Source organism: Gorilla gorilla, chromosome 16 (genome assembly GCF_029281585.2).
Source record: "Gorilla gorilla gorilla isolate KB3781 chromosome 16, NHGRI_mGorGor1-v2.1_pri, whole genome shotgun sequence".
NCBI classification, from domain to species: Eukaryota; Metazoa; Chordata; class Mammalia; order Primates; family Hominidae; genus Gorilla; species Gorilla gorilla.
Window position 1 is genome coordinate 71,498,025 of NC_073240.2, and position 144,179 is coordinate 71,642,203.

The 144,179-nt window shown below is 39.0% G+C and overlaps 2 protein-coding genes and 1 pseudogene across 4 annotated transcripts; 1 reads left to right on the top strand and 2 right to left on the bottom strand.

The window, feature by feature from the left end:
• Positions 1 to 4,483: 4,483 nt before the first annotated feature.
• UACA (uveal autoantigen with coiled-coil domains and ankyrin repeats) lies at positions 4,484 to 107,218 on the bottom strand. 3 transcript variants are annotated; one of them, XM_031002355.3, is made up of 19 exons: positions 106,906 to 107,218; positions 47,266 to 47,399; positions 42,752 to 42,840; positions 39,029 to 39,093; positions 38,185 to 38,242; positions 35,419 to 35,489; positions 35,209 to 35,315; positions 31,927 to 32,108; positions 30,418 to 30,455; positions 27,263 to 27,331; positions 25,753 to 25,860; positions 24,758 to 24,790; positions 24,143 to 24,241; positions 19,605 to 19,641; positions 18,674 to 18,726; positions 14,356 to 17,094; positions 12,202 to 12,354; positions 7,700 to 7,765; positions 4,484 to 4,678 (listed from the first exon to the last, which is right to left on the bottom strand). In XM_031002355.3, the coding sequence occupies exons 1-19, from the start codon at positions 106,981 to 106,983 to the stop codon at positions 4,607 to 4,609; spliced, it is 4,251 nt and encodes a 1,416-aa protein (XP_030858215.1). In that variant the 5' UTR covers positions 106,984 to 107,218; the 3' UTR covers positions 4,484 to 4,606. The 3 variants fall into 3 exon arrangements, with proteins under 3 accessions (XP_030858215.1, XP_004056466.1, XP_055218471.1); XM_004056418.4 differs by lacking the exon at positions 106,906 to 107,218 and adding an exon at positions 49,607 to 50,135; XM_055362496.1 differs by lacking the exons at positions 31,927 to 32,108; positions 38,185 to 38,242; positions 39,029 to 39,093; ... (1 more) ...; positions 47,266 to 47,399; positions 106,906 to 107,218.
• A 27,402-nt stretch (positions 107,219 to 134,620) lies between these two features.
• On the top strand, positions 134,621 to 135,098 carry LOC101126262 (large ribosomal subunit protein eL29-like; annotated as a pseudogene).
• Positions 135,099 to 138,350: 3,252 nt separating this feature from the next.
• Positions 138,351 to 140,669, bottom strand: LOC101125185 (large ribosomal subunit protein eL29-like). The gene is made up of 2 exons (XM_019010393.4): positions 140,173 to 140,669; positions 138,351 to 138,370 (listed from the first exon to the last, which is right to left on the bottom strand). The coding sequence occupies exons 1-2, from the start codon at positions 140,657 to 140,659 to the stop codon at positions 138,351 to 138,353; spliced, it is 507 nt and encodes a 168-aa protein (XP_018865938.3). The 5' UTR covers positions 140,660 to 140,669.
• Between the last annotated feature and the right edge of the window lie 3,510 nt (positions 140,670 to 144,179).

The following is a 144,179-nucleotide window of genomic DNA, read 5'->3' on the forward strand; positions in this document are numbered from 1 at the left end:
AATCACACTTTTTCATGGCCTATTTTCTTTTAAAATGTGTGCCCCTTTCCCATCCTTAACGGGTTCTGTGTATGTAAAATAAATACTCTTCGCAGCAGGACCCTGGCTTCGAGGCCTTAAAACCCAATAAAAGAGTCCTGTAGTTTAATGGTCCTTAAATGCTCAACATCTTTTTCACTTAATGCAAAATCCATCTGATCTAATAGCTGTGACTGAATTATAGATATATAATTTTTTTCTATTAAATGTTAATCTTCTGACTTGGCAGAGCAATAGACGCTCTAAATTATTAAGAAGGCAATAACCTCTCTAAACTCTTTCCAGAATTCAGAATATTCCCAGGACTGCTATCTCGAAAAACTGCAAACTTGCTTAAAATATAAGTCAGGCCGGGCGTGGTGACTCATGCCTGTAATCTCAGCACTTTGGGAGGCTGAGGTGGGTGGATCACCTGAGGTCAGGAGTACAAAACCAGCCTGACCAAGATAGTGAAACCCCCATCTCTACTGAAAATACAAAATTAGCCAGGCATGGTGGTGCACGCCTGTAATCCCAGCTACTCGGGAGGCTGAGGCAGGAGAATCACTTGAACCCCGGAGGCGGAGGTTGCAGTGAGACAAGTCCGAACTGCGCCAGCCTATGCAACAAGAGTGAAACTCCTCAAAAAAAAAAAAAAAAAGGCCTATTAAGTACAATTTGATGCCAAATATCAATTATAAGGGGCATTGTTTTTATTGATGTCTCTTCCATTATTTTACTGAATGGAATATATATACATATAAATTAGACTGAAATATATATATATATATATATATATATATATATATATATATATATATATATGAACTGGAGAAGCAACCCTCACCAGTCTTGCTCTTTTTCATTTACATATGACATTTTTGTAACCTTCTCTTTTTGGTTGAATTAATTCATCATCAATGTTTGTTCATGCAGGCATAAATAATGAAAATGCCTCTAATATATAAGTGATGTCACATGCCCAATTACACTGAACACAAGCGCCCTCACTGCCCAGGGAGTCTTGTTGGAATGCCATCGCTGATACAGCTTGATCTTTTTAAAAAAAAAAAAAAAAAAAAAAAAAAAAAAAAAAAAAAAATTTGTACATTCATTACTCACTTGAGCCCAAAGGTCAATATATTCAGTAATAATCAGAAACCATGCTAAGAAGCAGGTTAATATTTACCTGGAGAGGCTGGTCTAAATAGTCCTGTTTCAAATAGCTAAGATCAAAACACGGGAAAGAACTGAATTCCCAGCAACAGTCTCAGGTTCAGTTTCCAGTTTAGCGGGGAACAACGCTGAATGAAATGACAGTTGAAATGTCTATACTAATTTTCATTTCGTATTTTGTGCACAATCTATTTTATGGTGCAAATTCTGCCTTTACTCATCCAGTGCTTTTTATCCTCCCTCTGAACTTATTCATAAAACTTAGGGGCCAAGGGTAAGATCTAGGTCAGCCACATCTTTCATGTTCATCACAGGCATTCCCTTTCAACCCGTATTTTGGTGCCAGAGGAGCTACCATTACTTTGGTGCACAGAACCAACAAGAAAAAAGATCGCAAGGTTGCAGAATCCAGTGATGAAAACAGAGGCAATAAGAAGTAACTGTCTTCTACCATGGTGAAGCAGATGTCAAAAGAAGCTTGTAACCACTGCTAGGGTCTGGCACTCCTGCAAGCAGGCACTGATGTATCTAGTCACCATGAACACCAAAAATTAACTAGAAACTCTTCCCTTTTTTACTTTGAAACGAGTCGGTCAAAGACATGAACATTCAGGTAGGGTAACAAGCACATGTGTGAGAACAGTTTTTAGGTCCTTGTCAGAGGAAAGCTGGTAACACTGGAGAAAAAAAAATGCTCATGTTCTAAAGCTACAGGATTTTTAAAGCAGCAATGAGCCAATGCATTTATAAGAAGAGCAGAAAATTGTAAACTATAAAATTTGGTTAGGGTCAAGAGAAAAGGTTCAACTAAAAAGCCATAAAAAAGACAAAGCTAAATTCATCTGGAATTCTAGAACAATGCTGATACAGTTAAGTGATTATAGTCACCATAATATTAAAATTTAAGATGTTCAATGCATGAATATTTGATTTTATTTCAAAAGACAATTATTTATAACACTGACCCTCTATCAAAAAGAATGTGTTTTTCTGATGGGGAAGTGACAAAAAAAAAAAAAAAACTACACAGAACAAGAGTAATAAAGTTCTCAAGTAAGGATTGCACTCCAATAGGAATTGAGTGATTCTCTCAGAGAGCACTCCTTACATCTTAGACAACGTCACTCTTCTTTCCTCTTGGCCATATGTTCAGGTCTCATAGTCTTTCTGAACACAGAATGGCAGTGGCCAGCATTGTCCATTATCTATGTTCCACTTGTTTACTAATTAAAAAGCTTTGGTCTTCAGTGTTGTAAATGCAATTTCTGCCTTCGATATCAAAAGGTGAGTGAATGAGACAAGATTAGTTGAAGGAAGTACTTGATATTTTACTCCAGATAGCTGAATGAAAATGGGTATTCTCACTTGTACTTTGGAGTCCATCGTTTCCTACTCCCAATGCTCTCACAGACAGTAAATAAAATAGTTTAACTCGCAAATCTTTTACAAGGATGTTCAAAACAATATTCTAGAGAAAACTTTATTGATGGTTGAAAACAAAATAAAATACACATAAGGTTCCCTTCCCATCTCTAATGCGGAAAATAAAACACTTAATATGAATACTCAGTTTTAAACTTTGCTCTAAGTTTTATTTTATTTTATTTTGAGATGGAGTCTTGCTATTGCCCAAGCTGGAGTGCAGTGGTGAGATCTTGGCTCACTGCAACCTCCGCCTCCCAGGTTCAAGCGATTCTCCTGTCTCAGCCTCCCAAGTACCTGGGACTACAAGCACCTGCCACCATGCAGGGCTAATTTTTGTATTTTTAGTAGAGATGGGGCTTCACCATATTGGTAAGGCTGGTCTCGAACTCCTGACCTCACGTGATCTACCTCCCTCAGCCTCCCAAAGTGCTGGGATTACAGGCATGAGCCACCACCCCCGGCAACTTTTTTAATTTATATTTTATTTTTTATTGAAATAGGTGGCCCAAAACTTGTGGAACAGAACTCATGCTGAAGGACAACATTAAACATAATAATTAAAGAAACAGATATTGCTTATGTAAACCGTATAAAGAATTAAAAATAAATCCAATTCTGACTTTCAATGTTGTTTCAACACTGAAAAAATATGATGGCTTATTCTTTGGTATGATAAGTCATTTTGATGATATTTTTACCCTGTTAAACAAAAATGGGATTTAAAAATCTGGTTCGGGATGTTCAAAGATAATTGCTAAGGCAAATTTTGCAATTTGAGAAAACCTAACTGCAATGATCCATTTATTCAGTTATTTGTTAATACTCAAATTAGTAATTTTCACTCTGAATGGTAAATAAAATGTTAATAAAAAATAACAAGACATATAAACTTTCCCTAATGAGATTCAGTTAATAAAAACGGTTGTTTACTTCAGAGTATTTACTATAAACATGTCCACTTATTTTATTGCTATCTATATACTCTTTCAGTTTACTGTATTACTGTACTTTTCTCTAAAACTTTAAAAATCTGTTATCTAAAATCAATTCTCTAATGCTAATTTTGCAGGAAAACTGTATTTCACATTATTAATCTCATTAATATAACTTTCCTATAAATAAGCATGAAACATTTGGAGGATGCATATATAATGAGTGCTTGGTTACTATAGTAGCAAATGTCAAACTAATTGCTAAAAAAAGTCTAAAGGTTTTCACACTTTGAAAAATCTAGTATATCATTTATCATTATTCTCCAATACTGTGGCAAGAATAGTCACCGCAAGTAAAAATTAAGATACTGTTGTAGAGATTAAGGCAATTTTATTATAAATTCCTGATATATTCCACCCCTGCCTGTTCTTAATCTAAATGTAATTTAGCACTGCAAACCATTTATGAAAATAAATTTATTTTAAAAGGCATAAAAGTTATTAGTGTAAAAAGAAAAAATATCTATACCTACAAAAAAGGCCAAAGACACTAATGAAGTTACCTCAATAAAGATACTGTAACATGTAACTTGGCCAGCCAAGTTACAACACATTCCTCACAACTGTATTATGTCTCAAGGTTCTGAGGATCTGAAAGGTCTTTTGATCCACCTAAAAGTGGCCACCAACCAAATTAATTTCTCTGAAAGACATCTTTAAGCAATTATTTCAGCCTAACCTCGCTTCATATGGACTCACTCAGATGGCTCATGTTTTATTAGGGACTCGAAGGTTTAAAAATATGTAGTCAATCCAGGGCAAAGTTATGTTGTTTGCCTATTTGTAAAATTAACACATACAGAAAATAAGATTCAAACTGATATTGAAAAAGACTAACATATTCATCTAATTTAAAAAAAAAAACCTACCAATAGAACAAAATATATTTTATTTTAATTATACCAGCACAGTAAGGCCCAGAAAGACCATGGAGTTGCACAAAGAATGTTCAGCACCAGCAAGATAAAACAGATACTGGCAGTCAGTGCTAACTGCTAGCACACAAGCCCCTGCCGCATTTGTATGATCTGGAGCAGAGCCTCCTGAACATCTTCATCCATGTGACCCTTCGGAGAAAGAAGAAAGAGGAGCATTATTTTATGTCATCTTTGTTTACATAAGAATTCTAAAGATAAAGCTTTTACAGAGCATAACTAGTCATTGATTCATCAAATGCTAAATCCTCATCATTGTGATTTCTAAAGGAATTACTGGAAAAGGGAGTACAGCCCTATCATGAAAATAAGATCAATTAATAAGGAGTGCACGGCCGGGCGTGGTGGCTCATGCCTGCAATCCCAGCACTTTGGGAGGCCGAGGTGGGTGGATCATTTGAGGTCAGGAGTTCGAGACCAGCCTGGCCAACATGGCGAAACCCCATCTCTGGTAAAAATATAAAAATTAGCCGGGTGTAATCCCAGCTACTCGGGAGGCTGAGACAGGAGAATCGCTGGAACCTGGGAGGCAGAGGTTGCAGCGAACCAAGATTGTGGCACTGCACTCCAGCCTGGGTGACACGGCGAGACCCCATCTGAAAAAACAAAAAGACTAGTGCACAACAGCTGCTCTAACTTCCATTACCAGAAAACAAATGGATAAACCTCCCTCTTTCTCTTTTTTAATAACAGCCTTGGATGATAGGAGCAGCATAAGTTATAAATGAACAAAGTAAACTACAAGGAAATCTGTTGTTGTTGCTGCTTAGGTTTTTTGTTTGTTTGTTTAGAAAACTAACTGATGGCTGAACATGGTGGCTCACACCTGCAATCCCAGCATTTTGGGAGGCCAAGGTGGGAGGATCACTTGAGGCCAGGAGTTTAAGACCAGCCTAGACAATACAGTGGAGACTGTCGCAAAAACTTAAAAAAAAAAAAAAAAAAAAAATTAGCTGTGTGTGGTGGCATGTGCCTGTAGTCCCAGCTACTTGGGAGGTTGAGGGAGGATGATCACTTGAGCCCAGGAGTTGAGGCTGTATGAGCTATGATTGTGCCCCTGCACTCCAGCCTGGATGACAGAGCAAGAATCTGTCTCCTAAAAAAATTTAAAATTTAAGTAATTGATTTTAAAAACCCATATTTATGTTTTTACGTAAATAAGATTATATAATACATACTATTTTGTAACTTGTTTTTTTATGTAGTGTCACAGAAATCTTTCCCTTGAGCTACCCAACTATTTTAAATTATTGTATAATATCCACTGCATGGACATATTACATTTCTTTACCCATTCCCCTAACGATGGACATTTAAGGTATTTCCAATCTTAATGGAAAGATTACTAGAGAAGAAATTGCTGGGTCAAAAAGCAGTCTCAATTTTTAATTCTGTTAAGTACTACAAAATTTCCCTCTACAGAGATTATAACAATCTGTACTACCATCAATGGAGTAAAAATGCCTATTTCCCATACACTCTGGCTAACACGATAGACTATAATCTTGTGTAATATTGCCAGTCCCACAGGTGAAAAATGGTATGTTCTTATTCATTTGCATCTCCCCCATTACTGATGAAACCAAGTATCTTTTTTACATGCATGTTAGCCATTTATATTTTTAAAAAATACTTTAAACTTAAAATGGTGGCACGAGTTGATTAAATGCAACTCAATATGGTGGGCTTATTAAAATACCGCACCCCCTCCCAACACACACACATTTTTTTTTCCTGGAGTACTTAAATAGGTTTCAGCACAACACTTCCTATTAATATGAAAAGTTTTGCTTCCAAAATCTGTTTCTATAACAGCAGGATGTTTACATTTCAAACATTAGCCATAGTTGACTGAACTGAATTTCTTAGTTAACTTTATGATGCCAGAAGGCAAGACCATTTCTGATGTCAATTGCTTTTGTTATGTTTCATTAGGACACAGTAGAAAATAATTTCAAATTCCGGAAGTGCATATTATACAAAGTGGAAAGGCTTGTTAGTTTGCTGTATTTTTCATTAAGAGCAAGCTCTTCCTCTCATGGCCAATACTAGTGAGTTTCTCAGCCTCTCTAATATAGCTTTTCTGCTATTTCCCCACTTGAACTTCCTATTCACTGTCCCTCAATAATCTTCTCTAATAATTGCAATAAACTTTAAGATTCTAGTTTATCTCTGATTTGCTCAAAAGAGAGTAGCTAAGATCCCTTGTTCTATCATATCATTCATTCTTTTTCATTAGTTTCCCCTCCATTTCCTATAGAAAAGGCAGGTCTATTGATTTTAAGAATTTGATATCATAAAGTATCTTTCTTTTTATTATTTTATCTAGTTCTCTTTTTAAAATTCATCTTTTTTTGAAGCTTTCTCTCAACATCCATCTTTCCCTTCTTCATTTTTTGTTTTTTGTTTTTTTTTTTTTTGCTTGTTTTTACAGTGTGGCCTAACATACTTCAAATCCAAATAATTCCCAGGATCTCTGTCATTCTAAAATTTGTTTCTTTTAGTACATTTTCTTCCTGAAAAAAAATCTATTCTGAGAATTTTGGAGATGCTGCTCACGGAGTTTCTACAGGAAATTAAGCATAGTATCCTTTATATGTTAATAATTTCTTAGTATGATTTTAACAATAACTTTCTCAGTACACCCCTAAAAAAGGGAATTCATAATGTTATTCCTTAATCAATCCTTGGCTTTACCAAGCCAAGTTAAGGCTTGGTAAAACAGATCATTTTGTCTTTAATTACTACAATCCTATACACATAACACCTTGCTTGTCACTTTTGTACTTTTCTAGTATTCAAAGCCATTCCCACTCTCCTCTTAGATGACAGCCACATGTGGATGTCAAGGCATTATCTCCAGCTAGCAACATCATTAACGTGTGCTGCCATCACATGTTACCAAACTGTCTATAAACTGAGTGACAAGCAGATGGAGACGACACTAAATTTAAGATGTTGTGTTGCCATATAGCTTTGTAAATTTTTCTGGGAGATCCACAAACAATGATTAAAGGAAACATAATTATTTTTAAATAAGCATATGGGGTGCAGCTACTTTAAACATCAATTACTTTCACATAAGTTTATTTGAAAATAAAAAATTATTATCTCTAAACCAATATTCTTTCCAAAGGAGAAGTAGTTCTTTACCTGTGCAGCACTAAGAAGGTGTGTCCGATAAATTGCAATTACTTCTTGGTGCTGTCTGTCGGCATCCTAGAAATGTGGAAAGATGGACAGATGTGACTATCAGCGTTCACATTTCCAAACTTTGGACAATGCTCAGGCTTCATGCTACAAAACTATTATTATTATTAAGGCGATCCTGCTACTTCTAACAACAAACTACCTTGGACCTACCAGATGCAGAATTCCAAAACGTAACAATATAAACTTCTGTAATGAATGTGTGGCTAATGACAGTAACGCTACTTTCCCTAAGCAACATCAAATTATTGCTTTAGTTCATATCTAGTGCCATGAACTTCTGAAGACACTTATCACACGTCTGGATTATTGCAAACGCTTCACATCCTGTCTTACTATCTCCACACTATATTCCTTACCATGCCTCTGAGACTAAGGTACCTATTTCCTCACATCACTTTTGGCTCAAAAACCTTGAGTGACACTTCTTTACATACATGAGAGAATCCAAATTCATCAGTTTGGTTCTCAATGACTTCCACAGTTTAGCTTCAAACATTAACTTTCAAATACAGCAGTCCCCTCTTATTGGCAGTTTTGCGAACAGCAGTTTCACTTTCTCTATTTCAGTTGCCCATGGTATAATACAATAAGATATTTTGAGATATAGAGAGAGACCACATTCACATAACTTTTATTACAACATATTGTTATAATTGTTCTATTTTATTATGTTGTTATTAATCTCTTACTGTGCCCAATTTATAAATTACTCTTTATCACAGGTATGTATATATGGGGGGAAAACATAGCTTATATAGGGTTCATTCAGCAGGTCCTATCCATGGTTTCAGGCATCCACTGGGGATCTTGGAACACACCGTCAGTGGATAAGAGAGGGACTACTCTACAGGCAGGCCTTTTACTGCCCTCTGGCCATGCCACTTGTATTCCATCTCCATGCTTCTTTTACACTATTTTCTTTAGATGGAAGAGCCTCTACTTTCCTTTCACCTACCAAAATAGCATCTACGTTACAAGTTCAAGCCAGGTACTCCCTTCTTTAAAAACTAGCTTCTACCACACCACTAATCTTTCCTTCCTGGAAACCCCTATCACTTAGAATCTGCATTCTCAATTCTACATCTGACATCTCTCATCTTGTGATTTTTACTTTTTATGAATCTGTATTTTGCCTCTCTAACTACCCAGAACTCCTTGGGGACAGGAATGGCATACTTTCTTTATCCCTGCTTAGCACAGGGTCATGAACATAATAAACAATAAACAAATATTTCCAATTATTAAAGGGACACTATACTCTTTGGATAAGATCCAAATCCACAATTTGCCATCCTTAATCTGTAGGCCTACAGTGTTAAAAAATAAACACTAAAAAAAAACAAAACAAAAAACCTTTCTTCTATTAAAAAATAACTCAAACAATTCTATGAAATAGGGAAACATCAGCAACAATTTACATGTGACTGAGCCGTTTTACTTAGCATTTCAATGTGTATTAGTGCATAATTAAAAGCATAGTCCCAGATACTCAGGAAGCTGAGGTAGCAGGATCACTTGAGCCCAGGAGATCAGCCTATAGCAAGACCCCATTGGAGACAAGCCTAAGCCACATAGGAAGACCCCATCTTTTGACAAAATTCAACAACCTTTCAAGCTAAAAACTCTCAATAAATTAGGTACTGATGGGACGTATCTCAAAATAATAAGAGCTATCTATGACAAACCCATAGCCAATATCATACTGAATGGGCAAAAACTGGAAGCATTCCCTTTGAAAACTGGCACAAGACAGGGATGCCCTCTCTCGCCACTCCTATTCAACATAGTATTGGAAGTCCTGGCCAGGGCAATCAGGCAGGAGAAGGAAATAAAAGGTATTCAATTAGGAAAAGAGGAAGTCAAATTGTCCCTGTTTGCAGATGACATCATTGTATATCTAGAAAACCCCACTGTCTCAGCCCAAAATCTCCTTAAGCTGATAAGCAACTTGAGCAAAGTCTCAGGGTACAAAATCAATGTGCAAAAATCACAAGCATTCTTATACACCAATAACAGACAAACAGAGAGCCAAATCATGAGTGAACTCCCATTCACGATTGCTTCAAAGAGAATAAAATACCTAGGAATCCAACTTACAAGGGATGTGAAGGACCTCTTCAAGGAGAACTACAAACCACTGCTCAACGAAATAAAAGAGGATACAAACAAATGGGAGAACATTCCATGCTCATGGGTAGGAAGAATCAATATCATGAAAATGGCTATACTGCCCAAGGTAATTTATAGATTCAATGCCATCCCCATCAAGCTACCAATGACTTTCTTCACAGAATTGGAAAAAACTACTTTAAAGTTCATATGGAACCAAAAAAGAGCCCGCATTGCCAAGTCAATCCTAAGCCAAAAGAACAAAGCTGGAGGCATCATGCTACCTAACTTCAAACTATACTACAAGGCTACAGTAACCAAAACAGCATGCTACTGGTACCAAAGAAATATAGACCAATGGAACAGAACAGAGCCCTCAGAAATAATGCCACATATCTACAACTATCTGATCTTTGACAAACCTGACAAAAACAAGAAATGGGGAAACCATTCCCTATTTAATAAATGGTGCTGGGAAAACTGGCTAGCCATACGCAGAAAGCTGAAACTGGATCCCTTCCTTACACCTTATACAAAAATTAATTCAAGATGGATCAAAGACTTAAATGTTAGACCTAAAACCATAAAAACCCTAGAAGAAAACCTAGGCAATTACATTCAGGACATAGGCATGGGCAGGGACTTCATGTCTAAAACACCAAAAGCAATGGCAACAAAAGCCAAAATTGACAAATGGGATCTAATTAAACTCAAGAGCTTCTGCACAGCAAAAGAAACTACCATCAGAGTGAACAGGCAACCTACAGAATGGGAGAACATTTTTGCAATCTACTCATCTGACAAAGGGCTAATATCCAGAATCTACAATGAACTCAAACACATTTACAAGAAAAAAACAACCCCATCAACAAGTGGGCGAAGGATATGAACAGACACTTCTCAAAAGAAGACATTTATGCAGCCAAAAGACACATGAAAAAATGCTCATCATCACTGGCCATCAGAGAAATGCAAATCAAAACCACAGTGAGATGCCATCTCACACCAGTTAGAATGGCAATCATTAAAAAGTCAGGAAACAACAGGTGCTGGAGAGGATGTGGAGAAATAGGAACACTTTTACACTGTTGGTGGGACGGTAAACTAGTTCAACTATTGTGGAAGTCAGTGTGGCGATTCCTCAGGGATCTGGAAGTAGAAATACCATTTGACCCAGCCATCCCATTACTGGGTATATACCCAAAGGATTATAGATCATGCTGCTATAAAGACACATGCACACGTATGTTTATTGCGGCACTGTTCACAATAGCAAGGACTTGGAACCAACCCAAATGTCCAACAATGATAGACTGGATTAAGAACATGTGGCACATATACACCATGGAATACTATGCAGCCATAAAAAAGGATGAGTTCATGTCCTTTGTAGGGACATGGATGAAGCTGGAAACCATCATTCTCAGCAAACTATCACAAGGACAAAAAACCAAACACTGCATGTTCTCACTCATAGGGGGGAATTGAACAGTGAGAACACATGGACACAGGAAGGGGAACGTCACACACCGGGGCCTGTTGTGGGGTGGGGGGAGGGGGGAGGGATAGCATTAGGAGATATATCTAATGTTAAATAATGAGTTAATGGGTGCAGCACACCAACATGGTACATGTACACATATGTAACAAACCTGCACGTTGTGCACATGTACCCTAGAACTTAAAGTATAATAAAAAAAAATAAATGTAAACAAGTAATCAGTTATTATTCTATTTTCTTGATGAGAAAACCAAGAGTTAAAGGGAATGTTCCTTGCCACTTCCTTGTAAGTGGCAGGACTTAGACCAGACCTTCCAACATTAGCTTCTAAATCCAGGCACTTATCCTTCTATATAAGGTATAAAACCATAGGAATGCCTCTTTATTCACAAAGATAAAAGATTATTTTAAAACCTCCTTTAGTTTAGTGGACCAATATTTTAGAGAGCACACTGCAATGAGAAAGATGCTGGATTTGGAGTCAGCCAGTTCCAGGTTTATACCCCAGCTGAATGACCCCAGGCATCAAATATTTTATTCTTTGTTTCCTTAAGAATTAAATGGAGGGAATAAACCTGCTTTGTGAGATCATGATGAAGATAAAGTTTATAGATAAAGTACGTAAAATGTTTAATATGGTGCCTGGTGTATAGTAGGCATCAAATAAGTATTATTACACCACCAGTATAGGTAACTTTTCGTATATAAAAACAATTATATTCTTGGATCCGAACATAGCTACAGATCACTTTAATTTCTAAATGAGCCTTACAAACTAACTACAGGGAGCCAGCACATATTCCTGCAAAGCCCCGTGTGCCTGGTTACTCACAGCCAGCTGTTGCTCCAGAGATTTCACTTGGTGCTGCAGAGTGTCAATCAGCTGGCTCTGCCTCTTGGTGGGGTTCCCACTTGTGTAGGTGAGTTGGGAAAGGCCATTGAGTGCCTGTTTTAATCTTTCCACATCATTAAGCAGTTCAGTTATCTTTAAAAAAAAGTTGTAGGAGAAATATATTATTCACTTATCATGTAGAATGAACATCTTTGTACAGAAATCATTCCTTTTTGGAGACAGAGGCTTTATCTTTATACACCAGAAAATTGAGGTATGAATATTGCCAAGACTGTTACCAAGGATGTATACAATATGTAATTTATAATTAAATCCCTCTCCAGAAATTATTTACAAAAGCAATACCAAATTAAGAATAAATATTACATATATCCTAAGATGTGAGTATAAACATAGTCTTACTTTTAGCTAATATATAAGCATCTACGAAGGCACATGAACTATCTTCCAGGTAACATATGGAACACAAGAAGGGAAGGGGGATTCCCAGCAACAAAGTGTGAAAAGTAAAAGGGTGTGGCCCGTGTAAGTCTAGGATCAACATATCTTCCTTTTTCCTTTCAAGAGTTGTATTATTTAAGACCACTTTGTTGTAGAGAGAAAAAAAACAAGGAGGCTTGCTTATAGGAATAGGAAGTGCCTAGAAACATAGCATTTTTCCACCCTGCTTTAAAGTCAGACAGAGTCAACTTGTATGAGCTTGGCTAATTTACTTTTCTGAGCCTTAGATTCCACATTGGTGAAAGGTGGACAATCTTTCAGAGTTAAGAAAATCAGGTTGGGCACAGTGGCTCACACCTATAATCCCAACACTTTGGGAGGCTAAGGCAGGAAGATTGTTTAAATTCAGGAATTCAAGACCAGCCTGGGCAATATAGCAAGACATCATCTCCTCCCCCACAAAATTTTTTATTGAAAAAAAATAATAGAAAAAAAACAAAGAAAATGAAATGCAATTACATGCACCCGCTCAATAAACGGCAACAAGTAGATATTAATAATTAACTCTTATATATTACTATATATATTCATAGGTACCTTCTGAACAAGCTTAGAGCATTTAAATTCTCAATCACAGAGATGGTGTGCCAGAGGACAGCATGTACAAGTACTTTCCACTGGGGAGGGCAGTCTGTGTCTGTGTTTACTCCACTGTTTCCCCAGCACATGACATGCAGAAGGCATTTAATCATTACATGTTGAATGGATAAAACTGCAGCCAATCTTTATATGTCATATCCATAGTAAAAACTTTATGGAACATCAGTGTCAAAAATATTGTTGAGTACCTATTCTGTAAATTGCACCATGAGAATTAAAGATAAGATGGAAAGTTAAGTTATAAACCCTGCTCATAAAAACTGATTGGGAAGATCAACTACATAAGTCTAACAAGGTAATATAAATGTTTTAAATGGATGGCAAAGCCACAGTAAAACATCCACCTTAGAGGAGGAACTGTTTACTATAGACTAGATTGGACAGTGAGGGCTTTAAGAAAGAGGATAACATGTTAATGAATGTATAGGATTCAACTCAGTAGAAAGGAGGGAAAGGACATTCTGGGTGAGGGGATGTAGACTTTCTAGTCTGTAGAAAGACATGAGCAACAGAACATAAAATGAATTGGAGGGCTCAGTCTACTACTATGGGGATGTAGACTTTCTAGTCTGTAGAAAGACATGAGCAACAGAACATAAAATGAATTGGAGGGCTCAGTTTACTACTATGGGTGAGTACTGAGATCAACTCTAGATGCTCCCCAGTGTTCTTGGTTTCTTGCAGCCCAGAAAGAGAGCTTCCCCACCACCCTCTTCCCCATCTTTCACATGCCACAAACCCACTGGCTTTTGACTCTTCATGTATGAGACAAGTGAGCCTTAAGTCTCCCCATCGTTCCTGAATTCTTGGCTAGAACAGCTAAAGAAACAGAAGGAAAAATGCTTTTGACTTTTGTGTTACTTCACTTTTTTTTTCAATTAGGAATTTTTGCACACAAGTTGCTAAACTGGAAAGGGTGTGTCTAATGGTCACTTTGTTAATACCTGTGTCTACTTTCCTGTGAGATTCTGTGGTAAAGAGCACTGCTCTGGGGTTTCCAACACATAGCCATGCAGACTACTTTGTACCTACCTTATTATCTTTTGCTTCTATTTGTTTAGCAGATTCTTGTATTCTTCTTTGTAACTCTGTGATTGTTGTTAAGGACTTATCACATCTTTCCTTCTGATCCTTAATTTCTTGCTCAATGCTGAAATGGAGTAATTCCTTCTCATCTTTTGCAGATATTTCCTTCTTTTTGGCATGCAAAACTTCCTCACATACTTCCTCATACTTTCTATTCAGATTGGCCAATTTTTCATTTAAGCTAGAAATCTGTGTCTCCAAATCACTTTTTGTTGCTTTATATTTAGACAAGTCAACTACCTCTCTAGTCTCTAATTTTTTTAATGCTTGTTTAGTATTCTGAACCTCAGACTGAAGTTTGGAGACTTCTTCCATTTTGTTTTGGCTTTCTTCTTCCTTTTCTCTCAAGCTGGCTTTTATGATTCCAACCTCTTTCTCAAATGCTTCTTTAATCTGCAAATGCTCTGCCAGGGGTACAGAAGAGTTCTTTTGATTCTCCAACAATTGATGCAGTTTGGTCACTGTCTGCTGCTCTTTCTCGTAACACCTTTGCATACTCTTCAGTTCTTCCTTTAGATTTTCAATTGTGCCATTAAGAGATTTTTTCAGAGCCTCAACCTGTTCCAATGGAACATGTTGTTTTTGCAAAAGATTTTGCACTGCAAGTATCTCAGAAGTCTGTTTGGCATTTTCTTCTACTAGCTTCTCTTTCACATTCCTTACTTCGGTGTATTTCTGTGACAAGTCTTTTAACTGTTTGTTTAGCTCGTCTGTTTTTCTGCTTAATGCTCTTTCCATTTCATGAGACTTCTCAATGAGAACTGTCTTATCCCTCAAATCTTTCTGAAGGGTAAAAATCTCCTTCTTTAACTTGTCATTCTCTTGCTTGTTTTTCTTGACTTCTTCTTCACTGACACTACACTTTTGTGTCTGCTCTGATAACTGGTCTTTTAGTTCTTTCTCTGCTGCTTTAAATTTTCTCTCGCACTCCTCAAAGCTGACAATTGGGGCGTATTTTACCTTAATGCATTCTTGTATTGTGTCGAGCTCCTTCTTCTGGGCTTTAATTTCGGCATGCAGTGTCACAATCTCTTCTTGGCCTTTTCTGTAGTTGGCCAAGATTTCAGCATTACTATCCTGCACCTTTCTCATGCTCTGACTTAGCGAGCTCATCTTTGCCTCGTGCTCTGCCAGGCTGATGTACTCAGCTTTTATTTGGTTCTGAGTGTTTTCCAGGTTTCTTTTTAATATTTCATTCTTATCTTTTATTTTTACAAATTCCTGATTTATATCTTCACATTTTTTCTTCACATCTAATAATTCTCTGTTAGTTTTAGCTAACGTGTTATTCAGTGTCATTTTAACCTCTTCATGGGTTTTAACTGGCACATACTGGTTACTCATCATCTTCTTCAAGTTAGTGTTTTCAGATGTGAGAGCGTGTATTTTCTCCTGGTCTTCACCACATTTTTTCTTAAGTTCAGACAGCTGTTTCTTAAGTTCAACAATATTGGATTTCAGAGCTGTTATCTCTTTTTCATGTTTCTCAGGAGGTACAAACACAGTTTCTAGGCGGCTTACATCCTTACTTAAGCTGTCATTTTCCAGCAGCAATTTCTCCATTTCCAACTTCTTTTCTGTATATTTTTGTGTTACATCTAAAAGCTTTCTATTAAGATCATCAATAATTGCATCATGTGACTTTTTCATGTCTTCACTTACTTTTAAAGGAACATAATGATTTTTCATTTCAATTGTTAAGTTATGTGCTTGCTCCTTGAGGAGCTTATTATCCAAATAAACTTTTTCAATTTCCTTTTGTAGTGTCTGATTTTTCAATGTTAACTCAGTGATCTTCTTCCCAAGTTCTCCTGATTTCTGTTCTAATCTGCTCTTAACCTGTTCATGTTCCTCTAGTTTGACTTGCTGAGCAAGCTTGGCCTTAACATTCTCAAGTTCTCTCTTTAACTGTCTAATTTCACTAAGTGATTTTTCATGTTCTCTTTCCATTTCTACTAATTTTTTTGCTTTCTCATTCACTTCATTTGATAATGAGCTCTTCATGTTTTCAAATTTTTCAGCTGGAATGGAAAGGGCCAGCTTCGTTAACAATTCTTTTGCCTGGCCTTCCATCTCTGTGACCTTTCTTCCTTTCTTCTCTCGCTCCATTTCACACATACTAAGTTCCTTCTGTAATCGCTTATTTTCTTCTATCAGCTTGCCTTCATCCCTCTTAAACTCTTCTACTATCATCTCATTTTGTTTGATTTGGTTTCTTAATTTCCCCACTTCTGCTGAAGCACCTTCATATTTTACTTTCAAGTCTTTCAACTGATCCTTCAGTTCCTCGGTTAGTCTGTGATTCCCTGAGGCTGCTTCACTTGTTAAGTGTTCTTTAAGGGCAAGAAAATGGGTCTGCATTTGTTTAACTTTACCTTCTGACTCATACATCCTCTTCTGCACATCTTTTAATGCATCTTCTAATTGTTTTATCTGTTCATCTGAATCCTCCTTGACCCTTTCACATTCTAATGCTAAAGCTTTGCATTCTGCCACTTTGTGTGCCAGTTCATTTTGGAGCTTCAGTCGGTCTTGTTTTGCTGACTCACAGAAAGTTCGCATTGCTTCTAACTCTTTCTTTAAAATTTCATTTTCAGAGTATGACGTTTGACTGGGTAAAGATAGTTCCAGAGGTCTTAACATAGATCTGCTTTGCATATGGGCTGGTATACCTGGGGAAGTACACTGAAAAGAAAAAAAAAAAAGACATCAATCACAAAAGCCTAAATGAGACATTTACTATACTTATTTGCCAAACTTAGAGAAAGTTAGCACATCATCAGGAATCAAAGGGCTTTCAGATTAGGCAGTAAGATGGAAAAAAAATCACAATGCTGATTTTTGTGGTAAGGAAACAGTTCTGGATATGATTTCCTTAATACATTCACAACATTTTGAGAGTTCTGTTCACGTAAGTCTATTGCTGGCAGAACAAGGGAAAATGGCCATGGCTACTGGGTGCTATTTTGTCTTTCTTCCCCCATTCATTAACACCTACCCACACATGAATATCATCAACTTTATCAAAACATATTTATTATTTCTATGTTTTATGGCACATAATGTGCTTAGAACTTTAAATTCTGAAGAAAACCATCGTATCCTTGAATAAAAACAAGTACTGCGATTTTAAATTTGCAGATAATTTCATAGAATTATAGATTTAACTAACAAGATTTTTGACTTCTGCGTACCTTCACTGTTAATCCAACAGAATATTCTCTGAATTATAAAAATACCACGAAAATAAACCCAGATAGTTATCAGAGTTGTCAAGAGAATGATTGGTCACAGCCAGCACCAGGGAAAGAGAGTCTCCCAATAGACAGAAAACACCTGGAGCTGGTGACAGCAGCTTCCCGATAAGATCTCCGGAGCTGGGTGAGCAGGCTCAAGCATGCGCACTAAGAGGCAAAATGGTGGATGTATGACCTTCTTCAGGGGGTATTTGACTGGTAAAGGAAAATAGCCCCTAGAGAGCAGGTGCACAACCTTAGTAAAGGCACTACACATGTGGCCCCTCCTAAGTGCTGACAGGCCACTATGCATGCAGATAGCCTGCCCCCAAGAGAAGAATCAAGGGAGGAGAAATGCAAACCCCAAAACCAAGCCAGTGCATAAAAACCCCAAGCCAAGGGCTGAACAGGGTACTGGGATCTCTCAAGCCGCCCACTTGGCCTTCTTCCAAGTGTACTTTGCTTCCTTTCGTTCCTCCTGTAACACTTTTTAATAAACTCACTCCTGCCCTAAAACTTCCCTTGGTTTCTCCCTCTGCCTTAAACCTACTTCTGCCCCTCAGCCGAATCCTTTCCTCTGAAGAGGCAAGGATAGAGCTTGCTGCAGATCCCTACAGATTTACTGTTAGTTAAATCTGAACTGCCTTTCCCCTGGATCAAGAGGAAAAAAAAAAAAAAACCCAAAAAATTATATTTTGAATTATTCATATCTGTCTTCCCCTTTATATGGGCAAATATGAAGAGTTAACTAATCACTGTTAATGAACAGAAACTTAGCATCAAATGCAATGAAACTATAATTCAAATCTCTTACTATAACCACTATCATCAAAAACACTCTAGAGGGCACCAGAAACAGCAATATCTGTTTTTATTAAACTCAAGAAAGCAGGACCAACTTGTCTTTGATAATGAAAACCTCACTCTATGTATATATACTTAATGTACAATGCTGCTTTCTCCTCTCTTTATAAAGGCACAAAAATTTTCTTTAAATGTTTTTTAAAATTTTAAAAAAAAACAATTACCTGTGAGTCTGCCATATACATCTGACCTTGTTTAAGAAGCATATCTTCTTTTCCTAAATAAATGCAAATAAATGACATTTTAACTTCAATATCCATACTAAAGTAGGCTAAACATTAATTTGATGTTATTTCCTTTATTATTCAAATAAAAGAGAAGCAAGAGGTACAACACAAAAGTATCCTCATTCTAAAATACCCATTTTCCCCTTATTATTTCTATAAACAGAAGTACCTACAATCTACTGAACAATAGATACTAGGTTGGTTTTATTTTTTTCTTATTTTTTTCTATGCTCTCTCTCAGCAGAATCACTAAAACTTCAGAAACATTGAGGACTCTTAAACTAGGCTACATGATAATAAAACACATATCTTATAATCAATCAAAACAAAAATGATGATTTAAATTTATAGCATAAATATTACTGTTGTAGGAGAGGATAGTTTAATAGTCACTAGGAAACAAACAAAAACAGATTTTCTAGAGAAACTGTTTAACACTGCAGAATAAAAAAGATTATGTAGAGTCTAAAAATAATTCATAAATGTAATTTTAAAATGCCTACTTGCATTAAGACCGATTTCTCCAAATTAGAAAACTATGTTTATGTTCTTTCCATAAAAAAATGAACCCTAAATATCACAAGACAAATGTCTATGTCTACTAATTAACAAGGCAAATTTGGTAATTCATACAATATACAATTTTAAAATACAGGTAGCTAAGGAGAATCAGAGCTTCAGTAATTATCAGAATATGTTAGAAGTTACAATAGTCATCTTAACGTCTTCCTAGTTCCATGTGTTGATGAAGTTTAGCAGCAGGAATATCTTGTACAGTTATTCCTGTATAGTTAAACAAGTAAGAATAAACATTCTTCTTTGCTTGAACTAGGTGAACTGTAATGATAATCTATACTTTTATACTTACGGTTACTGAAATGACTTCCTGATCCTAAATGATCACTCTGAAATCAGAAGCATAAAATATTTTAGGGTGAATGCTGCCTCATTTTGTTAAATTCTGTATCTGTTTTAGCTCTAAATCATGCAGTCATTAAAACTACATTTTTGACATTCTTGTTTCTCCAGAGCATTATTCTACTCAAACCCACAAAAAGAAACAACACTAGCTTAGAGAGATCAGCTGGGAATAAAGTACTTCACTAAGCATTTTAATAAAAGCAGCCAAGTGTTTTAAGAAAAAACTTTATTGCTCAAAAGAAAAAAAAAAAGTGAGCCCTAAATGAACTGAAACAACTTTCAAAGACTACTGTTTGCTACTGCTTTATAAACCTCAAAAGGAAGGAAGCGGCCACATTCATGTCAATAACTCATTTTACTTTACCACTGTAGGAAGCAGAAACCCTACCTCATTGACTATGAAATATCAACATAACCCCTTCTTCCAGAGTTTATAAAATACCAAGTACTTTGAAAGTAAAAGGAGAGACAGAGCAGGAAATGAAACTGAGGCAGAGACCTACACATAGAAATAAATCCATCAATCCATTAGTTAGGAAATAATAGAGAACTCTAGCTACAGTGAATCAAAATATACTGGGTTGCTCCTTTTCCCAAGTAAGCCAAATACAAAGAATCTAATATATAAATTAAAATACTACACTTCAAGGGTAAGAATAGGCCAGGCGCAGTGGCTCACACCTGTAATCCCAGCACTTTGGAAGGCTGAGACAGGCAGATCACTTGAGCCCAGGAGTTCAAGACCAGCCTAGGCAACGTGGTGAGACCTCGCCCTTACAAAAAAATACAAGAACGAGCTGGGCGCGGTGGCTCATGCCTGTAATCCCAGCACTTCAGGAGGCTGAGGCAGGTGGATTGCCTGAGGTCAGGAGTTCAAGACCAGCTTGGCCAACATAGTGAAACCCTGTCTCTACTAAAAATACAAAAAATTAGCTGGGTGTGGTGGCAGGCACCTGTAATCCCAGCTAATAGGGAGGCTGATGAGCCAGGAGAACTGCTTGAACCTGGGAGGCGGAGGTTGCAGTGAGCCGAGATCGTGCCATTGCACTCCAGCCTGGGCAACAAGAGTGAAACTTCGTCTCAAAAATAAATAAATAAATAACAACAAACACACACAAAAACATTAGCTGGGCAGGGTAACCCAAGGTACTCAGGAGGCTGAGGTGGGAGGATCACCTGAGCCCGGGGAGGTCAAGGCTACAGTGAGTGGTGATCGCACCACTGCACTCCAGCCTGGGTGACAGAGTGAGATCCTGTCTCAAAAACAAAACAAAACAAAACAAAAAACCCCAGAGTGAAATGAAGAGTAAGGACAGGCAGATGTAGTTCATATTTGTATATTTAGGTGTATCAGTCCTAAAAGCTACATACCAAACTCTGAAGTAGTTGACTATGATAAAACAGTCCACAATTCCATGACTAAATTAATGCCACCTCCATTAATCATTAGTGCCCCCACAGTATGAAAAAATACCTATAAGCTTAGTTAAGCTCTTTGTTCTATGGAATATTTAATACTAAAGTTTACAATAATTACTAAATGGCCTCATACATGTATTAGGGGGTGCTATGCACATAAGGAGTTCAAAAAACTTAATTTGGTCTTATTATCTTTATTACTCAAATGAAAACAAATATAAAAGTTGTAACATAAAATCAGCCTCATTCTAAAATATCCATTTTCCCCATATTTTTATACATACAAGGGAAATAGCTACATGTTAAGTTATTATACATAACTCATAACAGTAATTCTTTTGACAGTTAAGCTTTTTTAAGCATGTGAGATAATACAGCAGTAGATATTCAAATGTTTGTAAATGATGAATTCTTAGTAGTTTGTTGGTTGGTTGGTTGGTTGGTTGGTTTTGAGACAGGGTCTCACTCTGTCGCTCAAGCTGGAGTGCAGAGGCATGATCTCGGCTCATTACAGCCTCCACCTCCTGGGTTCAAGTGATTCTCCTTCCTCAGCCACCCAAGTAGCTGGGATTATAGGCATGCACCACCTCACCCAGCTAATTTTTGTGTTTTTGGTAGAGACGGGATTTCACCATGTTGCCCAGGCTGGTCTCGAACACCTGAGCTCAAGTGATCCACTTGCCTCGGCCTTCCAAAGTGTTGGGATTACAGGCTGAGACACCACACCCAGGCAAATTCTTAGTAGTTTTTAATGGTTGCTGTTATAAATACTGGGTCACATATAAAGTGGGACCTGTAATTTTCTGTTTGAAAGTAAAAAATCATATCTAGCATAAAATCTCGTCACAATGAATACGTAGTGACTGAGGAAAATGTTCCCATCATATTGAATGGGAACAGTTACAAAACAGGATGTACTATATGATCCCACCTGTTGAATGAGTATATAACACACAAATTATGTACAAATGTCTGAAAGGATTTCAGTCAGGTGCTAGCAGAGTTAAGATTATAGGTGTCTTTTGCATCTGCTTTCAGTTTAAATATACTTCCTTATTTTTCTAAAGTAAATAAGTATTTTTATAAGAAAAATAAGTTACTTTTATGACTATTGTAAGTTATAGACTTGACATTTTAGACAAATTGTTTGTCTAAAGCTACAGAAAAACATCTTTTTTTTTTCTTCCCCTTGAGACAGAGTCTCACTCTGTCACCCAGGCTGGAGTGCAGTGGCATGATCTCACTCATTGCAACCTCCACCTCCCAGATTCAAGCAATTCTCCTGCTTCAGCCTCCTGAGTAGCTGGTATTACAGGCATGTGCCACCACACCCTGCTAATTTTTGTATTTTTAGTAAAGACGGAGTTTTGCCATGTTGGCCAGGCTGGTTTCAAACTCCTGACCTTAAGTGATCCACCCACCCTGGCCTCCCAAAAGTGCTGGGATTACAGGCGTGAGACACTGCGCCTGGCCTACACCTTACACTTAAGACATGCGAAAGTCTAGCTCCTAGAAGAAATACATACATAAATAGTACCCAAATTATATTATACTTTGATTAATACTTAAAAGGCCCTGTATATACTCCTAAATTTTCTCATTCAAGTAATTCTAAGTGTAAAACTAGCATTGTAGTTAAAAGCACAACAGATGCTTGGGTTCAAGTCCTGACTCTGTCACTTATTATTTGTGAAACCCCTCATGGGTAAACCTCTCTGTGCCTCAACCTCCTTACCTGTGAAGTCAGGTAACAATAAAACTTATCCCATAGAGTTGATTTCTTTTTTGATGTACGACAAGAATGCAAAGTACATGGTCAGTGCTATTAAAATATTAGCAATCACCAGTTTCACAATTAACCTAAAAAAGAGTCTTCAAATGTGAAGAAGACAGAAGCCACTACAGCTAGATCATTCTTTGGGTTATAAAATGGTGTTTCTGAATAATCTTGAAAATTCAGTCACATAAATATGTACACATATTAAGTGCGTATAATACAATGAATTTTTGCATATGCATACCTTTTGTAATTATACACAACCCAGATTAAGATACAAAACACTTCCAGGACACCAAAAGTTTCTTCACACACCTTACTCAGTAACCCCTCACCAAACGGTGGTCTCTATTCTAATCTCTAACATCGTAGATTAGTTTTATCTGCTTTTGAACTTCATAAAAATAGAATCTTGCAGTATGTACCCTTTGTGTCTGACTTATCTCTTGCAACACTGTCTGTGAGATTCATACATGTTTTATATTATTTTTCATAATGCACACATAGTTTTTTATTTACAAAGAAAAATATTATTTTTGCTAAGGTCTGAATGTCTGCCAAAATGTGTTGAAACTTAATTCCCACTGTGGTGGTATTAAGAGGTGGGGCCTTTTGGAAACTGATTAAGTCACGAGGGCTTCACTTAGCCTCCTTTTTGCCCTTTCGCCTTCTGCCAGGTGAGGATGCAGCAAAAGGCCCTCACCGGACATGAACGCCAGAGCCTTGATCTTGGACTTTCCAGCCTCCAGAAATGGGAGAAATAAATTTGTTCTTTATAAATTTTCTTTATTTTGTTACAGCAGCACGAACGGACTAAGGCACTTTTTTAGTGTACTTTGGGGCTGCATTCACCAACAAAGACAAAAGATTCATGCTGAATCAGCTACCTTCAGTGATGCCCAGTGATGAATCCTTTCTGAGATAATCCTGGACATATCATCATTCATTTATATGAATGCTTTTTATTATCATTATACTCACTGCAAATTTACAGGTAGAAATATGATGTTTTAAAAAGGTAAGGATGGACAATGAAGAGAAACTAGAATGACACTAAATGTCAATTACATACTAGTCAATTTAAATGATCTCACTTAACCTTTATAACTATGTGGAGAAAGAGACAATCACCCCAGTTTTGCCAAAGAGGCAACAAGTTTGAAGACTTTAAATAAGCAGCCCAAGGTCACACTATAAATAAGAGATTTATAATTCAAATTCAAGTCTGATGCCAAGAGCCTTACCATTACCCATTATGAATTACAGGAAATAATTTAACCTTTCTATACCTCAAAATATTTAAATCTATTTTTCAGAGCCTCAATGGTCCTTAAGCTTTCTTCATGTTGCTTTTCTTTAGCTGCCAAAAGGGACTTCAGCTTTTCTCTCTGAAATGAAACAGAATAAATAGAGTAAAATCACCCTGTGCTTGGAATTGGATTAAAAATGTGTTTTAGAAAACGTGAATTGGAATTACATTGAGGACTGGAGTTAAGGAATTCTCCAAGATGGTGAACTTTAACTACTAATAGAGTTGATAATTTCTACAAATATACTAATGAAACATACAATATCTATAAACAAAATCATAAAAAATTCAAATCTCTGTTTTCAATCTTAATGTTTTCAGACATTTGCTTTATGTTTAGAATTTTATATTATTTTCAGGACAAGTTTCACAGAAAGTAAGACTTTCAGAGGCAATAACAACAAAATGCCTACAATAATCTATGCCACTACATTCAAAACATCCTTTTTTAGTCATGTATAGATTTTGAATTTCCCTTTAATAACCAGAAATAGAATCCTGGTCTCTATCTCAATTCAGGACTTAAACCTTTACTACTATATCATCTTCAATTCCTAAAACAATTTTAATGGTTTAAAATAAAATGTCATCCTACCTCGCTTTCCAGATCATCAGCAACCATAACTTCCTAAATTTAAAAAGAACACAAAATATTTTAATTCTTAAAAGCCTATTTTAAAAGGCATGAACTTGGCAAAGATATTTTAAAAAGATTGGCAAATGTCTTTAAGACTAGGGCCAAGGATATGAGAAGAAATTTATGTACAATTCTGTTGTATGAGTTGTCATTCATTCTTCTCACTATCCAAATTCAGAAGCACTTTTGATTCTCTTGAGAACCTATCAACCACCAAGTCCTACTTTTTCTTCGTCCTCATATCTTCTGTCTACTTTTTCCTCTCCAATCCCATGGCCCTAACTATAGTTCAGCCTTTTGCTTTTGCATATGTTCAATTTTAGGAAAATCTAACATAGATAGCAAGATATTAAAGTGATACGGAAAATTAGAATCACAAGGACACAGCTGTACCAATCACGCAGTTACTTCTTACTTTTGAAATGCAAATATCACATAAGATTTCACCTGTGGTAAGTCCTATACATAATAAAATGTATATTTAAAGAGCAAACTGATGATACTAGATTTCATATATATTCTACTTTCCCTCTAAAAAATGATTTATGGATATTTCTTGTATTTCCAATTTTTTTATACAACAAGGAATATATTACAGGTCACTGTTTCTGTGATTTTGCTCATCACAGTGTTCTCGGGAATGCCCTCTGATTCCCTCTTACTTCCTTCAAAATTCAACAGAAGTACCATCTCCCACAGGAAGTGCCCCCCTCAGCAGCGGCAGCCCACAGTGATCTCTCCTCACTTCCCTGAACATTCTTTACACTGTCCTTACTTGTTAGCTTATGCTACTTTAAATGTAAAATTTCACGTAAAAATCCTGGTCCCCAGTAAGATTTAACTCCTCTGAAGCGCAATGAGCTAATTTTACCTTCTTTAGCACAATCATTAACAATTTGCTATTGATGTAGTCAGACAGTTTTTTTATTTTTCTATTATGCAGATTTATTTACCTCATTCAGCTGTAACTGTAAACCATTGACTTTATCCAAAAGTATTCTTTGTTCTTGCTGAATTTTTCTCAACCTCTCTTTCAAATCTTCATTTTCAATCTCCAAATCCTTAAATAATAAAGACAAGGTGCCAGGCCAATCTTAAAAGAGCAAATTCTTAAAGGAGAAATTTTTAAAAGCAGTTCACTACCATACAGATACATACATATGTAAAACACTAAGTACAAAAGATACAATAATTTCAATGATATGCCAATGATTTAAAATCTACAGATCAAAAATAAAATAGAAAATTACTGTCCTATAATAGCTAATAAATACAAGTATATACTACAAGAGGGCAAATCATTGTAATTCCAGTAAAGAAAAAATAAAAAGCATCTAGACACAGAAAAGAGCAAAAGAATATGCCATTTTAACTTTTGCTTAAGACCTCCCAAATTTATGAGACTCTTCTAATCCTTTTGTTGAAATAATCATCATTTTCAGTGCTCTGGTAAAAGATAAAGGCTTGAATTTAAGGACATAGTTCATTTTCTTACACTACATAGTAAACTAAGAAAACTCAAATAAAATGCTTTTATTATACTGAAAACAGCTATTCAATTTATCATTTAACGGTGTTTCAGTCATAAAATTAATTATGGGTCCTTCCTCTAAAATAATCCTCATAATATTCTTTAGAAACTTTGACCAATATAAAAGCTAAAAAGTACTGTGTGGTTAGTTTAACAAAATTATTTTTCTCAATCAAAATAGAAAATACTTTAAGAAAAAAATCAGATTTAATTTACATTAATGATCTTTTTAATACTATAATTTTCTAAAATAAACACAAATGTATGGTTTACATCACAAAACAGACACATTTAAATCAAACAGTTATATAAAGTTGCTTTTTCTAATATATACTAAAACAATACTTTCTACACCATACTTCTAGCGTTATATAATTAAATTTTATAATACTGGACTCAAACATTGATAACAAAAGTCAATTCTTAAAGAAGAGATTAGGCAGCCAGGTGTGGTGGCTCACGCTTGTAATCCCAACACTTTGGGAGGCTGAGGCGGGTGGATCACCTGAGGTCAGGAGTTCAAGACCAGCCTGGCCAACATGGTGAAACCCCGTCTCAACTAAAAATACAAAAATTAGCCAGGCATGGTGGCACATGCCTGTAATCCCAGCTACTAGAAGGGCTGAGGCAGGAGGATCACTTGAACCTGGGAGGCAGAGGTTGCAGTGAGCCGAGATCATGCCACTGCACTCCAGCCTGGGCAACAAAGCCAGACCCCATCCCTAAATAAATAAATAAATAAATAAATAAATAAATAAATAAATAGAAGAGATTAGGCAAAAAAAAAGAGAATCACAAACAGTTTTAACGAGCTTCCCTTTCTTTGCCCCACTCATTTCACCCATTCTCTTGCTTCCTCTCTTCTCTCTCAATCCCACTACAAATACTGGACTTGTTTTTAAAGGAAGATACCATTATTTTTTTCTTTTTACCTGAATATTTTGATGCTCCCTCTGATGTGACTTCACATTTACTTCATCTTGCATGTGTGTCAAATTTCGCTTTGGTAAAACATAAGAAAACACGGGTCAGCAAGTGTAAGAATACACAAAAGTATATTTTCCTCAATTGGCAATACACCCAGTTAGTGATTTTCAGTTTATCCAACATTAGCTGCACATAACACAAGGTGGCAGTGTTTCTATTTAAAACTTCAAAATGGAAAGGACCTTTAAGACTATGTTTTAAATAAATCAAGTATAACTTATTTAAAAATACTAAATTATAACAAATTTTAAAATATTATTAAGGATTTATTTTAACTAAAGTCACAAAATTTTAAAAAGGAGAATTTGTAATAAATGCATAAAAAAAGTTGGGCTATAAAGCACTGCATTGCCAACTACTCCTAAAAGAACTCAATTTAAAAAAAAAAAAAAAGGAAGAGGAAGGGGAAGTCACATTAATCTGTAAAGACAATACGGAAATTATTTACTTCTCTGAGCACCACCAAAATAAAATATCAAGAGGTATGGTAAGGAAGAGATAGACAGTCCCTCTGACCTGAGCAATATAAAAAGGTCTTTAAATAACTTGGTTGGGTGTATGTTCTGTTTTTGTAACTTACTGCTTTGAAACTTTATTCCAGCTTAGAGATTTGCTTTAACAAAAACACAACATAAGTATTAAACAAGAGAATAACCCCCCTTTTAAAAAAACCAAAATGATCTTTAAATCTCCACAATAACTAATGTAGAAAGCTATTTATTTCTTCCTAATTAGGTTAAAAAAAAAACTACTGCTTTAATTCTTCGAGATGATTTTCTCATGTTTTGTATTATTTGTTTACCTTTGCTTGATCAAGTTTTTAAACTATCATTCAAATGAGTTTGGATCTAGAACTAGAGGAACAACTCCCATTTAAAAAATATTCTATATCAACAATTTGGCCCTAACTATGTTTCCAGCCTCATTCCTTCTACCAAAGGACTGTTCTTCAAGTGGAATCTGACATCTTCTCACAGCTCACCTGATCATACCACTTTCATTCCCAGCCTTCACTTCAGCATCCTCACCCACTGCCTCCACTATATCCTAACTCAGACATACTAAATCAACTCCATCCTTTAATTAAGATCCATCTTCCTGACAAGCCTTGTTATTAGCACACTAAAAGAACCTCTCTTGCACCTCTGGCTCCACTTAGCAGTGATCTGATCACGTGCACCACTGATTGGGGTGCACACGTCCTGCCTTCTGCCATCTGGTAGTCACTGGTGGGTACATACCCATAGTCCTTATCACACAAGGTCCTTCTTAATCTAGCCCTTTGTTACTTTAGCAGCCTCTTCTGCTCCCTCCACGATGGGCACATCGCTCCTGTCACACTTGTCTGCTGCTGCCCCATGAACATGTCTAACCTGCTCCCTCATCAGGGGCTGGGCACCTGCCCTTCCCTCAGCCTGTGAGGCTTCTCCCACAGACCTCCACCCACTCCCTCTTCATCCCTTAATTGTTTTGTTTTTCTTCATAGCATCTGCTATGAGACTAAATATTCCTTTGCTTATTGTTCATCTCTCACTAAGCTAGGAGTTCCATCAGGGCAGAGACTTCGTACACTACAATATTCCCAGCACTTAGAACAGTAGTTGGCATGTTGTAGATGTTCAGCAGATATCTGTGAACAAACAACTGAGTGAGTCTTACATTTGCAACTATACTGTAGGCGTCTTGAAAACAGAGATTACATGTACCTTCGTATTTAAAAAAAAGTCCTATTTACAGCATATATTTAGTAAGTGTATTCAATAAATGATGGAAACACAGTAATTAGGAGCAGTGTGTCTTTCTGTTCCTAGTAGAATATTAACTCCTTGTATTCACCTCAGTATTTCCTAGAGCACTGAGCAGAGAACAATTCCCATATTAATATTCAATAATTCTTTTTATTTTAAATATCTATATATTTCAGAAATCATTTTTCTCTGATTCTGTGTGAGATGGCTAGTACAGTCATAGCAGTGTACATTTTTTTTCACTCTACTCACACTTAGGTTATATGAGGCACAGGGAAGAAGGCTGGAACAGTTGCTCCAGATGGAAAAGTGTCAACAGACATGACCCATATATGAACATATTAATTCAGATGGATTGAAAAGGAAAACAAGCTTTAATGTAACTTTCATGATAAGTGCAGCAAACCACCATGGCACATGTATACCTATGTAACAAACTGGCACATTCAGCACATGTATCTCAGAACTTAAAGCAAAATTTTTAAAAAATGTAGCTTTCAGATTCAGGTGAGAGGTACAAAAATGACACAGGATGATGATCAGAATTGCTCAAGGTACCTGATTACTTTCTCTTCAGGGTTTGCAAATGCTTAGGTTCCTCTCACTAGAGAAAAGCTGAAAGCCTGGAAGGGAACAGTCAGCAGGAGAGGAAAGCTGCCTACACTAGCTTTTGAGCCATGGTACTGTAAACCAACCCTGCTTACTTTAACACAAATAGATTAGCAGAAAACATAAGACATTTCACAAACCGGGATATCAAAACAGGGTTAAATAGTAATTTAATAATAAATGTAGTGCAAAGCATGAATTATTTCAAGTGTTGTTATTCCGTAAAGTCCTCAATTAAATACACACAGAAAAAAAGACTGAAGAAGAAATGAAAACACTAACAGCGGCATTGAAATCACAATATATAATCAGTTTAGAACTCTGTTTTCTTCATTTCTTAATTACACTGGAAGAATTTTCCCATAACAGTCAATATTTTGTCCTGTTAGTAAGGGAGACTGGGGGAAACTGTCTACGATCTGCCAAGCTAAAGTTCATCATTTAGCAAGTTACAATGTCTCCTACTTGAAAAAACTGAATGCTCACGGCCCCAATCAGGAGGCTATCTCTTTCCCACTGGATACCTTCATTGAAACTGAGATCTAATGTGTCTCAAGCTAAGTGATAGTATCTTGATAGGACCTCATGATCTAAGTACCCAGAATCTACATGGGCTTGATCAACTGAGAAGAGAGATGAACACATTTAAACTCAGAATAGTTACGCTAACTATTAACTAGTTTTACTAAGCACTTTAAACTATACAATACATATAATTATTTAAAATTAAAATTAATATCTACCTGTTGCAAAGATGGCCCTTTCTTCCAAAGTTCTCTCCCTAAGATTTAGAGAAAAAGAGAAACAACAAAATGGCAGGTTAACTTGGGGTAGGTACGCATTCCCTAACTATACAATTGAGTCAATATTAAATAAATAAACTTTAGAGTTTCCTCTAAAGCTTACAACTTTTTAGTTTTATTTCTAAAACATATGCTTAAAACAATAATGACATCTCACTTTTGCCTATCAAATTAGCAAATTTTTTATAACAATATTCAAGTAGGTAACATTAAAGACTAAGGATGGGAGGCAGGTAAAAAATGGGAAATTTATTTAGGCTGGGTATGGTGGCTCGCACCTGTAATCCCAGCACTTTGGGAGGCTGGGGCAGGAGGACCACTTGAGGCTAGGAGTTCAAGACCAGCCTGGGCAACATAGCAAGACCCCATCTCTACAAAAAAAATATTAAAAATTAGCTGGCCATGGTGGTACATGCCTGTAGTCCCAGCTACTCATGAGGCTGAGGCGGGAAGATAGCTTGAGCCCAGGAGTTTGAGATTGCAGTGAGCTATGATGGCACCACTATACTCTAGCCTGGGCAACAAAGGGAGACCCCATATCTAAAAAAAATGAGGGGAAGAAAATTTAAAAAGCTCCTAAATTGGAAGGCAATTTGCCAACATAGACCAAAGGCTTAAAGAAATGTGCATGCCCTGAAACTCAGTGATTCAATTTCTAGGAACCGACCCTAAAGGGTAATAAAAATATACTAAAATATTTATGCATAAGGACAGTCACAACCTTTGTGTATTAATGAATAATTATAAATAGCTTAAACACTACATGTAGAAAACTGCTTTATTAAATGAAACTTAAATAAATGGAATCTCATACACCAATAAAAATCATACTATAGAAAAACTATTTTTGAGGGAAAGGCCTTCAAAATAGGTTACATAAAAAAGTAAGCTACAATTCAGATTTACAGGTGAATTCAATTTAATGGAAAAAGACTAGAAGGATATTTCTCAAAATGTTAACAGAGGCTTCTCAGTGGTAATGAGTGACTAACTTTATTCATTGTGCTTTTCTGTATGTTCCTGTTTTTTTAAAAAAAAACATAAAAAATCATGGCATAGGCATTTGGTAAATATCAGCTGACTATTTTACATACATGTTTAAACTGATTCTTTAAAACTTCTTAAGTATAAAAAGTTGGGAGGTTCACCCCTCTTCATCAAAAAAAAAAAAATTAGTAAAACACTTGACTCTTCCTTCTCAGTTCTGAAGTTATTCCAGTGTCTTAGTGTTCACTGGATAAACTAGATTATATATGCAACACACACTGCCTCAAAGCAAGTGACTATAATGTAAGTAAGCAAATCCATGTTGTAGAGGGAGATGAACCAATACTGTTTATCAGTAAGGAATGTTTTGCTTCTTATAAACTGTAGTTCTACTACCTAAGTCTTTTAAAAAGTGGCTCTTTGTTAATGTGGACTTTTCTAGTTACAGAAAACTGCTGATACCTTTGTTGGTATTTTCCGATGCAGTCTTCAACAAGGTTAGAATGTCCAGATTGTCACCAATTCTTGCATAGTAAGAACTATCATGGCCAAGCGCATCCAGCAAGCTTATATCAGCACCATTTTTAATTAAGACTTCTACTGCATCTCTGCAACCATATTCGCAACCTAGCATGAGGGCAGTTCTAAATGGAAAAATGGAAGAGCAAAAGACTGAGAAAACTCCAAGGAAATATTGCAGAAATATTCTGCCCTATTGTTGAACACTGTCTTAGTGTTCACTGGATAAACTAGATTATATATGCAACACACATTGCCTCAAAGCAAGTGACTATAATGTAAGTAAGCAAATCCATGTTGTAGAGGGAGATGAACCAATACTGTTTATCAGTAAGGAATGTTTTGCTTCTTATAAACTGTAGTTCTACTTGAACACTAAGTTCAAGTAAGTGTTCAACACTACTTGAACACTTACTTGAACACTAAGACATGCTCCCTTCTTGAAGAATAGACACTACTTTAAGAAGTCATGCCTGTTACAGATATAGATTTTACTTTATATTCATTGCATTTATAAAAACATTTGCTTTGTCTTCTATATCCTTATATCCTTTAATTACTTCTACTACCAAACCAACCTCATTTATTCCACTTCTTCAATGTCCTACACGTAAATAATCACCACAAAAATTTTCCACAACTGATACTGTCACCCCATGTGCTCAAAACCCAACTTTTTCAGTCCCTTCATGAACTGAACCACATCATGCAAACCTCCCCTAAGAATCCCTTCTCCTCCAAGAGAAGTATCAGATTCCATTCCTGATCTTCCTGCTTAGAAGAACCTTGATTCTTCTACCTGGAGAACTTCACATCTTCAGACTACAACTAACGCCATGCAACATGGATCATTGCTTTATTCTATTGCAATAGAACCACTGGCACTCAAACATCTCACAGCACATCAGCAAATACTAATCATGCAACAAAATAATTGTCATGAAAATCTAGAAGGACCCTAGAAATTATTTTGTCTAATCCTCTATTTTTTAGGGTGGGGCTAACCAACACGTAATGAAATGAAACAACATATCCTATATCTAACTCTGTCTTCAATTGTGAATATTGGATCTCTTAAGGAAATTGACTCTTGCCTTTTCTCTGCTATGTATGCTGTGTTTCTCATATTCAAGCCTTGTCCCCCAACTCCCCTGTAGTTGCTGATAAGAAATTCTGTACAAAACAGGCATTAACAAAGTTTTTGTTATTTAAAAAATGCTACATATAAAACAGGAAAAAAAGAAATGAATATAGAGTATTAGTAACTAAGGTTATAAATTATGTTGAAAACCATCTGCTATTTAGTCTATATAATATACACTGCCCTGTTTCATTGGCTTTTTGTGAATGCCCAATGAAAAAACATAGATAAAGTGCTTTGAAAAATGTGAGAGCTATAAAAATAAAGCACTGTATGTAGATCAACCAGATTATCCCTCTGTGATCCTAAAATTTAATTTAATTTAACTTTTTTTTTTTTTTTTTGAGACAAGAGTCTCACTCTGTTGCCAGCGCAGTGGCATGATCTCAGCTCACTGCAACCTCCGCCTCCTGGGTTCAAGCAATTCTCCTGCCTCAGCCTCCCGAGTAGCTGGGATTACAGGCATGCACCACCACACCTGGCTAATTTTTGTATTTTTGGTAGAGATGTGGTTTCACCATGTTGGCCAGGCTGGTCTTGAACTCCTGACCTCAAGTGGTCCGCGCCCGGCCGTAAAATTTAATTTTAAAATCCAATTTTCTTCATCATGCTTGGAATCAGATGATAGTATCCACAAAAACAAAGTAATATTAAAAAGCCACTTCTTAATCACATCTTTTTTTTTTTTTTTAATATTTAAAGAGGTTTATTCTAAGCCAAATGTTAGCAACCATGGCCCATGACACAGCCTCAGGAGGTCCTGAGAACGGGTGCCGGAGGTGGTTGAGTTACAACTTGGTTTTATACATTTTAGGGAGACAAAAGTTACAGGCAAAGGTATAAATCAATACATATAAGGTATACATTGGTTTAGCTCAGAATGTCAGGACATTTCGAAGTAGGGGCTTCCAAGTCAAAGACTTCCTGATTGGGAATTGATTGAAAGCATTAAGCTTTGTCTGGAGAATTGAAGTCAATATAAAGAAATGCTTGAGTTAAGATAAGGGGAGTTGTAGAAGCCAGGGTTCTTTTTTTTTTTTTTTTTTTTTTATTATACTTTAAGTTTTAGGGTACATGTGCACAATGTGCAGGTTAGTTACATATGTATACATGTGTCATGCTGGTGTGCTGCACCTATTAACTCGTCATTTAGCATTAGGTATAGAATTTCCTCCTTTGAGATGCATAAAGAAAACAATTACAGCTATAAAATCTGACAACTAAAGACTATTTTTTATACTTTTATACTTCTAATAAACTACAAACAATAGAATACATGTTTGGAAGAATAAAATTAAGTCAAAAGAAACCAAAATTTTTACCAGTAACTACAAAAATCCCAGAAATTTTAGTTTAATTTATTGTAATACTTGAATTAAATGGAAGGGGTGTGTTTCAGATACTTTGTGACCATAAACTTCAGAATTGTAATACAACAAGCACCATGATACATTAGACCTACAGACAGAGATAGGGAGAATTCTGGATAGAAATTATTAGAGCACACCAACTAAAATAGTATCAAATACAGAAGCAAAAATAAAGCAAGGGACCTCTGCAGTACAGAAATGGACAGGTTCAGAGTAGGAGATGGCACTGTACCCTGGCAGAGTAAGGAGAGAAAACACCTTGAGAAAATCTATACTGACACATGTCAAGTTCCAGAACACTCAAGAACCACTTTACTCAAAAGATTCACTAATGAAGAAGTAACTACAGATGTACTTTTTAAATTCTTCTCCTATGTATCTTACTTGCACCCATTTCATTAAAGAGTTTTTTAAGCTTAAAACACCTGGGATGTAATTCCTCTCTCCTTCAGTTCTTTGATCCAAACATAAGGCCTAATCACTGCTTTTATTCACATTTACCCTGTCATCTTCCTCTATTTCCCTCTCCTTCTTTCTTCAGCAGACTCTGAAGAAAACTGACAAGTAGATGTTAATTCCAAGAAAAAGCAAGCCAGGGAAGGGGAGAACCCAGGGGAAAGAAAGGCCAAGTCAGAGAACAGAGCTGCTGCTTTGACTTGGCCTTTCCATCCCTGTGTATCCAGCTGGTATCTGGGAGCCATGATAAAGAATTACCTGTTTTGTTTGTCTCTGGAATTAACATCCGCTCCTCTATCTATCAGCAGTTGACATATTGTTGGCCTACTCATCTGAGTAGCCAGAACAAGTGGTGTCCGCCCGTCCTAAGCAACAGGAAAAATAAAACAGCATTAAGACAACAGATCTCCCAAAATGTAGAAGTTAGAATGCATGAGTCGAAATGAGAATAAACATAAACTAACTTACTACATCTTTGGCATTCACAGAGGCCCCATGGTCACAAAGCAGCTGTATGCTAGAAGGACAATCTGCCATTGCTTTAAGGAACAAAAGAAAATGATAAATGGTGAACATCTGTTGGTAAGACACATGGTGTTTTTCTAGGTCCATATAAGGAATAAGTTCTTCAGTTTCTAAATTACCAAGCTTCACATCCTTCACTCTTAGTTTAGCATTATAAGCATCAATTTTTCATCTGAAAATGGATTAGACAAGATCATATTATAAATTGTCTACAATTTATTAGGACCAAGGAATAACGTCAACCTTGTAGAAGACAAGAACACACTACTATTCTAAGGACAAGCACAGACAATAAAAATCAAAGTTAAATTTTGTACTTACAGTATATTTTTAAACATGGCTATAACTGACTTGATCCTTGAAGTGTTGGCTCAGTTTTTTTAAAGAATCATATCCATTTTTTATAGAATAGTCACAGTAAGTAAAGTATGAATCATACAATTCATATTTCTCATAAAAGCAGAGATTGCAATGTCTACCTTTATGCAAAGTAAGGTCATTTTGCTAATAATTATAAAATCACATTATGCTTCCTTGACTAACACTATAGTTCATATTTATATTAGGAAAAATTATTGTTAAATTCATAAAGTAGGATTATGTTTACAATCCCCATGAATTTTTTAAGCCTTATGATTTGATATAAATTATAAGCACAAAAAGTACTGACAAAGTGAGCATTCTTTTTTTATTGGTGAAATAATAGAATTAAACCAAACATAAGAAAATCAAGTAAATTTTCACTTTTCGTCTCTAATCCAGCAAATCTTTTATATAAAATGTATCATCAGCTTTAAGAAAAAGATAAACTGAACCTGAATACATTAATTCAGGAACTGTAAAATTAGCGACCCTTTAGGTCCAATTATAAATGAGAATTTAAAAATGTAAAGCATAATAAATTCCAGAGTTTACAGATTACTAGATCATGAAGAACCGCTTAAAGCCAAAAAGAGAAAACTGCATACCACCCAGAAATCCTAGACTTTGAGCTAGATGAAGTAAATGAGTTTGTTTATATATCCTCTCCTTTGGGAGTATGCAGGAAGTAGGGGCTTTGGAGATATTTGGAAGGCCAGGGAGTTGAACTGTAGCAGAAAATACAGTATTTTACCAAAATTTGTTCTCCTCTTCTTCCACTATAGAGTAGGTTTTGGAATATGACTAGTCACCTAAAGAGTTTATTTCTGAGCCTCCCTTGCAGATAAATATAGCCAATTGATTTTGCTCCTATCAGTAGAATATGAATGGAGAATAATCTACTACTTCCAAGTCTGAGCTCTAGACTTTGGGCATGTATTCCACTAGGCTCTCTCCTCCTTCCTGCTAGCTAGAATACGGCTATGACCACAACTCTGCTTCAACCTTGCAGTTAAGGAAGATACTCAGAGGTAAGTGGAGAAACAAGATAGAAAGAATTCAGTTTTAAAATGACCATGAGTGACCTGTCAATATATATCACTCAACAATTTTTTTAATAAGCAGCTGATATTGGAGTTCTTTTGTTATAGCAACTTAGTTTCCATCCTAGCTAATGCATCTAACCAATAAGTATAAAGATTTCAATTGGTCAAGTTGTACCAGTTTTTAAAGCAGGGATAATAAAATATATGGTTAACTCACAGGGGTCATTGTGAGGCTCAAATGATAATGGAAAAATGCTCTGCAAATATAGTAATACCCTTCTGTATTAAAAAAAAGAAATGCATTGTGTGAGAAATTATCATACCAATAAAATACAAAAAGCAAAAATTTTAAAAATTAAGGTATAAAATTTTGAAGGAAATTTGAAGTATAATATGTCTTCAGTGCAGACCACCTTAATCTACTGCATATATTCCATATACATGAAAAGAGAAAGTAGACTGTTTTTTTTTCCTTTGGCCTTATAGTTAAATGTAGGAATATTTAAATGTAGGAATATCAGACTTAGCAAGAGGTCAGGCTATCTTACATTCCAAAAATACCTAAATATATAACTTTTTTCAAAGTACTTTCTTTAAGACACCTAAAGAATAATGCAAATAAATTTAGACACACAAGTATAATAAAATCTCTAAAAATCAGTATAAATCTCTTTTAAAATATAGCACATTACAGTGATATGAAATTCAGCACTGACATCTCTAAAGGAAAACAACTACCACCATTAATTAAGAAATTATTATGTGCCAGGCACTACTTATGATTTGATTATACTTATTAATACTACTTATTGCAGTAGTATTATTAACTTCATTTTGCAAATGAGAAAAAAGAGATTCAGACATGTTAATTAGGTAAACATAGTTTAAGGGAAGTCTTCTTCCCATTTCTCCAATTCCCAAAGATATGAAACACACACACGCACACACATTCTCTCTCTGTTTCTCTCTCTCTCTCTCTCTCTCACACACACACACACACACACACACACACACACACACACACACACACACACACACAGCTTGGAGCTCCTTGTGAGCAGGATTATAGTTTATCTACCTTTGTACCTTTAGTATCTAGCAAGCTGACTGGCCTGTAAATACTGACTGAATGAATCTTTTTAAGCGGTATAATCTAATAAATCTCTAATTTGTGCAAACAGGTTTTTAATATTCTTTGTTTCTCCATGAATTATATAAATATCTATGTGTTAAAACCCTGAAATTAATTCAAATGACTAGACATTTTAACAAATATTTGTATCCAAGGGAAACCTCTGCTCACCTGCATCGTGAAGTGCAGTTCTTCCCTGCAGGTCTGCATGCTCAGTGGGACAATTGTACTGTTAAAGTAAAGAAAACTTAGTAAAGTAGGAGAGTTTTATTTTAAAATTAGATATCCAGACTCAGATGAACAGCTGTTATTTAATCTTAAAATATTCCACTTATCAAAGAAGCTAAAGACTATCAGACAATCCATGAAATATTCTGACATGGAACAAATACAGTAACATTATATAACTAAATTAACAATATTTCACCAAACAGGAAACATATGGTACATTATAATGAATGGCATGAAATACAGGAAAATATGTATTGTTTGGGGTTTTTTTTTCACCAAGAATTAAAACTTGAGATACTGAATCAGAAAAGCAAGTGAGTTCTGCTATGAAACTTAGTGAATATGTTTATAAAAATGTATGACTGAAATATTTGATGGGAACTTTAGCCAACTACTTAGAATTTTGTGGTTATCTGATTAAAAATGTAATAATATTATGTAGTATAAGTTATCTGTGTTTGAATAGAAATATACAGGTCCTATGTTGTATTACTTTATCTTCCACGATAGTCTAGACAACAGAAAATTCCAACCTTCAGCTATGTCAACAGGAAGGTCAAGCCTTTGTTATTTATTTTTAATACACTGAGTTATGCAATTCACTTCCCTCAGTTTTTGCTCTTTATTGTTCACATTCCTTCACAAATGATGGAAAAAATATGTAAGCTCACAGTCAAAGTTAGTTTACTATTCTCTTTGATCTAAAATTCCAAAAACATATTAAAAATACATCTATGATTTGTTGTCAAAATAATAAAGCTAAAGTATTAACCACTTCCACTACCTGTAGAAGTTTTTGTAGGCACAATGCATGTCCATACTTAGCAGCCAGGTGAAGAGCATTTCTCCCTATAAATAATTTAAGATACATGTGAAGGATTATTTTCTTCATATGTAAATTGAGGATTTTTATAGAAATGATTCTTTTTTCCCAAAACTAGTTGACAACATACTTAACCTGTAAGTATACTTTCAGTTTCCAAAGATGTTTCATCTAGCTTGATATTTTAGTAAGAGATGATATACGTACCAAAACAATGAAGGTAGAAAGAAAAACTAATTATACAAATCTATAACAAGCAGGAACTTTGTTGTATTCACTACTATATCCCCAGCATGTAGAACAGTACCTAAAACACAGCAGAAAATTAAATACTGGCACAGAGAAAAGGGAAAGGAGAGAAAGACAATGAGGAAAGAAGAGAGAGAAAGAAATACCAAGATCTCACATTACATATCCAAATAGGCAGTGTAGTGTGGACACTGAAAATTGAGAAAGTTAAGAAGCGTAAGGCATAGAAAGGGTATTCCTTAACTGATTTTTCATGCTTTGGCTAAAATTCAAAGTTTATTATGTAATTCTATCTCTGAAAATCAGACAACTCATGCAAATATAATTTGTATAAAATGTGCATTTTAAAGGAAATGCCAAAGGGGGTAGGGAGCAGAGGTTACCAGGTAATCTGAAAGGTTAATTCTGAATACCAGAAAAGAAACTTGTAGGAACTATCTACGTCCAAACCCTATTTTTCCTAATTATATTTCTTTATACAAACACCTCTTGGATGGTGAAAGATATAAGGATTTAACCAGGCTATTCCAACTTCTAACATTTAATGCTCTTAATTTCCCTCTAATCTCACAAACTTCTTTTCTTTTCAATTTATTCTTTTAGAGACAAGGTTTCACTCTGTCACGCAGGCTAGTGTGCAGCCTCATAGCTCAGTACAGCCTCGAATGCCTGGGCTCAAGCGATCCTCACAGCTCAGCTTCCAGAGTAAAAGGGACTATAGGCTCGTGCCACCATGTGCAGCTAATTTGTTTAATTTCGTGTAGAGACAGGGTCTCACTGTATTGCCCAAACTGGTCTTGAATGCCTGGCCTCAAGCAATCCTGCTGCTTTGGTCTCCCAAAGTAATAGGATTACAAGCATGAGACATCACACCTGGCCACAAACTTCTTAAAATATAATTTGGGGGCTGGACACTGTGGCTCACATCTGTAATCCCAGCACTTTGAGAGGCCTAGGCAGGTGTATTGCTTGAGCCTGGGAGTTTGAGACCAGCCTGGGCAACATAGTGAAATCCCATCTCTACAAAACATATAAAAATTAGTCAGGTGTGGTGGTGTATGCCTGTAGTCCCAGCTACTCAGAAGGCTGAGGGTAGAGGATCACTTAAGCACAGGAGGTCAAGGCTGCAGTAGCCATGATTATGCCACCACACTCTAGCCTAAGTGACAGAGCGAAATCCTGTCAGAAAAAAACAAAAACAAAAACACCATAATTTGATTTCACAAGTAGACCTTTTTGCTAGAAGAGTAATTTATGTTTTATTCATCTTGGAGGGATAAATAAATTGGCTTTCAACTCTCTGGTGACTTCCATGTAGCTGACTAACCAGGTTGCAGAACAAAACATAGTGAGTCCAGGTCTTTCAGGTTTTTCAATAAGTACAGATACAATACATTCAACCACACCCAAACATCCTCTAACTACAAGTCAATCAGATGTGATCATTTCAAATTTCAATTTGCTCCTGTTCATGGACAAGTGTCCTAGAAACATTTCACATTGTGAAAAGTGACTAAAATAACTGTCATTTACATGTAAAGTAAGAGATAGCATAGAGTGGAGATGGTACGGTTAGGCACAGTGGCAACAGTACCTGGTGTTCAACAAAATGCTACAGAAACTTGGTCACATAAAAATGTCAGATCAGGGATAAGGAAATATCAAATCTAGCCACTTGAGATACGGCAGCAAAAAATCAAGGAAACACCAGATCTAAAGCATACCAACATAAATTACAACACAGGCGCATACCTGGTAAGACCTAAGTAACAAATATCTCAAAACTGCACTAATTTGAACTCTGGTCATTTTAAATACATTTTAATATTAAACAGCACTTAAGATAATACACATAAAGATGTGTGTTCACATTGTTCAAATATCTACATCTGGATTATAACAGACATTATAGCAATTGAGAAAAGACCCTTGTATTCAATAAAGGACAACTCTAGGGACAAACATTATAAAACATATCAAATGAAAATATAAATAGCAGCAAAAACAAAAGACAGAAGAGTTAAACACAGTATGTTGGGGCGCAATATATGAAATAATGTCTGCTGAGCTTGGGGAAGCATTTGAGCTTGATCTGCAATGAAAGAAGGCAAGCAGAAGTCACTAGATTAGCCACTAGGCAAAACGTCCAGAGCAGAAAGAATACAGACAAAAACAAGAAAGATACCTGTTTGAATTGGAACCCACACAATAAATAAAGTCTTAAGAGCTCTGAAGAGGTAAGGTTAGTCCAAAATTTCTAAAAATAAATATTCTTCTACATCAATGGAAAGCATATATAAGCAATAAACACATTTCTTTGTTGACTCAAAGGTAGCAGATAAATTGAATTTGGTCTTCTTAGAATCTGATGTATTCTTAAGTAAAGATTTACCTCACTAATTCAATTGTGATCTGTCTCCCTCTCCCTCCCTTCCATTTCTAAACACAATGCTGGGTAACAGTAATGTATTTATTTGCCCCTACATGGAATCACAGGATAAAAAATTGTAAAAACTAACAAACAAAAGCCTTTTAGTTCTGGGTCAACTCCTGTATTTAATAGAAAAACAAAGTATAACTGCAAAGAACTAAGCTGTCAACAGTCCCAGAGAAGTGAGAATGTTTATCCTGATAGATAGAAAACTAGCACTCTCATGGAACAAAAGAGATAGTTATATTCAAATACTTAAAGGTCTACATTTGATGTACAAACTTCTTTGATGTACAAACCTTTGTTGTAAGATTTTAAAGGACAGACAAAGGTACAAATAAGTGTAAGCAGAAAACTGAGTGAGAAATATATTTCGATTCTCTATAAAAAATGATTTTTTTATAAATATAGCTAGGCACAGAATGGGTTCCTTATGAGGCATAATGGTTAAGAATACAGATTCTGACTGCGACTTAGCTACTGAAGGGCCTTGGGCCAAATTACTTAACAGCTCAGGGCCTCAGAACTTCTCTGGGTTCTGAGAGAATAAAATGAATGAGAATAAAATGAATGGGTAAAGTGCTTAGAAGAATAGCTATTAAATGTTATATACATGTCAGCTATTCTTGTTATTATTGTTGTCCTTGATGATAATGTTGTTAGGTGGCAGTTAGTTCTCCATCACAAGAAACATCCAACCAAATGCCAAATGGTCCCTAATGGTTCTTCAAAATCTGAGATTCTAGGATTCTGTAACACTACTAGGACCTGCACTAGAATTCAGGTCTCCAACTGCTCGTCAGTAAAGCAATCCTTTCTCCTAAATTCCCTATACTTGACCTCTCCCACAATACCTCAGAAGTAAACTCTTTCTCAACTATTTAAAAACAGAAAATTGAGGACATCTCTCTTTATATCACATTTAGGTCTGAATAAAAATGTTAGCAGTGGACAATGTTTGTTTTCGCTTTATGTTTTATAATTAACTATGGAGGCAAACATACCTGCAGTGTCGCTGGTTGTAATATCAACTCCATGTATAAGGATGGCATTCAAACACTCAAGATTCCCCTTTGAGGCCACAACATGGAAGCTAAACAAACAAAAAAAAAAATTTGTTGTGCTAAGGAAACAACCAAAGGTCACCTTAAATGTTACATTAATGTCACCCTTTTTCAACACACACACACGCACACAAACACACACACACATTTTAAAGGCTACATTAGAACACCTATATATTTAATTAAAATTAAAAAAAGAAACCTATCTCATTTACATAAGGGGCCAATACTTTCTAAAAATACCTGCTTAGAACCAATGAAATATACTAATGTGCAAAAGCCTTAATAAGAGAAAGTTTATACTATAATATCATTAACTCTAAAGTTTATAGCAAAAGCATTGCTGCTTGGATCTTAATAAATGCACTGACAATTTTCTATCAGATTATTTTATTTAGTTTCAAATAGTTTCATTATTTTATTTAGTTTAGCAGAATGCTGAGGCCAAAGACAGATCCAAACACTTACCTCTTCTCTTTAGAATTATCAAACTAAACCTGCTTAGAAAAGCCTTCAAAACAACAAGCTAAACTACCCTTAAAATCACAAAGAATCAGCACCTTCTTCCCAAACATTACCAACTAATTACCAACTACCAACTAATTCTTCCTTTTGTTCAAAGGCCTGGGCTTGTATGATTGGCTGAAGTTTCACATGAACAGGAATAACTGAATAAATTTCCTAATAAGGCAAGTTAAAATTAAAAAACTAACTTTAAGCCATCAAGTATTCAAAATGCTAGTTAACAATATTTCATTATTTATTTGGTCATCTAATATTTTATTAATCAACAAACATTATAGAAATATTTTGTGTGCAATGAGAACTGACATTCTGTAAATCTATGAATTATGCTGAGTTTAACAAAAAGAACTGCCACTGACATTGAATATTACTCTACAAATCCAAACAGGTAAATACAATAGTTGTTGGCAAAGGATGCTGAACTCAAGTAGAAATAGAACTGAGGCCTTAAGTAAGTGCAATAACCATTCTAGAGATGCCAGGAAACAAAAAATGTGAAAGTGCTCAGCAGGTGCCAGGATACAGATACACTCTTGTAGCCCACTCTCAGCAGAGGTCTTCCCTGACCACACCATTAAAATTTTTTACATTTTCCCATTCACCAAAACCTTAGTATTCCTAGTTCCCCCAATCCCTGCCTTTATTATTCTATATAGGATTTAATATTTTGTAATAGAATAAATTCATTACTTTCTTTATAGTCTATCAATCTCTTCCCACTCAACTATAAACTCAATGAAAGCAGGGATTTTTGTCTAGTTTTGCTTCCTATTACATCCCCTGAACCAATAACAGTGCCAGTCAAATGACAAACCCTCAAATATTTGAATAACTGCATGCTTGGAGACAAAATCCGAAGATAGCTTACAAATTCGTTTCCAGATATTACAAGACTCAGTCTTGCGGCGCTATTAGTATTACGATGGATATAAATGCAAACTATAGACAAAGCACTACCAAGTAAAGCAGGTTTGTGTACAATCCGAATTAGAAAGCTGTTTCTGGTAAAAGGAATATAGTATTCTTAAGAGTCAGGTAAGTTCTCCTTCTACTAAATTAAATCGCTATAAGGCTGAGTATCTCTGCCTTATCATCTCTCTGCCACAATGAAACTGGGAATTATACTATGCAATGCACCATTAGAACCTTTTGAAGAATGCTAATTTCCTTTAGCAAAGGTAGTCTCCCAACAATCTTAGAGATATCATTGTTTTGTTGTTTGCCTGTTTTCATTTCTTAGCTCACAAAATGTGGAAGACCTCTTTCTTCAAAAGAGGTCAACATTATAATGATGATATACAAAAGGGCAGAAATCACAACAAATCTACAATGCATTAGTAATGCTGATGTGCTAGAAATAGATGTGCTTTGGAAAGAAGATACATCAATCATTAAAACATGCAAAGAATTGTATAGGAAATATGAAAAATTGCTTTATAAAAAATACTATTTTGCAATTTAAAAATCAACTCTATGTTTTCTTCTTTTAAAAACAAGACATGGACTTCTATAACAGGAGATATATGTAACCTGGACAAATGTTACTACTGAGGACAACTAGAAAAGCTGCAAAAAATATGAGACATATGCTTAAAGGTGTCAGTGAGCTAACAAAATAGTAAAAAGTTACTAGGCCAAGATGCAAGGTAGGAAGAAGGCCCAGAGAAGTGAGCTTAGTATTTCAGGCCACTTTTTCCCTGGGAACATTTGCTGATTCCAGAGAAACAGGAGACTGAACAGCACTTTGACAGACTTGAGGAAATGGGGAGACACAAACTGGAGTCCACTGTTCTCCAAGTAGCAATGGAATCCTTGGTGAACCTTCCCCATCTTGGATTGGGCCCTAGAAGGGCTGTACCTTAGGAGAGAGGCGAACAGAAAGAAAACAGATCCTTGTGGTAACTATGGCTAGGCTTCAAATATTTCATTTTTGAAACCAAATTGAGCTCAAGAAGCACATGTTCTTTTGTCTTAAATTTAGAAATAAATTTCAAAATTAAAAACAATCATTTGAAACAAATTGTTTTTGTAATTGTAAATACAGAAAATATATTTGTAACATGTCCCACACTTGACTAAATACAACATGCTTTAATTAAGAATACAGTTTGTGTGTGAGTAAAAAAAGGGAAATACTTTATTCTATGAATCCTAGAAAGAATTCTACTCTTGGCGGGGCGCAGTGGCTCACGCCTGTAATCCCAGTACTTTGGGAGGCTGAGATGGGCAGATCACCAGAGGTCAGGAGTCCAAGACCAGCCTGACCAACATGAAGAAACCCCGTTTCTGCTAGAAATACAAAATTAGCCAGGGGTGGTGGTGCATTCCTGCAATCCCAGCTACTCAGGAGGCTGAGGCAGGAGAATCGCTTGAACCCGGGAGACAGAGGTTGCAGTGAGCCGAGATTGTGCCATTGCACATCAGCCTGGGCAACAAGAGCGAAACTCTGTCTCAACAAAATAAAAAAATTAAAAAAATTCTACTCTCTATGATGAAAACTTCAAGACTAACACTCCTCAAATAGTTCAAAAACTAAAGTTCACAGTTCATCAAATTACACCATTATAACTGACTATTTAATGTCACTCAAAATTGAACCTTATATCAAGAACTCCAAGCAAAAACTCAAGCCACCATTCACTCAAAACATTCAAAGTATGAATGGGCAGAACTGATTTCAGTGATATAGGTTTCACTGAAAAGTTTCATCCCAATAAAGATTCACTTCATCTTTTAACATCTTAGGCATTTGAGAAAAAAGAAACATGAAGAGCAATACCACTTTTGGATATTAAATTTTCACAATTTATGCTGTGAGCCCTATAAATAGCTTAAAATTCAGTAATGGGGCAAGATTCAAAATAACCAGTGTTTCCAAAGCTATCAAACTGCTACTTGATAAAAGTGAAACATTATGAACTTGAAACTTTTCCAACTTTATTGCTCTTAAAAACTACTTAATTTACAGTCCTGCTGTTATCTTTACTATATTTAATATCTAAGCATTCCAAGGCAGTGACCCACATCACACATTAACTATTCACTTCCTAATATTCATTTCTATATTTAGTATCTGGTTTCCAGTTGTAATATTCTGAATAAATTCATGCAAGTAAAGACTGAGAAGAATTTTAGGAAATAAGACTTTTCACCTCTAACTTTGAAAGGGTTCCCAGATAAGGTTTTAAATGCTATAAGTATAGAGGGTCGTAACAGGGACTAGATCTACCCTTTAACCCAACTGCTCCCCACCTACAACAAGAAGGAAAATAATAAAGATTTGAGACGGGGAAGGGGAGAAGACAGACACATTGTTCATAAGCATATATACAAGCCAACAGTTCTCCTCAGTAACAAAAAAACAAAAGGGTGGGATTATTACCTGTATCTCCCTAAGCCACAGTAGTTATTCTGCCTCCTTTCTGCTCTAAGCATTCTCATTTAAGTGAATTACCCAAATATAAAAATGGATTGGGGGTTGGGAGAAAAGACAGGGTAATTTACAGAACTCTTCGAAGACACAAAGCTTGGGTTCACATTCCAGCTCTGTGACTTTACCTGAAATGAGACCAAAGTATTTAACCTCCGTAAACTTTTTCCCACTTCTTTTATCAGGCTGCTTCAAAGAGCAAATATGATAAGGAATATAAAAAGGCTTATAATGAAAATGCACCAAATAACCACAGGCTGTGGTTTGCCACTGGGCCTAAACAATTCTAGACCACTGGATAGTATTCTAGTGTTCTCTCTCTAGACTGGAAATCTTTTAAATTGAGAACAATTATTAGTTTGTTTGAAAGATTTTATAGTGCAGGTTTTGGCAGAATTTCTTAATAAGTAAGTTGATAACTACAATTCACAAGTTTCATTTGTATCCCAAGACTATCCAAATTCCCTTCAGACATGCTTTTATCATCAATAATACTTACACAGATCTGCCTTCCACATCTAGTTTGCCTGGATTGACCCCCTTTTTAGCAAGGATTGAGGACACTTTTTCTACATCCCCCCTTTCTGCTGCTTTCATCAATCGGTCATCATATTTATTCCAATCTGCTGCATGCTACAAAAAGGAAAAAAAAAAGTAAATATGGCATACTACATTAGTTAAGATTTTCTAAAGAAAGAAAAAAGAGAGAAAGGAAAGCAGTACTGCATAATACATCACTTATTTTCCAGTTGCATTCCAAATTTCCTTCTCCCTTCTGTGCTAACTTCATTAGGAGAGCAGAGTTATAAAATCTTCCCAAAACACATGATATACAAGAAACATTTAAAATTATACTTTTGAGGGAAAGCATGTTTCTTTTGTTCTCTGCCCAGTTCTCTTTGCCTTTGAGGCAAAAAAGGAAATCAATAACTACTGAACACCTACCCTGTACCAGGCACTAAAGTCCCAATCAACCCTAGTAAACTAAAATTATCATCTCCATTTAGCAGATAAGAAAAGCCAAGGCCCCAGAGACAGTAAATGTCTTAAGTGTTCAAAAGCCCAACCATGACTTCTATAGTTCCAAAATCAGTGTGCTTTTCCCATACCCTTTCAGATTTCAAATCACACTTTTAGATTTGGCTCTGGTTACATAGCTCCTAGGACTCTTAGATGCAGTGGAAGTCTACATACATTTTAAGAAACTACCCACCCCCACCAACACAGACATTTATTTAAAAAGTACTGTTGGAAATATATTTATGGAGGCAAATTATATATATATATATATATACACACACACATTCTATAGAGAAAGCAATTCATTATGTTTATATATTAGAATAAAATAAAACTTTTACATAGAAAAAACTAAAAATGACAGACTCTAAAGTATTAACTGCTTAACATCTAAAATATTAAGATTACAGGTTACTTTCATTTTCTCCCTTTTTACATTCCACATGTATTGTTTTTATAAAAAATAGGTTTTTAATTTTAATAAAAATTCTGTGTATGTGTATTTAGATTAAAGGTGGGGGTTTTACGAAGGATGTCTCATATAACATACATTTTAATCGTATCAAGGTTACCTCTAACTTTAGAGAAAATACATTCAAGGTATTCTGAAGCCAATAACCTAGATCTTTTCTCAATAAGCATAAATGTCAGAAGATAGAACTAAAATACACGTTACCTAAACAGGTGAGATTTTAGCCTTTTAAAATATTATACCAATTTACTAGTAAATTCTGTGCTAAATCCAGTATTATTTCTAGAACAAAAAAAGATCTGGATATTTTTCACTTAACTTACAAAATGAATCCTATGGCCACAAATACCCTAACAAATCTGAGAAAAAAACTGAATCACCTGTATATCCTCTAAATGTTTGATCAATATAATTTTATATCTACTATTCTCTATAAACCAAAAAAGAAAAGTTAAAAAAAATCACCATCACTAATTTTCTTGTTAAACAAGTAATGTAAAATTAAATACTTGATGTAGAAAATGAATATGAAAACTGAATATGAAAAAAAGACAAATACATTAAAATTTTAACTCACTTCTGAAATTTAATATTTTAATGGAACCTGGTTCAAGTACCTACACAGATTTTAGAATTGTCTCTAAATTACTTAAATTTGGTGATGAACCTACTTCCTCCTAACTTCAAAAGTTTAAACTGCCAACTATGAGTACAGAATAACCCTACCTATGGGCTCCAAGTCGAAGCTACATTTTACGCATCACCTTTCTTAAGCTTTAAAACAAAAACAAAACAGTTTACTGACTCTAATTTGGGGAGTGGTCGTGAACATAAGCTTACAAGACATTGTGTTTTCAAATGCCTAAAGGATTAAATCATGTTTAACACACAAATGCTTGTTCTAGATTTGATTAGTCTATCCTTACAATTAAAACAATCTCCAGTTTATTTCCAAGTAAACTTGCTGGTGGAAAAAAGAGCCATTTAAATCACCACAAAGTTGTAAAAATCCAAAAATAAGGCTTTCTTTAAAGATAATTAAATGTGATTAAAGTCTCACATTATCATATGATTTTCAGTTCTACACCAAGTACCATTTTCAGCTCTGATTCACTGTCAGTTAACAGTAACACTGTACAATTATTAAGATTTTATCATGTGCTTTTTAAACCCAGAGAAAGAAAGAACTTTTGTTTACTATTACTAACCCCAATCTGCTAATCAACTTAATCAAGAAGAAAATAATAAAGCAAACCAAATTAATAAAACAGTAGTGCATTTTAAAAGAACACAGTTCAGAAAGTCTAACCAAGAATCTTTTGTTACACTAGACTACTGGGATACCTACTCTGTTCTTAGGAGTACAAGAAAACCAACAGTTCATCATAGACAGGATTTAGTTTCTTGTTGCTAATGGCAAACTACTTTGCATTAAGTTACAAATCTCTGTAAGCTCACAAAGCAAACTCTCAGACAAACTCCTGACAAGTGACTCAGTCCCTCACATGCTGTGCTACACTTAGCTTGGATCTCTAACGATATTTTCTTCGTCTTCAGGATCCTTCTCCGCCTTCATAACGCTCGAATATTATCTTCCTTGCAATGCAGAACTTGATTAAGAGCAGCCCCAAGTCAGGTACAGTAACTCTATCTATTTCTTATTCTTTAGAAGCTAGCTATCTTTCAAAGTTGTCCCTTTGAGGGACCCCACTGGAAAACTTGAACAGCACTCTACATCCTGCTGCCTCAACACTGCAACACAGACGCTGCAGTGCATGATAAAACTGTCCACATCCAAATTGTCCGGTAAACAGCGTGGAGACTGTCTCCCATTGGTTGAGTTCTATTTTAGATTCCATAGGACTTGACAGCTGAATGACAGAAAGGAGCAGCTAAGAATATATTGTAAATGCATGCTTTTCCTCTGAGTAATAAATTTCAGGTCTACTGGGGAAAATGACTCAAACATATTGTAAAACATGCCTATTATATAAAAACAAATTGTGTGACATAATGACAACATTTTAAGAGACAAATTTGGTTATTCCACAGAACAATATTTAAAACCAGTTTCAGTCTTAGGATCATCTAACATGAAGTTATAATAGCCCTGACAAACAGAATATAAAATTCTATTTTAAGCAAATGTGTCACATTTTAATTTAAGGAAACGCACACAGAGTTAACACTTTCAAATTTTCTCCATTTTATTTTGTACCCCTATCAGTCTCTCTGCATACAACCAGGTTTCAGCTTACAACTGCTGCCAGTCTGTCTCCTAGCATGTTAAATGAGAAGAGCCAGAGGCACTGCCAAAACATTAAATAGAATACATCGTGATGAATACTTTTCAACAAATTTTAAATTTAACTCAGTACTTTTAGTTTCCAAGTTTAGCACCCTGCCTAATATAACAAGTAAATATTTTATCAGTGAAAAGTCAAATTACCTGGATTCACTGGATTAAAAAAAAACTGGTTAAACACTAAAGGAGGCAAATACACATTAGACAACGAGCTAGACTATTAAAAAAATCTCCATTTGGGGACAAAGCAGATAAATAACTTCTCTGCATTCTCTACGATAGCATACTTGTATCAACATTTCTTACATTACCAAGGCCGGTGCAAATTCAGGGTGGTTTTTTTGTGGTGGTGGTTGTTGTTGTTTTTTAACCATGTTCTCATTACCACAATAGCATGAGAATAATTTACACTTCCTCTAAAAAGACACATTTGTGAAAATTGTTTCATGGGAATGCAAAACATTCCAACACAAGTGTTTACAGGAAGGAAGTAGCTGCTATATTATAGATCATGCTGCCAGTTAAAAATTCTGCTATGTACTTCCACAAGAAATCTGTTTCCTACTAAATTTACAACATTAGGCCCATATTCTAATTATAAAATATATAAGGGTCATATACCATATCTTATTTTTGAAACAATGATTGTTTTTTCCCCCAAACCATGAGATATCACAATGGATTCATTTGGCTAAACCCAGAGACTCCGCCCAGTCTATGTCACCATTCTTTGAGGAAATCTGTGTTAGAACTCAGACCTTGTCCTTTGGGTAACAAAGCAAGCACATTCTTTCTAGAAATAGGACAGCAAAGGCAAAGGAAGAGGGAAAACAGTAACAAATAACTAAAGCCATATAAGGAGCGGCCCATGCTCAGGAGATAGGATTGTGTGTCCTAGTATTATGGATGTCCTGAGCTGCCTGCCACCTCCCCAGCCTCTGTGGCTTAATCTTCTGTGCCTGCTTTCACACCTTCCTTCATAGCTATTTCCCAAGAGCCCTATGCAAATTCCCACCTTTGCTGTCCCCTGTACCTATAAGGTTCTTCCCTCCCCTACTTTCAGGTTCTTCTCCAATGTCACTTCCTCAGAGAGGGCTTCTCAGACCTCTGCATCTAAACGGCCCCGTGTCCCACTCTACCCCACCACTCTTTATCCTTGCGCCGTTTTACTTTTCTGCAAGGAGCTCATCAGTATCTGCCATTACATCAGATGTTTATCTGTTTATTAGCTTACTGCCTGTCTCCTCAGCTCCCCTCTAATTTGACTATATCTAAGGTTTCTTCTGTGTCTGGTTTGAAACTATAAAACTAATTTTTCAATAAGTAACTTGGTAGTCAGTCACTAGATTCTCACCCATCTTAAGAACCAGAATCCACATCTGCTTCATGAATCCTCTTTCCTCTTGGACTAAATTGTTAAATAGGCTAGATCTGTAACACACATTTACCAGCAACATTGTTCCCCAGTAAACTATCCACATTCAGATAACAAGTATCTACTGACCTGAGATGAGGGCAGTTAGCCCATGAGTGGTTCAGTTGATTGCAACTGAGCAAACAGATCCTACTGCTCATGGTGGATAAAAGATCCTTCTTCACACATACTCCTGCATATCCCACACCGCAAGTCTTTCTTTATCAGCCTACAAATCCACTGGACTCCTCAAAAAGCACTTTAGTTAAAACACATGTTCTTCAGAATTTTGCCTGACTCAAAAGTCTACCTGCTGTATACTAGTTGGATAATTTATTTATACTTTCTAGGCACCAGTGCTCTCAACTACAAAGCAAGGATAACAATAGAGAACCTATATGTGTAAAATCAAATAGCTAATAGATATGAATGATCTCAGCACCATGCATGGTAGATGTTTATGCCCAAAAATGGTAGGCACTGGCGAGAGTCACAGGTGCTCCTGCTCCTGGGTCAGAGTTACTCTTAAAAGAAAAACTTCAGCTGAATTAAATTTAAAGTTGTTTAATTGAGCAATGAACCATTCAGAAATCAGGCAGCCCACAAAATCACAGCAGATTCAGAAAGACCCCAGGGATGCCTTGTGGTCAGAACAAATTTATAGATTAAAAAGGGAAGTGATGTGTAGAAATCAGAAGGGAGGTACAGAAATAGCTGGATTGGGTACAGGATGGCGTTTGTCATATTTGAATACAGTTTGAACACTCAGCAGTGTATGAGTGGTTGAAGTATGTGACTGCTGGGATTGGCCAAGACTCAGCTATTGTTACGGGCGCATACTCCTAAATTAGGTTTTCAATCTTGCCTACCTATTAAGTTAGGTTATGGTTCATCCACAAGGACTCAAATACAGAAGTACAGAGTCCTTCTCAAGGCATATTTAGTTTGCTTTAATATCACTAATCAGAAAAACACTCTTTAAAAAATTAACAAAGAAGTGGCCGGGTGCGGTGGCTCACGTCTGTAATCCCAGAACTTTGAGAGGCCGAGGCAGGCGGATCACCTGAGGTCAGGAGCTCGAGACCAGCCTGACCAATGGGGTTTAGTAGAGAAACCCTGTCTCTATTAAAAATACAAAATTAGCCAGGCATGGTGATGCATGCCTGTAATCCCAGCTACTCCAGAGGCTGAGGAAGGAAAATCGCTTGAACCCGGGAGGCGGAGGTTGCAGTGAGCCGAGAGCGTGGCATTGCACCCCAACTTGGGCAACAAGAGCGAAACTCCATCTCAAAAAAATAAAATAAAATAAAAAAATAAAAATCCAACCAAACCTCGAGAAGTAACAATTTACAAGAAATACAGGGGACAGAAAAATATAATAAACTATATCACAAAGATTGCATCACATGATGCAAACAGAAAGATCTACCATCGAGTAAACCATGGTTTCATAAACAAAATACGGCAAGATTAAAAAGACAGAATTTAACCTATAAATTAAAAGTGACTTCAGAAACCTATCAAGCAATCATAAGTCACAGAACTTAAGTACCCTGATTAAACAAACTATATTTATAAAAATAAAACAATTGACAAAATATGACTACTGACTGGATATTGGATGGCATTAAAGAATTATAGTAAACTGAGATTTCTGATGTGATAATCTTATAATTATTTCTGAAAATCCCCATGTTTTAAAAATACATACTGAAATATTTTTAGATCAAATGAATCAAGTGATAAGATGCCTGGTATTTGCTTCAAAAATAATCAAAACAATCAGAGGGCAAACCTAATCTAATAGCACATTTAAAAGATTATACACCATGATCAACTGTATAATCTTTATTCCTGGAATGCAAGGACGTTTCAATATATGAAATTCATTGTAATATACCACCTTAATAGACTAAAGGACAAAAATCACAATGATCATATAAGTTGATATAGAAAAAGCATCTGACAAGACTCAACATCCTTTCATGGTAAAAATACCCAAAAAACTGGGACTAGAAGGAAACTGCCTCAACACAATAAAGACCATATATGAAAAGCCCACTGCTAACATTATACTCAACTATGGAAAACTGAAAGCTTTTCCTCCAAGATCAGGCAGAAGACAAAGATGCTGCTCTGGCCATTTCTATTTAGCATAGAACTGGAAGGCCTACTCAGAGAAATTAGGCAGGAAAAAGAAATAAAAGACATCCAAACCAGAAAGGAAGAAGTTGAAATCATCTCTGTTCTCAAATGCAATGATCTTATTTGTTAAAAAAAAAAAAAACTCTAAAGATTACAGATACAAACATATCACACAAACAAAACAAAAACCTGTTAGAATACATTCAGCAAAGGTGTGGGAGAGAGTACACAAAAATCAGTTGCATTTCTATATAATAACAATGAACAATCCAAGACAAAATTAAACAATTCCATTTACAATACCTTCAAAAATAATAAAATACTTAGGAATAAGCCTAGTCAATTAGGTGAAAAATTTGTACACTAAAAATGACAAAACATTTTTGAAATTAAAGAAGTGACAAATCTAAAGACATCCCAGGTTCACAAATTTGGAAAACTGAATACCGTTAAGATGTCAATACCACCCAAGGCAATCCAGAGATCAGTGCAATCCCTATCAAAATCCCAATGGCATTTTTGCAGAAATAGAAAAGTAAATCCTAACATTCATATGGAATCTCAAGGGACTTCAAATAGGCAGTCTTGAAAAGGAAGAAGAAAGTTGAAGACCTCACACTTCCTGATTTCAAAGCATATTATGAAGCTATAGTAATCAAAACAGTGTCATAATGGCATAAAGACAGACATATAGACCAGTGGAATAAAGTAAACAGCCCACAGATAAACCCTCACGTAATAGTCAAATGATCTTCAACAAGGTGCCAAGAGCACTCAATAGAGAAAGAACAATCTCCTCAACAGTGTTGGGAAAACTGGATAGCCACATGCAAAAGAATAAAGTTGGACCTTTATCTTACATCAGATGCAAAAAATGACTCAAAATTGATTGAAGACCTAAACATAAGACCCCAAACTATAAAACTCCTAGAAGAAAACACAGGAGAAAACTTCGTAAATTGGATTTGGCAATGATTTCCTGGATGTGACACCAAAAGCTCAGCTACAAAAGCAAAAATAGATCAATGAAACTATATCAAACTTCTGTGCAGCAAAAGAAACAATCAACAGAATAAAAAAAAGGCAACCTACAGAATGCGCAGAAATATTTGCAAATCATATATCTAATAAGGGGCTAATACATAAATTACATTTTTAAATTACTATGACTCAACAACAACAACAAAGATTTTTAAATGGGCAAAGGACTTGAATAGAAATTTCTACAAAGATAATATACAAATAGACAATAGGCATAAAAAAATGTTCAATGTCACTAATCATTAAAAAAAAGCAAATCAAAACCACAGTGAGATATAACCTCACACTCATTAGGAATGCTAACATCCCAAAATAAGGAATAAGAAAAGAACAAGTGTTAGCAAGAATGTGTAGAAATTAGAACCCTTGTGCACTGTGGGGATTGTAAAATAGTGCAACTACGATGGAACACATATGGTGATTCCTCAAAAAATTATAAATAGAACTACCATATGATCCAGCCATCCTACTTCTGGGTATATATCCAAATGAGTTGAAAGAAGGGTCTCCTAGAGATATCTGCATATCCATATTCATAGTAGCATTATTTATAATAGCCAAGAAGTGGAAATAATCCAAATGTCCATTGATGGCTGAATGGATAAACAAAATGTGGCATATGCATACAATGGAATACTATTTAGCCTTAAAAAGGAAGAAAATCCTGTCACATGCTACAACATAGATGAACCTTGAAGACATTATGCTAAATGAAATTAGCCAGTCAAAAAAAGACAAATACTGTATGATTTACTTACATGAGGTACCTAAAGTAGTCAAATTTACAGAAACAGAAAACAATGGTGGATATCAGGGCTGTGGCAGGAGCAGAGATGGGGAGCTATTGTTTAATGGGTATAGAGTTTCAATTTTGCAAGATAAAGTTTTAAAGATCAGTTGCATAACAATGTGAACATACTTAACACATGAATTTAAAAAGGTTGACAGTAAATTTTTATGTTTTCAGTATAATTAAAAATAATAATAAAAACATAAGTGCAATCTCTCACAATACCATCTTTTTTTTTTTTTTTTTTGAGATGGAGTTTGTTCTGTCACCCAGGCTGGACTGCAATGGCACAATATCGGCTCACTGCAGCCTGCAACCTCCAACCTCCACCACCCAGGTTTCAAGCTATTCTCCTGGTTCAGCCTCCCGAGTAGCTGGGATTACAGGTGCACACCACCCACACCCGGCTAATTTTTTTGTATTTTTAGTAGAGACAGGATTTTGCGATGTTGGCCAGGCTAGTCTTGAACTGCTGACCTCAAGTGATCTGCCCACCTCGGCCTCCCAAAGTGCTAGGATTACAGGTGTGAGCCACTGTGCCCGGCCAGCCTATTGCATGATTAATACTAACAAATATTAATTTTTAAAAATCAATCAGGGGTTTGTGAGTATAGATAAAACAAGATTGGCCACAGGTTAATAACTGTTAAAGCTGAGTTACAGGTTCATGAGAGTTCATTATAGTAAACTATTCTCTCAACTTCTGTAATTTCATTCACCGTTAATAAACTGGCTGATGTATACATATTTAAACTGCAAAACATCGTTATCACCAATGCCTTTCACTGAGTCATCAATGTGGCAGGAAAAGCAGCACGCCCTTTCCACTCTAATCCTTTAACAAAAGATACCTCTCTGCTTCAAAAGAAAGTATTAACATATCAACATATCTCGGTGAGTCCACAGTCATATACTTACAAGGCAAGCCCCATAATATCAAATGAAAGCCTTCTAAAAAGAAGCAGTAAATTTTTTGAGGGGTATTAATGTTTACCATATATTATAACAAGTAAATTTCTACAGTCAGTTATTATGTTGGTTTGAAAAAGAGACATTCATCCCATTCAGAAAGCAGCAAGCCAAAGTATCTATGGTAAAAGACAAAATATAGTTGTTTCTAGAGAACAAACATTTTAACACAAATCAGTTATTTCACTTGGTAGATCTAACTGGATAACTTTAAACTCTAAATCAACATAAAAGAAATCACAAGTTTTGACACTGACTCTCATATTAATATCAATTAGAAATTTGTAACTATTCCAGATATATAAAATTTGAATTTGAAAAGTAATGTATGTTTAGTGTAGAAAGCCTAGAATACATTTAAGTGTGTAAATGAAAACAGAGATACCCCATAATTCCACCATGCAGAAATAACCATTATTAAAAACTTTACATCTAGACTCTTTTCTGTTAAAAAGTCTAAACAAGATTTATTTAAGCCTATGAGTCCAATACTGAATATTAATTTATTCAATATTTAAGACAGAAAGTCTCCTAAGAAATTTGTAGATGCAAATAAGTAAGTAGACTTTAACATATATGCAAATCCATATGAAATACCTTATACTGTTTAATGGCTAGTCAACAAATCATAGCTAAAATGATTAGGTAAGTAGTTTTAGCCTAAAGGTAATTTATATAGGATGATAGCAAAACTTTGATAAAAAACTGCTTAAAGCCAAGAGGAGTCATCCCGAACAAAAGTATCTAATTCACAGATCTTAATAATTTTGGTGTCATGGATCCCTTTAAAAATCTGAGGCAGGGTGTGGTGGCTCTCGCCTATAACCCCAGCACTTTGGGATCACTGGAGCCCAGGAGTTGAGACCAGCCTGGGCAACATGACGAAACCCTCTCTCTACAAAAAATACAAAAAAATTAGGCATGGTGGCACACATCTGCAGTCCCAACTATTTGGGAGGCTGAGGTGGAAGAATCACCTAGTCCTGGGAAGTCGCGGCTGCAGTGAGCCACGTTCATGCCACTATATTCCAGCCTCTCTGTTACAGCAAGACCCTGTCTCCAAAAAATAAATAAAAATAAATAAAAAATAAATCTCAGGAAAGCAATGGACCCTCTTTTTATTTATAATTGCATATAAGCACTCTGTGAGATAGGAAAAACCAAACTTTTCCCAACTCTCACACTCACCACAAAATACTTCCGTGACCAAATGCAGAGAGGTTTTCCCCACTTACAGAGCAATTCTCCAGCACACAACATCTGGGTCTCCTACAATTTAACTCATTTTTGACACTAGCTACCTGGAGATAGTGTCAGATCGCACAGACCTACAGACTCAGTCCCATAAGACTGTCACTTCCCACCCTTCAGATGCCAATTGCAAGCCCCAGCTTGTGACCTGTGCTTCTGAACAACTGCCTGTAAATCAGGGTTCCCATGACCCATGATTAATTTGCTAGAGCAGCTCACACGACTCAGGGAAACACTTTACCTATGCTTACTCATTTATTGTAAAGGATGTTACCAAGCTTGCAGATCGAAGCGATGCAAAAGGCAAAGAATGTGGGAAGGAGTGAAGGGCTTTCTTGCCCTCTCCTGGTTCACCATCCTCCAGGTGCCTCCACATGTTCAGCAACCAGGAAGCTCTCTGAACCCTGTCCTTTTGGGGCTTTCATGGAGGATACATTGCACAGGCATGACTTTTTACATCACTGGCCATTGGTGATCAACTCAACCATCAGCCCCTTTCCCCGCCCCTGAGGCTGGAGTGGGCTGAAAGTTCCAACCCTCTAATCATGGCTTGGTCTTTCTGGAAGACCAGTCCCCATCCTGAAACTATCTAGGGGCTCCCAGTCATCTCATTAGCATACAAAAGGCACTCTTATCTCTCTGGAGATTGCAAGGGTTTTAGCAGTTGTTTGCCAGAAACCAGAAACAGGGATCAAATATATCTTTCTTGTTATATCATAATATCAAAAGCACATATTCAGAAAAATTTATATTTATTTTCAAAGGGTTCATTGACCTCCTTTGCACAATATAGAATCCATAAACCCCCAAAATAAAGTTTTAAACCCTAATATAAGGAGAGGCAGCAAAAAAATGTGTATTTTACATAATGTTTATAAAATAAGTACCAAAGAACTGCCAGAAGCCTGGATAATTCATTTGTTCAATAAAAATTAGGCCGGGCACAGTGGCTCACACCTGTAATCCTACCACTTTGGGAGGCCAAGGTGGGCAGATCACTTGAGGTCAGGAGGACAAGACCAGCCTGACCAACATGGTAAAACCGTCTCTACTAAAAAAAAAAAAAAAAATTACAACAACAAAATAATTACTAAACACCTATGCGCAAAGGGATATAAATATTTCACTCAACATTCAAATATGTATGATCAGTTGATAGTGCCAAGCCCCATTTACAGTGCTAGATATACCAGGGGAAAGAAAATAGACATGATACCTGGCCTCAAGCAGGTGACAGGAATTAAACCCAGTTACTTTCTTCAACTGATCTCAAAGTGTAATAAGGCAGACAGATACATATATAAATATGCACAAAACAATTACAGTATACTATAACACCACCACAATAATTATGTGTGAAATACTGAAATAGTTCAAAAGAGGGAAAGTCAGAAAAGTTATATAGAGATGACTAACCTATCTATTAAAAGGTAAGCAGAAAATCACCAGGTTTGAAATATCATCACAAATTTAGGAAATGACAAACACAACGTATGGTCTTTTATGGTCTACAAAGCACTTTATATTCATGATATATGTATCAATTAAAAGCTACATGCAAATGACTCAGAAACACATCTGCAACCCAGGCTCCTCTAAGCTCCAGGCATATATATATATATATCTCCATATACCTTCTTCATGATTCTTCTTGAGTGTTTCAAAAGCACCTACATGTCCCAAACCAAAAACATGCTCTTCCTCCTGAATTCTGATCCTATTCCAAGTTTCATTAACACAGCAAAGACAACAGAATCCATCTGGTTGTGTGTAGACAGAAATCTAGATATTAATCTTGACACCTTCCTTTCCTTGGTCCCCATCACCAAATCCTGCTGATTTTACCTCCCCATCTTACTGAAATCCATCTGCTCATCTCCATGTCCATCAAAATTACCCTATTCCAAGTTAGTACCATCCCTCACCAGGATGGCTGCATTTATCTCCTAAATGGTTTGTTCTCGTTCATTCTAGCCCCTTTCCTTGTGTTCCCACACTGCGGTCAGCAATTTTTCTAAAAAGGAAACCTAATCATACCACCACCACCACTTCCCTATATCCTGTCCCACCTCAGTTAAAATCCTTTCAGTAGCTTTCTATTGCTTGTAGGATAAATACAAAGCTCTTTAATGGAGTCCAAAAATCCCTGCACAGTGCTGCCCTCACTTGCCTCCTTATATCATACGGAAAGTTAACCCTGTTTCTCATTTTATACATGCAGAAATGGAGTCACTAGGAGATTAGGGGATTTGGTCTGCTAAAAGGCAACTGTAATTAGTTGCAGAATGATTAAAGAATCCTGTTGTTTTGACTTCTTGTCCAGTGCTCTTTGTACTAGTTAAGCTATTTCCATTTCTCTAATCATCTGGAAAAAAATCTTCAATGTAGAAGTATCTTTTTAAAATTTCCACATAATAAACTTAGATATCCTTTATAGCAAAAAGGATGAAAACTTCCATATTTGCATATGCAAACTTTTATGAAGCATCTACTACTGTCAGGCATGGAAGACAGCCCAAGTCTCTCTTCCCATGGAACTTGATGTTCTAATGAAGAAAGATAAGTAAGCAACCAAGGAAAACAAACTATCACATAAGAATAGGGAAGGAGAGCCGGGCGCAGTGGCTCATGCCTGTAATCCCAGCACTTTGGGAGGCCGAGGCGGGCGGATCATGAGGTCAGGAGATCGAGACCATCCTGGCTAACACAGTGAAACCCGGTCTCTACTAAAAATACAAAAAATTAGCCGCGCGCGGTGGCAGGCGCCTGTAGTCCCAGCTACTCGGGAGGCTGAGGCAGAATGGCGTGAACCCGGGAGGCAGAGCTTGCAGTGAGCCGGGATCGCGCCACTGCACTCCAGCCTGGGCAACAGAGCGAGAAAGAATAGGGAAGGAGATGTGATGAAAATGCTGAGAGTTGACTGTTAGGTTGGGTAACTGAAAAAGGCTGTTGTAAGAATGTGATCTTGATGGTGATAGCCGAATGACAAGGAATTTACATCCCAGACAGTGGGAACAACTAGTGAAAGGAGCTTGGATGTCTGAAAGAAGGCCAATGTAGCTGATGCATAATGAGTAAGACAATCCCAGGATGAGATAAGAAGGCAGACACCACCAGATCTATAATATGGGATTCCTCAGTTTTATCATAAACATTTTTCAAAAGGGACTTCTTGAAGGATTAAGGCAACTGTAGTTTCATGAAGTTCTTTTGGTCACTTTGGAATCAAGTCTACAAAAATAACTCATCCTGACATACTATTTTTTTTCACTTCCAAGAATTTATATTGAGCAATATTACCAGCTGAATCTTAACTTGCTTTGAAATGTTTATAAGATGAATCAATTACCTTAATATAATAGATATCTTATATACCTCACCCACTTCAAACCTAGAAATCTAAATAAACTTTACAATGAACCATGCTAAAAAAAACTACCATAAAAATAGCACTCCCCAAAACAGAGTTTCATAAAGTCACCATCCTCCAGATAAGGCTCCAAGAAAAGAATGTCTTCTCCAATGGGAAAAATATATATCCTAAATAAAACTAAACATCATTGATGTTTAGGCAAATTCCCCCAAAACACCTAATTAAAAAAGTACACAGGCTTCTATAGTACCCTATAATTACCAACATTCTCTGTTACACAAGCTCTATCACAATTCAAAACAGCAGACAGCAAAGCTTACGAAGCATAAACATTCCTTGAAGATTAGGCTGCACAATTAAGAACTGTTCTACAGTTCACTGGATTGATGATGGCTAGAAATATTTCCCCCATTCCATTTAGTCCAAAGGTTATTTACTACTCCCACTTACATAACAGCAAATTAGAGCTTATGTAATAGAAAAGGAAAAGAATGTTAAAATATACCGGGGAAACAAAAGCTGTACAGCCAGCTTCTTTCTCCCTAACCCCTGACTCTCTTCTCTTTATTATTTCCCTTATCCTTAGTTAATTATGCCTCATTCACTTCTGTTATCCTTCTACTGTATGATTTGAAAGTATGTAGTTTGGACTCAATGGAACAAACAGAAGAAAGGGAAAATTATATCCTATCAATCAAATTCCTGACCAAGGCAAGAACAGGCTTAATCTCACTTTACCGGATTCTTCTACATAAAAATATAAAGGACAAAAAGATGATGATGTTTTAAATAATAAATCTAACCTCTTCAGCATCTAAGGTGGCCATGAAATCTGAAAAAAAAAAATTGAAGAACTGGAGTCAGAAAGACTCAGAAACCACTGCTTTGCCAAGATTTCCTAACCACCCGGTTTGATTCTATTCTAGTCTGTTGTACAAATACCAGACTGTCTACCCCTCCCTAATGCAGGTATTTGTTACTTTATTAGAACTGTCTGGGCACTTAAAACAGTTTATGTAAAATATAGACAAGATGTGGCTTCTCCACGTTTAACAGTTATCATGTGTACTGTAATATTACTTATTTTACCCTTCCTCAAGAGGAGATGCATTAAATTACTAAGTAAATATATATATAGATCTTAAACAGAACAAATTATAATGTGTATCATACAAGAATGAAGCTTTCAGGCTGGATAAGATTTTGTTTAATATTCCCTTAAAAATACTACACAATTGGTTATTTGGAAAAAAATAAATTTTGTTCCTTGGTATTTTTTGAAAAGTGTATTCAACAAGAGTTCTTAAAAAGCCTAAATGTCATAAGTAAAATTTTTTAAATACAAAGCTAAAAACCAAGGAGGGTCACTGTGCCTTCTATCCCTATATATACCAATGAACACAGTAATAGTTACGGTGAATTTTAACAAATATTTTTGCCAATGTTTGATATGTATCTCAAAACAGGAGAGTTGTAGAAAGCTATGTTTATTCTCAACAAAGTAAAGGGCAAAATAGATACACTTATTAAAGAGCCTCTGATGGGGTTTGATCACAATAAAAACAAACAAAAGATATTTTTGTACCTTTGGCTTTTTCTTGGCTTTGTAAAGAAATATTAATTAAACAAAAATAGGTTCGCTACAACTCAAAAGACTCTTCAAGTACTAAACTGAAAACAAACATTACACTATTAGCCAATATTTTTATAATGTAAAATGAGAATTATAAGGTTATATATATAAAAGCAGAGGGTTACAGGAAAGCATATGTTTTTGTAAACATATTAAAAGTTAGCTGCTCTTCCTTTTATTTATTAAATGAATAATACTTCTGCACAAATGCATAACTTTCCCCCAAACACAGCTATTTCACACAGGATTTCCTTCCAGTGAGTCTTAATACATGTCTCCCATATTAAAAATACATGGCCAAATTAATAATAAGAATGTTTGTTCTCATATTTAGATCTATAATAAAAACACAGCATTATAAATAAGGATATTTCAAAATTGTTTAGAAAAAACCTCTTAAGTGTTGTATGTACACAATTATTAAACTTGAAGAAGAACCCTTCAAGTTAAGTCAAACTGTTATTTCTACTTTCCAAATGGGGTATAAAGGAACTAATTTAAGGCGGTGGATGATGCAGCCACTGTCCATTTCTTTCACCGCTATAAGCCCAGCCCTTTGCAATGTGATTGTGCCACTCCTGTCATCAAGAAATGACATTTATTTCCTCATCCGTTGAATCCTTGAATCCAGCCTGGACTTGTAACTTAATTTGACAAATACAATGTGGCAGAAGTGACCTTTGTAGGAGATCCTGCTGCTTCCGCTCTACTCTGGGAATGCTGCTAGCACACTGTGAACAAGCTAGCCCCCTTGAGGGTAGGAAAGCATGACAGAAAAAGAGCCCAGCCACCCAGCCACGCCAGCAAGCATCATGTGCCAGACATTATCAGTGCTGCCATTTTAGACCATCCAGTCCTCGTGCAGCCACCAGACGACTGCAGCCACATGAGTGACCACAGACAGATCAGACCAGCAGAACAACCATGTAGCAGAGTCCAGCCCAAATTGCTGACCTACGAAGTCATCAGCAAATAAAATAGTTGTTATAAGCCACTAAATTTAAACCTAGGACTGCCTGAATCTAGAGCCTAGATTCTCTCCACTAACTACAGCTGCAAGTATTCTTTGGTTTAGAAATACAAACATCTTACCTCTTGTAGTCTAATTCAATTTTATAGATATAAGAGCAGCCAAATTGAGAAATAATAGTTTATAATTTTTTTATCCATTATCTAAAAATAGGGGATGAGCTGGGAACAGAAATATGTCTTTTTACCCTCCTAAAAGAAGGAAAATAGATATAATATTAATAATATTATGCTGATAAAATTTTATTAGAAAAAGTACTTTTTCCTCTTTCCCAAAGATATGCAAGTATTCATTTAAAACCTAACAGTATTCATCTATGTTTTATCAATAAAAGCTGAACTCAGCATCTGATCTAAAAGACAATCTGAATGGCCATGCAATAAAAACTAAGAAGTTAATAATTTTTATTAATAAATTTGTGGCTTCAAACAATGAAACATGGCTGGGCACAGTGGCTTATGCTTGTAATCCTAGCATTCTGGGAGGCCAAGGCGGGCGGATCACCTGAGGTCAGGAGTTTGAGACCAGTCTAACCAATATGGAGAAATCCCGTCTCTACTAAAAATACAAAATTAGCCAGACGTGGTGGCGCATGCCTGTAATCCCAGCTACTCGGGAGGCTGAGGCAGGAGAATTGCTTGAACCCGGGAGGCGGAGGTTGCAGTGAGCCGAGATTACACTATTGCACTCCAACCTGAGCAACAAGAGCAAAACTCTGTCTAAAAAACAAACAATGAAACACTGCTACTACTGTAATGTCTAATCAGTATACATTCACACTTGAATGGAAACACTAAACTAGGCATGGACCATAACAGAGCAAGAACCATAAGAGCCTTCTCTATGTGTAACCTTTAGAGTTTGGCAAACTTTTTCAGTAAAAGATTACATAGTAAGTATTTTAGACTTTGCAGGCCATGTGGTTTCTGTTTTAACTATTCAACTCTGCCACTGTAAACTAAAACAGCCATAGGCAATATGTAATGAATAAGCATGGCTGTTTTCCACTAAAGCTTTATTTATAAAAATGGGCAGTAGGCCACAGTTTGCCAACCCTTGTTTCAGGTACTCACTGAACTTTGGCCAGAAGACACCTAGTTTATTGGCTCTGATCAAGCTAATCTGCATGCTGCCTTCTCATAAGACCTACCAGAAAGTACTCTCCATACTCATATTTTACTATCTGCAAAATTGCACAATGTATATGTGATGGTTAAATTTTGTGTCAGTTTGGTTCTGCTATGGTGCCCAGCTGTTTGGACAGATACAAGCACAGATGTAACTGTGAAGGTATTTTGTAGATGTGATTAACATCTATAATCAGTTGACCTGAAGTAAAGGAGATTACCCTCTATAATGTAGATAGGCCTCAATCCCTTAAAGAGCTTAAGGGCAAAAACAGGATTCCCAGAGAAGAAGCAATTCTACCTGAAGACTGTAACATGAAAATCCTGCCTGACTTCCCTGCCTGCTCTACAAATTTCAGATTTGCCAGTACCATAATCACATCAGCCAATTCCTTAAAATAAATTTCTTTATACACACACACACACACACACACACACACACACACACACACACACATATATATCCTATTAGTTTTATTTCTCTGGATAACCCTGATTTACATACTAGGTTAGTATATCCTTACATTTAAAAAGGGATATACTCTGATTTTTTGGTACATCAACGGAAAGTTATGATACATTGTATTACTATTTGAAATTATTTATTCTCCTGCTTCCTTACAAGGTGAGAGAGAGAGACAGAGGAAGGGAGGGGAGGGAGGGGGAGGAGGGGGAGAGAGAGGGAGAGAGGGAGAGAGAGAGAGGGAGAGAATGTGTGTGTGTGTGTGTGTGTGTGTGTGTGTGTGTGTGTGTGTGTGTGTGTGTGTGTGTTAGGAGTTGACATCCCTAGGTTATTGCTTTGGGGATCAGCCATGTGATATGTTTGGCCAATAGAATGTGAATAGAAGTGAGGTACAATGCATGTTACCAAAAGCTTTAAGCAGCAATCTGAGTTACAGCCAGCCTTCTTGCTGTAGTACTTTGTGAAGAGACTGGCACATATCTTACGCGGGCTGTTCCTTCAGCCTTGGTTCCCAAATGAGAAAAAGTCTGGAGCAGAGCCACAGGTCAGGGCAGAACTGAAGTTGAATCACGGTCTATAATATAAAGTTAGTGGGAAATATAAGTTTGTTATCTTGAGAAGCCACTTAAATTTGGAGGTAATTACTATAACATGGCTGAACACTGCAAAATTTGGTACCAAAAGTGGGGTGCTACCTTAACAACAGCTACCACCAAAAATAATTTTAAAATATGTGATATAGGCTTTGAAACCAGGTGGCAGAAAGCAAGAAAACTGTTACTGGAGAATGGAAAAAGAGCAACCCACATAAGGTGGTGGTAAATAAAACTGTCACATAAAAAATTGAACAACTTGGCAAAAAGATTATAAAAGCTGAACTTCAGTTGTCATTAAGTAGATTTAATAAAGTACCATTAGATTAGCTCATTAAAGGAAAAAGAAATCCCCCAGTCATAGGAAGGAGGAAGGAAGGGAGGAAGGAAGGGTAGAAAGAAGGGAGGAAGGAAAGAGGGAGGAAGGAAGAAAGAGAAAAAGAAGATGAAGAGAAGGAGAAGGAGAAGAGAAGAGAAGAGAACAGAAGAGAAGAGGCTCAGAAAAGGGGCCTACGTGCAAGTAAGGATAAAAAAAGAGAGAACCTGAAATTCCTGGACTTGCAAGGTAGAAACTCCCAACTATTTCCCATTTCCAACAAGTAAAAAGTGTTTACAAAGGCCAATTATGACATAAACCCAGGGCAAAGACCAAATCATAAGTGTAGCCATCATACTGTCTAAGAGCTTTGAATTAATGCTGCCCCCAGTAAATCCAGTCAATGGAACAAAATGGCTTGGTGGGGGATTCCCCTGACAGGCAGCCTAAGAATGTGGACCCACGGAAGCTCAATAAGCTCAAGATACCTGTACTGAAGACCAAAGTAAAATGCACATCTCAACGAGTTGAGGATGTAGCTACTGGCACATGGCTCTGACTGAAATCAAATAGATAAAAAGAAAAAATACAACCACCAAAACATCATTCTGTTTGAATTAATGAAACATTATTCTTCTAGATTACCTTTGGGCCCTCGATTTCCTTTTTTTTTTTTTTTTTTTTTGAGACGGAGTCTGGCTCTGTCGCCCAGGCTGGAGTGCAGTGGCGCAATCTCAGCTCACTGCAAGCTCCACCTCCCAGGTTCACGCCTTTCTCCTGCCTCAGCCTCCCGAGTAGCTGGGACTACAGGCGCCCGCCACCACGCCCGGCTAATTTTTTGTATTTTTAGTAGAGACGGGGTTTCACCATGTTAGCCAGGATGGTCTCGATCTCCTGACCTCGTGATCCGCCCGCCTCGGCCTCCCAAAGTGCTGGGATTACAGGCGTGAGCCACCGCGCCCGGCCAAAGGGCCCTCGATTTCCTATAGGCAAGAAGTGGGTTGAGAAAGGTGTTCAACCCTTATAACATTCCCTGACCAAGAAGAGCATATCCTCCAATACTCCGTTCAAAAGTAGACAAGAATGATATATTAAAGGAAACACCTTACAGAGTACCCACCCAAGAATCATGGAAAACAACAAACTGAGTGAATAATCGAGGAAAATCCCCTAGGGCCAAGAAAAGTTACCCTTGCTACATTTATCCAGTAAGATTTTCATTGCTAAGGACCCACAATTGTTATGTGCTTCCTTTCTTCCCCCTTATTTATTTATAAATTGTTTGAGATACAGGGTGATATGGTTTCGATCAGTGTCCCCACCCAAATCTCATGTTGAATTGTAATCCCCAATGTTGGAGGTGGGCCTGGTGAGAGGTGACTGGATCATGGAGGCAGATTTCTCCCTTTGGTGCTGTTCTCATGAGATCCGGTTGTTTAAAGCATGCAGCACCTCCCCTCTTTCTCTTCCTCCTGCTCCAGGCATGTAAGATATGCCTGCTTCCCCTTCGCCTTCTGCCCTGATTGTAGTTTACTGAGGCCTCTCCAGAAGCAGATGACACTATGTTTCCTGTCCAGCCTGCAGAACAGTGAGCCAATTAAACCTCTTTTCTTTATAAATTACCCATTCTCTGGTATTTCTTTATAGCAATGTGTGAATGGACTAATACACAGTGTCTTGCTTTGTTGCCCAAGCTGGAGTGCAGTTGTATGATCATGACTAACTGCAGCCTCAAACTCCTGGGCTCAAGTGATCTTCCCACCTTAGCCTCGCAAAGTGCTACTACAGGCATGAGCCACCATGCCTCACCCATTCTTCCCCTTTCTTAACAGGAATGTTTATTGTGGATATCCTGTCTCTGTTCCACTACTGGGAGAGATGGATGGCAGAACTGGTATTTTAGTTCATTGATCTCTGGATCAAGAAAATCTACATAGATAAAAGACTAGAAATCCTAAAGAAGTTTAGACTTCAAGACTAATGTTATTGAAGGAAATTCTTAGAGTATTTTCCTTGAGAGATAAATATATTTTGTATGCCGAAGCAAAGAAAGTCAATATTTGTGATCAAGAGGACAAACTGTGGTAGATTATATTACTGTTTGGTATTTACCAGCCCTGTCTTTGAAGAATATGCGCCCCTGCACCTCACTGACTCTGCACCTGACCATGTGACATGCTTTGGCAGTCATGAAGTACTCCACTCCTGAGCAGAAGATTTAACAGTATCACAAGTTACAGCCAGCCCTGAATTCTGCTCACTACCATGAAAATGGCAGGTAGAGACAGAGGATGCTCCATCATTCTGGATCTTAGGATGAAAATGTGGAGTGCAGCCACTTGCACAGTCAGCCCAAAGCCTACATGTGCCATAATGCTGACAAACCACCAAGATTTGGAGATTGTTTCTGCAATGAAGTTGATTAATACAGAAATCAAATGAAACAAAAGGTTAAAGGGGGAGGAATGGCGTTACATACAAGTATTATTCTGGTAGTTGAATATAGTGTGAGATGCCTTAGGTGGCAAAATGAGTACAGTTAGTGAAGTAAAGAACACCCATTCCCATTCTGTTTCTAGAATGGCTATGGGTGTGGGTAAATATAGATTCTTTAAAGGATATATCAGTTCAGTTTGGTTGTTGGATGTGATGGGTGGCAAAATATAAAACTACAGTTGCGGCTGGGCGCGGTGGCTCACGCCTGTAATCCCAGCACTCTGGGAGGCCGAGGTGGGCGGATCACAAGGTCAGGAGATTGAGACCATCCTGGCTAACACCGTGAAACCCCGTCTCTACTGAAAAATACAAAAAAATTAGCCGGGCGTGGTGGCGGGTGCCTGTAGTTCCAGCTACTCGGGAGGCTGAGGCAGGAGAATGGCGTGAACCTGGGAGGCGGAGCTTGCAAGTGAGCCGAGATCACGCCACTGCACTCCAGCCTGGGCAACAGAGCGAGACTCCGTCTTAAAAAAAAAAAAAATTACAGTTGCAACCCTAATAAATTAACTTTTATTAACCCAGCGCTTTGCACAGCCCTCAACTATAATCAACACAGGCTTTTATTACCATCTTCATAAAAAGAAAAGAAACTTAGAGTAAGTTCAGTCACCTGCCAACATGACACAGTTACCAAGGAACAGTTAAAACTCAAACCTGAGATTATCTAATTCTAAACTTTAAATTTTTTCTATACCATGCTGTCAAAAAACAAGGGTACAGATTATCTGGTAAACATTCAATTAAAGTGGTTACCTGATTTTATACCATTTGCCCATTAGATGCAAAAGAAAGGTGATTCCATGAACTCAGTTCTAAGTCTGAATCCTATTTAAAAACATTCTGTATCTCTATTCAGTAAGTTCTCTTAACTTTAGACTATACTAATTCAGAATTCTGAAAACTCAGATAAGGGGTGGCCTATATTTACCTTTTCGATATGAAAAATATTTCCCAGGCAAATTAATAATGCATTCAAATGATGGGTGATGCAGTTTGGGCATTTTAAACACTTTATAAACCCCTTAACGGCCTTCAAACTCCTTATATTTACTATAAATGTCATTTTTATTATACAATAACATATTCATAGTAGAAAAATAATACTAATACAAACTCAAAAAAGAGGAAAGGAAGGCAAGAGGGAAGAAAGAGGGAAAAGACAATCTAGCAAAATCACTTTTTTTTTTTTTGAGACAGGATCTCACTTTGTTGCCCAGGCTGGAGTGCTATGGCACCACAGTAGCTCATCGTGGCCTCCATCGCCTAGGCTCAAATGAGCCTCTCACCTCAGCCTCCTGAGTAGCTGGGACTACAGGCATGTGCCACCACACTGAGCTAATTTTTTTGTTTTTAGAGAAGAGGTCTTGCTATGTGGCCCAGACTGGTCCTGTACTACTGAGCTCAAGCAATCCTCCTGGCCTCCCAAAGCGCTGGGATCTGGCCCGCAAAACCACCATTAAAACAGTAACTTTATTTTTTGTTATATGTCTTTTCAAACTTCTTTTCAATATCTAGACATACATTAAACTTTTAAGTCAAAATGAGAACATACTATACACATATTCCACTTTAAGGAATATTCTTAATATGAGTTCACTGGAATTGCTTACTGATGAATATTCCTGACTGAGCATTTCAAAGCTCATTAAAATCTCAATCTTTCTGGCTCCCTCTGGTGGCAACTAAGAGAAGCTATTTTTTTTCTTAAATTCAGTTTGAAAAAAATTAAGGTGGCACCACTCAGAAGCACTAACTTATCATTACTAAAAACATCTTTAAGAACCTATCTGAATATGCAATTTGGCCAGAAAGAAAAAAATGGACAATTTTTGAGTGAATTCTATTAACCAACAGGGATTTGGCATCAGAAAAACCTGGACAGAGTTCCTGACTTGACATTTGTTTGCTAGTTGACCTTGATCAAGTTACTTAGTCCCCTTGAGCGTCAGTTTCCTCACTTTAAAAATAATGCTAATAAAAACCACTTCATTCGTTATTAGACTTAGGGTTAATATATGTGTACTCTGAAAATGCTCCACAGTACTGACACAGAAAAACAGTAAACAGCGGGTGCAGTGGCTCACGCCTGTAATCCTAAACTTTGGAAGGCCTAGAATGGAGGGTCGCTGGAGTTCAGGCATTTGAGACCAGCCTGGGCAACACAGTAGACTTTGTCTTCACAAAAAATTAGCCAGGCGTGGTGGTACACATGGGATACTCTTATAATAGACTTATTGTTCTTAAGACCAAAGTCCTTAATGACGTCTAAGATCCTCCATGGTCTCGCCCCTCCTTACCTCTAAAGTATAATCTTGAAATGGGTACTCTCCCTCTAGCCTCCAATCTCTTTTCATAGCAAAGTTCTTCAAAATTACCAAGTTCCCTCACAGAGTACCAAGGTACAGTGCTACTCTGTGCTTCTTAATCCTAACTCATTTTTCAGATCTCAACTTTTTCCTTTTTTTTTTTTTTGAGACGGAGTCTCGCTCTGTCGCCCAGGCTGGAGTGCAGTGGCGTGATCTCGGCTCACTGCAAGTTCCGCCTCCCAGGTTCATGCCATTCTCCTGCCTCAGCCTCCCAGGTAGCTGGGACTACAGGTGCCCGCCACCCCACCTGGCTAATTTTTTGTATTTTTAGTAGAGACGGGGTTTCATCGTGTTGGCCAGGATGGTCTCGATCTCCTGACCTCATGATCCACCGCCTCGGCCTCCCAAAGTGCTGGGATTACAGGCATGAGCCACCACGCCCGGGCCTTCAACTTTTTCAAAGAAACTTCCTCTGACTCCCCAGATTTTGTCAGGCCCTCCCTGTTATATATTCTGGTATATCTCTACTTCGTACACTTATTACATAGAGCTGTAGCTTTATATTTTAAGTGTGTTAGCTTTCTAATCCTGTCTCCCCCCACTTTTCTGTCTACAAATTTCTCAAGAGCAAAGAGTACATGTTCGAGCTTAGCACTCTATTTGTCTACATAGAGTAGGCACTTAAGTATCTGTTGAGCAACTGAATAAACTGAAATTAACAAATACTGCAATTAAAGAATTCTTTCTAAACCTACTTCACATAAAAGATGGTCATGGAAATGTAAAATAATATTCCAAATACTATGCTCCATATTTCTTCTCAGGCTATCTAGTGTTCATAAAGGCTGATAGAAAATAATACTCAGAAATATATTTAACCCATACTCACAGAAAAAGTTACACCCTTCAGAGAAGAAACTTTAAGAGCACAGAATCTAAATATATGATAGTCCTTTAAACATCTCAGTTTTAATTTTTTTTCAAATTTTAGTACATATGTGGTTTGCTTTCTGTAGCAAATATCTAACTGAAAATGTGTCTGAAAATGGAGTGTTTTTAACTGTACTACACAGTTTTACTTTTCAAGGAAAACTGGTGAATGAACTAGTACAGCTAACAATCACTAGCTAAAAGGTGTGCTTCATGGCTTCCTTGGAAGGTATGCACTGAACTATTTTAAACCAAGGCACACTTATAATTGCCTCAAAGAGTGTGACCTTTTTATAGATTAAACTCTTTCTCTATATAGTAGGCATCCCCAAGCACATAGTAAATTTTCGTCCCAAATGGCTTTGTTCTCTATTCATTTGCACCAAGCCAGAAAAAAAAGATATCTAGAAATCCCCAACCAAAGAAAGTTACAAAGTTTGCAATACTCTCGCCCAGAAGTTTGAGGCCAGCCTCAGCAACATAGCAAGACTCTGTCTCTACAAAAAAAAAAAAAAAAAAAAAAAAATTTAACTAGCCAGGTATGGTGGCAAGCACCTTGTAGTCCTAGCTACACCAGAGGCTAAGTTGGGAGGATCACTTAAGCAAAGGAGGTTAAGGCTGCAGTGAGCCATCACCATGCTGCTGCACTCTAGCCTGGGCAACACAGCAAGATCTCAAAAAAAAAAATCTTCGTTTGATGGAATATTTGATAGATTTATCTGATAGATTTTTGGTAAATCCTATGACTCCAAAACAGCAATTATTTTTCCCCAAAAGCTGCATAATGATATAAAAAAATCTAAAAATTAATTTCTTCCCCTGTTAGGTTAAAGGAAAATAGAGTTTAAAATATAGCTCATATTTATAATAGAATAAAATCCTTGAGGATCATCTTGTCCAGGAAAAGTAAATATTGGTACTGTATGTGGCCTCCCTCCCATGGTGAATATGGATAAATCAAGCTTAGCACTCTTTCCTCTGACCAAGAATGTCCACAGACCTCCCAGGTTCCTTAGGATATGGCACTACTCAGTAATATAAGAAAAGCATAGTCATTTTAATTGTCAGAGGGAACATTTGCCATCAATGGTTGTGAAAGGAAGTAGCCAATACTTTAGGGAAACTTCCCTTCTCCCTGTCTGAAAAGAAAATCTTTCAACTTTTACAGTGTCCTTCTAACCTTAAGGAGGACCTCTCATGGTGGATCTCTTAATTCTCCAGTCTCTAGGAAGGCAGATAGAACTGTGATCTTATTAATAATATGTTTCCTATGTTATCATTTAACCAAAAAATAAAAATCAAGAGTGGGGATACAAATGTACCTGAGTGAAAGCAGAGGTATATTAAGAAGGAAGGTTTTCAAGAATTCTGGCACTGGCCATGCAGAAACAATCCAAGGAAGATGAAGGCGACAGACACCAAGTCATCAGGATAACTTTGCTAGAAGAAAGAACCTGAAATGTACCCAACACATAGAAATGATCAACACTGAGGTGATGGATGCCCTAAATATCCTGACTTGATCATTACCTACTCCATGAATGTAAGAAAATTTCACAGGTACCCCATAAATATATACAAATATAATGTATCCAAATAAATAAATAAAAATAAATAGGATGACTTTAAACATCTGAATCTTATTCATTCCCACTGTTCTGCTTGCATCTTCTCTGAGCAAGCTTCCGACAAACTTGCTTTCCTACAGGAAGTGACTGGATGGAAGTATCCAGCCCCTCAACCAGCTATTTAGTTCTCATTATACATTAATAAAATGATTTAATACATCAGTGAACTTTCAGGGTAACTCAGCACCCCCAAATCCAATCAAGATTGAGTTTCTGCTTAAATAAGCCTAAGGTAAATTTACCAAGATGACAAAAGGCCTTCACCTGGCAACAAAGGATTGGCTCTTCCCCAACAAAACTTCTCAAACTTTTACAAGATGTATATCTGAGCAGCATGGAGGAAATTGTTTTAAAAAAAAATGTAAACAGCACTGATTTTCTCATTAGCTTAGAATTAGAAGCATATTCTTTGCTATTCGTGTATAAAACTAAATCTCTCTAAAATACAGATCTTAAAAATATGTATTCACGACTTTCTCCACTTATTTTCATTTCATTTGGCTTTACTTTTTCTTCTGAAATAGAAATAAGATCACAAAGCTCAGCATCCTGAAAAGGTTTTAAGATCACATGTTAAGAAATAAACACTCAGAAAACTAATGAAAGGGAATAGCCAAAAAATTAACAGCTATGGGATGTGGTATTAGAGAAGACATTTTTTCTTTATATGTTCAGTACCTTCTAAATTTTCTACAATAAATATTGTTCTGTTCAGCCTCCTTTATTTGGAAGGAACAAGTACCCGTCCAATTTATTTGTGATTTATCACAAAGCTATACAAAGAATCACAAAGGAAATCTCACAGAAAACAATGGGAACCACAACTGAGCTGAGCCCTATAAAGTCAGGAGCTAGACTTTATAGGAGCCTGGGAGTCAATTCTGTTCTGGGAATCTCAAGCAGAGGATGAGTGGTGATGTGGCCAGTGCTCAGCCATGCACGCTGCTCAGAGCTCTAATCCACATGCTCTTCCACTCTCACTATCAGCTGGAAACATTCTTTTTTGCCTCCATCTTAAACTCTAAATTCCTTTCATTTTAAGTATAAGGCTGTAGTATAAGAAGGTTAGAAAAACATGCAGCTTTTTCTTAAGGGTTAAATTTAATGCTTTTTAGATTATATAAGGAATACATAATCACAGCTTTTAAAAAGATCGAACAGTATAAAGAAGGGTATATAAAAAGGAAAACCTCCTTCCGCCCATTCCTCTTCCCTGGCATATTTTGGGGAGAAGAGAAAGTAATCTATGACAGAAAAATTTATAATTAATGCATGTTTCCAAAAATCACAAAAATATTATTTAATAAACCACAATATCCTATAACTTTTTTCTCATTTTATTAAATTAAAAATTGCTGTATAACCAGAAAATAGATAATCAAAAAGCAAAAATAGTTCACTTTAAAATTACTTGATACTGCATACTGCATAAAAAATAAGAAGCACTTTAAAATTGATTGGTTCTATTTTAAATAGACATTTTTATTAACTTTACTGTCCATGGAGTAGATACGTTTACATTAACAACCTATTTATAAATTATATAAAATGCCTCATCATTGTAGAAATATTTCAATTCCTATTAAACTTTTTATTTGTCTCGTTCAGGTTTAATTGGTTAAAATTAAAATAATTGTGAAACTGTTCTCAAAAACTAAAAACACCAAATAAACATAAGGCAGTGATGTTTAATGTATTAATTACTAAATATCTTAAACTGTTCTAGAACTTCTACTTAATATAGCCAGTAATCAGTGGTTTTCAAACCTTTCTAATTTTAAAAATTTTCTTAAAAGCCTTGAAATGAAGAAAGAAAGAAGGGTGGCTCTGTTTGAAAGTAGGGCCTCTTCACTGCCTATATTCTTTCCCTGAACCACCTAAGGCTCTTCACAGAGCAGCTCAAAGTGTAGTAGACAAACCGTTTTCATCAAAATAACCTGGTGCATAACACTAACCAAACTAACCAAAACAGCATTGATACTGGTACAAAAACAGACACACAGACTAATGGGGAACAGAAGACAGAACCCAGAAATAAAGCCACACTCCTATAAACATCTGATCTTTGACAAGGCTGACAAAAATAAGCAATAGGGAAAGGACTTCCTATTCATTAAATACTACTGGGATAACTGGCTAGCCATATGTAGAAGAATGAAACTAGACCCCTACCTTTCACCATATACAAAAATGAACTCAAGATGGATTAAAGACTTAAATGTAAGATCTAAAACTATAAAAATCATAGAAGAGGCCAGGCGCAGCGGCTCACGCCTGTAATCCCAGCACTTTGGGAGGCCAAGGCAGGCAGATCACCTGAGATCGGGAGTTCGAGACCAGCCTGACCAACATGGAGAAACCCCATCTCTACTAAAAATACAAAATTAGCCAGGCGTGGTGGTGCATGCCTGTAACCCCAGCTACTCAGGAGGCTGAGGCAGGAGAATCCCTTGAACCCAGGAGGCGGAGGTTGCGGTGAGCCGAGATTGCACCACTGCACTCCAGCCTGGGAAACAAGAGCGAAACCCCGTCTCAAAAAAAAAAAAGAAAAAAAAATAGAAAAAAAACCTAGGAAATACCATTCTGGAAATCAGCCTCGGCAAAACATTTACAACTAAGTCCTCAAAGGCAACTGCAAAGAAAGCGAAAATTGATAAGTGGGACCTAATTAAGCTAAAGAGCTTCCACACAGTAAAAGAAACTCAACAGAGTAAACACACAACCTACAGAACAGGAGAAAATAGTAAATATACTGAAGAAAATATACTAAATCTATATGTAACTTAATGCAACAAGCAAAAAACAAATAACCCTATTAAAAAGTGGGCAGAGAACATGAACTGACACCTCTCAAAAGAACAAATACAAGTGGCCACCAAGTATATGAAAAAATGCTCAGCAACACTAATCAGAGAAATGCAAATCAAAAACTGCAATGAGTTACCATCTCACACCAATCAGAATGGCTATTATTATAAAGTTAAAAAATACCAGATATTGGTAAGGCTATGGAGAAAAGGTAATTCATATATACTGCTGGTGGGAATGTAAATTAGTTCAGCCACTGTGGAAAGCAGTTTGGAGATTTCTCAAAGAACTGAAAATAGAACTACCATTCAACCCAGCAATCCCATTACTGGGTATATACTCAAAGGAAAATAAACCGTTCCACCCAAAAGACACCGTACTTGTATGTTCACTGCAGCACTATTCACAATAGCAAAAACATGGAAGCAACTTAGGTCCCATCAAGAGTGGACTGGAAAAAGAAAATGTGGTATATATATACCATGGAATACTACTTAGCCATAAAAAAAGAATGAAACCATGTCTTTGCTGCAGCTTGGATGCAATCAGAGGCCACTATCCCACGCGAATTAATGCAGAAACAGAAAACCAAATCCCACATGTTCCTGCTTACGAGTGGGAGCTAAACACTGAGTACACATGGACATAAAGATGGGAACAAAAGACACTAGAGGGCAGACAGAGGGACGGGGGGAAGGGCTGAAAAACTGCATACTGGGTACTATGCTCAATACCTGGGTGACAAGATCAATCATACCACAAACCTCGGCCACACACAATACACCCAAGTAACAAACATGCATATGTACCCCTGAATCTAAAAGTTGAATTTTTTAATGCAGATTCATAAACAAACACCATTCTAAATCTAAATCCATCTCTAAAAGTGTTGTCTAGGAATATATCTGAGAACCTAACATTCCTAAACCCCTTAAATATAGGAAACTATTTTAAAGAGTCTGAAGAATTGATGTTTATTCTCTCAATTAAAAAAAAATCACCACTAACCAAACTGGGATTATACTAATAGTCCTCCAGCTTGCTTCTTTTTACATATTTTGACATCTTGGCATGTCACATATATGTAAATATGGACAATTTGCACATTCCAAATAATAATTTACAATTTCCTACAACTAGAGAAAACAATGTATTTTTGTTTGTTTGTTTTTGAGACAGCGTCTTGCTCTGTCATCCAAGCTGGAGCAGTGGTGCAATCATGACTCTCTGCAGCCTCGACCTCCCAGGCTCAAGCGATCCTCCCACTGCAGCCTCCCAAGTAGCTGGGACTACAGGTGTAAGACACCAAGCCCAGCTAATTTTTTAATTTTCTGTAGAGACAGGGTCTTGTTATGTTGCCAAGGCTGGTCTCAAACTCCTGTGCTCAAGTGATCCTCCCACCTCAACCTCCCAAAGTGTTGCGATTACAGACGCAAGCCACTGTGCCCAGCTGAAAACAAAGATTTTTAAAAAGGAAATGAATAACAAAGGTTTTTTTATACTTTTGTAATTTCAAGTACTTTTAATTGATTTTCGAACTTAATGTTGGGATTATAATAGTAATATTATACTGATAGATGTCTTTATGGGAAACACCTCTGGTGTGGAAATTGAAAGTTAATGGCCAGATTTCTAAATGGGTTTAATTTTCATGTTTTAGAAATAGTAACACTTAAAAACAAGTTTGAATGTTTCACATCATATTTTACATCAGTCAAGTAGCTGTATATAAAGAATAATTTGAATTTGGCACGAATAAGTAGTTTCCATACTTCTTAGCATGCTTTAAGTATTTACGTTTATAGTCAGATTCTTTATAGCAAACTACTCTAAAAATTAATTTTATTATACTACACAATTGGGATAAAATATGTTATACTGATTTTAATAGAATGCTTACGTATTCAACATGCTTTTTTTTTTGCGGGGGGGCGGGGGGGGGACGGAGTCTCACTCTGCCGCCCAGGCTGGAGTACAGCGGCGCGATCTTGGCTCACTGTAACCTCCACCTCCCAGGTTCAAGCAATTTTCCTGCCTCAGCCTCCTGAATAGCAGGGATTACAGGCACTCACCACCACGCCTGGCTATTTTATATATATATATTTTTAGTAGAGAGGGGCTTTCACCATGTTGGCCAGGCTGGTCTCAAACTCCTGACCTCAAATGATTTGCCCACCTCAGCCTCCCAAAGTGCTGGGTACAGGCGTGAGCCACCGCACCCAGCCTCAACCTGGTTTTAAATAATATTTTCTGTATTTGAGAAATTATGGAACTTAAAGTTCAACAACTTTATCATTTTAATGTAAGACTGCAGTCATCTATATTGACGTGTTTATTCTAATTGTAGTAAATAAATGCTTATACTTGTAAGCTCTTGGCTGATGGTGACAGAGCTCATGACCTTTGCTTATGGCAGGGCTTGGCATTTTATGTAACCGGAGTTTCAGTTTACTAGTTATCAAATGCTAACTCAGGACACTCTTTGGTTATAAAAGGTATGAGGGTGTCTCATATCCATCCTATTATTTTTTTGAATTTCAAGGATATTGAAAATGTTTAATAATGAGCAGATCTGAGATCCAAAACAGTTATAATGCTTTAAAACCATTACTGTTCTGAGCTGATAACTTAATTTGAATAGGTGGCCATCGGGGCTGAGTGTTTGAAACCAAATGTCTTAGGAAATTTCTGTCCCTTTTAAGTGTAACAGTACCCTACTTGGGAACTATTCCTGTATTATCAACAGATTAAAGAGTGGGCAACTTCATCCATAGTATTATAAATGTGTACATTAAAGAATAAAAGACTGTGTTGTTTTTCTTGAGGTCTAAGTCCTAAATTTTATATTAAATTCTAACAAGTTTTATTCAGTTCTAAATTTGCACAGTATTTTTTCTATATTTAAAAACTTGGCTGGGCACAGTGGCTCATGCCTGTAATTCCAGCACTTTGGGAGACCATGGTAGGTGGATCACCTGAGGTCAGGAGTTCAAGACCAGCCTGGTCAACACAGTGAAACCCCATCTCTATTAAAAATACAAAAAATTAGCCAGGCATGGTGACGGGCACCTGTAGCCCCAGCTACTCGGAAGGCTGAGGCAGGAGAATCGCTTGAACCAAGGAGGCAGAGGCTGCAGTGAGCTGAGATCGCGCCACTGTACTTTAACCTGGGTGGAAGAGTGAAACTCCATCTCAAAAAATAAAATAAAATAAAATAAAATAAAAACACTTGTTAGTCTATTTGCTTATATTCATACAATATAACTATTGCTATATATAAGACATTTGGATTTTTTGAATGTCATCTGTACCTCAAGCATAGCCTTTTACTTAAAGTAGAAGTGGAGCATCAGCCACAGTACTTACACAGACACCAAACCACATTTCCAGGCCCACTCTACAATTCAATAATTTGCTTGCTTAGACTTTTCCAATAATAGAGACAACACAGCCTTACACATTTTTGCAACTTGTGATTCCCTTCCTACATCTTTCCTGGACTTCCCATTAATGTTTTGAGGGGAAGATCAATTTTTAAATAGACCCATAAGTATATTATTTTTTAAAAACCAACTTTTCTATTTTATTATTTCTTAAGTAAAAGACTATAGAAAAAGGCAAAAGAACATTTTTTAAATACCCTGGAATAAACTTCATTTATATTAATCAGTAAAAATCAGAATTACAATCACTTATTTTTCTTCCGGTTTCTGCATCCTGGACTATTATAATAATCTATTAATTGGTCTCCCTGCTTCTGCTTGTACCCTTGCCTCCCCCTACAGTTTATTCTCCACACCGTTGTCAGAATATTCTTTTAGACCATGTCAGATCATGTTACTCCTTTGTTTTAAAACCCTCCAGTAGTCAGTATTCTTGCCATAAATGTTTAACCTAAACCTAATAACTAGTAAGTAATCAAACCCAAATTGTAGGAAGTTCTTTTAAAACAAAACAAAACACACCTGGCCTGGATTATTTAGATTGGCATTCAAACACAATCCATACATGATCCAGACCCCTAAGAGATCACTGACAATAATCTCCTTCTACTTTCTCCCTCTTGCTCACTTTAATTTTCATGGCTTTAAAACATGGTTTTAAAACATGAAGACAAATAAAATCTCATCTCGGGATCTTTTAACATGCTATTCCCTCTATCTGGAATTATTATTTATTAGAGGAAAAAGCAGAAACATTCATCCAAAAAAAAAGTATTCTATGTCTATTGCTGCAAAACTGAAACAGTGATTTAAAATAGCTACGATTTATTATTGCTCATGACTCTGCAGGTCAACTGAGCAGTTCTGCTGGGCTGGGCCAGGTATAGTAATCTCGGCTGGTTCATCTCATGCATTCATGCTTGTGTCTACATTCAACTAGTAAACAGGTTGGAGGTTAGATGGCCCAGCATGGGCTTGTTCCCAAGAAAGAATGGAAACATGAAAGACTTTTTGAGATGCAGGTTCAACATCACTTCTAACACATTCTCTTGTTCAAAGCAAGTCATGAATCCAACCCATATTCAAGAGGTAGGGAAACAAAGTCACATTGCAAAGACTATGGATCCAGGCAAGGGTAGAGAAATAGGGTCATTTTGTAATCAATCTACCATCTCTTAAGAGGACTATTTTAAAACAGTGGTTCATCTAAGATGGGAAAAAATGAAATGCACAAAGGATAAAAACTATACTTTATAAATCCTCTAAGGCAGGGTTTCTCAATCTTGGCACTACTGACATTTTGGGCCAGGTAATTCTTTATTGTGAAGAGGTTGTCCTGCACATTGTAGGATGTGCAGCAATATCCATGGCACCTCCCCACTAGATACTAGCAATACTCCTCAAGCTTAACAACCAAAAACATCTCCAGACATTGCCAAATGTCTCTTAAGGAACAAAATCACCCCTAGTTGAGAACCACTGTTATAAAGGGATGAATAAAGGGATGAATTAAGGGAAAGACAACTCGGTCTTACAAACTGGCTTTATATTGGCAAGAATATAATTGCTTTAAAAGGCTGTTAAAATGATTCTAAAGTGTAAACTTTATTTACAGGCATGTATGATATATACCAAATTTTCAATAGCTGACATATTAAAAATTCTAAGTTTTATTGACAATTCCTAGGCCACTCTCAATTCATATAATTTAAAAAAAACATTACCATACTCTTGAAGTCAATATAAAAGAAGATAATGGTGTCAGATGTTAAACTAAATTAATACTACTGGCTCTAGATTTTGATATGTGGTGTATATATAAGCCCCAGATTGCAATAAACAAAGTTGTTTCTCTCCAACTGCCAAATATAAAATTCTGTCTTACAACTCTATCTCATCTCCAACCCTTCTCTTCCCAGTTCATGCATGACCCTGGCAATTTGCCTCCCAAATCCACTTCTCATTCTTATCATCAATAACAAATGTAAAACACAACACAGAAAACTGCTGTAAAAAACACCACCAGTAAAAAGTATTAATTTTTTAATATGTACAACAAATCAAAATATACCTTAGAGAACTTTTTTAAGTCAAAAAAAGTTAGAAAACCTAGAGCAAAAAGCAACCAAGAAATATTTGTTAATCTAAATTGTTTCCACAACACTTATGTTGTTACGAAACTCTATATATAAATCAAACTACTTTAAATACATAAGAAATACTGTGAATCTTATAATATTGTAAATTGTAATCTTGTAATTTGTGAATATTATAAACCAAATATTCTCTAACATTCATGTGCAAATCTGTGATAGCACTGGCCAAGTAAAGTCATATATACAAGAACCAATTTTAAAACTTTCTTTTGGGCCAGGCACAGTGGCTCACACCTGTAATCCCAGAACTTTGGGAGGCCAAGGTGGGAGGATCACTTGAGCCCAGGAATTCGAGACCAGCCTAGGCAACGAAATGAGGCCTTGTCTCTATTTAAAAAAAAAAAAAATTCATTCGTTCAATCAAAAAATCAGCTGGGCATGGTGGTGTGCACCTGTGGTCCCAGCAACACGGGAGGCTGAGGCAGGAGGATCGTTTGAGCCCAGGAGGTCAAGGCTACAGTGAGCCATGTTTCCTGCCACTGCACTCCAGCCTGGGTGACAAACCAAGACCCTGTCTCAAAAAAAAAAAAAAAAAAAGCCCTTCATTATGGAGTTTTAGGGCAAAAATAATAGTTTCTCCCTTAGAGAAAATAAAATGGGGTAACTTGCTAACGCAGTAATACACAAATGAGCTGGGCTGGCCGGGCGTGGTGGCTCACACCTGTAATGCCAGCGCTTTAGGAGGCCCAGGCGGGCAGATCACAAAGTCAGGAGTTTGAGACCACCTGGCCAACATGGTGAAACCCCGTCTCTACCAGAAGTACAAAAATTAGCCAGGCATGGTGGTGGGCGCCTGTAGCCCCAGCTACTCAGGAGGCTGAGGCAGGAGAATCGCTTGAACCTGGGAGGCAGAGGTTGCAGTGAGCCAAGATCACACCACTGCACTGCAGCCTGGGCAAAAGTGCTCAAAAAAATAAAAATAAAAATAAAATAAAATAAAAATAAAAAGGGGGGGCTGGGCTGAGAGTAGGGAGAGGAAAGTGCCTACAGTGCAAAATATATAAGGAGGGACTCACTGTCAAGGCCAGGCAATAAGCCAAAATGTGAAGCAAGAGCCTGCTGTTCTCACTTCACCTCCAGTCCAGCAGGAACTGCACTTAACAACAGGCAAATAACACAGCAGGCTGATTTCTGCACTCCCAAGGTCTGTCCTGTACTAAGCCTCAGCACTTATATCTTACTCTTCACTATCTCTGTGTCCCTTCAGAGAACCACAAGGCCTATCTACATGTGCTATATCAAACAGGGATCTGGGGCATGTGCTGATTCCCTGTTTGATACATGTGCTAGATCAAACAGGGATCTGGGGCATGTGCTGATTCCCTGTTTGATACATGTGTTAGTACCAAACAAGGAACTGGGGAGCCCAGCAGAAAGAAAGGGTCATCAACAAGCATACAATTGGGATACTTGCCAAAGTTTTGAAACTATGAAGGTGGAAAAGATGGGCATTCCAGGAACTTTCCAAAACTCTGTCCTTTATAAAGTTGGCTTTGTGTTTAAAAGTAGTTTCTAATTTAAGCATGTGTATTCACAATTTCAATGAAAATGTTATTTTAATCATTTTTTCTAATTATTGCTATTTAACTGAATCAATGTTATTACCTATGAACAATGAAAAGCAATAGTATACTATGTGATTAAAACGTTAGTTTTAATAAGTCAGTTCATGCAAAAATGACTACAGAATAGGGTTTCATCCTCACAATGCAAAAGTATTCCTTCACTACTTTTGGTCCTCTTTCAGGAGTATCTTCAATACTAGCAGTTAGGAGCAACCACAAGAAATTTCACCTTACAGGTTAGAATGAACAACAAAAACCTACCTGATAGCCTCCATGCATTAAATGAGATAATTTGTCCTAGGATACACACAAACACACCACCACACCCAAAAGTGTTTACAATGGATCATAAGTGTAGTTCCTTCCCCTTTTGTGACTCACCCTTTTCCAGGATGTCAAAACAGTTCAACAGCAGGAATGTAATTAGATATGAGCAATTACAAAACTTGCTGATCTATTTTCTCAATGGGCATACAAAAAAAGTTCTGATTAATACAGCCTAACTTACAGAACTCCCTGCAATACGGTTCTTTCATTAAGGCTAAATTACTTAACATGGTTATAAGTAATAATAGGCACAAATCCTTTCACATCTTCATTTTAAAGGCCATACGTAACATAAGCAACTTGAAACCCATCTTTCCAACTGCCACTTCTACTACCTCCGCACATAATCTATTTTCAAAATCTATTTCCTCAGCAAACTAGTCAACTGGTGAGTGTCAAGGAATGTAGGATTTTTAGTTTATTACCTACAGGTTTTAAATAACATTTATCTTATTGACATATTTAGTAATTACATAAAATTAAGGAAAACACACAAGTTTTTCACATCTAACACTTGACAGCAAGAGTCTTTTAGGTACATGAATTTGCACGTTCCCAGTAATAAATTCCCAAATAAAATTAAGTTCTTAGTTTTATATAAATGTTTATTATAAGTTGCATTAACATATTTTAATTATAAAAAGGAATATCATAACCAAAAAATGAAAAATAAAAAACATTTCATAATTCTACCATACCCCCATAACTATGATCTTTGTATATCCCCTGCAGGTCTTTTCCCATGTGAATGTTTCATATGACTATTATCAGGTTGTACCTATAATTTTTATTTTGTTTTTTTCACTCATGAGATTTCCATTTCTTCCATAGCATTTATTCACACGGTTGCCAAGTGGCCTTGCATATCAATTTTCTATTGCCATATAACAAACCACTACCAACTTAGAGGCTTAAAAACAACATTTATTTAAAATTTTACAGTTCTGTAGGTCAGAAGTTTACGTGGAGCTGACTGGGTTCTCTGCTTGGGGTCTGATCTCTCAAGGCCAAAATCAAGGTGTCAGCCAGGCTGGGCTCTTGTCTGGAAAAGAATCTGCTTACAGGCTCGTTTGGTTGTTGGCAGAATTCAGTTCCCTTAAGGTATAGGACTGAGGTCCCCGTTTCTGATGGGTTGTTAACCACAAGCCTCTCTTAGCTCAAGACCTCTCACATTTCTTCTCACATGGCCCCATCCATCTTCAAGCCAGCAACAGGAAAAGTCCTTCTCATCTTTCAAATTGCTCTGACTTGCAGTTCTGCTTTGAGCCAGAGAAAACTTTATGTTTTTAAAACAGCTCATGTAATTAGAATAGGCACACCTAGGTCTCCTTTTTAAACTAAAGTCAAATGATTAGTAACTTAATTACATCTGCAAAATGTCATTTGCCATGTAACATAATATAATCATGGGCATATTTCCTCATCATATTCAAAGTCCTGGGGATTCAGGTGGAAAATTAAGGCCATTTTTAAAATTCTGCTTACCACATCTCTGGATGTGTATTTTTCACTGCTCGTTGCAGTCAAAAAGCTTAAAGAGCATCTAGCCACTGGACTAGAAAACTTTAAGGTCACTTCCAGTCCTAAAATTCTAAAAATCTAACATGTAAAGCTATTTTTTTAATTGGAAAGGAAATACAATTATGCAAATTTCAAAGTTAGTTAAATCAAAAAGGGTGCTGAAGATTTTCTTTTCCTAGTTTAAAATAAAAAGGATATGTTTTAACAAAATTGTCATTTTGGGAGGGCCAATTTCTAGTCCCAGTAAGAGGCTGAACATCTAGGGAAGAATACAGTATGAAAGTGAAAATAAAAGTTGGTGCCAAATCGTAATGCCTGGAAAAGCCAAAAACAAAAGACTCTGAACCAGTGGCAATTTCCACACTACAAAACTCCAGTTTCATTTTAAGTATAAAGATTAGAAAAGGTAAATAGGCCAAATGAAAAACTAGGTCATAAACAGACTATTCCACCCAAGGTTCATTAACAAAAACTAGGACGGCAGGGCACGGTGGCTCACACCTGTAATTCTAGCACTTTGGGAGGCCGAGACGGGCGGATTACGAGATCAGGAGATCGAGACCATCCTGGCTAACACGGTGAAACCCCGTCTCTACTAAAAATACCAAAACAGTAGCCAGGCATAGTTGCGGGCGCCTGTAGTCCCAGCTACTGGAGAGGCTGAGGCAGGAGAATGAATGGCGTGAACCCGGGAGGCGGAGTTTGCCCGGGAGGCGGAGTTTGCAGTGAGTTGAGATTACGCCACTGCATTCCAGCCTGGGGGACAGAGCAAGACTCTGTCTCAAAACAAAAAAAAAGAAAAGAAAAGAAAAAAAGAAAAACTAGGACGAAGGACACAAACCTTAGGCTGTTGGGTCTCTTAACATACAGGGATCCAGCTGACTGCCTTTGGTATAAGACAGTCCCCATCCCTACCACATAAATCTAGCAGAAGGAAGGAGGGAGGGAGAGAAAAAAGTACCTCACATATACCCAATGCCTCATAAATACTTGTTGAGTAAAGTTATAAGATAATAGACTATAAACTTATTAGCCTTCAGAAACTTCACCTCCCTAGCCAGAGAAGAGAACTATTTCTAAATTTCAGCTATTAATGGAATAAAAGCTACCTATACCAAGCAAGGCTGACACTGGATCAAAGGTTAAGACAGTCTGCAAGAGGGCTGGATAATGGTCCTCAGGGGTGACAGAAGAAAATGGGAGCAGGCAGTGTTAAGACCAAAAAACAGTCTTAACAAATATTAGTAGAATTGAATTTTGCTGAAATATTTAGTTTCAAAGTAATTACAACTTATATAATGGCAAATATACAAGTAGATACAGTGTCCTCAACAGAATTCCCAAGACTTGTTCTCAGCAAAATTAGTCAGGATTCTGCCTACTGGTATTAACCAGGAGAAAGAACACTTTGATAGCTATGAGTGATACCATAGAATGAGAACCTCATAACAGTCATACAGAGAATACTAACCATAGCTCCAATTCTCCATCAAATACACAAGTGTAATGTTTTCCATAGCTTACAAAACACTCAAGTCTAGAGTTCTCATTCATTGCTCTACTCTATAATAAAAATTTACTGGGGAAAAATATGTATTTTGACCTAGGAATACAACTTACAAGGGATGTGAAGGACCTCTTCAAGGAGAACTACAAATCACTGCTGAAGGAAATAAGAGAGGACACAAACAGGCCAGGCGCAGTGGCTCACGCCTGTAATCCCAGCACTTTGGGACGCCGAGGCAGGCGGACCATGAGGTCAGGAGATCAAGACCATCCTGGCTAACATGGTGAAACCCCTTCTTTACTAAAAAAAAAACACAAAAAATTAGCCGGGCGTGGTGGTGGGCACCTGTAGTCCCAGCTACTTGGGAGGCTGAGGCAGGAGAGTGGCGTGAACCCGGGAGGCGGAGCTTGCAGTGAGCCAAGATCGTGCGTGCCACTGCACTCCAGCCTGGGCAGCAAGACTCTGTCTCAAAAGAGAAAAAGAAAAAGAAAAAAAAAAAAGAGAGGACATAAACAAATGGAAAAACATTAATCATACACAGGAAGAATCAATATCATGAAAATAGCCATACAGTCCAAAGTAATTTACAGATTCAATGCTAGTCCCATGAAGCTACCACTGACTTTCTTCATAGAATTAGAAAAAACTACTTTAAATTTCATATGGAACTAAAAAAGAGCCTGTATTGCCAAGACAATCCTAAGCAAAAAGAACAAAGCTGGAGCCATCACGCTACCTGACTTCAAACTATAATATAAGGCTACAGTAACCAAAATAGCACGGTACTGGTACCAAAACAGGTATATAGACCAATGGAACAGAACAGAGGCCTCTGAATTAACACCACACATCTACAACCATCTGATCTTTGACAAACCTGACAAAAACAGGCAGTGGGGAAAGGATTCCCTACTTAATAAATGGTGTTGGGAAAACTGGCTAGCCATATGCAAAAAACTGAAACTGAACCCCTTCCTTACACCTTACACAAAAATTAAATCAAGATGAATAAAAGATTTAAACGTAAGACCTAAAACCATAAAAACCCTAGAACAGAATCTAGGCAATACCATTCAAGATATAGGCATGGGCAAAGACTTCATGACTAAAACACCAAAAGCAATGGCAACAAAAGCCAAAATTGACAAATGGGATCTAATTAAACTAAAGAGCTTCTACACAGCAAAAGAAACTATCATCAGAGTGAACAGGCAACATACAGAATGGGAGAAAATTTTTGCAATCTATCCATCTGACAAAGGGCTAATATCCAGAATCTACAAGGAACTTAAACAAATTTACAAGAAAAAAACAAACAACCCCATCAAAAAGTGGGCAAAGGATAAGAACAGACACTTTTCAAAAGAAGACATTTATGCAGCCAACAAACATCTGAAAAAAAAGCTCATCATCACTGGTCATTAGAGAAATGCAAATCAAAACCACAATGAGATACCATCTCATGACAGTTAGAATGGCAATCATTAAAAAGTCAGGAAACAAACAGATGCTGGAGAGGACATGGAGAAATAGGAACACTTTTACACTGTTGGTGGGAGTGTAAATTAGTTCAACCATTGTGGAAGACAGTGTGGCGATTCCTCAAGGATCTAGAACTAGAAATACCATTTGACCCATCAATCCCATTACTGAGTATATACCCAAATGATTATAAATCATTCTACTATAAAGACACATGCACACATATGTTTACTGCAGCACTATTCACAATAGCAAAGACTTGGTACCAACCCAAATGCCCATCAATTTTAGGCTGGATAAAGAAAATGTGGCACATATTCACCATGGAATACTATGCAGCCATAAAAAAGAATGAGTTCATGTCCTTCACAGGGACATGGATGAAGCTAGAAACCATCATTCTCAGCAAAGTAACACAAGAACAGAAAACCAAACACCACATGTTCTCACTCATAAGTAGGAGTTGAACAATGAGAACATATGGGCACAGGGAGGGGAACATCACACACTGGGGCCTGTCAGGGGGTGGCGGGCAAGGGGAAGGCTAGCATTAGGAGAAACACTTAATGTAGATGATGGGTTGATGTGTGCAGCAAACCACTATAGCACATGTATACCTGTGTAGCAAACCTGTACGTTCCGCACATGTATCCCAGAACTTAAACTATAATTTTCGAAAAAAATGTATTTTGTCACCTTTACACTGTTCCATCTCACTTGTGCTGTATTCAGCTATTCAACTCAAAATTACTTTGTGCAGAAACGAATGGTGTTTGTTTTTTGGGTTTTTTTGTTTTGTTTTGTTTTGTTTTTTTAGATAGAGTCTTGCTCTGTTGCCAGGCTGGAGTGCAGTGGCGTTATCTTGGCTCACTACAACCTCCGCCTCCCAGGTTCAAGCAATTCCCCCGCCTCAGCCTCCCTTTTAGGGGTTATTTTTGGGAGACAAGGTCTTGCTCTATTGCCCAGGCTGGAGTACACTGTCATGATCATGGCTCACTTCAGCCTCAACCTCCTAAACTCAAGGGATTCTCCTGCCTCAGCCTCCCAAGTAGCGGGGACTACAAATGTGCACCACCACACCTGGCTATTTTTTAAGATGGGGTACATTTCCATTTATATTGTTCTAAAGCTTTCAAATATTTCCATTCTTCCTAGTAGCTACAATCTCTGGTAGGGTAGAAAAGCAAGTGGTATTGGCCCCATCTTATAAGAGAAATAATTGAAACTTATTGAGATAAAGTGATTAGACCAGAGTTTTTCAGTAGCAGTGCCTGGACTGAAACCAAAATTTTCTGACATCCTGTCATCCTTGATCTTTCTGCCTATTGAATATCTCTACTTAAATAGTATTGACACTAAAATGAAAGATGACATTTTTTAAATTGCATCAAATTTCTTTTTATTTATATAGAAAAAAATAAAATAGAATAATTTATGTCCCAGAGAAACACTAATTTTATCTTAAAAATCTGAATGAAATAATATGTTCTTAAATACAAGTCCAGGTGATTCAGTTTAAAGAAAATGAATTCTCTAATTCATATAATTCTCAAATATTCATGAATATATGCTGAATTTTTTGTTTACGTTTTTTATGCAACCTAGTGCCTGGCATAGTACTGTATGTATACACCTACACCAAGCTAGGCTGACACTGGACCCAAGGTGGGGCAGTCTGCAAGGGGGCTGGATAATGGTCCTCAAGAGTGACAGAAGAAAATGGGGGCAATTTAAATGGCTTAATATTTAATTAAGAACTTCAATAAATTTCAATTCTTAGCTGTAAAGAAAAGTCAAAAAAAATTCAACCCACAAACAGGAAAGTATTTACTTAGCAGCAGAATACAGAAATTGAGCATCTCTCTAAGTGTAGTCTATACACCACTATGCACGTGACCCTCCTGCTGGCACAAGGATAAACATGGGTGACACAGTCTTCTGGCAGTTCCTTCTACAGTTCCAGAGTGTTCTGCATCAGTCTGCAGCAGGGACAGATACAGCAGTGAAGTCTGGGGCATGAAGTTAGAAATTAAAAAGGAATAAAAGCCCAACAGAAGCCAGCTCCAAAGCTCCGGTACTTGGCTCACCCTAATGACAGGACAAATAGAGTGCAGGTCCTTGCATACAGCCTGCAGTCACATGCCTGCACACCAGCGTTCTCTTCCCACCTGCCCCTACCCCTCCCTTTCCCTGTTCATTCTACCCCTCCCTTTCCCTGTTCATTCCCTAGAGATGCTCATCATAGAAATGCTCTCTGTAGCTCAGAGGAACATTAGGCTCCGATTTCATACACTGTCCTGCATACAGTTTCCTTTCTAAATAAATGTACTGATATTTAAGTGTTTATAAGTGAGATATTTAAAAGAATATTCCAATTATTAATAGCACCAGTATTTCATGGATGTGACAAAAAATCAAGATAATGCATTAATATTAATGAAGTTTGTAAAAAAAATTATTTCTTCCAGCTCTGCTTCATCTTCACAAGTCCTATTACCCTTAAGTTTCCTCTTAAAACTAACTTTAAAAGTTAGTTTCAAATATCACTCATATTGCAGATACATGCTATAGTATTTAATGGTAAAATATCATTCTACAACTTACTTCCAAATGGTTCAGTGAAAGATATGAGTGAGTGTGCATTTATTATGCTTTTATTATACATATATAGAGCGAATGCACCAAAATGTTAACTTTCGGATCTAAGTAGCATGCAGGTGGATCCTAGTTCATTGTGCTATTCTTTCAAATGTTTTGTATGTTTCAATTTTTTCATAACAAAAAGTTGGAGAACAGGGCCGGGCGCGGTGGCTCACGCCTGTAATCCCACCACTTTGGGAGGCCGAGGTGGGCGGATCACCAGGTTAGGAGATCAAGACCATCCTGGCTAACATGGTGAAACCCCGTCTCTACTAAAAATACAAAAAATTAGCCGGGCACGGTGGCGGGCGCCTGTAGTCCCAGCTACTTGGGAGGCTGAGGCAGGAGAATGACGTGAACCCAGGAGGCGGAGTTTGCAGTGAGCCGAGATCGCGCCACTGCACTCTGGCCTGGGCGATAAGCAAGACTCCGTCTCAAAAAAAACAAAACAAAACAAAACAAAACAAAAAAAAAACAAAAAATTAGCCAGGCGTAGTGGTGGGCGCCTGTAGTCCCAGCTACTCAGGAGGCTGAGGCAGGAGAATGGCATGAACCCAGGAGGCAGAGCTTGCAGTGAGCAGAGATCGCGCCACTGCACTCCAGCCTGGGCGACAGAGCAAGACTCCGTCTCAAAAAAAAAAAAAAAAAAAAGTTGGAGAAAACAAATTAGCTACCTGCTAAAAATCTGTGCTTATAAAGATTATTAGCATAGTAAGTTAAACTTTCAAGGGTATTTTTCAAACATCATCATCAGAAAATTGAGCTATTCACCCGAACTGAATATAAATACATGCACTTCAAAAAAAATAAAATAAAAACACTAAATTGCTAACATACAGGAAGATATAGACAGTGCTCTCTCTCTCTCCCTCTTACAGCGTAATTACCATTCAATCAGGGAACAGTGCATCAAACCCAGGACATTTGGAAATCACAAGGGGCTAGCAGGCTGGGTTTCTGACCACGTGTCTGTTGACTGTGACTTTGTTAAGTCACAACTTCTTCAGGGTTTCAGGTGGCCTGTGTTTCTCCAACTTGGGCCCTCCTTTCCATCCCTTCCAGCATTGTAATGATGCAGGCCCTCACTAATTCTTGCCTATAATATTTCAGCAGCTTCATAACCAATCCACCTGTCTCCAGGCTAGACCCTCTCAAATCCATCCTCAACAGAGCTACCACAGTAATCCATCTAAAACACGTTTGATTTTGGAATTTCCCACTTCTGGAATGACAGGAAAAAGTCCCAACAACTCTTGAAAATGGCCATTTTTAAAGCTATTCCAAGATCTACCCCCAAACCTCCTCTACGTCCTACTTCCCACCCAATCCCCTTGCTATTGTTCTAGGATCCTCCCTTGCTATTTTTCTAGTATCCAATTTCCCCCTCACCCAGCTCTGAGCTCCGTGATATTTCCTCTTCTCTATGCCTTTGCTCTTGTTGTTAACTCTGAAAGAAATTTTAACCTTTCCTAGATCACTCCTATCCACTTCTTTCAAATCTCAAGAAGCTCACCCTGGCCAGGTGCGGTGGCTCACTCCTATAATCCCAACACTTCCAGAGGCTGAGATGGGAGGATCGCTTGAGCCCTCAGGCGTTCGAGACCAGCCTGGGCAACACAGTGAGACCCCTGTCTCTATAAAAAATAAACAAAATTAGTCAGGCATGGTGGTGTATGCCTGTAGTCCCAGCTACTCACTTGCTGCAGTGAGCCAAGACTGTGCCACTGCACTCTAGTCTGAGTGACAGAGCAAGGTCCGGTCTCAAAAAAAAGGTCACCCTGCAGATTGGTGTCTCAGGAGCTAGAGAAGAGTGGGTGGAGAGCAGTTGCTTAATGGATACAGAATTTTCTTCTAGAGTGATGAAAGTACGTAGAGATGGTGGCTATACAACAATGTCAAGGTATTAAATGTCATTGAATTGTTCACTTTAATATGACTTATGTTTTGACAATCTCATCTCAATTTTTAAAAGACAGCAGCAGCAGCAGCTTATCCTACAAAAAAAAAAAACCCTCAATGACTCCCCACTCTTCTGCCCCAGACTAGATCAGTACCTTGTACACTCCTCTATCACAGCACTTATTACCTTATATTATCTGCTCATGGAGCTCCCCCACAAAACTATGAGCCTCTTCTTATCTTCCTCATCTTCTCACCCTGCAGTGCTTAGCCCAAGTGCTCAATAAATTTTTTTCACAATTGAAAAATAGAGATACCACTTATCTCCCTCAGGAAAAGGGCTAAAGCAGATGGACTTTTGAAGATCTAGGCTATATAAAAGCCTATTAACTGGAAAGGAAAAGATTAGGAAGATTGCTGTCAATCTGGTTATAAAGGACAACAATGGCATGACCTCTGGTGAGACTTTTCAGTTAGCAATATAAACATGTATTGAGTTACCTATATAAAGCACCATATTAATATGCAAGCCCTTAATATGCCTTGTATCATTTAATGCTCACAACTACTCTATGAAATAAGTATAACGATTAATCCTATTTTCCAAATGAAGAAACAAACATATTTAAGTAACTTGCCTAAGGTCACAAAGCTGGTTACCAGGAGTGGCAAGGCTCACACCCAAGATGTGCAGGCTACAGAGTTTGACCCTGTAGCATCAATGTGCTACCCTGCACCTTCATGCTGCTCCAGGTATGGTTTCAAGAGCTATGAATGGACATTCTCTGGCCCACAATTTGTCTAAGACTGAGAAACACTTCATTTTCCTCGTCTACCTACTTATACATGGCCATGAATGCTATTTATATTTCATAAAGTGCTTTTCTAAAATATAAAATGTTAATTTTTAAAAAGAGAAGAATCATTTAAAAAGGATTTGTCATTTAAAAACCTCTAACGTGGCCGGGCACAGTGGTTCATGCCTGTGGGAGCCAGCACTTTGGGAGGCTGAGGCGGACGGATCACCTGAGGTCAGGAGTTCAAGACCAGCCTGACCAACATGGAGAAACCCCATCTCTACTAAAAATACAAAAAATTAGCTGGGTGTGGTGGCGCATGCCCATAATCCCAGCTACTCGGGAGGCTGAGGCAGGAGAATCGCTTGAACCCGGGAGGCAGAGGTTGCGGTGAGCCAAGATCACGCCATTGCACTCCAGCCTGGGGCAACGAGAGCAAAACTCCATCAAAAAAAAAAAAAAAAAACTTCTCACATGTAAATCAGCAAGTGTTTGTGGGCTATTCTTTTCTTATGCACGGCTGAAAAGATCAGAGTGTACTGGCTTTACTACAACCACACCCACAGGGCCTCCCCACTGGGACTCATTTTCAAAGTACCTCAACATCTGCACAAAGTAGGCACCCTGCTAATGCGAAAACCATATGAAATAACAGCATGCTGGAAGAAAAGTTAAACACTCCTACTTTTTTAAAAGTTTAGAAAGCATGATGTATTATATGTGTTCTTGTTCTCTCTCCCATCCCCCCCACCACTTATCTCTCTCTCTCTCTCTCTAGAGCTCTCTTGGAATGTCTCTCTCTAGTAAAGAGAAAATGTCACAATCTGGTAAGAAGAAAATTAACCAAGAGTCAATGAGATTTTTTTTTTAAATGATTTGTGCATCTGCAAGGGAAAACCTTACTACAGAGGTAATGTAAAAAACCTTGACAATATATAAATATGGTCAATATTAAAAACGCATCATCTCCTCAAAAGTGTACACAGTTGTAGATACACACACACACACACACCTCCAAATAAAACCAAGGATGACAGTATAATATACTGGGTAAGTATACATGCATACAAAGCAAAATGACAGAAGGGGCAGTGTGACAGTACTAATATCTAACAATGTAGAATTCAAAACAAAAGTTATAATGCAACAAATTAGAGGCTTTTATACTACAAGTTATACTCTACAATGAATATAAAATAGCCAAGAACCTTAATGTATCAATTATCACAAAATTAAATACATGAAACAAAAACTGTTTTAAATATCAGGGAAGGTAACAGAAGCACAGCTATAGTGAGACAGACATTACTCTAAAGCGACAGCTGGCCAAGTAGCAAAAATAAGGATGTATAAAGCTGTTACAGATCAACATGAACAAGGCATCAGCAGAAAAAATGGTCAAAGAAAATGAACAAACAATTCCTAAAACAAGAAATGAACGCAGCCAATAAGCACAGAAATATGTTCACCCTCCCTGGAAATCAAAAACATGGATTAAGCCAAACGATTTTCTTCTATCACATTTAAAAATATGTTTTAAATAACAGAATCTATTATTGGAAGGATATAAGGAATGCAACAATTCCACATATCTCTGGAGGGAACACAGATTGGTTTTGGAATTTCCCATAAAATGCCTCCTTTCTCCCCTTCTCCAATTTTTTTGTATATATGGCTTAAGGTGTAAATCCCATAGCATTAAATTTGAAACATCAGTTCACAATGGTAAGGACATGGGTTCCAAAGCCAGGCTACCTAACTCTTCACTTATTAGCTATAGTGTCTTGGGCAGGTAAATTATTTAACTTGCATCTGAAATGATGGCAATAGTACCTACTTCTTAGGGTTGCAGTGAGGATTGAGTTACTAGCACTTAGAACAATGCCTGGGAAATACATGCTCAATAAATCTTGGCTATCAGCCCATGGATTTCTCACAAGCAGTTTCTTTCTAAGTAACTCACTAGCATTTACTGAGTACTTCTAATTGGGACATTTGTATGTGCTCAAATAATTTCAAATTACTTATAATTTTTTTTGTTGTCGCGACAGAGTCTCGCTCCGTCGCCCAGGCTGGAGTGCAGTGGCGCGATCTCAGCTCAATGCAAGTTCCACCTCCCAGGTTCACGCCATTGTCCTGCCTCAGCCTCCCGAGTAGCTGAGACTACAGCTGCCCGCCACCACGCCCGGCTAATTTTTTTGTAGTTTTTAGTGGAGACGGGGTTTCACCGTGTTAACCAGGATTGTCTCGATCTCCTGACCTCGTGATCCGCCCACCTCGGCCTCCCAAAGTGCTGGGATTACAGGCGTGAACCACCGCTCCCGGCCCATAATTTTTAAGTACAAAGTTTATTAGAACAAAATATAATTCAAAAAATTATACATATATCAGTCAGGAATGATAGCTCACGTCTGTAATCTTAGCACTTTGGAGACCAAGGTGGCCAGACTGCTTGAGCCCAGGAGTTCAAGACCAGCCCAGGCAACAGGGAAAAATCTGTGTCTACAAAAAATACAAAAATTAGCCAGGCATGGTAGCATGTGCTTATAGCCCCAGCTAGTCAGGAGGCTGAGGTGGGAGGATCATGTGAGCCCAAGGAGGTCAAGGCCACAGGGAGCCGTGATTGTGGCACTGCACTCCAGCCTGGGCAGCAGAGTGAAACCCCCCATCTCAAAAAAAAAAAAAAAAGTAGACATATATCATTGCTATAGAATCAAGACAAATAAATGCAAAGTGAATAACAAAGAGAGAGCATGGTATATTTATCTATTTATTTATCTTGAGACAGGGTGTAGCTCTGTCACCCAGGCTGGAGTAGGTAGGTGCTACAGTGGCACAACTGCACCTCACCATAGCCTCAACCTTCTGGGCTCAAGTGATCCTCCTGCCTCAGCTCCCTAAGTAGCTGCGACTACAAGTGTGCACCACCATGCCTGGCTATTATTTTTGGGGGCGGTGGGGGGTAGAGACAGGGTCATACTATGTTGCCCAGGCTGCTCTCAAACCCCCAGGTTCAAGTGATCCTCCCACCTTGGCCTCATAAGTGCTGGGATTACAGGCATGAGCCTGTACAGCATTTTTAAAAAGAGAATCAGTGGTTTATGGCATAGTTAATGACATCATGGGTGATTGGTTCTATTCTTATCATCAACTATATTTGGTTTTCTTTTTGGAGGGGGAGGGGGGAGATGGAGTCTCACTCTGTCACCCAGGCTGGAGTGCAGAGTGCAATGGCTCGATCTCAGCTCACTGCAACCTCTGCCTCCCAGGTTCAAGCAATTCTCCTGCCTCAGCCTCCCGAGTAGGTGGGATTACAGGCACGCGCCACCATGCCCGGCTAATTTTTGTATTTTTAGTGGAGACAGGGTTTCATCATGTTGCCCAGGCTGGTTTCGAACTCCTGACCTCAAGTGATCCGCCCACCTCGGCCTTCCAAAGTGTTGGGATTACAGGCGTGAGCCACTACGCCCAGCCTTTATTTGGTTTTCTACAATGAACATGTATGACTTTTGTGGGACAGTCATTTATCCTAACTGGTTGAGACATTCACCTGCGCTCTCTCAAGGATAACCTGGCCAGGTCCCATTCAATTACAGACAGTCCCCAACTTAAGATGGTTAGACTTAGGATTTTTTGACTTTACAACAGTACAAAAGCTACATGCATTCAGCAGAAACTGTACGTACTTTGAGTACCCGTACAACTATTCTGTTTTTTCACTTTCAATAGAGTATTCGGTATTGAATTCATGAGATATTCAATACTTTCTTATAAAATAGGCTTTGTGTTAGATGATTTTGCCCAACTGGAGGCTAAGTGTTCTGAGCATGTTTAAAGAAGGTTAGGCTAAGCTATGATGTTGTGTAGGTTAGGTGCCTTAAATGCATTTCGACTTACAATATTTTCAACTTAAACTGGGTTTACCAAGACATAACCCGATAAGTAGTCAAGGAGCATCTGTATAAAAATACAACTCATCGATCCTTTGCCAGTGCCTTTGGTCACTCAGCTACATCAGTTCATCTTCTGCATACCATCTTGGAGACTGTATCATTTGAAAATAAGTCAATGTCAACAGTATTTAGGATTTCTGACAATAAAACAAAGCCAACAGACAAAACTGTTTTTGTGACTACAAACAACCCAATTTATTCTTGTGTTTTGGGGCTACATTTTTAAGCCTGGAAGAGACATTATCTTTTCTAATGATATAAAAGCTATATAAAGCTTTTAATTGTATTATGATTAAGGAAAATAAGGCAATGAGTATTATATCCTATTGTTCCATTTATAATTTCAGGCAGTGCATTTCAACCATCCATTTTTAGGCAAATTCCCCATAGAAATCACTTTGACTTCCTTTGCATAAATAAGCACATGCAGGTGGAAATTTCAATAATATGCTGTATCCTTTAGGTGGCAGGACAAACATTTGCAAAACTGTAACACGACAGTAAAAGTTTCCATATGATAGCAATGAAACAATACATGTTATAACGTTCAAATCTATTATTCTTGGATCTAGTTTACCAAAGATACAAACATAAGTTAAAACAGGGCTGATAAAATCAAAATTTTGCTGGCTATTAGCTAATTCTAGAGAGGAAGGGAGAAGCAGAAAGATGAACTTATAAACTCACTAATGGGATAATTTCTGAAGATGAAACTTTCATGACTAGTCAGTTCTCTCTAAACAGTGATTTAAACTTGTCAAGTAATTTAAATTTTAATTCAAGGTTAAAAAAAAAATGAATGAGGCCGGTCGCAGTGGCTCACGCCTGTAATCTCAACAATTAGGGAGGCCGAGGTGGGTGGATCGCCTGAGGTCAGGAGTACAAGACCAGCCTGGCAAACATGGTGAAACCCCATCTCTACTAAAAACACAAAACTTAGCCAGGCATGGTGACAGGAGCCTGTAGTACCAGCTACTCGGGAGGCTGAGACAAGAGAATCTCTTGAACCCGAGAGGCAGAGGTTGCAGTGGGCCAAGATTGCGCCACTGCACTCCAGCCTGAGTGACAAGAGGGAGACTTATTCTCAAAAAAAAAAAAAAAAAAAAAGAATGAATGAAAACCTTCCTTTACCACAATCCCCAAGCTGCACGCCCTCTAACTCCCTATTTTCACTAGAATTCTTATTTGAAGATTTGTCTATGCCTCATCTGTGCCATCCTCTACCATAAAACCAGAATTAGTTTCCAAATCTGATGCTCCCTCAGTTAGCTGTATAATTTCACAGCTCCATACCACTGCATTTGCTCTTCTTTTCTTGGAAAGCCACTGAAAATTGTCTTTCTGGCCCAAGCTCACACTCTACCTTTCAACCTTTTTATGGGCTCACTCTACACTCTATGTGCCCCCACAGCAATTTATACTGACTTCTATTATGACTCTTAACATGCCATATTCATTTATTTTTTATATCTAGCTCTTAAAATTCTTGAAGGCTGTGACTAGCTCTTTCTAATTACAGTACAGAAATTTTAGGACATACGCTAAATACAACAGTATCACAAAAGTGAATAAGCATCATGAACCACCCAGCCGCAATTTTTTTTTTTTTTTTGAGATGGAGTCTTGCTCTGTTGCCCAGGTTGGAGTGCAATGGCATGATCTCAGCTCACTGCAACCTCCACCTCCCAGGTTCAAGCAATTCTCCTGCCTCAGCCTCCCAAGTAGCTGAGACTACAAATGACCATGCCCAGCTAATTTTTGTACTTTTAGTAGAGACAAGGTTTTACCATGTTGGCCAGGCTGGTCTCGAACTCCTGACCTCAAGTGATCTGCCCACCTCGGCCTCCCAAAGTGCTGAGATTACAGGCATGAGCCACTGTACCCAGCCCCAAATGCAGTTACTAACTCAAGACCAATCCTATTGCAACTATACCCCCAACTTACTATCCCCACCCACCCAAAGATTATTTTGAAGCAAATCCCAGACTTCAAAATATTTCTTTGAAAGATAAAGACTCAGCCAGGCGAGGTGGCTCATGCCTGTAATCCCAGCACTTTGGGAGGCCGAGGCAGGTGGATCACCTGAGGTCAGGAGTTCAACACCAGCCTGGCCAACATGGCAAAACCCTGTCTCTACCAAAAATACAAAAATTAGCCAGGCATGGTGGCGGGCAGCTGTAATCCCAACTACTCGGTAAGCTGAGCCAGGAGAATCACTTGAACCCAGGAGGCGGAGGTTGCAGTGAGCAGAGATCACACCACTGCACTCCAGCTGGGGCAACAGAGTGAGACTCCATCTCCAAAAAATAAAATAAAGAAGGATAAAGACTCTTTATAAACACAGCCACATTACTACCACTGTCACATTTAAATGTTTCAAATAATTCGATATCATCAAGTATCCAGCTGATGATTACATTTCCTCAATTGTTTCATAAACTTTTACTTTTTACAAGTAGTTGATCAGGATCTAAATTAAGTCCATCACTGCAATTGGCTAGTATGTATTTTAATCTCTTAAATCTCTTGTAATCCATAGGTTTCTCCTCTTTTTCCTTTTCTTACAATTTATAATTTTTAAGAAACCATTTCATTTTTCCATAGATTTCCACGATCAGAATTTTGCTGATTGCATCCCTATCTTCCTTTGTTCCCTGTATGACAATAATCAAAATTATTGTATGACAATAAACAAAATCATGGTTATAGCTAAAGGGTGATTATTTTGGCAAGACTATTAATAGGTGGTAATAAATATTTCCACCACAAGATATATTATGCCTGCTTGTCTTTCTTTTTGAGACATTAGTAGCCTCTGATAATCATGTCTATAGACTCTAGATTCATTAATTCATTAGGAGCTGTAAAGTTATGATATACTAATTCTATCACCCCTTCTTCTTATATTAGCTGGGACAGAATACATGATATACTAATTACATCATCCCTTCTTCATCTATTAGTGGCAACCTAAAACAGACACTTCCTCTTATCAGCTATTTGGCTACCTTGAGATACAGTTCTCACAGGAAATGCACAATAAATGTTTTATTATTTCCCTTTATTTTCCTGATCTTGAAAGAATGCATCACTTTCCTAGCATCCTCCAAAAGTCAAGAGTTGTTTTTATTTTTTTGGTCATCATTACAAACTCATGGATTTAAGGATTTCAGTGCACTACAGTTGTTATTCTTCCTGATGATCAAACTGTCCCATCTTTGGGCAACTGAGAGCCTCTTTGAGTTGGCTCCAGAGTCCTAATCTTTGACAGCCTCTTTACACTCCAGCACGACAAGGGGACTCCAAGTTCATCCTCCACACTTTCTGCTTTCAACTTGGAATTATCCATTTCTTCGAAGAGGACCTAATTAATCCATTATTGAGCCTATGTGTTCCATAAATGTTTTCCAAACTAAATAAGGCAACTGCTGAGCAAAGTCTACTTCCTGAACTAATCATTTTTAATTTGAACAATGCATATGATGCACCATAAGTATATATAATCATTACACCATCCTTATTAAAAAAGTAATTAAAATCCTTTACTCATCACCTAAAGTACCTGGACTCATTATGCACCAAAAGACCCACCAAACCACTCTGCTTTGGTATTACAATAAAATTCAGCAATTCAAATCAACATAATGTTCTGAATAAACTTGCTGCAGGGTGAGGGTTGAAATCAAAAACTATAAAAGGAGGGTTTCTTTATTGTAATCCTCCTTCAAGAAGCACAAGAAATTCAACGCAGGGATAACCATAGGAAGTTGTCTGAATACAGCTTTAATTAAGGTAAGCATTTTTAATTTAAGGTTGGAATAGTTAATGACAATGAGTAAACAGTGCTTAAGTATCATGAGTTTAAACTAAACATAACAATTTGTTATCTTATTTACATTACCCAAAAGTCGCTGTTATGAGAATAACATTAAGATCTTTTCAAATGCACCCAAATCCCTCAGTGGAAAACACAAAGCCCTCATTCTCAAAATCAACAACTAAAACAAAATCATGTTTAATCCTTTATGCTTTCTAAACATCTCAAACTAATGTTATTAGTGGAAACAGAAAATGTTTTTGAAGATTTTTTTCAGTTGCTATATTTGTAACTCTAAATTCTTTTAGAAATACCAGTATTTTTTCGCAGTGCTGAGGCATTATAGCAAGATGCTTTAAAACATATTTAGTTCTGATTTATCAAATTCACTGCCCCATTTTAAGAGCAGCCTAGAGAAAGGGCAGCAAAAATAATCACTACAGAACCTCTCAGGTCAGAGATTACTTCTACAATCAAAGTACTCTGCTACGACTTTTTGTTTGTTTGTTTTTGGAGACAGGGTTTCCCTCTATCACCCAGGCTGGAGTCACAGTTCACTGCAGCCTTGACCTCCTGGGCCCAAGTGATCCCCTCACCTCAGCCTCCCAGGCAGCTAGGACCACAGGCATGCACCATCACGTCCGGCTAATCTTGTATTTTTTGTGGAGATAGGATTTCACCACGTTGCCCAGGCGGGTCTCGAACTCCTGGGCTCAAGCAATCCAATTTAAAGTGGAATCCCCTTCTAAAATGTCTGCTTACGATATTTGTTTGCAGCACTTCTACTACTTCTGGAATTACAGTCCCTTAATTTATATTAAATTTCCTAAACTAGGTGAAAATGGAACAAGCATATTCTCACTATACATATAACTGAACACATAATTAACCAGATCTGGTACAGTATTTATAGTCATCAAATTATCCCTTTTAGAAATCCGAAGCTCCAATTTAGTAAGTGATTAAAAATAAATGTAACAGGCTGGGCACGGTGGCTCATGCTTGTAATCCCAGCACTTTGGGAGGCTAAGGTGGGCGGATCACCTGAGGTCAGAAGTTTGAGACCAGCCTGGCCAATGTGGTGAAACCACCTCTCTACTAAAAATACAAAATGAGCCGGGCATGGTGGCAAGTGCCTGTAATCCCAGCTACTTGGGAGGCTGAGGCAGGAGAATTGCTTGAACCTGGGAGGCGGAGGTTGCAGTGAGCCGAGATCACGTCATTGCACTGCAGCCTGGGCAACAAGAGTGAAACTCCATCTCGAAAAATAAATAAATAAATAATAAATGTAACAATAAAAACACTCTTCATTTATGGTTAACAGATGCAGCCATCTCCAGATTTGCTAGTAAAGGACTAATCCACAAATGCAGTTTATCCGGAATTTGTAATTGTGAACTACATTTATATGTGTACAAACATTCCCATTTAGTAAACCCTAAATTCATTGGCATATTTATAACAATAGTACTATTCAGAATATTTAAAATTACTACTTTTGCCCATAATCTGCACATAATTCTAATTTAGCATGCTAAGCTAATATGCTGTATTCCACATATTATGTAATAAAATACTGCATATGTCACATACCTCAGTCTACTGCTGTGTCTTCTTCAGATAATAAGCTTAAATACACAAAGGAAATTATTTATGAAATAAACATTTTAAAATTTTATCTCAAATCAAAGTTGTGCAAAGCAAATAGTGACTATTTCCAAGATAATTAAATGAACAGTTTAAGACCCAAATTAAGTACCCATAGAGGAAAGAGAAGAAAGTTAAGATGTACTTTACACCATAATAAGTATCTTATGTATCAAAGACTTAAATGTAAAAAAAGAAAAAAAACTAGAAGAAAGTTGGGGAGGGGGGTTGTTTAATATTGAATATTGCAGAGTGGAAAGGCCAAGATATTACATAAACCTAAAAATCATAAAAGGTTATAAATTCAATTGTATAAAAATAACCACCTTCTCTGCACAGCAAATGCCACCATAAAAATATCTTAAGACAAATAGCCAATTAAGAAATAATATTCATATGAAAAGGGCTAATTTCCCTGATATAAAGTATATACAAATGAATAGGGAAAAATATCGACAACCCAATAGAAAAATGGAAAGGATAGGCCAGGCGCAGCGGCTCACGCCTGTAATCCCAGCACTCTGGGAGGCCGAGGTGGGTGGATCACAAGGTCAAGAGATTGAGACCATCCTGGACAACATGGTGAAATCCTGTCTCTACTAAAAATACAAAAATTAGGCTGGCGTGGTGGTGCACGCCTGTAGTCCCAGCTACTCAGGAGGCTGAGGCAGGAGAATCACTTGAACCTGGGAGGCGGAGGTTGCAATGAGCCAAGATGGTCCCATTGCACTCCAGCCTGGCGACAGAGCGAGACTCTGTCTCAAAAAAAAAAAAAAAAACAGAAAAAGAAAAATGGAAAGGATAAACTGCTCTTACCTATCAGGCTAGCAAAGGTCAAAAACTTTGAACAGACTTCTATTAAAAGCTTGGAAAACATTTCTCATATGTTGGTTCCATGATGCATGAAAGGAAACTTGACAACATCCTTCAAAATTACAAATGCACATATCCTTTAACCCAGCAATTCACTTTTAGGAATTAATCCTACAGGTACAGACACACACTTGAAACATGAATATTAATCACAGAATTGTACATTACAGCAAAAGATATGAATGGGGAGGCTCTATTTACAGTTTAAAAAAAAAAAGTCCAAGATATGAAACAGCAGCTACAGTGTGCTAGCATTTCTATAAAGGGTGACTATATTCATATTTGCTTGTATATGCTAAGCTCTCTCTGGAGGAACATGCAAGCAAGTGTATCATCAGTGGCCTCAGGAAGTGGGGGCAGGGTGGCTGAAAGCAGGGGTTAGGGAAACACGGTGTCGATATTTTGTTGTAAATATTTTTATTCCTTTCCAATATTAAACCATGTGCTATATTACCTATTCAAAAAATAACTGTTTTTAAAGGCAAAAAGAAAAAAAGAGTGGCCCAATCATACAATAAATACTTACACATGTGACCAAATCTGGGATTATGGTTTATAGATTGAAAAGCAGAAAGGATCTATTTCTCCTGCACATGTGCTTTATTCTATCAATGCTTGGTTTGGTTTTATTCATCACTACAGTTTTATTTTAAAATTTTACAGAATTCATTCTAAGTTTTATTCATCATTACGCTTTTATTTTTAAATTGTACAGAACTTATTCTAATATTTAAACAAAAATGTTTGCTTTTTCTACATAGTTTAATATCATGTTTACCTTTATTATGTCATTTTGAGAAAAATAGAACGCTCAATTGAGTGCTAAAGATTTAAGCTCAGAGATACGCACTTTATGTTCCAAATGTATAAAATGCAAACTATCATGCTGATAATACCTACTAAATACTCTGCATTTCTAGAAAACTGGATAAAATTAAGGCATATAAACCTCCAAGTGGGATGTACATCCTTAGTGCAAATCAAACACAACCAGAGAAAATAAAGCTAATAAATCTAGAAACTTGTATCTTCTATAAGGCTAAAAACACAACTTGCATTACAGAAGTAGAATCTTAACTGTAATGAACTCCAATATCACTAAATGACATTTCTGCCAGTTACTTTTAAAAAAAAAAAAAGTGAAACAAAGTAATCTCTGTGTTCTATGAGCTTATAAAACGACTTCATGCTTTATCAAAGAACATCAATTATGTCATCTGAATCTACTTTTTTTGAAATAGGAATTTAAGTCTAGTTAGTTCCTCCACAATTTCCTTTATGTCCAAGTAAAATAATCCTCGATATAGGTGGAGAGAAAGGCACAACTCTGAATTAACTCAAAAAAGCAGAAGCAGATTAGTTAGTATTCTGATAAAAAGAATATAATCCTTTGGTAAAATCTGCGTTGAATTGTAAAGGTTCATTTTAATTACCCCAACTAGGTAACTATGCAGTTGGAGCATAACAACTCCTTTACGTTCGACTTTTCCAAGACTTTGTAAGTGGCACTTATTTTAATGATATAGAATTTTGATGATATCGCCATTCTTGTAACGTGACAAATTATCTAAATCACAACATCTGCGGTCAGGCTGTTTCTCAAGATTTCTGTTCTCCTGCCAACTAAAGAGGCCCTGACTACTCCTTGGCGCGCACAGAGGCCGCGCTGCAGGTCAGCACCGAAAGCGCCCCGCACGGATCCCGCCCCACAGGTGCGATTTACACAACCCACATCACCACCACCCCTCCCAACTTCACCACCTCTAGGGTCACCACCCTGTGGGGTTTTGTCTTTACGACTAAGCCGATTCCCTCTGCCTCGCTGGGGAATCAAACTTCCCAGTGACAACGACAGCGACCAGCACGGAACGTCCACCAGCCCGGCAGGGCTTGACGCTGTCTCAGACCCAGGGAAGGTCCGGAGTCCGGGCACGGTGGCGCGGGGTGCGCAACCCTACCCACCTGCCCTACCTGGTGCGAGCCCCGGCCCCGGGGACTGGGGAGCCAACACGGCCGAGCGGGCGTGGGCAGCAGGGCGAGCGCCGGGAGAGGAGAGCGACGAGGGGGGTCAACGGGAAGAGCGGAGTAGGGGTGCCAATCGAGGAACTTTGGATTTAGGAGGAGGGGGCCAGAACCGCCGCACTGAGGTTTCTTCCAGAAGTTCGGAGGCTTGGGAGAAAGGGGTGGGGAAGAGACCCGTAGAGGCTCGGGTGCGGCGGCGGGGTGGATCCCCGGGGTCTCTGGGCTGACGGAGTCTCCGGCCTCAGGGAGGAGTTGCCAGGGCCGCCGAAGCCGAACTGGCAGAGGAAAAGCAGAGGAAGGCGGCGCACGAACTCGCCAGCAAAGGAGGGCTGCGCTGCTCCAGGAGCGGAGCGCCTGGCAGCCCGGGCCGCGGGACTCACCGCGCTGGCGGCGGCGGCGCCAGACGACGCGGGGCCGGGCACGTCCTGCCTCCTCAGGCGGGACTTGAGGCTCTTCATGGCTAACTCTTGCCTGGCCCCCGCGCGAACCTTAAAGGCTGCGGAGTGCCAGCGCGCAAGGAGTAGACGGCAGCGGCTGCAGCAGAGGCGGCGCGGGCTGTGCCAGCCCCACCTGCCTGCCACCTGGGGGCCCCAGGCAGCAGTCGTCGACGAGCCTGAGGCGGGGCTCCCCTCCCGTAGCCAATCGACCCGCTGCCCTGGCGGGGGCGTGGCAAACCGCGACCAATCGGAATCCGGGAATGGGGCGGGACTTCCCTTTTAAACTGAGTAACACCCTTCCTCTCCCCGCTGGAGGAAAAGTTTGGGAACTTTAGCCCGGGAAGGGGCGGAGGAGGTGGGCGGCCAGAGGCGTGGAGATGCGCGCAGGCCGGGCTCCAGGCCACCGGCGCCCGCCCACCCGGAGCTTAAGATCTAGAGAGAACACGGGGTCCCGCCTTTGCCACCTCTCATCTTCCCGGACTCCCCTCCTCTTTCCACCCACGCGCTCTTTACCAAGTAAAGTTCCTTCCCTTCCGTCTGGTCTTAGAAATGACTCTTGGTTACCTGCACACAGAACAGCTTTCAGGAGCAACTTCTTTTCAGTCACCTGTTTTACTACCAAATCCTGGTGCCTGGAAACCACCACACGCATCAAAAATTCCAGAAATAAACAGTCTCTAAGAAATAAGGTGCTGATTGTGCAGAAAAACGTACAGTTAAGAAAGACCTTGAAAGACGTTATAGTAAGTTACAGTACAAGTTACGTGCTCGATTGTTTGTTGAATGAAGAATCCGCCGTATTGGAAGCAAAGGGACGGAATAGGGGCGGGGCGGGAGGGAGGAGAAGAGGTGCCATCAATTAAAAATGACTCCCACAGCCAGTGATTTAAGTTGTCAAAAAAAAGTTACGCCCTTTTTTCTTCAAAAAGGTTTTTTGTTTTCTGTAGAAACACATTACATGTAAACGTATACGATGAAGTTAAATCATCTTACCTAGAAATCTGGGTTAGTAAAAATTATTTAAGAGGATGAAGAAACAGGAAGGTGCTCAGCACCCAATAATTTGCTGTTCGTGTGACATCTTCAAGTCTTTGGAGTCATTTTCCCCCCCAGCAAAACGTTTATCGTAGCATGCATCCATTTGAAAAGACAAACGGTCCACATTTTCTGACTAACAAAGGACTCTTTTTTGTCTGAAAGGTCAGTTGCTCTCTTTAGAGTTTCTTTATAGTAACGCAAGGTTTTCTTCCAATACTGTAAGAAAGTTTTCAGAATTTCTTGGAGAGACAGCATTCAAAGACTGTGTTAACCCTATACAACAAGTAAATAACAACTAACTACCCAAAAATATTATTAAATTTCATCTTGATTAGATCTTTGGAAGAAAATTTTCTTTGATTCCTCCCCCTTCCTCTAGATCTACAGTCATTTAGTTCTTGTTGGCTCTTTAAAGTGTCTGTGTATGGTCAGTTACTCTGTTCTCACTGCTACTGCAGAGCCAAAATTACCTCATACCCGGACTATTATTACAGAAGCTTCCCAGCCAGTCTCCCAACCTTCAGTCTCTTAATTGTCCCACCACCAATAAATTATCAGCCATCATCAATAAGTCTTACAAAAATAATCCTCTTGCTCAAAAGCCTTCAGCAGCTAACGAATAAAATCTAATTCTTGGCATTTAAAGCTGTATAACTTGGACGCGACCCTGTTCTCTAGCCAACACCCCAAGCGAATTACTCTTCAGCCCATTCTCCAAACATGGGTCATGGCTTTCAATTTCCACATCTTTATGCATACTGATCCCTCCCCCAATAATCTTCTGTCTGTCTACATTCATCTCAGAAAATCCTACTCCCCCAAGAGTGATTGGTAGGGGATGTCGGGAGCTTCTGGAATACTGTACTATTCTCTGTGGGTGCTGGTTACGTATCTAGTGTTTTCAGATTGTGAAAATTCAATGAGCCTGTACTGTACGCAGTATATTCTCTTTTATGTGTGTGTTATGCTTTAACAAAAAGTTTGTTTTTAAGCGTATGTCCCTTCCAAGTGCCCTCCTCTCTATAGAGCCTTCCCTGATCAAGTAACTGGAAGTGATCTCTCCATCCTCCAAATAGTTACAGCAATTATACCTCTCATATGATACTAACACATATGAGCTGAGCAAACCTTATTTCATTACTGGACTTCAATTTACTTAAAATTAGGGAATAACTGACATATATTTGAATTCCCTAGAATGCTTAGCATGTTATAGGTGTTTAATAAATATTTCTGAATGAATTGATGAATTCTTATTGACTACTATAGCAAATTATGGTTGTTTGTTCTATGTATTTATGTGACACAGGATTGGGATTCTCCCTATTGTGAACACAGATGGAATGATCTGAGGCTATGGTCCTGCTCAAATATTTGTGTCTCAATCAACTCCTTTCTCTGGGCTTAAGATAAGCACCCATTTACCATCTAGTCCTCTGACTGAATCTTAAATGTTAATTGCTTACAAGAGCACTGTCTCAGTAATTGGCTCTTGAGTTATTAATTGCAGTGTTATGTTGTACTGGTTGTCTCCTGTAACATCCAAGTTATCATAGTCCTGGTGACTGGCCTCCTTTTCTGTTGTTACTGGATAAAGCAAAGGAAACAGACAGAACCACAAGTATAGCTTGCATCAGTTTCCAAAAATGTTGGGCAAGTTATTTTTATGAACTGTCTGGATGATGTCCCCATGGTGTCTGTGTCCAGTGGCCTTTATGGATTTTTCCAGCCTAGAAACTTGATAGCTGATGTCTGCTTATTCCCATTTGAGAGCAGCTAAGTAAATAGCACTGGTCTGAATATTCAGTAAAGCTTTTTTACATTGATCTGGAAGCTGCCTATATGAAGTAAAGTCACTATTATTAGCATTCAACCAGACAGGTTGGGTTTTATTTTGTTAACTCTTATCACTATTATTTATTTTTATCTTCCCTTCAGAGCAAAGGGCACTTATCAAACCTAGATGACCTTTTGTTTGTTATCACACTGAGCCTATATAAAATACTTTTTTTTGTTTTACTTCTTATTTTTTCCAATATTTATTTATTTACAATATATACCAGGAAGGGTAATGCATTTTTTAAAATTACTTTACTAGATTATATATACACATGGTAATCTCAAATAATACAAATGGAGCAAGTTGATCTGCTTACCACCCCTATTTTGATCCCTGCTGTCAAGGAACTTGTGTTCTGGATTAGATAACAAATGTGTAAGCTGTATGCTAACACATACAGCTTAACTGGACAATCACTTACTGAATTGTGTAGTAAGATTGCAGATGGTATTTAGGGAAGGAAAAGATCAACAGATAAGTTTGCCTGAAGGGAGGCTATCCAAGGTTGAGTATCCATTCAATGAATACCCACAGGTGAGAAGTAATACCAGATAGGCAGAGGATACCCAGGGGACCTGCCAGAACAGGGAAGAGAACACAGTCGACAGATGCTCACTGATAACTCAGATGATGATAACGGCAAAAACGACGAAAAATATGATTTCTCAGAAAAAGAATAAAGAATCCACACACAGGGCCGGGCACGGTGGCTCACGCCTGTAATCCCAGCAGTTTGGAAGGCCGAGGCGGGTGGATCACGGGGTCAGGAGATCGAGACAATCCTGGCTAATATGGTGAAACCCCGTCTCCACTAAAAATATAAAAAATTAGCCAGGCGTGGTGGCAAGCACCTGTAGTCCCAGCTACTCTGGAGGCTGAGTCAGGAGAATGGCATGAACCCTGGAGGTGGAGCTTGCAGTGAGCCGAGATGGCGCCACTGCACTCCGGCCTGAGGGACAGAGCAAGACGCCATCTCAAAAAAAAAAAAAAAAAAAAAAAAAAAAACCAAAAACAACAACAATAAAAAAAAGAATCCACACACAGGCCGGGCATGGTGGCTCACACCTGTAATTCAGGACTTTGGGAGGCCAAAGTGGACAGATCACTTGAGGTCAGGAGTTCGAGACCAGCCTGGTGAACATGGTGAAACCCCATCTCTACTAAAATACAAAAATTAGCTGGGCATGGTGGTGGAAGCCTGTAATCCCAGCTACTGGGGAGGCTGAGGCAGGAGAATCGCTTGAACCCAGGAGGCAGAGGTTGCAGCGAGCCAGGATAACGCCACTGCACTCCAGCCTGGGTGATAGAGCAAGACTTGATCTCAAAAAAAAAAAGAATTGACATACGAAGTCTAAAATTTACACATAAAATGAGTCCTTTTCAAACATAAAGATCTCCTTCCAGACAAGCTTTAGTTATGAATTCTATATATCCAATGACTTCCCTCTTCATTTTCAGAACTTCTTGCTGCTCCGAGTAGCCCTGGGGACCCAGTGAATAAAGCCAGTGAATAATTTCATGAAGGGGCCCATGACATCAATCATCCTCTCAGATGCCAAAGCAAATGGCTGGCAGAACCACGTATGGCCACAGAGTCATGAGGAAAGGCACTTCTACCCAGAAGTCATAGGCAGCCCAGGAAATGAGAGACCTGAGGCAGTTCTCACACCCTCTTCTCTTGCCACATTGAAAACTAAAACATTGCATAAAAGAGCTTTAAAAAAATAAATAGGTCATCTTCGGCACTAACTTTAAAAGAATCTGTATTTTTAGTAAGCTCACCAAAGGCTGCATCTTAGAAAACTAGAATGAGAAGAAGAAAAAGGGAAAGAAGATGGTGTCTGCTCCACATAACCATAGACCCTCATGTAAGTTTTCTTAGTTACTCAGCACTAAAATTTCAAGTGGTATCAATTCCTTCTTACAGAAACAACTTCTTTCATCTCCCCTGTTGAGGATTGTTATGCGTTTAGCTATAGCAATCTTGAGTTTACCACTTATCTTCCAAAGAAGGCTGCTTTCTACCTCTCTCTCTCTTCCTTGGCATTTACAGACTGTCATTCACTTATGACACATCGAGTGTGCCATTAGTTTCGATACTGAAAGAAAAAGTGAAAAAACAGGAAGGATCATGGTCAGGAACAAAACTAGACTTCCCCAGCATAATTGACCTTATACCCAAAAGCGGTTGAGATAACCACTGTGTTTTCTTTGGATTCAGGTTTAACATCAAGTCTTGATTACACACAATCCAGAAGTACCCTTAGCTTCACTTTAATGATAACAGTGATGGCCCTGAGTGCTTATGGTTGAAAGGCAAAAAAAACCTCGGCCCTGAGTGCTTATGGTTGAAAGGCAAAAAAAACCTCTTGATTGCCTCTTTTAAAACAGGCTACTCAGCCTGGAGCCCAGATAAACACCAGGAATTTGGTTCTGGGATCAGTAACCATCTGACTCCATAGTAAACTTTCCTGGACCTTGGAGTTTTCTTATCTTGGCCAGGATACCAGGATATGTGCAATGAGCCGAAAAACTTTCAAAACTTCAGCACTGTCAAATAAGTTGGATAGAAAAGTTCCTTGCTTTTAAACTTAAAATATGGCAGATAAAGGCTATCTCTATAGATTTTAAATGATGGTTTTACTTGTCCTGCTTGTATTTTTTCCCCTCCAGATTTCCAAGGAGACTTTTAAAATTCTGGCAAGGTGTTCGATACTCTTAACTGAATGATCAATTATGAGTAAATTACATGGCTGGTTCAATACCACCAGTTACTCCATCACAACCTTTGCTACTCATCCTAACAGAAGAACACAGCAGACAGAATAAGTTAAGATAAATCTCACTTTCGGGCCCGGCGCGGTGGCTCACGCCTGTAATCCCAGCACTTTGGGAGGCCGAGGCATGCAGGTCACGAAGTCAGGAGATCAAGACCATCCTGGCTAACACGGTGAAACCCCATCTCTACTAAAAATACAAAAAATTAGCCGGGCGTGATAGCTACTCAGGAGGCTGAGGCAAGAGAATGGCGTGAACCCAGGAGGCGGAGCTTGCAGTGAGCCGAGATGACACCACTGCACTCCAGCATGGGCGACAGAGCGAGACTCCGACTCAAAAAAAAAAAAAAAAAAAAGATAAATCTCACTTTCAAATGTATTTGGGAAATGACCCGAGCTTTATGGTAGATGATGAACAATGACTTTACAGTCATTTAAATTGAAATTGCTATTGACTACATTGGTTTCAGTTATGGGAAAGGGAAAGGGAAGGTCACAGGTAAAATCTGGATATAGAAATGTTATAATAAGGTTATATATAAACATATTTTTATTATATTTTATATCATATAAAATTATCAATAATATATGTTTTAAATGTGCTATTTGGAATTATTTCATCAAATATCCTTATAAATTAATACATCTTTAAGTAAATCCTGATTTTTACATTAAAAAGGAACCCATGTAAGTGTAGATAAAATGTGTATTTTAGGCCAGGCACGGTCACGTCTGTAATCCCAGCATTTTGGGAGGCTGTGTCAGGTGGATCATTGAGATCAGGAGTTCAAGACCAGCCTGGCCAATATGGTGAAACCCCATCTCTACTAAAAATACAAAAATTGGCTGGGTGTGGTGGTGGGCGCCTGTAATCCCAGCCACTCAGGTGGCTGAGGCAGGAGGATCGCTTGAGCCTGGGAGGCAGAGGTTGCCGTGAGCAGAGATTGCGCCACTGCACTCCAGCCTGGGCAACACAGCGAGACTCCCTCTCAAAAATAAGTAAATAAAAAAGAAAAGTGTATTTTAAAAGGTTAATTTAAAAAAATACTTACAGCATGATATAATACATGGTTGATTGATTGATTTTTTTTTAACATTTGATTACCAAAAGAACAATTCCCTTCCCTTTCTGGAAGGAAATAGTTCGTGAAAATTATTTTCTGCATGCTCCTTCTTCAAAACTACTTGAATCAATGTTTGTTTTCATTAAAAATTAAAATATAATTTTATACCTAATTGTTAAGTAATACTTAACTCCAACATTTATTTGGCAGAAACGTTTAAATTAAGGTACAATTCTTATATACAGTAGCATTATTCTGCATTGCATTTAGGCCATCAGGACTATTTTAATAGCATATTTTATTCAAAGAGATTTGTCCACTCTTATGTCTTCATGGATTAACCAGGTATATATATTCTTTACATCATCTATATCTATTTAGTACAAATACCAAAAAATATTTGATAATAATGAATCAGTGTATGCTTTCCCTCTTGCTGTTTTATGAATGTTGTTGCCACAAACAAAATATTTAAAGTAGCCAATAAATTAAAATACCAACACATGCTGAACTTCAAAAGAGCTACATTTTAATTTTGCCAGGCTAGGGAGAAGCATGTTTTATGCTCCATAAACTTCAAAACCCTCCCTGGACCTAAACAATAATTAAGAACAGTCCCTTTGAACCTTAGAAGGGTGTAGTCCACGAATTTACTTGAGATCAAGACATTGCATTTTAAGGCTAAACTAAAAGGCGTATTTCTTCTACTACTGAGACATTGAGCTCTAAGAGAACAATAAACTCTCAAGATCCATGAACTTTTTGGCTTATAACTCTGAAGTGACACTCATCAAGTCAACAAATACAAAAACGCCTAAAACCCCTAACACCCAGAGGGTTGAGCTCTTTTTAGGCAAGTCAAACCCCAGCTAAAACTACCTTGGGGAATTCCCAAATATGAATCACAGCAAATCACCTAACAGCAATAGAGGTTGCTCATAAACTCTTAGAGCCAGAGAGCTCCCATTCAATACTACATGACTCCAAGTCAACATTCCTTGACAGGTAGCTGTGCGGTCTATGCCAGAATGTTAACACTTTGAATGCTTTTGTTTAAATCACAATTCCATCCAGAAAGAAATTGAGGCAACTTGTAACAAATTTCATTACCATGCTTCCTGACAACAAAGGGAGGAAATCAACCTCAGGAAGGAAGAACTTAACGTTCACTATTGGAGATACCATGATATTCATCCTTGAGTTTGAAATTTGGCTTTCAGCTTCCTAATAGCCAAGGCAAAACAAAAGATAGAAACTAACAGTGACAGCTTTGAAACCAGAAAAGGAAAAGGCACTGAACATTCTCAACAGAGATAATGCTTTCCTGCTGCTACATTCTGCAATAAATTTCTCATATGAGTGTGCCTTTACTTACAGAACAGTGAGCAGTGGAATAGATAATCCCCTCAACTATAAGAAATATCTTTGTTGGGTGTCCAGAGTGTTCATTCCTCCAGCAAGTATTGGTCATCAGACGATGTGTGAGATGATACTGAGGAATCAGCAGGGAACAAGTAAACAAGCAAATAAGTCAGCGACCAAGATCAATTCAGAGAATGGTATATGGGGAAAATAAAAAGGGTAATGTGCTAGAGAACAAAGTGGCAGGCAGGGATGGGGAGAATGATTGTAGAGTGGGTAGTTGAGGAAAGTCTTTCTGGAAAAGTGACTTTGAACTAAGGTCTGAATTACAGAAAGGAGCCTGTCAAGCATAGACGTGGAGCCAAAACACTCCAGGCAAAGAAAACAGCAAATGCAACGGCCCTCAGCAGTGTGGTATGGCTTGGCTTGTTGCAGGAGCATACTGAAGGCCACTGTGGCTGGAGCATAGTGGGAGAAGAATATGGGCAAGAGGAGGTTGGAGAGACAGACTGGGGCCAGCACAAAGAGGGCCTAGTGGACCAAAGAAGGATTTCGAATTGTGTTCTGATAGGAAGCTAACGAAGTAGGGGATGATGTGATCTTATTTATATACTAAAAAGATCTTTCTGCTGCTAGGGAGATAACTGATCATAAACGACCAAAGGCGAAAGCAGGAAGGCATGAGCAGGACTGGGATATAGTCTAGAAATAGAGCTGCCTCACTGATAGACTGGATGCAGGGAGTAAGACATTAAGAATCTAGGTAGTAAGATATTAAGAATCTAGGGCGCGGTGGCTCACGCCTGTAATCCCAGCACTTTGGGAGGCCGAGGCGGGTGGATCATGAGGTCAGGAGATCGAGACCATCCTGGGTAACACGGTGAAATCCCGTCTCTACTAAAAATACAAAAAATTAGCCAGGTGTGGTGGTAGGCGCCTGTAGTCCCAGCTACTTGGGAGGCTGAGGCAGGAAAATGGCATGAACCCAGGAGGCGGGGCTTGCAGTGAGCCAAGGTTGCACCACTGCACTCCAGCCTGGGCGACAGAGGGAGCCTCCATCTCAAAAAAAAAAAAAAGAATCTAGGTAGATGGTGCTGCTTACTGAATGGGGATGACTATGGGAGCTATGTTTCCAAGGGAAAGTCAAGAGTTCTGTTTGGTCATATTGGTTTGAGTCACCCACTGAGCATCCAAGTGAGGATATATTAAGTAGGAGGCTTAGATAGCAAGAGTGAAATTCATTAATTTGGAAGTTATGGCCAAATAAATGTAATTTAAAGCCATGAGGCCAGATAAAATCTGTCATGGAAGAAGAGGGCCAAGGGCCTAGATGTGGGTACTGCAACATTTAGAAATAAAAGAGAAGGCTGGGTGTGGTGGCTCACGCCTGTAATTCCAGCACTTTGGGAGGCCAAGGGGGGGTGGATCACCTAAGGTCAGGAGTTCGAGACCAGCCTGGCCAACATGGTGAACCCCCGTCTCTACTAAAAATACAAAAAGTAGCTGAGCATGGTTGTGGGCACCTGTAATCCAAGCTACTTGGAACGCTGAGGCAGGATTGTGTCACTGCATTCCAGCCTAGGCAACAGAGCAAGACTTCATCTCAAAAAAAAAAAAAGAAAGAAAGAAAGAAATCAAACAGAAAAAAAAGGTACCAGCAAAGAAGACTGAGAGGAAATGGCTAGAGAATAGGCAGGAACTAGAGAATGTGACACAGCAGCCAGGAGAGGATGGTTTTTCAAAGATCAACCCTACCAAATACCACTGAAAGATGGAGAAGCACAGAGACAGAGGAGCGACCACTGGGTTTGGCAGCACGGGTGTTATTAATAGCCTTCACCAAACAATTTCCATCACTTTTGGGGAGAGAAGCTAATGAAAGTAGACTGGAGAGACAATGGGAGGTGATAGGGTGTTCTGAAGGAGAGCAGAGAAATAGGGATAGCAGCTGGATAATGACAAGACATCAGTGGAAAGTTTTCTAGTTTAAGGTGGGAGAAACTAAGACATTTTTTGTAGGCTGGGAGGAGAATGATCCAGTAGAGGGGAAAGGACTAATGAAACAGAGAAGGGGGACATCTGTAGGAGTTAAGTCTTTGAGGTCAAAGGGGATTTGATCCCTCAGTTAGGAGCTTGGACATGTCATCTGCAGTGACAGGATAAAGGCAAAAAGATGCAGGTACAGATAAGTGTACGGTGGTATATTCAGTGGAAGGAAAAGAAGACGGTCCCAACTGGCCTGCTTCTATTTTCTCATGAATCATGATCATGACTTTACAGGGAGATGGGCAATAAAGAAACACCACTTTTGGAAATTTGAGGACAGATAAGAAGATATGAAATAGCCAATATTTTTCAGTCTTACAATTCCAAAATATCAACTTGGTCTGCCTGATCTATGAAATACCCAATGTGATTCTGAGAGTGTGAAGAATTTCTCAACTGGTAATTTCTCAGTCTTTCTACTAGCAAAGAGATTAGCTTGTACAGGGACTGCCAATATCTAAGCCATCAAATAGTAAATGCTTAATTAATGTTCCTAAGCTATAGAAGGATTGGCCAAAGCATTTCTTCACCACAGCACCACATCTCACCCTTTTCTGTATGTATACCCCATAGCACGAAGTACTACTATTACTATTACTACACAATCACTAAAGTTTATTGAGATATTACCATGTGCCAAGCACTGTGCTAAGTTCTTTACATGTATCTCTTTTAATACTCCCAGCAAAGAAATGAGCAATATATACTACTATTATCCTAGTTTTATGAATGATGAAGCTGAAGCTTCCAAACGCTAAGTTATATCAATATTAAAGACTGGGCTGGGCGCGGTGGCTCACGCCTGTAATCCCAGCACTTTGGGAGGCCGAGGCGGGCAGATCACGAGGTCAGGCAATCGAGACCATCCTGGCTAACACGGTGAAACCCCGTCTCTACCAATAATGCAAAAAATTAGACTACAGGCGTGGTGGCGGGCGCCTGTAGTCCCAGCTACTCGGGAGGCTGAGGTGGGAGAATGGCGTGAAACCGGGAGGCGGAGCTTGCAGTGAGCCAAGATCGCGCCACTGCATTCCAGCCTGGGCAACAGAGCGAGACTCTGTCTCAAAAAAAAAAAAAAAAAAAAAAAGACCACATGCAGTTGTCCATGAAATGGGAAGGACAGATAATTAAATATTATAAATCATGTCATGTAGTTATGAGTGGAGTTGTATAAATAAGTGTAAAACCAAAACCTAGTAAGGTATTTATGCTTGTAAATAGTTTGCCCATATAGAAGAAAACCAAGACTTGATTAAAATGATTTATACCTATAATGATTCACTATTGAAAGTTAAAATAGGCTGGGTGCAGTGGCTGACACTTGTAATCCCAGCACTTTTGGAAGCCAAGGTGGGGGCATTACTTCAGGCCAGGAGTCCTAGACCAACCTGGGCAACATAGTGAGACCCCATCTCTACAAAAATAAAATAAAATTAGCCAGGCATAGTAGCACACACCTATAGTCCCAGCTACTGGTCGGGGGAGGACAAGGTGGAGGATCACTTGAGCCTGGGAGGCTGAGGCTGCAGTGAGCCGAGATCACACTACAGCATTCCAGCCTGGGTGAAAGAGTGAGACCCAGTCTGAAAAAAGAAAAAAAAGAAAATTAAAATACTTCAGACAGAAAGTCCCAACTGAAAAATGGAAATTTGGGAAACCCTGTTGACAGAACAAGGTCTGTTGAAGAAGAGACTCAACCAGTAGTATACTGGTAACCTGTTAGACAGCTGTTTTTTTATAGGTGGGAATTGGGGGGCTAATTTATAGTAATCGCCAATTTCAATGGTATAAATACTTCCACCATGGAATTCAAACTATCAGTGTGACATTAGTCATCCCTCAAAAGTTCTAGAAAATCTAGCAGTCAGCTCTTGTGAGTCCGTTCCAGCACTCCACTGGAAGAAGCTAATATGAACCCTCTGGCACCACCAGACCTCATGTTCCTTTGGGTATGTCTAGCAAGGATCACTTTGGGATCTCAGAACTGCAGTCAGCCTGAGGTTTTAGCCCTTCTCCTATGGACCAAACAAATGAAGTAAAAAAGGAACACCGGGCATGAATCATGCTGATTCTAATGTATTTTTGATATTGGAGTTAGGAATAGGTATGAGAGACCATCTTGTTTCAGTCTTTGCTTTTTGCTTGTGTTTTCTCTCTTTTTTTCCAAAGTATTCAAAAGATTAATTGAATAAAATATAATCAGATATTAAAATGAACATTAAAAACTGGATATAGAGATTGTCAGAGTGGTCACTTCCTGTGTTTCAACATGCTTGTGTGATTCCATGCCTGTATTCCTAAACAGTACTTACACAGCTTCCCCATGTGAGCGCCTGAGAAGTTGGTGTTGATTTATTTGATAAGTGACTGAGTTTTGTGTATGAAAACAATTCACGCATAGAAATTTAACTTAATGCCATCTTAAACAAAGGATTCATTGACCTAATTTCAAGCTCATGGGTGATTGTTACGTGAACTTTCAGAATTATGTCTTTCCAGTTTCATTCTTGATTCACAACCAAACAGGTATGGTTTAGACTCTAGGATTGAAACAAGGGTCTAGGGTAGAATCAAGTTTTCTTTCAGACTTGTCCCACAGATTTTTAAAAATATCAGAGCTCCTGGTGTTATATGAACACTGCATTCTTTTGTCACCTCCAACAAAAAAACTAGTCAATGCTGCCTAAAATTGAGATTCTAGATAAATATCTCAAAAAACAAATGAATAACAAATAATGTTATTAAAAACAGGGAAAATTTAAGCAACATGAGAACTTATGACAGAGAAAATTAATTAATTTATTTATTCATTAAATATTTGCTGAGTATTTACTTACTAAGTGCCAGGCACTGTTTAGAATCTTTGGGATTCATCATTGCCTCCAAAGGACAGAGGTTCCTGTTTTCCTCGGATATATCCACATGACTAATTGCCTTACCTCCCTCAAATGTCTTTTTTTTTTTTTTTTGAGATGAAGTCTCACTCTGTCACCCAGGCTGGAGTACAGTGGCGTGATCTCAGCTCACTGCAACCTCCGCCTCCCAGGTTCAAGCGATTCTCCTGCCTCAGCCTCCCGAGTAGTTGGGATTACAGGCAAACACCACCATGCCTGGCTAAATTTTTGTATTTTTAGTACAGATGGGGTTTCACCAGGTTGGCCAGGCTGGTCTCAAACTCCTGACCTCAGATGATCCACCTGCCTCGGCCTCTCAAAGTGCTGGGATAATAGGAGCAAGCCACCATACCTGGCCTAAATGTCATTTTTTTATGGAGTCCTTGACCTATCCTGCCTTCCCCACCCCTGCCGCTTCTGAGTCCCCTAATTTTTTTTCCATAGCACTGGCATACATATCACCTTCTGAAACACTAAACCGATTATATATAGTGTATCAAAAAGTTACAAGTGCTAGACTGATTGGAACAGGGTGAGAAAGGGTAAGAGAGGGAGGAAATGACCCAAGAGATATAGTAGGAGCAGGAGTCTAGATCATGTAGTGCCTAGCAGGGTATCATAAGGGCTCAGGCCTTTTATCTGAGGGGCATGGGAAACCACATCATCGTTTTGCAGTAATCCAGGTGAGAAGCAATGGTGACCAGACCAGGTTAGTAGCAGTAAAGAAATGATTGGATTCTAGACAGATCTTGAAGGTTGAGCCAACAAAAATTAATGTGAAATGTGAGAGTCAATTATGCATCTGAGTGCCTGGAAGGACAGAGTTGTCATTAACTGAGATGGGGAAGGCTGTGGGTGGAGAGGGTTGTGAGGAGGAAATAGAGAAGATCAGGAGATTGGTATCAGCCATGTTTATTATGAGATGTCTATTACATATCCAAGTGAAGATGACAAGTAGCAGGTTTGAGAAATGATTCTGGAGGCCAGGAGGGACATATGAGATGGAGAGATAAATGTGGGAGTCATCAACATACAGCTGGTAGGAGACTGCATGAGGTCACCAAACGAGGAAATATAGAGGCCAAGGACTAAGCTCTGGGAAACTCCAGTATCAACCAATTGGAAGACAAGGATCCTATAAAAGAGAAGGAAAAGTGCCATACAACGAAGAAAAAGGAAAACCAAAGGGTATGGAGCCCTGGAAACCAAGTAAAGTATATCAAGGAAGAGCTCATGGTCAGCTGTGTCACTGCTGCTAATCAGTGTGCTGGGTGAGGACTGAAATTACCATTGCATTTAGCATGATGGAAGCCATTGGTAACCTGGACCACGGGCAAGTAGTGTTGAGGGGGCAGTGAGAACAAAAGTGACTCAGTGGCTTTAAGAGGAAATCGGAGGAAAAGAACTGGAGACTACATTAATAAGCAACTTCTTAAAGTTTTGCTGCGACGGGGAGGGAGGAAATGAGGCAGAAGTGGTGGAGAAATTTTTCTAAGATGGGAGATATTAACAGAATGTCTTCAAGCAAATTTTATATACATGGTTACAGGTACACACCCCAACTTTAGCACTTGTATTATTCCATTTACATGTTTGTCTCCCCCAATAAATTGTGATAATATATACATTCTTCCAGCCTGGGCAACATGGCAAAATTCCATCTCCACAAAAAACACAAAAATTAGTCAGGCATAGTGACATGGGCCTATAGTCCCAGCTACCCAGGAGGCTGAGGAGGGAGGATCACCTGAGCCCAGGAGTTCAAGGCTGCAGTGAGCTGTGATCGTGCCATTGCACTCCAACCTGGGTGACAAAATGAGACCTGGTCTCAAAAAAAAAAAAAAAATCTTGAGAACAGGAACCTTTTTTACTCAAACTTTACACGCCCATAGGCTAACCCAAAGTACTCGTTTTGTATCATAGCTGCAGCAAATCACCAGAAATTTAGCAGCTTAAAACAACACAGCTCTGTAAGTTAGAAGTCTAACACAGTCCTCACTGAGCTAAAATCAAGCTCTGGCAGAGTGTTCATTTGTTGCCTTTGTCTGCTTCTAGAGGCTGCCCTCGTTCCTTGGCTCATGGCTCCTTTCTTGTCTCCAAAATCAGCATCCTTCCAACTCTCTGACCATGTTTCCACAGTCACATCTCTCTCTGACTCTGAACTCAGCTAGGAAAGATTTTTTTATTTTAAGGAGGCAGGTGATTAGATTGGACCCATCCAGATTATCCAGGGTAATCCCTGCATGTCAAAGTCCTTAATTTAATCACATCTACAAAGACCCCTCTGCCCTGTATATGGTAACTTATTCACAGGTTCTGGGGATTACAACATGGACATCATTGCATGTCATTATACTGTCTATTATATCTGGCGACTCACACATAAATAAACAAATGTCTGGAATACAAACCTTATATGTTTTTTCTCTCATGGCCATTTGTCATACTGCATTCCAAACACCTGACTTCCTTAAGAAACGTAATCTCTGTATGAGAGCAGAAACTGTTTCACTTTTGTTCTTCACTGTATTCCCAGCACCTAGTACAAGACATGAAGTAGGTACTTAATAAATATTTGTTGAGTGACTGAATGAATAAGTAAGTGAGTAAACCTATTCTATCATGTGAGCTGCCCTAGCCGATCTCTTCTTTGGGCTCAGCAGATAATCTCACTCCCTTAATGGAATGTGGCTCCTTCTCCAGGAGCGGGGTCAGTTTATCTTCCCTGCCTTGTTACTTATTTCAGCGTCTGAGTCTACCTTTAGCACATCTTTTCCCTGAGGCACCCACTGAGTTCATGCCATCTGCTGTGCTAATTCACATTAAGCTGTTAGTGACATTATGACGGAAGGACATGTTTAATTTTTATAAACATGGAAGGACATGCTTACTTTTTAAATTAATTTCCATAAATGTAATATATACATGGCATTGTCAACCCCGAAAACCTGAGACAGGTCTCAATTAATTTAGAAAGTTTACTTTGCCTAGGTTGAGGACATGCGCCTCACAAGGTGCTGATGACATGTACCCAAAGTGGTAGGGGTAGAGCTTGGTTTTATTTCTTTCTTTTTTTTTTTTTTTTTGAGATGGCATCTCCCTCTGTCACCCAGGCTGGAGTGCAGTGGCGCGATCTCGGCTCACTGCAAGCTCTGCCTCCTGGGTTCAAGCGATTCTCCTGCCTCAGCCTCCAGAGTAGCTGGGACTACAGGCGCCCACCACCATGCCCGGCTAATTTTTTATATTTTTAGTAGAGACGGGGCTTCACCGTGTTAGCCAGGATGGTCTCGATCTCCTGACCTCATGATCCGCCTACCTCGGCCTCCCAAAGCGCTGGGATTACAGGTGTGAGCCACCACGCCCAGCCCCAGAGCTTGGTTTTATACGTTTTAGGGAGGCATGAGACATTCAATATGTGTAAGATGTACATTGGTTCAGTCCAGAAAGGTAGGACAGCTCAAAGCAGGGAGGGCGCTTCCAGGGCATAGGTAGATAGGAGACAAAGGGTTGCATTCTTTTGTGTTTCTGATTAGCCTCTCCCAATGAGAGAGTCAGATATGCATTTACCTCAGTGAGCAGAAAGGTAACTTTGAATAGAATGGGAGGCAGGTTGGGCCTGGCGTGGTGGCTCACTCCTGTAATCCTAGCACTTTGGGAGGCTGAGGCGGGCGGATTACAAAGTCAGGGGATCGTAGACCATCCTGGCTAACACGGTGAAACCCCATCTCTACTAAAAATACAAAAAAAAAAAAAAAATAGTCAGGTGTGGTGGCAGGCACCTGTAGTCCCAGCTACTCGGGAGACTGAGGCAGGAGAATGGCAAGAACCCGGGAAGCGGAGCTGGCAGTGAGCCGAGATTGTACCACTGCACTCCAGCCTGGGCAACAGAGCGAGACTCCATTTCAAAAAAAAAAGAAAAAAAGAATGGGAGGCAGGTTGGCTCTATGCAGTTCCCAGCTTGACTTTTCCCTTTAGCTTAGTGATTTGGGGGCCCCAAGATTTATTTTCCTTTCACAGCACAAAAAGTTTTAAGTACAAAAGCATATATATTGAAAAGCAAATTGGTGTTCGCTCCTGTTCCTGATACCTAGTTTCCTTCCAGAGGCAACATCTTCTACTCATTTGTTTGCTTGTTTTTGTTTATTTTGAGGGAAGAAGTCCAATCTAACAGGTATACTCTATGCACCTGCAACTTTTTTATATAAACACAGAAGCCTCCTTAAAAAAAAATCCCTTTTCTACACCTTGCTTTTTAATTAACAGTATCAATCTTTCCAACAGCGGCTTAGCATATCATTAAATAGAGGTACAACAACTTAGCAAACCTTTATAAATCAGGCCCTCAAGCGATGACTTGAGTGTGGCAGAATTTCAGCATTCAAGGCAGAGAGAATATGAGCAGTCCTGTGTGTGGGAAAGGCAATGGAGACATCTGTAGTGTTGGTGGGGCACTTGGAAGCCTAGATACGTGTCACAAGAAAATCTCAAGGAAAACAACGTAGACAGGGTTGCAATGACTAGAAGGGAGCAGGAATGCAGATGCCAGAAGAGGGAACGCCAACAAAAGGCAAAAGGAGTGGGCGCTCAGGGCTCTTCACAGCCATCTGCACCCAACCTGTCCCGATGACCCGATGCATCTTCTTTTTCTTTTTCTTTTTCTTTTTGAAATGGAGTCTTACTCTGTCACCCACGCTGGAGTGCACTGGCGTGATCTCAGCTCACTGCAACCTTCGCCTCCCGGGTTCAAGCGATTCTCCTGCCTCAGCCCCCTGAGTAGCTGACGTTACAGGTGCCCACAACCATGGCTGCCTAATTTTTATATTTTTAGTAGAGACGGGGGCATCACCATGTTGCCCAGGCTGATCTCAAACTCCTGACCTCAAGTGATCCGCCCACCTCAGCCTCTCAAAGTGCTGGGATTACAGGCCTGGGCCACTGCGCTTGGTACCGATGCATCTTCCTCTACTTCTCTGAGTGCCTCGCCCCTCTGAGCAGGAATGTTTCCTCTCCCAGCCCCTAGCCCTAAGCAGGCACATTCCAGGACCTTTGCTCATGTCCTCTTGCTTCCTGGGATGCATTTGAAACCATTGACACACCCTCCCTCCTAAGCTCTCACCTGTCTAGTTCTCTGGGTCACCTTGCTCTACTGGTACTTCTGCTACCTCTCTGAACTTTCTTCATTCTCTAAATTCATTGGTTAGGGCTGCCATAACAAAGTGCCACAAACTGTGGCTTAAGCAACAGAAATGTATCATCGCACAGTTCTGGAGGCCAGAAGTCTAAAAGTGAGGTGTTGGCGGAGCCATGTTCTCTCTGAAAGGCGTAGAAGAGAATCCTTCGTTGCCTCTTCTAGCTTCTGGTGTTTGCCAGCAGTTCCTGGTATGCTGCCCTTGTGGATGGGTTGCTCCAAGCTCTGCCTCCATCATCACATGGCTGTTTCTCTACATCATCTTTTAATAAACATGTCTTTTTCTCATCTTATGAGGACACCAGTCATATTGCATCTTACTCCAGTATGGCCTCATCTTAACTAATTATATCTGCAATGACCGTATTTCCAAACAAGGTCACATTCACAGGTACCAGTGGTTAGGACTTGAACGTGTCTTTCTGGGGGACACAGTTCAACCCACAACACTTCCTATAAAACAGTGGTCTACAAAATAGGGCGGGACCCCTCTCAGAGTGTATGAGATAATCCTTTGAGAAAAGGGAAGAAATTTCTATTTCTACTTTTTTTTTAAAAGATAAAAAAATTAAGCATTACTAATATTTAATATGTGGACTGATAACGGTGGCCTCTCCTGTATTCTGTTTGTCAGAGCCCCTTGTCATGCCCAGTGAGTGGTGAAAGCTAAAGGAATAGTAGACTTTCCTTAGCACTGAGGGGATGACAATGGGGCCCCTGATTCTTGTTCAATTTCAGCATGTCGCCACATATTGCAATTGGAGTGCTTTCGAATATCACTAATGTGGCTACTTTTATGAAAACAAGACCTTTAAATAGTAGACTCTTTACACTACTTTGTACTGAGATAAAGCATGATCATAAAAGTACTTTAAAATTCAACTTAAACTTGAGGTTGCACTCTATTTTACAAAATTACAAATTTTCCAATTTTGCTAGTCTTTTTTCATGATGGCAAATAACGATAAGTAGTATGCTACCTAGCAAATGGTATGGAAAAAACAAAACTTCTGAGTGTATCCCTTCAAGATAAATGCAATATTTTAACAATGAATAAGAAATAGATTTTTTTTTTCAAAAGGCACTCATGAGGAGAGCATATTGAAAATGGAGATTTGAAAATGTTTCCATTGTTACATAAAATAACCACGTTTCTTTCCAAAACTCTTATAGCCTTCCATTTCCAGCAATAAGGAAGACAAAATGACCTTAAAACTCTCATGCTGGGCGGGCACAGTGGCTCATGCCTATAATCCCAGCACTTTGGGAGGCCAAGGCGGGTGGATCACCTGAGGTCAGGGGTTTGAGATCAGCCTGGCCAACATGGTGAAATCCCATCTCTACTAAAAATACAAAAATTAGCTGAGTGTGGTGGTGGGTGCCTGTAGTCCCAGCTACTTGGGAGGCTGAGGCAGGGGAATCACTTGAACCCGGAAGGTGGAGGTTGCAGTGAGCCAAGATCATACCCCTGTACCCCAGCCTGGGCAACAGAGCAAGATTCCATCACAAAAAGAAAAGAAAAAAAAAAAAGAAAGAAAGAAAAGAAAAAGAAAAATGAAAACTATCATGCTATAAAACATTTAGTGATGTTGAAAAGAATAATTATTGCTAATGAATAACAGAGTTTCTAAGAAAGTCAGAGCAATTCCCAGGGCCAAAACCAAAGAAGGAAATAAAGCCCAGAGCTGCCAGTGCAGTCACTGCAGCTTCCTGGTAAAGCCTGGAGGCAGGAGACACCACCTTGGGGTGGTGCCTTGAGGAAAGGTACAAATAAAAATAAAAATTTCTATTTCCAATTATTTTCTTTCTAAAAAATGCAAAAAAAATTGCTTCTCTAATATTTCATATGTGGACTGATACCGGTGATCTCCTTTGCATTCTATTTGTCAGAGCCCCGTGGCATGCCCTGTAAGTAGTAAATGCAATATTTTACAGATATATTTTATCAGGTATTTTATCAGAAAGCTGAGTCTTCTGTGAAAGAACGCCCTGGAAAACATCCACCCGCCAGCAAAGGGACACCTGGGGAAGAGTATCAGTGGTGGAGTCACAGCTCACTGCAGCCTTGACTTCTCAGGCTCAAGAGATCCTCCCACCTCAGCTTCCCGAGTGAGTGATTAGCTGGGACCAAAGTGCTGGGATTACAGGCGTGAGTCACTGTGCCCGGCCGGTATTTCAATATTTCACTTAAACAATGTGAAGAGCAGAAGCTGAATATTATAGCAGCAAATCCTCTATACTAGCAAATGCTCAGTCCACTGATATGGAAACCACAGGTTCATCTAAATGATGGAGAAGTCTGTAGAATGATGTTTCCTTCAACAAAGCCTTACAGGATCCAGTAAGTCTTTGAAGTCATGCATGCTCATCTTCCTGGCATCTGTCCTATGCGCATAACACATCTGCAACTGACTGGCTCAGTTCAAACTTCAGGTTAGCAAATTCAGAGCCAAGGGACCAGTTAGTCTATGTTTCTCATTCTGTAGCCACATCTTAGCCTATTCCCACTGCACTTTACATACAACTTCTACCCATTGCTAAACATTCTTCGCTAACTTTACTGCCGGGCACAAATCTTTCTTTGGCCATTTCAGCCTATGGGCCTTTTTCCCTCCTGTAAACTTTCATCACATTTTCTGTCACTCACCTGATTTTTGATAATATTTGGTTTGATATTGACTTCACTGGATCTTATTTCCCCTCCAAGTTACTTGCTGTCATCAGGAAGCATATTGAAATCTTTGGCATCTTTTATTTATTCTTTTAGAAGCTTAGACCCACGTCTGTCCTTGGTATAGATGTTTAGTTATTATGTAACTATTATACTAATCATATAATTATATATACAATATAGATATATGATCATATATGTACATGATTATGACATGTTTAAAGTTTTGAGGTGAAATGCCATCCCAGCCAAGATTGGTTTCATTCTGAAGAAATTTGTTAATTATTGAGGAATAGAGGTGAGGAAGGTGTAGAAGAACAGACTAAGATCATATCTAACCTGTACAATACAACTTACTCACTTCATACATTAAGGTTAAATTTCAAAGAATCATATAGCATAGAATGACAGCATGCTGGTTATCGATTTATCACTTCTCATCTTCACACCCCCTCTTCACTTCCCGTGCTTGGGATACTGGTGCTGAATCCCAGAAACATTTCTCTTCACCTGATGACAGAATGTTAAGCTTTGTCAGTGGAGGGTTCTGGAGGGATACTGCAGGAGAAAGGGGCTTCTCTTCCTGGTTCTCAGGTGCTTTCTTTTCTTCCTCCTCCAGTGGCTCTCCTGTGGTCAAGGGTGGGACTCACCCCCAGCAAGTTTCACTTTAACCCCACAGGCAGCTTCTGGCAAGTTCCACAAGTGTCCTGGTTCTTGCCTGCCAACCCCAGTCTGTCACACCCAGCAACTCCCTCCACCATTCATTGGTGACAGCTATACCTTCTCTGTAAGGTCTCTGTCTCTGCATCGGGATGGAGACTCTCCAAATTTGTCCCTTTCTTGGGTTCTCTGTTTCAGCCCTAGGGTGGACCCTAAGCTGCTCCCTCTATCTGCTAGTCTTGTATTCTTCAGAGGTCACTTTACCCTTTAATAGCTAACTCCCTGCTATTAGTTAATAATTTTTTTTTTTTTGAGATGGAGTTTTGCTCTGTCACCCAGGCTGGCGCGATCTCAGCTCACTGCAAGCTCCGCCTCCCGGGTTCATGCCATTCTCCTGCCTCAGCCTCCCGAGTAGCTGGGACTACAGGGGCCCGCCACCACGACTGGCTAATTTTTTGTATTTTTAGTAGAGACGGGGGTTTCACCATGTTAGCCAGGATGGTCTCGATCTCCTGACCTTATGATCCACCCGCCTCGGCCTCCCAAAGTGGTGGGATTACAGGCTTGAGCCACCACGCCCAGCCAATTTTTTTTTCCCCAGATGGAGTCTCACTCTGTCGCCCAGGCTGGAGTGCAATGGCTCAATCTCGGCTCACTGCAACCTCTGCCTCCAGGTTTCAAGCCATTCTCCTGCCTCAGCCTCTGAGTAGCTGGGGTTACAGGCACGCACCACCACGCCCAGCTAATTTCTGTATTTTTAGTAGAGACGGGGTTTCACCATGTTGGTCAGGCTGGTCTCGAACTCCTGACCTTGTGATCCGCCTGCTTCAGCCTCCCAAAGTGCTGGGATTACAGGCGAAAGCCACCATGCCTGGCCCTAGTTAATAATTTTTTATGTTAAACTTTTGTTCCAAATACTGTGTGATTGCTGTCTCCTAACCGGACCCTGAAGGATACAGATAGAATCAAAAGGAACCATTTTCTACAATTCCATCACCTTATAGGTGAGGAGATTGAACCAGAGGGGCAGGGAGAGGGACCAGAAAAGCAAATGTCTTGCCTTTCACACAGTGAGAGGTAGAGTTAGAGGTGGAAGCCATATCACCTAGTAGGCAATATCAGCAGTGGCTACACTATACGCACCTAGCTCAATGGCTGGAATATAAGACATGTTGCATAGAAATGTGTTGAGTGAGTGAATTAATGAATTATGGCTCTGAGGGCAAGGTTTGGTTGGGGAAGTTCAGGGAAGAGGAAGCATGAAGGTGTAGAGTCTTTCATAATGATAAAGTAAGTTATCAGTGAGATAAGAAAACTATGCAGGAGAGACCAAGATCTCTTGGCAGATAATTTGCCAGTTACTTCTTAATGGAACAGACTAACCCAGCAGCTTGACTTCAGCCCATAGATGATCTGGTGATTTGGGGTTGATTTTTTTTTCTTTTCTTTTTCTTTCTTTCTTTCTTTTTTTTTTTTTTTTTCCTGAGACAGAGTTTCACTCTTGTTGCCCAGGCTGGAGTGCAATGGCATGATCTTGGCTCACTACAACCTCCGCCTCCTGGGTTCAAGCGATTCTCCTGCCTCAGCCTCCTGAGTAGCTGGGATTACAGGCACCTGCCACCACACCCGGCTAATTTTTTGTATTTTTAGTAGAGACGGGGTTTCACCATGTTAGCCAGGATGGTCTCAAACTCCTGACCTCAGGTAATCCACCCACCTCGGCCTCCCAAAGTGCTGGGATTACAGGCCTGAGCCACCGCACAATACCCCCAGTGACTTTTCAGATCACCCAGGCTGCCCAAATATTTACCAGATGGAGGCAGCTTCCCTGGAAGGGTTCCCAACCTAACTGGTTTGTGGCATCCAAGAGGAGGCAGCTCAGCCTGTTGTGGGCAACATGGTGAAACCCCATCTCTACTAAAAATACGAAAAATTAGCTGGGCGTGGTGGCAGGCACCTGTAATCCCAGCTACTCGGGAGGCTGAGGCAGGAGAAACACTTGAACCTGCGGGGCAGAGGTTGCAGTGAGCCGAGATTGCACCATTGCACTCCAGCCTGGGCGACAAGAGCGAAACTCTGTCTCAAAAAAAAAAAGAAAAAAAAAAGGAGGCAGCTCTCTGTTGTGGCCAAAAATCAATGGCAATAAAGGAGGCCCCTCCAGAATTGGCCCCATCTCCCACCCACTCTCTTGAGATCCCCACAACCCACAAAGCAGTGGTTTGGATTTTGTAATTAGCAGTTTGTCTTTAACAACCATGGTTTTAGCATTGTGGGTGCCAATACAGTTTCTTTGAGGCATTGGCCAGGACCCAGGCATTGCTCCTAATTTCTAATTAAGGCATGTTCAGATAGTAAGCGAATAAAGACCAGTCTAGCATTTCAATTAGAACAGGGTGGTGTGATGGATTCGGCTTGGGCAAACTCCTTTTAGACAAATTGTTTTGACAAGTTCAAGAAAAAGGAGTGGATTCTAGGAGTAACAAGATCAAGTGGAAAGAACACTAGCCCTGAAGTCCAGCTCTCAGAGGTCAAGTCCTAGCTCTGCTGCGAACTAACTGATTGTATGATCCTGGCCAACTCACTTCACTATTGAAGCATCAGTGCTCTCTTCTGTGAAAGTTTCACCTAAACAATTTCTGGACCCCAGCGACATCTTAAGAGATCATGGGATTCAGGGCACTTCTCCTCTTCATCCACTGCCACCTTCAAAAAATTGACTTCTGTATGTTTCAGAGTAAATGTTGTTCTTTAAGACTAAGGGTTTCACAGCCGGGTGCATTGCCTCACGCCTGTAATCCCAGCACTTTGGGAGGCTGAGGCGGGTGGATCACCTGAGGTCAGGAGTTTAAGACCAGCTGGCCAACATGGCAAAACCCTGTCTCTACTGAAAATACAAAAATTAGCCAGGCCTGGTGGCAGGTGCCTGTAATCCCAGCTACTTGGGAGGCTGAGGCAGGAGAATCACTGAACCTGGGAGGCGGAGGTTGCAGTGAGCTGAGATCGCTCCACTGCACTCCAGCCTGGGCTACAGAGCAAGACTCCATCTCAAAAAAAAACCAAAAAAACAAAAAAGTAAGGGTTTCACTTTGTGCCTATCTTGGAGCAAATGACCAAAAGTGTTTCTCTTATGCATGTATTTGTTCAATTACTCTCTGAGCACCTTCCAGGAGTTGAAAGAAGTGCCTGAGTACTAATCCTTTTTCAGGCTCACACACTCAAACCCCTCTACATAGCTTTCCAGCTCAGCAGCATACTCTTTAACTCCTCCTTTTCTGTACTCATAGCAGTCAGCATCTGTTCAACTCATTTCCTAATCTATCCCATAACCTCTCTTTCACTCTGGAGTTTAGCCGTTAAATTGTTACCTCATTTCTCAAAGGCATTTCCCATATCTGTAACCAGATGTGAGATCTGAAGGGCAGAAACTGGACTCTGCACTTCCTACCTCCCACAGAATCTAATTCAGTGTCCTCCTCGTGGGTAGTGCTCAATTAATGGTCCTTAATTGATGGGTCCATTAGCATTGTGGGTGTACAAAGGCATATAAGTGGACATTCCTGTCCTCAGGAAAGATTCAGTGTAATTGAGGGAGACGGTGAGACCTGAAGAGTTAGGTGACAGTTGCAAGCAACATCGCCAGGCCTGTGATGCATTGTCAATAAATGCAATAGGTCAGTGGTTCCCAACCTTTTGGACCCTGGACCTCTTGTAAACTATGGGTTATGCTAAGCATCACAAATCCTTATATCTGTAAGATGACTCAGACACGTCTCAAATGGTAGTCTCCTCCCCCCTTATCTATGGTTTGGCTTTCCGACATTTGTTACCCACAGTCAACCAAGGTTTGAAAATATGAAACGGAAAATTCCAGAAATAACCAATTCATGAGTTTTAAAATGTGCACTGTCCCACTTTATCCAGCCTGGGATGTGGACCCTCCCTGTGTTCAGTGGATCCACACTGCAGATGCTACCTGCTTGTTAGTCACTAGATAGCCATCTCTGTTATAAGACGACTGTCACGTATCATGGTGCTTGTGTTCAAGTGACTCTTATTTTATAGGATAACAAGGCCTTGAATAACGTTGTTCTTTTTTTTTTTTTTTTTTTCTTTGAGTTGGAGTCTCACTCTGTCGCCCAGGCTGGAGTTCTGGAGTTCAGTGGCATGATCTCGGCTCACTGCAACCTCCGCCTCCCTGGTTCAAGCAATTCTCCTACCTCAGCCCGGAGCAGCTGGAATTACAGGCATGTGCCCCCACACCTGGCTAATTTTTGTAATTTTAGTAGAGACCCCCGTCTCAAACTCCTGACCTCAAGTGTCTACCTGCCTCAGCCTCTCAAAGTGCTGGGATTACAGGCATGAGCTACTGCACCCGGCCTCTGTTATAATGTTGATAAGAAAAAAAAAAATAGATTCTTGGCTGGGGCCGACATCTGTGTGGAGTTTGCTTGTTCTCCTCATGTCTGCGTGGGTTTCCTCCCACATCCCAAAGATATGCACATGAGGTGAATTTGCATGTCTACCTCATCTCAGGATGAGTGAGTGTGGGTGTGAGTGTGGGTGTGGCTGCACGCTGTGAGATAATGGCACCCTCTCCAGGGTGGGTTCCCACCTTGCACCCTGAGCTGCTGGGACAGGCTCCAGCTACCCATGGCTCTGAACTGCAATAAGAATGTAAATAATTATCTTACTTGCTTTTAATAATGTTTCTTAAATACATGCATAGCTCACATTTATTGTAAGGTTTAATATGAGTAGTTTGGCATATATTTAGAAGTTTGATGACAGTTTTGTCACCAGAAATATGCTGAGGGAACTTAACTATTGTTTGTGTCATTAACCTATGGTAAAATTGATTTCCTTATATGTTGTTTCACTTAAAGTCCTAGTTTCTTTTTTTTTTTTTTTTTTTTTGAGATGGAGTTTCGTTCTTGTTGCCCAGGCTGGAGTGCAGTGGTGCAATCTCGGCTCACCACAACCTCCGCCTCCTGGGTTCAAGCGATTCTCCTGCCTCAGCCTCCCGAGTAGCTGGGATTACAGGCATGCGCCACCATGCCTATAATTTTGTATTTTTAGTAGAGACGAGGTTTCTCCGTGTTGGCCAGGCTGATCTCGAACTCCTGACATCAGGTGATCCGCCCGCCTTGGCCTCCCAAAGTGCTGGAATTACAGGCGTGAGCCATGGCACCGGGCCTAAAGTCCTAGTTTCTGAGAACCTATTGATGATGTTAAGTGAGGACTTACTGTACTTAATGGCCCCAAAGCATGAAGAGTAGTGGTGCTGGCAATTCGGGTATGCCAAAGAGAAGGCATCAAGTGCTTCCTTTGAGTGAAAAGATAAAAGTTCTCCACTTAAGAAGGAAAGAAAAGATATTGTATGATGAGGTTGTTTAGATCTATGATAAAGGCCAGGCATGGTGGCGCACATCTGTAATCCCAGCACTTTGGGAGGCCAAAGCAGGTGGATCACTTGAGGCCAGGAGTTCGAGACTAGCCTGGCCAACATGGCAAAACCCTATCTCTACTAAAAATGCAAAAAAATTTAGCTGGGTGTGGTGGTGCATGCCTGTAATCCCAGCTGCTCAGGAGGCTGAGGCAGGAGAATCGCCTGAACCTGGGAGATGGAGGTTGCAGTGAGCCCAGATTGTGCCACTTATCCCAGCCTGGGTGACAGATCAAGACTCTGTCTCAAAAAAAAAAAGTAAAATAAAATAAAATAAAAAATAAAAATACTATGATAAGGAGTTTGTACTAGTTTGGCTGTCACACCCCAAACTGCAAAAGTTACTGCCACAGTGTGTGGTAAGTGCCTAGTTAAGATGGAAAAGGCATTAATTTTTGTGGGTAGAAGACATGTACAGAACATGTTTCAACTGATGGCAATTGGGTTTGATATTATCCAAGGTTTCAGGCATCCATAAAGGGTCCTGGAATGTGTCTCCCACAGATAATGGAGGGGCTATTGTACTTATTTTTCAAATATATGTTGTGATTGGCAAAATATATAGCCTCTTAAAAGCCTAGGATTTCATGCTATCCTTTGTTAATCGTGAACATTTAAGACAGATGCTACTCTTCCTGTCCCAGGAGCTTTAAAGCTGTGGGTTATAACACAGACATGGCCAATTCCATGAACCATACCACACACAACCAGTCCCCCAAATGGCAAAAAAAAAAAATGGTATCAATAAACCCTGATCACAAACATGTGAATCTCTTAAGGGGGTGGACGGACCTCAAGTTCCTGAGGAACATGTGCTTCGAAGCACAACGAGAAGGGCCTGAAGAAGATGCAGGCCAGCAATGCCAAGGCCATGAGTACCAGAGCCAAGGCTATTGAGGCCCTTGTAAAACCCAAGGAGGTTAAGCCTAAGATCGTAAAGGGTGTCAGCTGCAAGCCCCATCAACTTGCCTGCAGTGCCCACCCCAGGCTTGGAAAGTGTGCTCATGCCCACATTGCCAGGAGTCTCAGGCTCTGCTGACCAAAGGCCAAGGCTCCAAACAAGGCTCAGACCATGGCTTTAGCTCCAGCCTCAGTTCTGGCTCCAGCTCAGGCTCCCAAAGGTGCTCAGGCACCCATGAAGGCTCCCGAGTAGAGGCCTGTGTCTGCCAGAATGAGTACAGAAGGACTGGTGTGACCTCTGGGCTGCTGTCTGCTTGGGGCTGGTGACCTCCTGTGCTATTTGCATGAATAAACGTGAGGAAAAATACATACATACATACATACATACATACATACATGCTAAAAGAATAATTATGCAGGTTCTGTGAACATTTTTTGAAGTTAAAAACCATCATGCTCAAATAGAGTTTGTTCAAACTACTGGCATAGACGGCTAGAATTTAGAAAACAAAGTGAACACTTTAGCCTAGGTGGTTCAATAGATTTTTTTTTCCCTGCAAAAGGTGGGATTTGAACTCAGCTTTGAATAATGATTAAGTTTTTAACAGCAAGGATATGTCTGAGGTTCAACCCATTTCAAGTGTCCCAATATACATGAAAGGAGAAAGCTTCATACCTACATGTTATAATTCCCTTCCTGACAGGCATACCTCAAGATCAGTTGAATTGGAGCACAGCTGGATGGAGGCCTCAGGTTAATTAACTTCCTTTGAGAGCATCCAGAAAATTAGCAAAGACATGAGAAACCATTCACTCAGGACCAGCAATCAGCCAGGACACTCCGAAACCTATTAAATCAGATTTTTAAGCTTCTAAGCCTGTAAACAACTGTGTGACATCAGCCACATCCTCAAATCTTAAGGAAAACATGAATACAAGAATACATGTGTGCAAGGAATCATGCGTAAAAGGATTGTGCCTTCAGATCAAGTCCAACTGTTTTTATTTGTCATCAAATGTGAACAGAGATATGGGTACTAGTCCCAGGAATGCCATAAACTAGCAATGAATCACTTCTTGAATAAGCCACCTCATTCTTCTAGACTTTGATCTGATAAAGGGAGGGATTGGATCAAAGAATCTTTAAGGTCTCTTCCTACTAGTATGTTTCTGCCTTTTGGATGATGACTATGATGAGCAGAGCCATCTGTTCCCAAGGAGCTGGCTGGTGCCACTGCTCTACCCCTGTGTTCTAGGAGAAGTGGATAGAGGATTTGCCGAGGGAGGTGAGCAGAGGAAGAGATGACTTCCTCATTTGATGTGGAATAAGTCTCAATAGGCTGTCATTTCCATAACCCTTTCATAAAAGTTGTTTCTTTGCAAGAAGTAAAGCTTCACTTTCTCCCTTTTTTGACCTGTCCCTTTAGGCTAAAATTTGCCGGTGAACCTGATCCATCCCTCCCTCCCTCCCTTCCTTCCTTCGTTTTTCTTTTTTCTTTCTCTCTTTCTTTCTTTCTTTCTTTCTTTTTTCTTTCTTTCTATTTTTGGACTTGATTTCACTCACACAAGAAACGCTGCCTATTCACTCCCTGCACTGCTGGGAAGAAATCATGTAAGATGAACCCAGCTCTTTCAAAAAATATTATGGCATGAAAGATCACAATGCTTAAAAATGTTCATAGCCTTTTATCTTATAATCTTACTTCCAGAAATCAATCTGAAGAAAGTAATTCTAAATGTCATTACAGATTTAGGCATGAGGATGCTTATCATTGAGTTGTATAACTGCAAAAACTGGAAGCAACTTACACTTCCAGAACAGAGGAATGGTGAAGAAGTCATGGCATGTTGAAATGATGAAATATTGTGTTAACAAATGGTGTTCGACAGTTTGAAATAGAGACTTGAAGACCACTTATTTCGAAAAATGGTAAGTCAAGAATATGAGACACAAAATTAGGCCGGGTGCGGTGGCTCAAGCCTGTAATCCCAGCACTTTGGGAGGCTGAGGCGGGCGGATCACCTGAGGTCAGGAGTTTGAGAACAGCCTGGCTAACGTGGCAAAACCCCGCCTCCACTAAAAATGCAAAAATTAGCTGGGCGTGGTGGTGCATGCCTGTAATCCCAGCTACTTGGGAGGCTGAGACAGGAGAATCCCTTGAACCCATGAGGCAGAGGTTGTAGTGATCTGAGATCTTGCCACTGCACTCCAGCCTGGGCAACAGAGCGAGACTCCGTCTCAAAACACAAAAAAAAAGAAAAAGAAAAAAGGAAACTCACAGGGCAGGAGACCCTACCAGGAAGATAATTGTGGGGCTCCCCTAGAAGCTCTTCACCCATATGGGTAACCCTGAAGAGATGGAACATGTACACACTCATTAGTGGATCCATGACCTGCCAAAGTGGCCCAGGCAGAAGGTGCTCTGCTGTGCTTGTCACTAAATTTAGACTACAGGTGGCAGGAAGGGCACAGGAGGAAGGATTAAAGATCCAAGAGGGCGGCTGCTTAGGACGTTTTAGGAACCTAAATCTGGGTTGTGCTGTTGAGTGGAAACACCAGTTCCAAACATCCCAGCCAGCTGGTGTGGCACTGTTTGTCCTGAGAACTGGAGGTGAACACTCCCTTGTCCACACAAATACCCAGCCTGCACACCACCAGCAGGAGTCTGCTGAGACCAGGAGCCAACTGGTCAGGCAACCCCACTAGAGACTCTCGGAGTGCTCTGCTTGCTCTTGTAGGCTGGCTGATCCCAGCTGCTGGGAAGTCAGATCCCACAGGCAGACGTTGCAGGCAGCCTGAACAAAGCCTGGGAAACACCTAAGAGAACTTCCCTTCATTCAAACATCTGGCATAGAGGTGAAGTGTGAGGGCTCTGGAGTGGGAGCCCTCACACTATTGTCTTCCAGCTCTTCTACTAACTAGGCTGGAGGATAAACCTTAGATAAGCTGCTTGATTGCCTCACTTTCCCCAGTTAGCATGGAACCTTGGACCTGACATATGGTGGATGCTTGACAAATGCTGTCGAATGAAGGACAAAGAGTAGGATAGGGTGGGCCTCATCAAGCAGACCCCTGAGATAGGTTCACAGGGGCTTCTCCCCTTTGGGAAGAGACACGTGGTGTGTCATGCATGGTTCCCTGCTCTTCCACACCCCTTCACCGCTCAACTAAGAGGGAATCTCCTTCTATCCATGCAGGCATGTTTCTGGCTTTCCTCTTGGTGGGCAGGCACACATCCACAATCTAGGCCACAATTAGGCATGGCTCAGTTTTGGCAGGGTTTGGGGCTGCAGAGTCCTCACCATCGGTTGGTGGGAGCTTCTTTCCTACATCGGTCTCACAATCTTGCTTCCTCTAACATATTTCCATCTTAGCCACAATGTTATTATATTATCTTTAAGAATGTAGGAAAACCCTCCCCCCTAATTCCCACCACCCCTACTCTGCCTCTGGTCACAGGCGATGGAGTCCAGGCTTGAGCCAAATGTAACCAGCCTGCAAGGGTCAAGAGGGCCCCAGGGGGCCTTAAACATACAAGGAAAAAATAAGAGCACATCAAGGACCTCCCAAGGGGCAGCCGAGAGAATGTTGAAGCCCACGCAGAAGTTCTTTAACAATTGAGACGGGGTGGGAGAGCCTCCCTCAAGGGTGACTGAGAAGGATAAACAGGAAAACCAGCATTCAAAGGAGAGGATGAGGGAATGGAGGCTATCCCCAAACACCCAGGGTGAGCGGTTACACGAGATCTCACAGTTCACCCACAGCTCTCTCTCATTCTAAATCTCTCTGTGACCTCTGAAGCTACAAGTTTCTCTACTTTTAACCTCTTGAGCAGAGACAGAGGCATGTCAGGCGTGAACCACAGTAACCAGTTCACGATGGAAATTCAAGAAGAGAGGTAAACATCTCACAAATTGCTGCCCGGGCTTTGTGGGTGGAGGGGCTGAGGGAGGGTGGGGACGGGAGATGGGGTTTATCCACCAGCTGATCAAGCCTACCAGCAGCAAGTCCTCCAGGTGTTGGGGATTTGGGGGCTTCTTCTCAGGCCAGTGTAGCTAATTTAAGTCATCTGTGTGCCGAAATTCAGTTAAAATGGAGTTTTAGCAGAATTCTTCATGTGGATGCTGTGGTTAAACAGAAATTCCTTTTCAATGATGTTTGAACAGTGAGTCAAAATAAGGCCAGTAACAAGCTAGTGATGAGTAACTCCAGGACAGAGCAAGACCTGGGTGGAGAGGATATTTACGTGGAGCACACGGGCCAAAGTAGAAGGGAAATGATTCCTTCTCCAGGTCTCTTAGCAGGAGGTGGCCTCCTGCTCTCCTCCCACCCACCCCTGTTCTATAGGGATTATTGTTTCCTTACAGAATTCCTGAGCCTGATTGAACTTCAATGATCATAGTCAAGGATCTGTCTTTTTCAACATAAAATTTCTTTTATCGCTTTTTCTTATTAAAAAGTACCACTGCTCCACAGGCACGGTGGCTTATGCCTGTAATCCCAGCACTTTGGGAGGCCGAGGTAGGTGGATCACTTGAGGTCAGGAATTCAAGACCAGCCTGGCCAACGTGGTGAAAGCCCATCTCTATTAATAATACAAAAAATTAGCTGGGGGTGGTGGTGCACACCTGTAATCTCAGCTACTCGGGAGGAGAGAATCTCTTGAACCTGGGAGGCAAAGGTTGCAGTGAGCTGAGATTGAACCACTGCACTCCAGCCTGGGCTACAGAGCAAGACTTCACCTCAAAAAAAAAAAAAAAAAAAAGGATTACTGCTCATTACAGAAAAATCAGAAAATACTAATACAAGTAAAAAGAAGAAATGTTAAAGTATTCATAATCTCTCTTAAACATCACTATTAATGCCACTTTAGATTATTAGTATGCCTTCCTAGGTAAATATATATATATATATATATGTAACATATTTGGGTATATATAAAATATATGATACACACAAACGCACTTTTTTCAAAGAAAAACAGGTCCATCCTGTAGTATGGCTTTGTGCTGTATTTCTCCTCTTTTACCTAACATTTCCTGTGGCTGTAGATACATTTGCCAGCATCATTTAGTGGCTGCATATTTTCCTACCACCTGAAGTACTAAGTTGATTTAGCCAGTTCCCTGTTGTTGGACACTTAGGTTGCTGCAACTTTTTCTCGATTATAATTGTAATGAACATCCATGCAGCTAAATCTTTGCATAAATTATTTTTTTTTCATGCCTCAGGTTTATTTGTACAAATAGCACAGGAGGACACCAGCCCCATGCAGATGGCAGCCCGGCGGGGGAGGGGGGGGTCGCACCAGTCCTTCTGTCCTCACGTTGGCAGACAGAGATCTCTACTCTGAAGCCTTTGTAGGGGGACTGGGCACCTTTGGGAGCCTGAGCTGGAACTGAAGCTGGAGCTGCAGCCTGGGCCTTGGTTTGATCCTTGGCCTTGGCCTTTGGCCAGCACAGCCTGAGTGCCTTGGCAATGCGGGCACAAGCATGCTTCCCAAGCTTGGGGTGGCCAGTGTAGGCAAGCTGATTGAGCTTGCAGCTGACACCCTTTGGGATCTTGGGCTTAACCTCCTTGGGCTTTACGAGGGCCTTGATAGCCTTGGCACGTGCACTCATGGCCTTGGCACTGTTGGCCTGCATCTTCTTTAGGCCCTTCTTGCTGTGCTTCTTGGCAAAGGGCATGTTCCTCAGGAACTTGGGATCCACCCCCTTTAGAGACACCGATCTTTGTGATTGAGGTTTCTTGATACCATTTCTGTGCCGTTTTTGGAACTGGTCATGTGTGTTGTGGTTCTTGGACTTGGCCATGTCTGCACCATAAGCCATGGCTCCCAAAGCTCCTAGAACCAGAAGAGCTTGCATAAATTCTTAACCCTTTCATTGGATAAATTCCCAGAAGTTAAATTGCTAAAGCTCCTTCATATTTATATGTTGGGAAAAATAAACCCAGACATTGGCCTAAAACACTGAATTAACACTAAAAGGTTACCACCCTTCAGTGGGGAGTTGGACAACCCGTGCCAATGAGCTCCAGGGGCCGTGCTCTTTGCTCTGTACAAGGAAGAGACTCTCCATCCTCATGTGACTGTTGCAGTTACCAGCTGTGAAAATGGAAGCCACAATTATAACTTCTTGTAAAAGCAAGGGCTCTTCATTAAAAGCCATCTATGGGAGTTACCCATCTTCTGGAGCCTCAAGTGTGGGATACTTTGGAACGCATGTATATATATCAGACCTGTCATACTTACCTACCTTTAGCATGCATGGACATTGCATCCTTCTTTCTCTTCTCTTTGCATACCTTCCTCTGCTGCTGGCCACAGGTGAATTGGGGTATAAATGGTTTTTGGAATTCTGTGGGAATGTCCTGGCCCATTATCAAATAGTGCCTGCTTCTCACTTAACACCTCTGCCCTGAGGATATTTGGAGTGCAATTCAAAGGCCTCAGAACAGAAGCACAAATTGTCATATCTAGTAGAAAGCAGATCAAAGCTGCATGAGGTGGCTCACACCTGTAATCCCAGCACTTTGGGAGACCAAGGTGGGCTGATCACTTGAGGTCGGGAGTGCGAGACTAGCCTGGGCAACATGGTAAAACCCTCTCTGTATTAAAAATATAAAAATTAGCTGGGCATGGCAGCAGGCACCTATAATCTCAGCTACTCAGGAGGCCGAGGTACGAGAATCTCTTGAACCCAGGAGGCGGAGGTTGCAGTGAACCGAGATTGTGCCACTGCACTCCAGTCCAGGTGACAGAGTGAGACTCTGTCTCCAAAAAAAAAAAAAAAAAAAAGGAACAGGTCGAGATCCCCACCCCCACCTTAGAAACACAATTTAAACTGAGTCAGCTTGTGGCTAAATCTGTAAGCTAATAATCCTCCCCCAAGGAGAATGGCGGCTGGGTGAAGGGTTGCTGGGGCAGGTAAGGATTTGTAGAGGAATACAACTGGGGCTGTAGCGGAAAGAGGAAGGTGCACATTGAAGTTGAAAGAGAGTTGGCTTGGGAGTGAGGAAAATGGGTTCCAGTTCTGCCAACGACGTGCGGTGTGTCTTTGAGGAAGTTGCCTCCCTACTCTGCTCCTGTTTCTTCATCATTTAACCAGGTGCTACCATCCCGTCCTGTTCTCACTACTTTGCTCTTTTCCTCACTCATTTAATAATTTTCTAGTAACATGGTTCAGAGCATTGCTTCATGGCTTTTGACAGTCTTTTACACTTTCTGAATCTTGTAGATGGGCTGCCCAGTAACTGATCGCATCTGAATGCCTTGGAGAGTTAGCAAGTCAACCTCTGGCTTTCACTATTGTCAAAGCCCTTCAGTTTCCAAAGCCTCTCCTATAGCAGCAAGCTCTTGTTTATAGGTGAACATGCTCCCTTGCTTTTAAAGCCTAGAACATGGGGGCCTCCGGGAGCTAGCAATGTCCACCTCATGTATACCTGGAGAATTCCCCCACTTCTACTCACTTTCTGCAAGGCCTTTGGCCACCAGGAACTAGAGAGTTGGCAGATAGATTTCATCCAGCATGCCAGCCTAATCAAGTGGTGGCAGCTGCCTCAACGGTCATACTGAAAAGCACTCTAAGGCCACTTCCATTCTCAACCAGAAAGATTGCCACGTCTGCCACAAGCAAGGAACATGGGGAGGAGGTGCCATTACTGCCATTTCTCGCTCTTCCTGACCTAGTTTATGAGAATCAATAAATTTGCAGATCTCAGCTTTCCAATAGGTTCCTGTGCTCCAGGGCGGGGATACAGAAAATCATCCCTCTTAGGGAACATGAGCTTGAGCAGAAGATGACCAGTACTGTAAAAGGAGGTGTGCGTCTCACTCAAAACCGTCTAGCAGCATGGAGGTGAGGTGTCTCCTCTCACCTGGACACTGCATTTTCTCAAACTCTGTTTTACCCTTGGTTGGTGGCTTATCCTCCCCAAGCCTTCTCTGGATGTTAATTTTAACTTTTATCCTGTTTTATTTTGAGTAGGTAAGGTGAGAACTCACAGTGAAAGTGGCTTTGAGCCTCTGTTTTCCAGCAGGAGAACCTAGCTGGACCACTATGGGCTGGAAGTTGGGACTTCAAACACAATCCATTATTTTCTGGAAGGAAAATGTTTAGAAGCTAGCACCAAGGGCAGGGTTTGATGTGTTCTCCTCATTCTTTTGATGTGAGTGGAAAGTAGAAGTGTGGGGTAGTTATTAGAGGAACTCCAAGGTGGGGAGCAGAAAACTCCAGAAGGATTTGTTTGTTTGCTTGTTTTAGACAGAGTCTTGCTCTGTCACGAGGCTGGAGTGCAGTGGCACGATCTTGGCTCATTGCAACCTCCGCCTCCCAGGTTCAGGCAGTTCTCCCTGCCTCAGCCTCCCGAGTAGGTGGGATTACGGGCGCCTGCCACCATGCCCGGCTAATTTTTGTATTTTTATTAGATATGGGGTTTCGCCATGTTGGCCCGGCTGGTCTCGAGCTCCTGACCTCATATGATTCACCTGCCTCGGCCTCCCAATGTACTGGGATTACAGGCGTGAGCCACTGCTCCTGGCCTCCAGAAGGGTTTTGAAAGCAGGCTTCCTAGAACTGGAGCTAGCATGCATCTGTGTTCGTGGCAGTGTGGTCTACAGGGCAAACCAAGGCGTGGAATCAGGAAGCCAGAGCTCTATCTTCAGCCTTGTCACCCACTGAAGAAGTCAACTCGCCTGTCTGGGCCTCAGTTTCCCCATCAGTTAAAACATGCCCTGCTCACCTCAGTTTTGGGAATAATCTGATGAGAGAAAGGATGTGAATATTTCTTGAAAAAAAAAATAGCTAAAGAGCTATATAAATGGAAGGCATGATTGTTTGTTTTCCTAAGTGAAGCTGTCTCTTTGCCATCACTGCTGGAGAGGCTGTTTGGATTGTAAGTATTTGGCCTCTGAACTTTCATTCTGGACTGGAGCAGCTGTGGGTGGCAGGAATGCAGAGAGGGAGGAAATATCAGAGTTAGCAAGCCTGGGCCTCAGTCTCAGAGTTGGCCAAGTTTCTAGGGGAAAAAAATAATCTCAAGTAGCTCTTTGTGGTCATGAAGGATATACTTATGCAATTGTTTTCAATATTTTAAGAGTCTGAAGAAAAGCTTTAAGGAACACTTATCCCAATGGAAAGCAATAGAGTTCCTCATTCAACCTATACCGAACAAATCTGCATAAAATGGCGAATAGAAGAAATTATCTAAATAATTCAGCACTCCCCTTTTTTCTGGCACACACACATACATAAACACGAGGATTATTTCACTCACAGTGATTCCACTAGGGCATTTGGTGTGTTCTTCTTCCCCCTTTCCAACAAGTTAGAG

What these genes read in the sequence shown, in the direction of transcription:
- LOC101125185 (XM_019010393.4), bottom strand. Translation starts at nt 140,659, where the DNA reads ATGGCCAAGTCCAAGAACCACAACACACATGACCAGTTCCAAAAACGG. An exon ending in AGAGATCTCTGTCTGCCAAC is followed by an intron (nt 138,371 to 140,172) that starts GTGAGGACAGAA and finishes TGTATGTTTAAG; the next exon opens with GCCCCCTGGGGCCCTCTTGA.
- UACA (XM_031002355.3), bottom strand. Translation starts at nt 106,983, where the DNA reads ATGAAGAGCCTCAAGTCCCGCCTGAGGAGGCAGGACGTGCCCGGCCCC. An exon ending in GCGCCGCCGCCGCCAGCGCG is followed by an intron (nt 47,400 to 106,905) that starts GTGAGTCCCGCG and finishes TCCTTTTTGTAG; the next exon opens with CATGCAGCAGATTGGAATAA. An exon ending in TACAACCAGCGACACTGCAG is followed by an intron (nt 39,094 to 42,751) that starts GTATGTTTGCCT and finishes AATTATTTATAG; the next exon opens with GGAGAAATGCTCTTCACCTG.